Source organism: Cryptomeria japonica, chromosome 3, assembly GCF_030272615.1.
Source record: "Cryptomeria japonica chromosome 3, Sugi_1.0, whole genome shotgun sequence".
Lineage (NCBI taxonomy): Eukaryota > Viridiplantae > Streptophyta > Pinopsida > Cupressales > Cupressaceae > Cryptomeria > Cryptomeria japonica.
The window spans coordinates 30,864,088-31,008,266 of NC_081407.1; the positions used below are offsets into that span (position 1 = coordinate 30,864,088).

General features: G+C 37.5%; 1 protein-coding gene across 4 annotated transcripts; it reads right to left on the reverse strand.

Moving 5' to 3' along the window:
* Positions 1–28,515: 28,515 nt before the first annotated feature.
* On the reverse strand, positions 28,516–111,019 carry LOC131066004 (selenium-binding protein 2). Of its 4 annotated transcripts, none has more exons than XM_058000671.2 (9): positions 110,872–111,019; positions 110,711–110,773; positions 88,519–88,701; positions 32,742–32,937; positions 32,187–32,414; positions 30,763–30,994; positions 29,849–29,956; positions 29,273–29,545; positions 28,516–29,073 (listed from the first exon to the last, which is right to left on the reverse strand). In XM_058000671.2, exons 3-9 carry the CDS (start codon positions 88,688–88,690, stop codon positions 28,792–28,794), a joined length of 1,491 nt encoding a protein of 496 aa, XP_057856654.2. In that variant the 5' UTR covers positions 88,691–88,701; positions 110,711–110,773; positions 110,872–111,019; the 3' UTR covers positions 28,516–28,791. The 4 variants fall into 4 exon arrangements, with proteins under 4 accessions (XP_057856654.2, XP_057856653.2, XP_057856657.2 ...); XM_058000670.2 differs by having other exon boundaries at positions 88,519–88,735; XM_058000674.2 differs by having other exon boundaries at positions 110,711–110,770; positions 110,872–111,008.
* Between the last annotated feature and the right edge of the window lie 33,160 nt (positions 111,020–144,179).

The window sequence follows — 144,179 nt, forward strand, 5'->3', positions numbered from 1 at the left end:
TTTTGGGGTCTAAAGAGCAAACTCAAAAGGACATACACTCATGTCTATAGGTTTGAGGATGTTTGGGCGAACTGTCAGAATGAGGAGGATATAAGAAGGATGGACTTTAGCCGCCATACTCTAGAACAAATTGAAAATCTAGATCTAGCTAAGATCCCAATGACTATGGAAGGCACATACGACATAGTGGATCCTATTTACTATGAGAAGAAGATTGTTGATTCCCCGCTCCCACTTGTGCAATGGTCAAAGAAGGAAAGCAAGTCCATTACTCAAAGGATCTCTCCCATCATAGCAAACACCAATGCTTGGTTGCTAAAGAAGAATCTCAAGATGAAACAATTTCCCACTAGTTCAGAAGATGATGACAACAGTGATGGTCCATTGGGCAAGACAGCGACAGCTGAAACAAGAACCAAGAACAGGGCAGACTCACAAGCACTATCCTCAACTCCTGTGGTACAATCAAAAGGTAAAGGGCCTAAAATCAAATTTATAGTTAAAGGGTCAAAGCAAGGCGAATCATCATCAGCATCACAGGAGGCAGTGGCAAAGGAGCCAAAACAACCACTTGTCAGTGAAGCTGGAAAGGGTAAGGAGGTCGAAGAAGGTGAAATTCCTCAACAAGAGGAAGTACAGGCAGAAGAAGTGCCACATTCAGTTGAAGTTGATACGACAACCACTTCACAAGTAGTCGTTCACTCTATTGATTCTGACTCTAATTTTGATCAAGAAGATGAAGATGTTCATGAAGATGGAGATCTAAGTATGGGCATGCCACAATCAGAGACTGCTGGTCAATTTTTTACAATAACCAACTTCTCTACTTTAGATGATATCCCTTCATCTACTTTTGAGTCTACCATGATGGATTTTAATGAAACTTTGCAAGATGCACTTGCAGAACAGGTTTCGATAGATTTACCAGCCATTACTACCACCGTCACAACCATCCCTTCATCGGTAAGTGCTAAAGCTACATTGATGGCACCCTCAACTCTTCCACCAATAATTGAAAAGGTACCAGCAACAAATGTTCCATTAGATGCTTCAATATCAACACCATCAGTTACACTTGCAACTGCTCCAAGTTCCAGTCAACCTACTCCAGAATCTTTGACCCCAAGTCAGCAAGGAGCTACTACTCCATCATCCAATCTAGAACTACCCCCTTGGATGGAAGTAGTGGCCCCTAAGAGGAAAAAATAGGTAATATCTCCTAATGAATTTGACTTTGAACTTTTGGTTCCTCCAAAGCCTAAGGGAATGAAGAAGCCAAAGACAGTATCTCGGATGGTAGTAGACCCGACTTCCAAAAGAAAATACGCTAAAGTTATGGTACCATCATCAGACAAAGAGAAAGGCAACATATGATCAGAAGATTATACCATGCAGGTTGTGGAACTCAGAGTGGAGACACATGAAAGTGTGAAATTAGATTCCTAGACAACCCTTAATTCTTTGTTAAGAAGACTGGATCAGGAGAGGGATGAGAAAAATATCCTAAAGCAGAAGTGTGAGCAGTTGACCAACGTCCTCTTAAAGGTAACACAATCTTCTCAAGAGGTTGAACCTATAGGATCATCAATAGATACTGAAGCTATCAAGAAGATTGAGTCGGTAGGAGCTAAGGGCCGAGTAATGGATGAATGGATCTCGCGGCTAAGGTCAGAAGGCTCTCATCTTCTGAGTTCAATGGTGGAACTATTGTCTGATTATGAAGTGATCCAGAGTTGGATGCAAAGACTCAAAACCTCTTTCTCCCAGGAAATTGAGGAAGTTGTGAAAAGCACTACCCTTTGGAGCAAAATGGAGGATTTCAGGATAGATGTCCTGGTTGAGAACAAGGTAATTCCCACAAGGGAGAAGTATATTTAGATCTTGTCATTATTGTCTCATAAACAAGAGACAATGAAATTGATGATTGCAGAGCTGGATCACGAAAAGAAAGAAGGTGATGACGAGGTTGACCTTATTTTTGCTAAAGTAGGTGATCTCCCTTGCTATTTGTATGATGGTGATCAAAATCTCGTCACTACTGAAGCATCACCCAAGAATTTCTTTCCTTGATGGACCAGTGCACGGGACAAGACTTCTCGCTTGATACATTTGATAAATTGTTAGAAATTCAAGTCAGCTTTGAAGTACTCGCATCCATGCTAAAGGATGTTAAGAAGAAGCACGTGAAGATTCAAGATGTAATGTCCCGCATTCAAATCATCACAAGTTCTACCTTGATGCCAAACGAATCAAAGGTCAAAACCATCCTCGCCAAGTTCAAAGGTTTTCAAAAATCCAACGAAGAAGAGAATCAAGAATGAAGTTCCCCCTTTTGGCACTCTTTCTTCATGCAGCTGCACCAATAGATGTTGTAAATTTTTATGCAGCTACACGTTTTCTTTATGTAGTAGTTGTAGTAAAATGGGACTGTGCGGTTGAATAAGTCAACTGTGCCCACCTTTTTCGCAACTTCTTTTCCTATATAAGGAGGACCTTTTTGTAAATATTTTTATCTTTTCATGCTTAGCAAAACTCTGCTGGATTTTTATCCCAATTTAGACTTTGAGCTTTTGTGATGAGAATTCAATCAAACAAATAAAGAAAATGGTTTTGTTGATTGCAAACTTTGTGTTGTATCAATAAATTTGTTTATATTATTTAATGTTCCTATGTCCATTGAATACATATTATCTTTACGTATTTGATCTTAAGATATTGCTACATGGTTAAAGAGCTCTCAAATCTTGCCAATAGACTTTGTGCTCTTAGCATGCTTGAGAAATCTGCTGATAAAGGAAGTAACTTGTAGTAAGCTTTGTAATGTTGCGGTTATTAGTAGTTTAATTGATTAGAAATTTACACTTAAAGACTTTGAGCTTTAAGCTAAGTTTCTACTTGTTTAATTTGTAACGATCAATGTGAATCAGTGTTACCATATAGGAGACTTTGTGCTACTTAAAAGTAACTCTTAGTGTAGTTTATTAGATTAATAGTTATTTTATTTGAATATCTGAAGAGGTAGAGAAACTGTAACTAGGCGAAGGGAGAATACATAAACTCTGAAAAAAGAGAGTTATATGCCCAACGCCAACCCACCAATTTAATTTCTTGTTAATTAGAGGAGAAATTTCATAGGGAACCTCCCCTTGATGAGAGGAGAGATTAATTTCTTAGCATAGCGTTGTGTGAATTTTATGTTTTGTCATTAGTACGCTGGTGACAAAATATTCACCCAACAATGTTTATGCTTTGCTCTCTCTCTCTCTCTCTCTCTCTCTCTCTCTCTCTCTCTCTCTCTCTCTCTCTCTCTCTTCCCTCTCTGTGGATATGAGAATTATAATACTTAAGAGTTTATTTGATATCAAATGGAAGTATTGAATGCTTATTGATGAATATGTTTTTGCGTGAATTAAATGAAAATTTTGGTTAGAATATATTATGCATTGAAGATCTAAAATTCATGTATTGCATCTATGATCACATTTTAAAATGAATAAGTTAGGTAGAATATATTTTGCATGAATAATATAGGAAGTCATATGAAATATTAGATTAATAGATCATGTTATAGTATATGTGTAGAGTAAGGTAAAGTTGGTGCTTTGCATGCATAGTGTGTAGAGGAAATTTGAACATTCCTTTGTGTCCCTATTTGATTTGGAAAGATAGAAGTCTTTAGCTTCGCAACAGATTTACATGGATTGAATGAAAAGTTGTGTTTGATCAAATGAATAGTTTAAGCAATGATGTTATCTCCTTACATTATTTGAATTTCAATAATGTGCTTGCTCAATGAATTTTAGTAGGATGGACAAATGATGAATTGAATGAGGTTATAACATGTTAATAGTTGACATTTTTTCATAGAGTTGCTGGAAACATTTAGTTTTTGAATGATTATATTTAAGCGTTGATAGGAGATGAGTTTGATATATATATATATATATATATATATATATATATATATATATATATATATATATATATATATATATATATATATATATATATATGGTATTTAGTTCCATACTTAAATAGACAAATTGGTTGGTTAGTGATATGTTAGGAAAATTATCATTGATGATAGGAGTAGATGTAATTGAAATCTGATATTAAACTTCATTTATCAATAAAGTATTGGGTTTTGTCATTTAAAAGTAATGTTGATATATTTTGTGTGAGTACTTAAATGAGTAAATTGTTTTATGGCATTGTGAAGGGCATTTTAATCACTTGCATGCTATTTATTTTGCATTGTGAACCATGGTGTATGTTGTAGTATATCATTAAGTGATTAATTGAGATTCTGGTATTTATTTCTATTTCAATCATAACCTACTAAATTTGTATTTTGTGATTGAGCCTAAACCTTGTGGTGTTTCGGTTCTTGTAAGTTTATGTTCCTTGTGTCTATTTGTATTCCCTTGGATGTATAGGTGTCGACCTAGGTCAAGTGATGTGTGTCATGCCTTATGTCATTCTCTGGAGCACGGGGGGTGGACCTTTTGGTTCCACATGGTCGGATGGTTGATTTCTTTTCCATTGGGATTCCTTGTTGGATGTTCGTGTGTGTGATAGATGTTACTTCTTCTCTTCAGTTCCAGTGCTATGGACTTATGATGTGAATGTAATCTATGGTATATGTAAAGATTCATCTATGCCCTTGTATTTGTATATCATCCATCTGATCGTTGTATCATGATATTCTATTTGTAATGGTTGACTTATATTTGTAATATATTCCACGTATAAGATGTATTATGTAATGTAAGGGTGTTATCACATGTTTAATCTATGAGATGTTGGTACCAACTATGTTTTAGGAATAAAATGAATGTAATAACTTAGTAGTGTTAAATAAGTTATAACTCATGATTATAATTCTATGGTCTAGATGGTAACTTTCCTATGTTGTGGGTAATAGTTCAAGTAGGGGAAAAACTCAAGTATATTTTAGTTCGTTCTTTATTAATAATGACATTAAGAACCTTATGTCGGATATGTTGGACATTGTTGCTGCTAGGATATGTTGTTGTCATTGATGTCAACATATTCCTATGATTTATTGCTTCGGTGGTTGTATATTGGTTTATTGGGATCATGGTTCGGTGTATCAAGTATTTCTAGTATCATTATATCTTTTTGTATTGGTTTCAGTGATCTGGAAGCTTAATTGATCATATCATGTGATCTGGTTTTGCAGTTTGGTTTTTTTTATCAGTGCTTTGTAGAGTTCAGTATTTCATCTGGTATATTTCGGTGTGATCAGATCTTGAGTTGAGATTTTGGGAGACTGTTTGGGATGTTATTGTGTATCATTATTTTAAATGGTTCATAATTTGGTACTCCATGGGTTATCTTTCTTTGTAACAGTTATTGTTGTTTGTGTGTTCTTGAGTTTCAGATGTTGATTGATGAAGATTTGATAAGTGGTGTTGGTGCAGTTGTTAAAGATGATTCTATCATGATTGTTGGTGTTTCCTAATTATGTCATATTTGTTTTGATGGTCAGCATTGATCGTTGTGCAAGTTTTTGGTGATTTTGTTAAACCGATGATATTCTTCATGTTATGCGGTATTCTTGGTGATGTAGCGTGTTGCAGTTGATCTTGGCATAATTTCTAGTGGTGTTTCATGTTTGGGGATTTGAATTAGGTCCATGTTATATCATGAATATTATTATATTGGTCCAATGATCTTTGTATTATGTGATGTAATTTAGTAATTATGAGCTGAGGGTTTGGCCAACCTTGTAGTCAAGGTTGATGAATTGTATAAATAAGTGATATAGTCATGTAAATTGGTAATCGGTGTGGTGTCTACATTATCAGAGAGTGGTGTATGTGCAAACAAAGGAATTCATCCTTCGGTGTGGTGTAGAGTAGACAAATGTGCTTAACCAGAACTGTCATTAGGCATTAGCAGATGCTATTATTGTAATTCATTCATTCTGGATTGTTGTCTGAAACTTTTGAAAGTCAGTGAGACTTCCTTGTAAGGTAGTGAACCTTCCCTAAGGGTTGTAGCCTTATGGGTTATTGTATTATGAGCAGTGAGCTCTAGGCAGTGAGCCTAAATGCATGCACATTTCCCATTGTAATTGTTTATACATACTACTACAGAGTATCATCCTATTGTGGATAGGTTCCCACCGTGTTTTTTCCCTTAATCGGGTTTTCCACATTAAAATCCTGGTGTTATGTGTTGTGCTATCAATTCTCTTATCTTTGTTGTTGCTGCAGTTTATCAAATTTGCTTGTGTGGTTAAGTTTGTTAATTCGGTTAAAAGTGATTCACCCCCCCCCCTCAGGTTTTCTTTATTGTTGTTTCCAACAATTGGTATCGGAGCCAGATCCTCCAAAAGACGCTTGACCGCTTGAGGAGATCTGGGATGGTAACTGGAGATGTTATCTTTAAGAAGGAGAGTCTGATATTTGATGGAAGTAACTAAGCTATATGGAATAACCGAATGGAGGAGCACTTGAGATATCTTGGAGAAGATTAATGGAAGATTACAAAGGATGCCTATTTTGTTCCTCAGAATGGACTGGTTACTGCTATTGAGATCAAGGATACTGAAAATAACATTGCAGCTAAGGAAGCATTGTTGAGTGCCCTGACTGATTCATAAATGACTAATGTAATGGGACTTCAGAATACACATGAGATCTGGGAGAAGCTTGAGACCCTATATGAAGGAGATAAACAAGTCAAAGTTGCTAAGTTGCAGAGTTTGAAAGGGAAGTATGAGATGCTGGAGATGGGGAGAAGATGAAAACATAAACACATTTAGGGCTAAGGTGAATGAACTTGTCCTAGGTATCAGATGTGCCAGTGGAACCCTTGAAGAAGATGAAATTGTTGCTAAAGTGTTGAGATCATTGCCTCTTGCTTATAAACACAAGGTAGCTACTATTGATGAGATATGGAGTGTGACTACTGTGATAAGAGATATGTTGGTTAGAAAGATTGTTGCATTTGAACTGAGCAAGTTTGGTGAATCGCATGGAAAGTCTAAGACAACATTTAGAGCATCTGTATTTGGAAAGAAGAAGTGTGATCCTGATGAATGCAAAATATCCAAATATGAAAGAGAAATAAAAGAGATGGAAGAGAAAGAAAGAGAATTGGAGGAGATTGAAGCATTGATTGCCCAGAGATTGCCTGAAGGAGCTAGCATGATAGATATGAGAAGCATGAGAAGTATGATAAGCCTTACAAGTCTAATTGAAAGTATAAGCATCAGAAGAATTGTTATTATGTAGTTGATGAAGGTGTTATAGATGAAGAATCAGAAGGAGATGAAATTGTGTTTATTGCTATCAAGGAAGATGAATCGATACCTATTCATTCCACAAGTTGCACTATTGAAGAGAAATCTTTAGCTACTAAAGTTGAAGAGAAAGATAAATGCGTGATTGATAGCAGTTGTTCACATCATATGATCGGTGATAAAAGAAAATTTGTGAATATGGAGAGGTATGATGGTGGAATAGTAATATTTGGAGATGACAAAGCCTATGGGATCCGTCGTAGAGGTTTTATTTCCTTTGATGGTAAGCATAACACTGATGATGTCTTGTATGTTGAAGGTTTGAAGCATAATATTTTAAGTGTTGGATAGATGGTTGACAAAGGTTATGATTTGCAATTCAAGAATGGGAAATGCAAGATCATAAATGCCTCTGATATAGAGATTACATTTGGAACTAAGACTGAAGGTAATATCTTTCATTTAAATGTTGGTGAGAAAAGTTGCTTGATTGGTCAGATTGATGAAATTTGGTTGTGGCATAGGAGAATGTGTCATGTTAATTTTGATTCAATGATTAAGATCAGTTCTACTCAAGTTGTTAGAGATTTGCCTAAAATTGTTAAGCCTTCTAATTCGGTATGTAAGGAATGTCAAATGGGAAAGCGAACAAGAATTTCTTTCAAGAGTAAGTAGTGTACATCTGATGGAATGCTAGATCTTGTGCATACTGACCTATGTGGACCTACAAATGTAAGAAGTGTGAAGGGTGACATATATTTTATGTTACTGATTGATGATTATTCCAAGATGATGTGGGTTGTCTTTTTGAAGGAAAAATCAAAAGCATTGAACAAATTTAAAATATTCAAAGCAAAGGTTGAGACTAAGACAAGACTAAAGGTGAAATGTCTAAGATCTGATAGAGGAGGATAATTTTGTTTTGATGAGTTTGATTCATTATGTGAGAAGCATGGAATTAGAAGACAGTTATCTTCTCCTAGAACCCCATAGCAGAATAGAGTTGTTGAAAGGAAGAACAAAACTATCTTGGATGCTACAAGGACTATGTTGATTGAAGGGAATGTTTTGAAGATCTATTGGAGAAAATTTGTTAGCATTGTTATTTACACATTCAACTGAGTGGATATAAAAGGTGATACCAGTAAAACTCATTATGAGCTATGGTTTGGTCATGTTCCTACTGTGAGATATTTCAAAATCTTTGGAAGCAAGTGTTATAACAATAGAGATGAGGATATAGGAAAATTCGATGCGAGAAGTGATGAAAGAATTTTCTTAGGATATTCACAAAAGGAAAGGATTGATTATGAGGAGACTTTTGCTCCGATAGCTAGACTTAAAGTTGCTAGACTATTACTTGCATATGATGCGTATAAGGATTTCAAGGTATATCAAATGAATGTCAAGTCAACCTTTTTGAATGGTGATCTTGAAGAACAAGCTACATTGAGCAACCTGATAATGAATTTTAGAAGGAAGTGTTATATCAATAGGGATGAGGATATAGGAAAGTTTGATGCTAGAAGTGATGAAAGAATTTTCTTAGGATATTCAAAAAAGGAAAGGATTGATTATGAGGAGACTTATGCTCCAGTAGCTAGACTTGAAGTTGTTAGACTATTACTTTCATATGTTGCATATACGGATTTCAAGGTATATCAAATGGATGTCAACCTTTTTGAATGGTGATCTTGAAGAAGAAGTCTACATTAAGCAACTCAATGGATTTTCATTATCAGATGATGGAGACATTGTATGCAAGCTAAAGAAAGCTCTTTATGGATTGAAACAAGCCCCTAGAGCCTGGTATGCTATATTGGATAAGTATTTGTTGAAATTGGGATTTAATAAAGATATTGTTGATAGTAATCTATATTTCAAGATTGAGAATGATAACATTTTGATTGTTGAAGTTTTTGTTGATGATATTATCTTTGGAGGAGATGATAACTTGAGTATGAAGTTTGTCGGTGATATGCAGAAAGAATTTGACATCTCTATGATAGGAGAGATGAAAAATTTATTAGGTTTACAAATTTCATAGACTAAAAAAAGGCATTTTTATATCTCAAACAAAATATGTAAAGGAATTGTTGAAGAAGTTTGGGTTAGAAGATTCTAAACCTGTTGGAACTCCTATGGTGACTGGTTGTAAATTATCTAAAAATGATGAATCTTCGAAAGCTAATCAAACCTTGTACAGATTTGTGGTTGGTGGACTATAATACTTGACTTAGACTAGACCTGACATTATGCATCCTAAGTGCATGGCTACTAGATATCAAGCTAATCCGAAAGAGAGCCATGTCACTATTGTAAAGAGGATATTCAGATACTTGAAAGGAACTGTGGATTATGGTATGTGGTATCTGAGGAATGATGATTTCATGTTATGTGCTTACACTGATGCTAATTGGGTTGGTGATGTTGATGAACAGAAGAGTACCTCCGGTGGTGCATTCTTTTTGGGTAAGAAATTGGTTGCATGGGCTAGTAAGAAACAAGATTCGATTTCCTTATCTACTGTTGAAGTTGAGTACATTGTTGTTGCTAGTAACTGCACTCGAGTAGTTTGGATGAAGCAAATCTTGAAGGATATCAGAATTATCTATGATAATCCTACTATCATATATTGTGATAATTCTAGTGCTATTAATATGTCAAAGAACCCAGTGCAACATTCAAAGGCTAAACATGTATCAATCAATTATCATTTCTTGAGATAAAAAGTCAGTGAAGAGGAAGTGAAGCTAGAGTATGTGTCTATAAAGGAACAAATTTTTGATATTTCACTAAGCCTTTGCCTGCAGATACATTTGTCTATTTGAGAGACAAGTTAGGGGCATCCACCCCTCTTGATGGGAACTAGATGCATTGAGTTGCATCGATCCGGTGGACTTCACAGTCTTATCTTCTTGTCCGGATTGATCAGTTTATGTTGCTCCTCTAGTGGAGTAGTTTGTTTGTGGTTGGATTGGTTATATGTTTAAGGGGGAGAGAATCGTAATTTTTTTGTCAAAGGGGGAGAGTTTGGTTTTCTGTTTTGAGGACCTTTGTCATTGATGTCAAAGGGAGAGAAAAGCATGTGAAAAATTGTCTTATCTATTGTTGGAGAGCTTGATCTTAGGGGGAGTCTGTTGGAGATATTTTCTTTCTTTGCATTGATTGTTTTTCACATCCATATGTTGCCATCAATTCCAATGGGGATATTGTTGGACATTGTTATTGCTAGGATATGTTGTTGTCATTGATGTCAACATATTCCTGTGATTTACTGCTCCAGTGGTTGCAGATTGGTTTATTGGGATCACGGTTCGATGTATGAAGTATATCTAGTATCATTATATCCTTTTGTATTGGTTTCAGTGATCTAAAAGCTTAATTGATTGTATCATGTGATCTGGTTTTGCAGTTTGGTTTTTATGATCAGTGCTTTGCAGAGTTTGATATTTCCTCCAGTATATTCCAGTGTGATCAGATCTTGAGCTGAGATTTTAGGAGATTGTTTGGGATGTTCTTTTATAGCATCATTTCAGATGGCTCATGATTTGGTAGTCCACAAGTTATATTTCTTCGTGATAGTTGTTATTGTTTGTGTGTTCTTGAGTTTTAGATGTTGATCGATGAAGATTTGATAAGTGGTATTGGTGCAGCTGTTAAAGATTATTCTAATGTACTTGTTGTTGTTTCCTAATTATGTCCTATTTGTTTTGATGGTCAACATTGATCGTTGTGCAAGTTTTTGGTGATTTTGCAAAATTAGTGATATTCTTATGTTATGCGGTATTCTTGGTGATGTGGTGTGTTGCGGTTGATCTTGGCGTAATTTTCAGTGGTGTTGCGTGTTTGGAAATTAGACTTAGGTCCATGTTATATTATGTATATCATTATATTGTTCTAGTGGTCGATCTTTATATTGTGTGTTGTAATTTTGTAATTATGAGTTGAGGGTTTAGCCAACCTTATAGTCAAGGTTGATGAATTGTATAAATAGGTGATATAGTCATGTAAATCGGTGTGGTGTCTACATTGTCAAGGAGTGGTGTATGCGCGAACAAAGGAATTCATCCATCAGTGTGGTGTATTGAGCAAAGATTGGTGTATAGTAGACAAATGTGTTTAACTGAAACTATCATCAGGCATTATCAGATGCTATTATTGTATTTCATTCAATCTGGATTGTTTCTAAATCTTGTGTAAGTCAGTGAAACTTCCTTGTAAGAGAGTGAACCTTCTCTGAGAGTTGTAGCCTTCCGAGTTATTGTATTATGAGCAGTGAGCTCTAAACAGTGAGGTCGAATGTATGTGCATTCCCCATTATAATTGTTTACACATACTACTGCAGAGTATCATCTTATTGTGGGTAGGTTACCACCGTGGTTTTTCCCTTAACCAGGTTTTCCACGTCAAAATATTGGTGTTATGTGTTGTGCTATCAATTTGCTTATCTTTGTTGTTGCTGCAATTTATCAGATTTGCTTTTGTGGTTAAGTTTGTTAATCCAGTGAAAACTGATTCACACCCCCCTCTCAGTTTTCCTTCATTGTTATTGCCAACAAGATATTGTTGCTACTAGGATATGTTGTTGTGATTGACGTCAACATATTCCTATGTCTTGGTATTGTAGAGAATTGGTTTTAGTAATATGGAAGTCTTCTTGATCATATCACTTGATCCAATGATTGCATTTGAGGTTTTTGGTCTTTTTGTTCAATGGTTGGCAGAGTCTAGTTTTTAATCCGGTGTGTTCCGATATGATTATATCTTGTGTTACGGATTTGGGAGAATGTTTTGGATGTTCATGTGTATCTTCATTTCAATTGGTTAATGATTTGGTGCTCTGGAAGCTATCTTTCTTATCCGAGTTGTTGTTGTTGAGTGTTCTTGAATGTTAGCATGTTGATCAATGAAGAATTGCATAAGTGGCGTTGGTGCAACTATTGCAGATGGTTCCAATGTGTTTTTTGGTGTTTTCTAATTATTTCCTATTTTTCTTGGTTATCTGCATTGCTTATTGTGCAATTTTTTGATGATTTTCATGATCCGGTGATATTCTTCGTGTTATGTGATATTTTGGTGGTGTAACGTGTTGCAGCTGGTCTTGGCGAGATTTTCGGTGGTGATGAGCGTTTGGAGATTTTTTTAGGTCCATTTTATGCTATCTATGTCATTATATTAGTATGGTGGTTGATTTATGTATCGTGTGATGTAATTTTGTAATTAGTTGTTATGGGTTTGGTCAACCTTGTAGTCAAGGTTGATGATTTGTATAAATGGGTTTAATATTTATGTAATTTGGCTCATGGTGTTGAGTCTCCATTATCAAAGTGGTGTATGTGCGAACAAGAGAAATCATATTTCGGTGTGGTGTGTAGAGCAAAGATTGGTGAAGAGCAAACATTTGAGCTTAACTGGAACTATCATCAAGCATTTGCAGATGCTATTTTTGCAGTTCACTCTTTCCAGATTGTAGTCCAAATCATTTTGTAAGGTAGTGAACCTTCCCTGAATGCTGGAGCCTTCTGGGTCATTGTAATTTGAGCAATGAGATCTAGGTAGTGTGTCCCCATTGTAATATTTACACATACTATTGCAGAGTATTATCTCATTGTGGGTAGGTTCCCACCATGGTTTTTCCCTTAACCAAGTTTTCCATGTCAAAAATATTGGTGCTATGTGTGTTGTTGTTATTGTTGTTATCTTTCCTTTTGCTACAGTTGATCAGATCTAAGATTGTGATTAATTGTTTTGATCCGGTGAAAACTGATTCACCCCTTCCCTCACCCCCGCCCCCCTCTAAGTTTTCCTTCTTGTTATTGCCAACAAGTGGTATCAGAGCTAGATCCTCTAGAAGGAGCTTAACCACTTGAAGAGATCTGGGATGACAACCTATGTGTTTAAGAAGGAGAGTCCTAGATTTGATGAAAGTAATTATATTGTCTAGAAGGACCAGATGGAAGTTAAATTGAAACTTGTCTTGGTGAAGATTATTGGAAGATTACAAAGAATGTTTAGAATGTTCCTTAGAATGGATTGGTTACTATTGATGAGATCAAGAAAGCTAAACACAACATGAGGGCTAAGGAAGAATTGCTGAGTGCTTTGACTGATTCAGAGATGACTAATGTGATGGGACTTCAGAATGCACATGAGATATGGAAGAATCTTGAGGTCTTGTATGAAGGAGATGAACAAGTTAAAGTTGTTAAGTTGCAGAGTTTGAAGGGAAAATATGAAACACTAAAGATGGGAGAAGATGAGAACATAACTTCCTTTATGGCCAAGGTGAATGAGCTTGTTATGAACATCAGATGTGTTGGTGGAACTCTTGAGGAAGATGAAATTGTTGCTAAGGAATTGAGATCTTTGTCTTCTGCTTATAAAGCTAAGGTTTCTGCTGTTGATGAGATCTAGAGTGCAACTACTATGAGAAGAGATATGTTGGTTGGTAAGTTTGTTGCATTTGAGCTGAGTGAATTTGGAGAATAACATGGTAAATCTAAGAATTCATTTAAAGCCTTTGTATCCGAGAAGCAACTATATGATCTAAGAGAAAGTTCATCTAGGGTTTCAAGATATGAAAGAGAGATGAGAGAGATGGAAGATGATGCAGGAGCATCCCCGATTCACAGCAATCTTGCATCAACCAAAAAAAATTTCCTTTCTGTTTTAGTTTTTGTTTGCAGTTTTAGTTTTCCTTCTATGTGGCCCAGTTTTGGCTCATCATATCCTATGGAGTTGGATTCTACTTGAAGAATTGATCATATTTCTTCCTCTTAGACCGCATTGCATTTGGATCACTTTCCAGCAAGATATCGCTACTAGTTTCCATGACAATTTCTTGTTACCAGTTGCCTAAATCCTATTATGATGGTCTATCAGAACCCATTCTGAAGCTTGCAGAACCTTGGGCATTGATTTTGATGTTCCTTGGCATGTGGCCGACCTTCTATGTTTCATCCTTTGGATTTTCTAGAAGAATCTCTTGGCGGAGGCGGACCTTTGTTATTTTCATGTTAGGTCTTGTTCTTCAGGTTTTGATCCCTTTTGGGATGACTAGATCCTTTGGATCGATATATATATTTGTAATTATGCTTTAGAATGCAATCAATCAGAGAATCGGATAGCTAGATTGTACATAGAAGATAGTGTAGACACCTAAAATTGTCCAGTCTAATTAAATAAATATTTTATTTATTTAATTATCTAAGCCTAATTCTTCTATTAATTAAATAAATCCTTATTTATTTAATTAATTCATTTATCCTCTTCTAGCCTTATTTCTCATTTAAATAAATACATTTATTTATTTAAATTATCCTTTTCCTAAATTAAATAAATATTTATTTATTTAATTGATCCCACTTCTTCTATTAATTAAATAAATCTTTATTTATTTAATTAATTCATTAGCTTTTTCTACACATGACACATGTCATTCATCTCTTAATTCATACACTACCTACCCCCTCTCATTATTTTACTATTTCTTCTACCTACCCTCTAATCATAGCCGACCTCCTTTTACACCTCTCAATCTTATCCCTCCATTTCATATAGTGTCTTCTATATAAGGAGATGCTTCCTTCATTATCAAACCCTAATGAGCTAATCATTCTAATGACTTAATGCCCTAATGATCATTTTGACTACACTACGATCCTACTTGCAACCACATTCCGTTCTTTGTTGAGCTCTTGTGCACATAAAATCTGAGAGCAAATATATCAAGCAAGATCAATGGAGATAGGAAGAATGGAGATCAAAACCCTATTGGACATGTGATGGTATAATCTTTGTGATTTCATGTTATTTGCATTGTCTTAGGTAATCTTCATATGTTATGGTGGATCTTTGTTGTTGTTAGGCTAGGGTTTTGTGGTTGAATTCATTTAGCCTTTCAATCTTGTTATTATTGTTATCCATTTTCACCATATACAGATAGATCTTTCAATTCAAGGTCCCAATTGTGACCTATTCTTCCAGGCCTATGAGACGGTATGTTGTAACCCGGTTGTTACCGGTTGGATGTAATTAGATTTCATGCAATAAAACTATATGTCATGCATTGCCTCCATCATATCTGTGTGTTTCCATTGTGTTACTCTTGCTGACCAGTTTGGATTGATCTCCTTGAGGCCCTCCTCATCGATGACTTCTTCAAGTGGTATCAAAGTGAAGTTCTGTTCTAGAGGTTACGTGTCCTAAATTTTTTTGTTGTAGGGTTGTGAATTGTGGATCTGACTTGCAATTGCAGAGGACTAGCGTGAATCGATGGCGCAAAGAGGAACTAGGAATGGTGGAGTGTGTGGGAATGCAGACCCTACTGTGATGGAGATGTTGTGAGGAGTAGCAGCTCGGTTAGAGGTCGTGGAGATAGGCCAAAGAAAAGGCCAACATATTGAAGATGTGAGTGAAGATGAAGGAGAAGAAGCCCCAATAGTACAAGTAAACCTACCGGCGGTTGATCCGAATGAAGAAATATTTTTAAGGGTTTTGAGTAGGGTGAACACTAAACCTCATTTTACCCCACCGGGATATGATGGGAAGTTAGATTCAGATGAATTGATGGATTGGATCTCGGAGATGGAGAAGTATTTCAATTTTTAAAACACTGCAGAAGAGAGGAAGGTGAAATATGCATGTACCCGGTTGAAAGGTCATGCATCTCTTTGGTGGGAGCATTTGCAATTTGACAGACAAAGAAGAGGTAAAGAGAAGATTAATATGTGGGATAGAATGATTGCTAAGTTGAAACCAAAGTTTGTGGCGACGAATTATCAAGTGGATTTGTTCTAGAAATTGCAAAATCTGAGATAGAAGGAATCTAGTGTGAAGGAGTACACCAAAGCATTTTACAAGTTGAACATCAAATCCAGACAAGTTGATGATGAAGTTGAGAAATTGCAAGATATTTGAATGGATTGCAAATGTCTATACAAGATGAACTCAGCATGATCAAATTGGAGAGTGTTGAAGAGGCTTACCAGTATGCCCTAAAGGCTGAAGAGAAATTGAACAAAAGATGTGAGCAGAGACAGAGAGGTAGAGGTGGAAGGTTTACTGCAGGAAGATTTCAAGGAGGAAGAGGAACCAGTACAGATTAGAACAATGACAAGGAAGTGAGCAAAGAAGGTAATTATACCAGAAAGATGATAGAAATTTCTACCAAAGGAGAGAACCGGATGGTTATTGGAATGAGAACTTTAGAAGACAAGACAAGAGGACATTTAGAGGAACTTTCTTTAAGTGTGGAGGAGAAGGACATCATGCATTCGAATGTAAGAAGAAAGAGACTACCAAAAGAGAAGCAGTGGTGGAAGAAAACCCCACTGGATTAGACAATAAACCGAAAGATGGAGAATTGTTGATGATGAGGATAGCTTTGTGTCATACTGGAGGAGATGAAGAGCCTTTGCAGAGGAAGAATTTGTTAAAGACCATATGTGAGGTATCTGGTAAGTGTTGTAAACTTGTTATTGATAGTGGTAGTTTGGATAATCTTGTTTCAGAGGAGATGGTGAATAAGTCAAGATTGGAGAGATTAAAACACCCTAAGCCTTACCAGATAGCATGGATTCAGGATGAGCATAGGTTGTTAGTAAGTGAACAATGTTTGGTGAAATTAAAAATTGGGAATTATCATGATGAAGTTTTGTGTGATATTATGCCTATGGATATTTGTCATCTTTTGTTGGATAGACATTGGCAGTTTGATAGACAGGCAATACATGATGGAAGGAAGAATGCATACACTATTGTGGTCAATGCGATGAAGCAAACCTTGTTACCTTTGGGGGAACCTTTGAATAATGAAGTTTCTACGAATACCAGAATCTATTTAGTAGATGGAAGGAGATTTATGGATAGATTGAGACATGAGAATGTGTGTTTTTCCTTAATTTCTAAGAAGATTGAGAGACCGGAACTAGAAGGAGAACACCCAGAAGAGATAAGAGATTTGCTGACAAAATATGAGGACATCATATCAAATAATGTACCTAATGGATTGCCACCTGTTAGAAGTATTAGTCATTGCATGGACTTGGTTCCCGAAGCTAGTTTGCCTAACAAAGATGCACATAGGTTGACACCGGTAGAGAATGAAGAACTGGATAGACAAGTGCAGGAGTTGTTGAAGAAAGGTTTGATCAAGGAGAGTTTGAGCCCTTATGTAGTACCAGTAGTATTAGCACCTAAGAAGAATGGAGAATGGAGGATGTGTACCGATTTAAGAGCAATAAACAAGACCACAGTGAAATACTGGTTTCCTTTGCCTATGATGGATGACATAATGGATTGTTTGAGTGGAGAAAAATACTTTACAAAGATATATTTGAAGAGTGAATAGCATCATATCAAGATCAGATAAGGTGATGAGTGGAAGACAACATTTAAGACAATGAAGGAATATATGAATGGTTGGTGATGCCTTTTGGATTGACTAATGCACTGAATACTTTCATGAGGCTAATGAATGAGGTATTGAAGAAATTATTGGGTAAGTTTGTTATTATGTATTTGGATGACATTCTGATTTTCAGTAAGACAAAAGAGGAGCATTTGTTATAGTTAAGACAAGTTTTGCAAAGGTTGAGAGAAGAAAAACTGCTAATCAATATCAAGAAGTGTACTTTCATGAAGGATGAGTTAGTCTATTTAGGACTTGTGATATCTAAGGATGGTTTAAAGATTGACCCTGAGAAAGTGAAAGCCATTGTTGAGTGACCTACATTGGAAAGCATTGAGGAGGTAAGATCATTTCATGGGTTGGCTAGTTTTTACCAAAAATTTATCAAAAATTTCAGTTCAGTTTGTGACCCTATGACTGAGACCATGAGAGGAGATCGGAAGGAATTCAAGTGGACCACTGGAGCAAACAAAAGTTTTGAATTGTTAAAGAAGAAAGTGACTGAGCAGCCCATGTTAGCTTTATCGGATTTCAATAAAGTATTTCAAGTGGATTGTGATGCAAGTGGAACAACAATAGGAGCAAGCTTGAGTCAAGAAGGGAGAGAAGTAGCCTATTTCAATGAGAAATTGAATGATGCCTGGAGGAGATATTCAGTGTATGATCAGGAATTTTATGCCATAGTTCAAGCCTTGAAGGAATGGAGACACTGCTTGTCGCCTAAGGATTTTGTGTTGTATACAAATCATAAAGCTTTACAATATTTAAACAGTCAAAGTAAGTTCAATCAAAGACATATGAGATGGGTAGAATTCTTGCAAAGTTGCACCTTTGTGTTAAAGCATAGAAGTGGAAAACCTAACAAATTTGTTGATGCATTGAGTAGGAGAAAGAATTTTCTAACAGAGATGAGAGTGACAGTATTAGGTTTTGAAGATTTGAAGACCTTGTATGATGAAGACCCGGATTTTGCAGAACCTTGGAAAGCATGCAGAGAACCGATTATGGTTGATAGGAGCAAATGGTTGGATTACTTCATTCGGGACGGGATGCTATTCAAGGGAGTTCAGTTGTGCATACCTAAGAGTTCCATGAGAGAGAACCTAATAAAGGAGAAACACGGTGGAGGACTAGCTAGACATTTTGGCATTGACAAAACAGTTGCATTGGTGAGTGAGCAGTACTTTTGGCCCCAGATTCATAAGGATGTTAAGAGATATGTTCAGAGTTGTAGAGTTTCTCAAGTTGCAAAGCGTAGTAGTCAGAATGTGGGACTGTATAAATTTTTGATAGTACCGGTAAGACCTTGGGAGGATTAAGCATGGATTTTGTACTTGGATTGCCTAAGAGGGAATGATTCTATATTTCTAGTAGTGGATAGATTTTTGAAGATGGAACATTTCATACCTTGTAAGAAGACATCAAATGCATTACATGTAGTAGACCTATTTTGCAAGGAAGTGGTGAGATTGCATGGATTACCTAAGAGCGTAGTTTCAGACAGAGACACGAAGTTTGTTGGCTATTATTAGAGAACACTTTGGAAGAAGATGAAGACATTTGAATTTCAATTCTACTTTTCATCCACAGACTGATGGACAGATAGAGGTTGTTAATCGGAGTTTGGGAAATTTGTTGAGATGTTTAGTGGGAAATAAAACCGGAAGTTGGGATTTGATCCTTGCACAAGCAGAGTTTTCCTACAACAATTCAATGAATACAAGTACCGAAAAAACACCTTTTGAGATTGTTACCGAAGTGCACCCTAGAGGAATATTAGAATTGAGACATTAGTAGTGAAGACTGGAAGAGTTTAGAAGAAGAAGATTTTGCAGATCACATGGCAGCATTGCATATTCAGGTTAAACATCATTTGGAAGACATGAACAACAAATATAAGGAGTTCAAGCAGATGAGAAAATGAGACAAGGAATTTGAAGTTGGCGATGAAGTGATGGTATATCTGAGAAAAGAGATATTCTCGGTTAGAACTTTAATAAGTTGCAGATGAAGAAGTTTGGACCCTATAAGATTTTGAGGAAGTTTAGTTATGGAAATGCATATGAAGTGGAGCTATCGAATAGTCTAATTATTTCACCTATATTCAACATTGCAGACCTTCATGAGTACCATGAATCAGAATTCAATGAGGACACTGTTGCAGACTTGGAGGAACAGTTGCCCCAGAAGGAACCAAATTAGATTGAAGAGAATTTTGGACAATAGGATTGGGCATAGTACCCGGAATAGTCAGTATAAGGAATATCTTGTGAAGTGGAAGGACAGACTAGTTGAAGGTTCATCTTGGATTTCTCAGGTAGAGGTAGACCACCTTGGTTTCCCTCTAACCCCAGCAAAGTGAGAGGCTCACTTTTTCATTAACCCTGGATGTTTGATGCAGGAGCATCCCCGGTTCACAGCAATCTTGCATCAACCAAAAATATTTTCCTTTCTGTTTGCAGTTTCAATTTTCCTTCTGTGTGTCCCAGTTTTGGCTCATTGGATCCTATGGAGTTGGATTCTACTTGAAGACTTGATCATATTTTTTGCTCTCAAACCACATCACATTTGGATCACTTTGTGGCAAGCTATCGCTACTGGTTTCCATGACAGTTTCTTGTTACCAGTTTCCTTTGATACCAGTTGCCTGAGACCTATTTTGGTAATCTACCAGAACCCATTCTGAAGCTTGCAGAGCCTTGGGCATTTATTTCGATGTTCCTTGACTTGTGGCCGACCTTCTACATTTCATCCTTTGGATTTTCCAGAGGAATCTCTTGGCGGAGGCTGACCTTTGTTATTTTCATGTTCGGTCTTGTTCTTTGGGTTTTGATCCCTTTTGGGCCGACTGGATCCTTTGGATCGATATATATTTGTAATTATTTTTTAGAATGCAATCAATCAGAGAATCAAATAGATAGATTGTACATAGAAGATAGATCTTTCGATTCAAAGTCACGGTTGTGACCTATTCTACCAGGCCTGTGAGCTGGTATGTTGTAACTTGGTTGCTACTGGTTGGATGTAATCAGATTTCATGCAATAAAACTATTTGTCTTGCATTGCCTACATCATATCTGTGTGTTTCCGTTGTGTTACTCTTGTTGACCGGTCTGGATTGATCTCCTTGAGGTCCCTCCTTGTCAGTGACTGCTTCAGAAGAGCAGGAGAGACAGTTGGATGAGTTTGAAGCACTTATTGCTCAGAGATTGCCTAAGGGAGTCAGTAAGTATGATGAAAAGTTACCTTTGAAATATTTTTCTTGTAATAAGATAGGACATTTTGCTTCTAGGTGTCCTAAAAGAATGTCTAGGTATGATAAGAATGAAAGACATGATAGATTTGACAAGCATGATAGATTTGAAAAGAATGATAAGCCCTACCGAAAGTACAGAAATCAGAAGAGATGATATTATGTTGTCGATGAAGGTGTGACAAACGAAAAATCAAATAATAGAAATTCAGGAGATGAGTTTATGTTTATTGCTATCAAAGAAGATGATCTGGTACCAATGAATCCTACAAGTTGCATTGTTGAGGAGAAAGATTTGGCTGCTAAGATTGAAGAGAAAGATGAATGGGTAATTGACAGTGGTTGTTCACATCGTATGATAGGTGATAAAAGTCAATTTGTAAGTATGGAAAGGTATGATGGTGGTATAGTAAGATTTTGAGATGATAAAACTTGTGTGATTTGTGGTAGAGTTTCTATATCTTTTGATGGAAAGAATAACACTGATGATGTCTTATATGTTGAAGGATTAAAGCATAATCTTTTGAGTGTTGGAAAAATGGTTGACAAGGGATACGATTTGCAATTCAATAATAGTAAATGCAAGATTTTGAATGGCTCTGGTGTAGAGATTGCAACAGGGACTAAGACTAAATGTAATATTTTTCACTTGAATGTCAATGAGAAAAGTTGTTTGATTGCTCAAATAGATGAAAGTTGGTTGTGGCATAGGAGAATGTCATGTTAATTTTGACTGTATGATAAGGATAATTTCTACTCAAGTTGTTAGATATTTGCCTAATATTGTGAAGCCCTCTAATCTGGTATGTAAAGAATGTCAGTTGGGGAAGCAAACAAGAACGTCATTTAAAAGCAAATTGTATACATCTAATGGATTGTTAGATCTTGTGCATACTGACTTGTGTGGTCCTACTAGAGTGAGAAGCATGCAGGGTGATAGGTATTTCATTTTGTTGATTGATGATTACTCTAGAACGATGTGGGTAACATTTCTAAGGGAGAAATCAAAAGCATTGGATAAATTCAAGATATTCAAAGCAAAGGTGGAGACTGAGACATGATTGAACCTAAAGTGTCTAAGATTTGACAGAGGAGAATTCATGTCTGGTGAGTTTGATACAATCTATGAGAGGAATAGAATTAGAAGACAATTATTTTCTCCTAGAACCCCTCAGTAGAATGAAGTTGTTGAAAGGAAGAACAGAACAATCTTGAATGTTGCTAGAACGATGTTGATTGAACGAAATGTTGCACAAAGCTTTTGGAAGGAAGTTGTTAGCACTGTTGTTTACACATTTAACTGGGTGCATATAAAAGGTGATTCTGGTAAGACTCCCTATAAGCTATGGTTTGGTCATTTTCCTACGGTTAGATATTTTAAAAAATTTGGAAGCAAATGTTATATAAAAAGAGATGAGGATATAAGAAAGTTTGTTGCAAGATGTGATGAATGAATCTTCTTGGGATATTCTACTAAGAGCAAGACGTACCGGTGTTACAATAAGAGGTTGAAAAAAATAGTAGAAAGTGCGAATGTAAAAGTTGATGAATGTTTTGGTAAGCAAATCAGAGCATGTGGATATGAGATTGATGAATAGGATATTGTCTCTAAGCCTGCATAGATTGAAATCTTGATGTAGAGTAATCTGGTAGAGACAATAGATCTAGATATTGTTTTGGTCGGTGAAAGACTTTAAGAGCCTAAGAATCAGAATAATCTGAAGACTCTGAGGTATGTGAAATTAAATCATTCTAAGAAACAGATTATCGGTGATAAGAACAAGGGTGTGATGACTAGAAGACTTGTTGTTGAAGGATATGTTTGATTTCTAAGATTGAGCCTAAAGATGTCATTGAAGCCTATAAGGATGAGAATTGGATAAAAGCTATAGAGGAGTTGAATCAAATTGAAAAGAATAATACTTGGGAGCTTGTCCTGAGACCTAAGGACAAAAATGTGATTGGCACTAAATAGGTGTTTCAGAATAAGCTGAATGAAGCCGATGAAATGGTAAGAAACATAGTAAGATTAGTATTTAAGGGATGCTCTTAGATGGAAGGTATTGATTATGAAGAAACTTTTGCTCATGTAGCTAGAATTGAAGCTGTTAGATTGCTGCTTGCATGTGTTGCTTCTAAAAATTTCAAGGTTTATTAGGTGGATGTCAAGTTAGCCTTTTTGAATGGTGATCTTGAGTAGGAAGTCTACGTTGAGAAACTGGAAGGATTTTCTTTATCAGATGAAAGAGACATGATATGCAGATTGAAGAAAGAAATGTATGGACTGAAACAAGCCCCTATAGCCTAGTATGCAAGATTAGATAAGTATTTGATGAAGTTAGGATTTTGTAAAGGTACTATTGACAATAACTTATACTTTAAGGTTGAGAATGATAACATTATGATTGTTGAAGTATTTGTGGATGACATTATTTTTGGAGGAGATGATGATTTGAGTATGAAGTTTTCTAATGATATGCAAAAGGAATTTGAGATGTCTATGATAAGTGAGATGAAATTTTTCTTAGGATTGCAGATTACTCAAACTGGTAAAGGTATTTTCATTTCTCAATCTAAGTATGTGAAGGAAATGTTAAAGAAATTTGGGTTAGATGATTCTGTAGCATTGTAAATTGTACGCACTTGCTAGGGTGGTACAATTTCACACCTAGTTTAGCACCCGCCTTGGCACATTTTGCATTTTGCATTGCATTTCCCCTTTAGCACTTAATTAATTAAATTAATTAGGTCTAAGGTTCTATTTTATCATCTCTCATATCATAAAGTTGGGCCCTTTTCATTAAAGTGTGCCCCTTTCATTTTATTCTTCCAATACATCATTTGATCAAAAACCCTAATTAGGTCCTATTTTGAACTTGGGGGCTTGATTTCGGGGGCCAAAACATCTCGAAATCACCTGTAACTTCGGGATTCGCTCTAAAATCATCATATCTGACGGCCCTGAAAATTTGGTGAAAAGTTGTCGGGACCATGGCACCCGGAGTGCACACGGTCCCGGACATTTTTCCCGAAATTTTAGGAGCGCAATCCAATCATAAAATAAAGCTTAACCCCAAGAAATTGGCAGGAGATTCAATCTCTAGGTCGGCCAAAAGTTGAAATTAAGACCTAGGGTTTCATATATAAGAGCTCTCTTTCTTCATTTGAAAGGATCTGAATTTTAGTTTCAGGGACCTTCTATGCAACGAAAGAGCAGATCTTTGAAGACTTCAACAACATTCAACATCCACCCATCAAGCATTCATCAATTTCATTCATCCATTTAGGGCTTTGAAGACATTGAAGAGCAATAGGGGATCACCGACTGAAGATTGGCTTTTACCCCTCCCTTGGGGTTGGGTATGATTTCATGTTGTTTTCATGTCTTTGCATAAGCCTCATTATATCATTTGTATTCATGCTTTAGATCACTTTGCATCTTGATTTGGAGCATTTACATTATCATTTACAAGCAATTAGGGTTTACTTTCTAGGTTACTCTAGTTTGCTTACTTGCATTTTAGGATCTTGCACACACACTACTTTTACAATACAACTTGGCTATTCGTGGAGGTGGAAATCACCGAAGCGGGGGTTTGACTAAGGCAAAACCCTATATAGCCGCCCACCGTACCTTTTCAGATATAAGTGCAGATTTCGGGATTCGGACGACGCTGCAAGTTGCAGATCCGGTAGAAGCAGACAAAAACTGAGCTACACACCAAATTTCAGGACAAAAGACCAGGACAGGGGCGTGGGGTGCCCTGGTCCTGCCAGGACAGGGGCGCTGGGCGCCCTAGTCCTTCTGTCAGACAGCAAGTTTCAGCATTTCCGACAACTTTTTAGGTTGCAAAACAACAGTTTCAGGAGCAGAATCAGGACAGTGGCGCCTGCGCCCCCGTCCCGAACATTTCCACTCAGATTTTAACTCCGGGTATGCATCTACATTCTTGTCTTTCCCTTGTGTTTACAGCTTTCCATTGTTTAATCTCAATTCTGCAATCTTGTTATTAGTTCATACTTGCACTTTGGGGTTAGGAATTGAACTTGCATCATTTTATCTTTCAATTACAACAAAGGAATAGAAACCCTAATAGGTAGCCCGTGGCTCTCTCTTCCACAAAAAGAAATAGCCAATTGTGTGATACCTCTAGGCTCTTTCGTATTCCACAATGTGTGTCAAAAGGTAGGATTAGGGCATGTTAGCCTAGTCTCGCTTTTTCCCCTACACAGATTCAAAACCTAATGAAACTACTATGGTGACTAGATGCAAATTGTCTAAGAATGATGAATCTAAGAAAGTGAATCAGACCTTGTATAGATCTATGATTGGTGGAATGTTGTACCTGACTTAGACTAGACCACATATCATGCATGTTGTTAAAAGAATTTTTAGATACTCCTAAAGAGACTCGTGTTACTGTTGTTAAAAGAATTTTCAGATACTTGAAGGGAACTGTTGACTATGGGTTGTGGTATCCGAAGAATGATAATTTTATGTGTTGTGCCTATACTGATGTTGATTGGGCAGGTGATGTAGATGACCAGAAGAGCACTACCAGTGGAGATTTCTTTTTGGGCAAGAAGTTGGTTTCATGGGTGAGCAAAAAATAAGATGCTATATCTCTATCTACTGTTGAAGCGGAATACTTTGCTATTGCTACAAATTGTACTCAGGTAGTTTGGATGAAACAGATGCTGAAAGATATTAGAGTTGTGTATGATGAGTCTACTATTATTTACCGTGGCAATTCAAGTGCTATTAATATTTCCAGGAATCCAGTACTTCATTCTAAAATGAAGCATATATCAATTAAGTGTCATTTCTTGAGGGAGAAAGTTAGCGATGAAGAAGTAAAATTGGAGTATGTATCTACAAAAGATCAGATTGCATATATTTTCACTAAGCCTTTGCCTGCAGATACATTTATACATTTGAGAGACAAGTTAGGGGTCTTTGCCCCTCCTGATGAGAACTAGGTGCATTGAGATGCATCAATCCGATGGATTTTATAGTTTTATATTTTTGTCTAGGTTGATGAGTTGATGTTGCTACTCTGCTAAGAGTAGTTAAGTTTCAGAGCTGTGAATTTATTCTAAGGGGGAAAGATTGCTCTTTCTAGTGGGGAGCGAAGCATGTGAAAAATTGTATTATCTTTGAAGCTTTGTGTGCATAATTTTAGGGGGAGCCTGTTGGATTTTGTTGGTGTTGATTCATTCCTTTGCATTGACTTTTTTTCACATTCATATATTGCCATCAATGCCAAAGGGGGAGATTGTTGGATATTGTTGTTGCTAGGATATGTTGTTGTCATTGATGTCAACATATTCATGTGTCTTGGTATTGCAGAGAATTGGTTTCAGTAATCTGGAACTCTTCTAGATCATATCACTTGATCCGGTGATTACATTTGAAGTTTTTGGTCTTTCTGTTCAATGGTTGGCAAAGTCTAGTTTTTGATCCGGTGTGCTTTGATATGATTATATCTTGTGTTGCGGATTTTGGAGAATGTTTTGGATGTTCGTGTGTATCTTCATTTCAAGTGGTTCGTGATTTGGTGCTCTGGAAGCTACCTTTCTTATCCGGGTTGTTGCCATTGAGTGTTTTTGAACGTTAGCATGTTGATCGATGGAAAATTGCAAAGTGGTGTTGGTGCAACTATTGTGGATGGTTCCAATGTACTTGTTGGTGTTCCTGATCATGTCCTATTTGTCTTGGTGATCCACATTGATTATTGTGCGATTTTATGATGATTTTCATGATCCGATGATATTCTTCGTGTTATGCGGTATTTTGGTAGTGTAACGTGTTGCAATTGGTCTTAGCGAGATTTTCGGTGGTGATGAGCGTTTGGAGATTTGATTTAGGTCCATGTTATTCTATCTATGTCATTAGATTAGTCTGGTGGTTGATTTATGTATCGTGTGATGTAATTTTGTAATTAGGTGTGGTTTGGCCGACCTTGTAGTCAAGGTTGATGATTTATATAAATGGGTGTAATATTTATGTATTTTGGGTCATGGTGTTGAGTCTACATTATCAGAGAGTGGCGTATGTGCAAACAAGAGAAATCATCTTTCGGTGTGGTGTGTAGAGCAAAGATTGGTGAAAAGCAGACATTTGAGCTTAGCCAGGCATTTGCAGATGCTATTTTTGCAGTTCACTCTTTCCGGATTGTTGTCTGAATCATTTTGTAAGGTAGTGAACTTTCCCTGAGGGTTGGAATCTTCTGGGTCCTTGTAATTTGAGCAATGAGCTCTAGGCAGTGTGTCTGAATGCATCTGCATTCCCCATTGTAATATTGACACATACTACTGCAGAGTATCATCTCATTGTGGGTAAGTTTTCATCGTGATTTATCTCTTAACCGAGTTTTCCACGTCAAAAATATTGGTGGTATGTGTGTTGTTATTGCTATTATCTTTCATTTTGCTACAGTTGATCAAATCTAAGATTGTGCTTAATTGTTTTGATCCAGTGAAAATTGATTCACCCTCCCTTCCCAGTTTTCCTTCTTGTTGTTACCAACACCTTACAAGATGTAAGTTAGATGTTAGAGTTTATTTCCATTGTGCATTAGTGTTATGTAATCATGTAAGTTTAAATGAATGAAATTCTTTAAAGAATAATGTGATAATATATCTTTAATTTCCATTTGTACACTAAGATGATGCGATCCTTTTAGATAAATGTATTGATACTTCTCTTAAAAAAATTATCTCTATGATGTTTAGTTTGGTTGTTGGTTGGCTTAATTCTCTATGGTTTCTTGGTGGACGTTACATTTGACAAAATGGATACCCCTCAATCTTTTAACTTATAACCAAAAAAATTGATTATTAATACAAATTTGATTCATATATTTCAAATGCCAATGAGTTTGCAAAAATTATTTATGCTCAAAAATGAAACTAGAATGGCTGTATCCAGAAAGTAAGATAAATTGGGGTCCATGGTGAGCAAACAATCGATGGTTACACCGTTTACTACATAGATACTTTGGCCGAAGGTTATCATCGACCATATCTATATATTTTTCCAATTTAATGTTTTATAACTTCATTAGGATTTTTTTATCAAGATGCTCAACAAAAGCTTATCAGGATGCACACAAAAGCTTTTCAGGATGCACACAAAATTTTGGATTGTTATTTGAATACATTGTCATCGACTTCAAATTTATGAGTAATTTCAAAATATAATAAACTATACCTGATTATTTCAGAAGTTTGAATTTTAACTTTCAAATACTTCGAATTCAAATAAAATTTGTGAGGGTTGTCTAGATGTTTAATTCATACCGAACATTTGTTTAATACCATAATGGTTTGCTATATAACACTATTAAAATCAGATCATTTTATGACTTAAACCATTTATTCTCAAGAAGTCCAGCAAGCCTGTTCTAGTGGAGAGGCAATTGATTGACAGATGATGAACTAAATTCGCACTTCTGGGCATGCTACTGTGTTAACAACTAAATCTTCTTCTATACGATCATAAAAAGGGGAACTAAAAAACTTCCATAACAGCTAAATTGTATTACCTATTGAGCGCCAAATGCAAATAAAAAATTCTGTGAATATCATACAAGAATCTAATATATTCATGATGTATAAGTTAAAGAAACATGCAACTGAAAATATGAAATGTGCCAACAATTTTGTTACACGGGAACTTGAATACTTGTTTGTGCATATGGGTTCTCAACAAAGTTTTCACAGAGGTACCCAATTTCCTTATTATTTAACATTTCAAACATTTATTGAAATACACAGGTCAGACAGGACGTCAGAAAAAAAAAATGCATCTGTACATTATTTAAAGATACCATGGGTAATCAGTTCTTTTCAGATCCAGATATCTGAGGTGCAATCACCTCCTGGATATCTCATCTCATGAGCCAGAGCTGGTCCTTCTGGTTCAGATTCAAAATCTACAAAGAAGTTAGGGTTTATTGCAAGTCCACCCTTCACCGTGTCACAATCTATCTGCAACATATGAGAGCCCTTCTCAATCATTTCCGGGTAGAATTGACGGTCCCAAGCACTAAATAATGAGTTTGTCACATAAAGGCGTTTCCCATCTAAACTGAGCTGAATCATCTGTGGCCCTCCCCTCAAACGCTTACCCTGCAATCATGTAACTCAGTCTTTAGTTTGGCAATTCAATGAGACTCAAACTAAACATAATTGATGGATCTTTACACATGGTTATAAATTGTGTTAGATCCTGTCCTCAAGAAAACTAAAGATCAACATCCATCTTGCGTCTATAAAGCATACGAATTTATTTGTTGTGCATGTTCGTGAGAAAGGATAGAATACTTACTTGAACATGAGGAACATCAGACTGCCACTGCTCTCCATCTTCTTTCTCAACTACAACGTCACTACCCTTACGAATTAGACTCCCTACCCATACTTGGCCAGTCAATACAGGCTTTGCAGGATCTTCAATGTTGTACTGTCTAATATCCCCATGCAGCCAATTCACAAAATAAAGAAATCGATCGTCCAAGGAAATAAGAAGATCGGTTATCAACCCAGGCATCTCTGGCAAAATCCAGTTCTTAACTTTCAATGGTGGCACTGATATCACAACCTGAAAACAAGACAGCACATATGTTAAAATTCCTTGTTCAACTCGAAAGTAGAGATCTTTTTTACATTAAAATGATTGCTCAAACAAAAACCCTATCTGCTCCCCACTCACTTCCCTCTTCATACCACCTGAGAAATAAATGCATTGTTTATTGCAGAAAATATCAGATTTTACAAAAATTTACTTTACACTATGGAGATTTTCAGCAGCGGTACTGTAAGCATACCCGAACCCACCCTCTACGCACTCACAAAAAGAAACCAATAAATAATATATAAACCGTTGCATAAGCATTTATCATACCTCATGGTCCCAGGAACCATCTGGTTTCTTGAAAAAACGAACCATATTGCTGCTTAAAGCACACCCTACAAAACCTGTATCTTTAGATGGATCATGAAGAAATCTCACCTGCACAATGTTAGGTCACCTCAGGAACAAAATTAGACCTATGGTGGAACAAAAAATGATCCACTCTGTCATTAATGATAAATCTCATTTTGACAATGCTATAGCACCTCATAGTTCAGTTTGTTTTTTATTAACAATTAAAGAACACCCGGAGGAGGGAACAGCAGAATTATTTCTTTTTATGTCATTTTTTGAAAAGAACTATTGTGTATTACCAATGAAATTTGCCATAAAAGATTCTCTTTTCGTTCAGGGTAAGTCACCAGGTTCGAATTCGAATTCGAAGTTCGACAACTTTGAAATTTGAATGAAGTTCAATGAGGGAAAAATTCGAAATGTATAAAATTCGAATAAAATTCGCCATATATAATTTTTAAATTGTTTTAATAAATATATGTAATATATCTATAAAATTGCCTAAATAGTTTAACATTGATAAATAGATTTGAAATCGTTACAAAAAGATGACATATTTATAAAATATAAACCACAAGAAACATATGCTAGGGCACAAACGACAGGCAAAAATTGCACGCGAACTTCTCTTGCAGGCTGCGACTATCACGGGTCTGCGACTACTTCTCCTACAGGCCGCAACTCACGACAGACTAAAGATGTGTTTAAAAAATATTAACAGAAGAAGGCCAAAAATTTATAAAAAAAAAAATTAAAAAAAAATTAAATTGTTTTTTTTTTTTTTTTGGTTCAGCGAATTTCGAACTTCAAGGATGAAATTCGGCTGAACCTGGTGACTTAGCCTTCAGGTATGTTTTCATGGATAATTTTAGCATCTTATGAAAGCTTACCTCCAATGGTATGAGCCCTTCATTACCCAGATCAATTGTTTGCTTTAATGTGCCATCGGGCCAGCTATAAACAAACAAATGCCTTCCATATAGTCCATCTGAAACATGTTGAGGATTGAATCCTTTTGTAAAAGCTGCTGGTGCTCCCCAGGATGAACTAATCATTGTCTTGTGTCGTGGTTGGTACCAAAAATCATAGCCAAATGTGGGACTATGACCTTGTTTCTCCCACCTGAAAATATATTAAAAATTAACCATATTTTCAAATGTTTGATACTTGCTGACAAGACATATATCCCAAATTATCTTGAAAGCATCTCTGATCGGAGAGGTAACAGGATGCCAATAAAGAAAAAACATTGATCGAGATTGACCCTACACTAACATAATTAAAAAAATGGTCTGCTATTTGATATAGAAAATAGGTTGCTTTTGACCATGGACAAGTTGAGTAAAATAATCTATCAAAAAGGCTTTATAGGTGGCTTGTATAAATTGGAATTTTAGGTGACATTGGACTCAACTCGCTACAATCAATAAAAAGTAAACTATATTATGTTTTAAATCTAAAAATTATTTCTAATCTTCCAATGTGGCTTTTGAGATCCATTAATAACACATCCAGCAAACGTAATGCTCTTAAGTCATTTACTTTAGACGAAATCATAACTCTTGTATGGAGACTTTGTGTTGTCAACAGGTTGTTTTGTATCATTTAGGCTTGAACTACGATCTATTATTTGGGATTGAAAGGATGCACACCAGCAGCTATTTCATGTGCTGTTTGCCATTTTCTTACACATGTTCTTGCCTTCAAAATGGATTACAAGAGGGATACAAAGTTACTTAGGTCTAAAACTTAAACTCACTTGCAGCTGCTTTCAGTCAGTTTGGTCTTTTCATCCGATTGAAAAACCTACATGCTTTATATTGAACAATGTCTATGGCTCTGGCTTTTACATGTCTCTATGCATTTCAAAGAAGATATCCAACAAGTTCATTTATTTGAGTGGTACAACCAAATCATTTTTTCTTGGATAAGCAAATAAAGCTCCGTGCTCGCAAGAGGTGACTTTGTTCTTGAAACGGGGTTATCTAATGTCTTTAATTTTCATTGTCTGTACTCTGGAATCCTGGATACGTATCACCAGATAGTTTGTGTACCAGCTTCCCTTAGCCTGCACATATTCTTTACTGTACACAGTAGCAATTGAAAGGGGGACACATTATAAGCAGGTTCCAATCTAAATTGACAGAAATCTCAAGTATGCCATCATCATTAACAAACAAGTTTGTCTAGCCAAAATCATCCCTGATGGGGAAACTGAATTTCAAAAATAGTGCCAACTTTAAGTTTGATCACTCGATAGCAAACAAAAATTCCTTTATTAGCATATATGCATCACTGAAATCTGTGAATTTACCTTCCTTTTACATTCAAATCCGAATCTAGAAGAAGGAAGCCATTTCCCTCTGCATTCCCATCTTTGTCTCCAAGACAAGAGATTAAAATATCACCACTTGCAAGACAATGAGCTGTATGTGGATATGCCAGCCCAGTCTTGGTGTAAATAGTTTCAGGCTCAACAACCTTGTAAAGGGTTGGTGCTCTTGGATCCTTTGATGTATCAACGGCATAAATACGGCCCGATCTGCAGTATCAAAGTTTGTAATTTCAGAATTTCTGCAATTAAAATTGATATTTTTTTACAGAAACATTCTCAGGTTTCAATTTCCAGAAATTCAGCAAACATATAGAAAATAATAAAATATATGTATTTCAAATGCATTTGTAGAAATTTCAGCATGTAATGTGAAAATGAACAAGGAATTCTTTCACAAATAAAGACATCAAGTATAAACAAGTCTTAACAATTCTTATAGCATTTGAGATCCCAAAAAATCAATCTAAGATCTTATACAATTATTGCAAGTACATAGATGAGAAACATATTTTAACATGTTTCAAGTTAACTTACACAAGTGATGGTAAAATAAGGTAACGTCTCTGTGCAGAACCATCATCATGGCAAGAGCTACAAGCATTCCATCCAGAATGATGTAATTCATCACCTAAATGAGTCACAGGCAAGCGGTGCACAATCTTTGAATAAGTTGGAGATTCTGGATCTACATCTACTGTGGCCAAATAGTCAGGCTTTCCTCTGCCAGTTCCTAGAAAACATTAGAATAAAACATCAGAATAATATCAAGTAATGCATTAACCAATATAGCAATTGGACTAATGACATTATCTTCAAAAACAAAAACTAAGTACACTCATTTTGAAAGCATTATTGCTAATATAAGAACTAATGGAACTTAAAATTCGTTCCTATTGTTTATTCAAACAAAATCAAGATATTTGGTGGAAAGTATATGTAGCTAATGCTCATATTACCATACTTTAAAATCTAAAACAATGAAAAATGTCAATTATATCCAAGGGGCTCAATTCAAGCAGATTTACAGAGCTCAATAATAATGAATCTGAAAAGGAGAAATTCATTACAAAGCTAAATCGAGAATGATATCACATTGCATTCATATGGTCAGTACATGAAATCTATGTAGATTTGATATAAATGTAATCAAAACTGCATATACTTTATATACTTAAGCAGGAGAAACATTTGTTTAAGATACGATAACAATATGGGAGGATAAAACTATAGAGTCTTCACTCTCCATTTTGTGGCAAGGCCACATTCATTTGTTTATGGTGGCCATATTATTTTGATTTGGCCTTTTGTTGTTTTCAAGTTTTGATGTTCAAACATCAGTTCATTCATTTCATTTTGGTGTCGACCAATTTTTATGTTGACAAAGTTTCTAGGCCCTTTGATCAGCTTGTGCATTCCCAAAGGTTGTCAACACATATTGTCAGTTTTGGAAAGTAGCAACCATTTGTTCATGTTTTAATCCTGCAGCCCATGCACTCTCTAGAGACATGGTCAAAAGGTTATTGCACAACTTGTCACAAGCTTTGCATGTTATTCTGTGACCCTTCCCCTTTTGTTTGCTAAAGCATTGAGCTCACCAAGAAATGAAGTCAACAAAAACACGTCAAGCTCCCACATTCTCATTAAGTTGTCAAAACTCAAGGGATCTCCACAATGCCAAGCCATCCATTTAGGTTTTCATCCAATGGTTGGTGCACCCTCACGGTGGTGGTAGAAGACTATAAGAGTTTTTGGTCCACCATTGGTTAGTTGGTAATACAAGTTAGCAGTCCTATGGTGAGCCTCCTTTCTTTCACCCGTTAAGTCTCAAGGCAATGGATGTGAATACTTTCATATATTCCTAAGTATATATTATGTATTCCTAAGTCTAATAAGTTAATCACTTCTGGCATGGTTACCCCTAACATTAATATTAATTAATAGACTGATCCTCCTTAATTAAAATGAAGGGGTATGTCCCTACAATGTACATAGTTAAGCCTATAAATAAGGATGAGAACTCTCTCCCATATCATCATATCATCTATTATTCAATTCATATGTTATTAACTGACTATTGGAGGTCACCCTATCATGTCCCCTTTAGTTAAATTGGATTTTGGTCAATATTAACCAGTTTTATTCTTCCATGAGTTAATCGGACAAGCTTAGGAAAAATAATTATTTTTATATTGATGAATGTCCAAATATTTTCAATATCAAAAGGACATCTAAATATTAAATTAAAATATTTGGAAACACTTGGTGTTGGATTTTATGCCATAATGGGAAGTTTGAAATATTTCTAATTAATGACTTTTCCTCCAAGAATGGAGTAGGAATTGAAATTTCTAATCAATGAATTTCCCAACAAGAAAAAATTTGGCAAGAGTGGAGTGGGAAATTGAAATAGTTCTAATTAATGACTTTCTCACCAAGAGAATATTTGGCAAGAGTAGAGTGGGAAATTGAAATATTTCTAATTATTGATTTTCCCACCAAGAGCGAATTTGGAAAGCAAGAGTGGAGTGGGAATTTGTAATGTTTCTAATTAATTATTTTCCCACCAAAATGGCCAAGGACAAGATATATACAAAGCATATGTTGGGGGATTGATCTTTATGCCATTTCTACTTCTCAATTTAGTATTGTATGAACTTCATGTCTTGCAAAAAATTTCAGTGGACGAAAACCCATTGGAGATTAGAGGCTTGAGGACAGAAACCCATGAGTTTCAGGTGGATAGTGGATGAAACCCCATTGTTTACATAGAGCAACTTCATCCAGAGGTTGCATTGGAGCTTCAAGATTTCAACAGTTTGAGCAACTTTCCATTGTTTGTGTTCAGGTCTTATTAATCTTGTTGCAGTGATTCTAGATGTGTTTTAAGGGGTTTGTTGCTGTTATCAAATCTTGTATAAGATGATATTCTATGTACTTTCCATTTGGAAATCAAACAAAATCAGTTTGTGGTGTTTACAATGACATTAGTGGTATTCGCTTGTAATAGTTATTGTTGATTTCGCATAAAAAATTGGAGTTTGAAGTTAATTTATGTTGCTGCTGTAATAGATCAGTTTCAAACCTGATTATATGATCCTCATATCACAAAAAATCAAGCTAGCTAGTTTTGGTGATTTCGATGAAATTTGGAATAGCATTTGTGAATCTAATTTCTAGATCTTAGAGTGATATTAAATTTTGGATTGAGGACATTACACACCTCCTTGAAGTGGTCTTCCATATTTCTGATTTTTGCATTTATTTCAAGAAATATCATAATAGATGATGATAAGATCAGCAAAAATACATGGCAAGCTCATGCACTCTCAATCAATTGTCAGTCAATTCAGCCATAAGCTGGTTCGCCATTGATGAAGAATTCAATCTATAGAAAGGTGGGCTTGAAGCTTCCTACGAGGTATTTTCTGAGGTAGGGTATCTATAAAAAAATTTCAAGATGAGCACCAGGGTTTTGCCATTGGTTGAAGAATTCTTAGGTGTGTTTGAAACTTCCTAAGAACTGTTTTCTGAGGCAGGGTATCTATATAAAGTTGGATGTATTTGATCTATGTTAACTAGGGGATGCGTCCCCGGGCCTAAAAACCCCATCCCTATCTTGGGGGCATGGGGACAACCCACAGACGTCCCCGCCATATTCCCAATCTGGCATTTTTGGTCGAGCACATCCTAGAAACCCGGGAATGGCACCCCTTGATGTTGGGGACGTCCAGCCATCCAGACATCTGGGACATTCCCCAGCCATCCCGAGGGCAACCTAACGTCCCCAACGTCAAGGGGAATTTTTTTTTTTTAAAAAACACATTTTCTTTATTCCTTTGTGGGCCTCTACCTCCCAGCTTGCCCTAAAGGTGAATAGGTAAAACATTTTGACTCATTTCATCATTTGTGTGAGGACAAAAAGTGGAGTAATAAGAGGGTTGAAAGCAAGCCATTGAAAGAGAAGCAGCAGGGAATACAAGGAAAAGAGGTTCAATGTAGGCAAATATCTTGCTTGAAGCTTGAAAGAGGTGAGTTTCATCCTTTCATTATTTTTTCCAAAAAAATTTCAAAGCTTGAAGCATGAAATGTCTGATTTTATGCATTTTTTTGCATTTCTTTAAATTTAAGGTTGCATTCAATCTCAAAAATAATAAGCAACAATGATGGTGATAGAAGTAGTGACAATGAAGTATGAGTGGGTGGTGGAAATACAAGTAAAAGTGTTGAGGGTAGTAGCGGACAGCAACTAAGCCTATTAAAGTGTCCTCCAAAAATCATGGTAAAATATGCAAAGGATCCTTTCAACAAGAAAAAACCCCTTCTCCAATATGTTACACCTAAGGATCGGAAGAAAAAAATTCAAAGAGTAGGGTGTAAAATTGTCATGTTTGCTTGACAGATTTTAGAGGCAGCTACACAAGGGTAAGGTCCCATTTTTTGGGTGTTCATGCCATGAAGTTAAATCTTGTCTAGCACTAAAAGAACAATTGAAGATAAAGTGCCATAGAATGCACATGGAGGCAGAAATGGGGAAACAAGCTGTGGCAATTTCAGCACCTTCTTTTGCAAGTGCACAATCATCTTTGCCTATGTGATCCACTACTAGTAGTAGTCAAGTTAGCACAAGATAAAAGAGGAAGATAAGTAGTGGTGACAAGGGAGGGTCAGTTGAAGCTATGTTTAGTGTGCAAGCACGAGAAGCTACAGAGTCTTCCATTGCCAAATTCTTTTTTGATTATGCCATCCCACTTCGTGTGGGACATTTCTCTTACTTCAAACAAATGATCAAAGATGTAGCAACTATTGGTCCTGTTGACGTGTTTTTTATGACTACGTCAAACACAGAATAAAGTTGTCTAACGGTCACTTCACTCTCTCTTGATCAAAGTACGATTGCATGCTAAGATTGCAAGAAGTTCAAACAATCGACTCCAAGGTTCCTTTATGCTACGGACGGGACTTAGTTGGCTGATGTGATTGTTGGTAATCCAAGGGGCCTTACGTTTGCATCACTCTTTCACTTCTTTGTTGTGGTTGGAACTCCATCATCGGATATAGCAATTTTGCGATGTTGTTGCTTCGAACAGACTAAAATGAACTAAAAATAAAGGGGAAAGGGTTTAGAAGGATCTAAATCTATTCCTAAGGGCAATGATAACAATGAATAGTGCTTTGGTGGACAAATTCCAAATAAACCAAGCTCTGCTTCGCCAAGTTTGACTACAACTCCGCAGGAACCGTTGCAATCTTTTGAGGATGTTGAAGGATTTTCACATTGAGAAAGTGCATTTGAATACCCAACACAGCACAATCCAAATGACTAATCTCAATCGAACTTAGCACAAATTTGGGGTTCAGACTAACTTTACACTGCAACTTACAATCAGCAAGATGAAAAAAGTATGAACCATGGAAATTCATCGAACACCATCACATTTTCCATTGAAAATCAAAGCACTTTATCTAACAACTGAGAAAATAAAATTCTACTCTAAGTGAGGAAGGTGAAACCATGCAAGTTTTGAAAAATAACTTAAGTGGACACCATCAGAGAACAACGTTTCACTATTATTATCTCAAAAAACTTATTGCAACAATTTCATACAAGTCTCCCTCCTTCACAAATGAGGGGGGTCACCCCTTTATATAGGCTTCAAGCCCTGGCTACATGCAAAACCCTAATTAGGGTTTCCCTAAAAGATTCTCCACTCAAGATGCAACAAGGTGGGAATCTCCAATTAATAACCCATCATGCCCATATACAATTAATTCAAAAGTACCCAAAATAGCATCCATTGTGCATTGAATGCACCACCTCTTTCAACTTCACCCAACATGCGTTGAATATTCATCCATGCAAAAATCACCCCATTATGTCATAAATGCTCCATCATTTCCACATGCAGCGACTGCATGCAAAAAGAATCTGCCATAAATTCAACATGAAATGACCAGGTCACCATTTGGTCAAATATTCCAGTAATGAATGTGCCACTCTACTGCCACGTGTTCAATAGATCCTCGCCATGCAAGTGGACCCCGTCATCGTATATCCACTCCTGCACATCTAGAATTGTTGGAGAGGGAAAATTCGATTTAGGAAGAATTTTCCTGAAGTCTCTTCAACTTTCCTTGCTCGAGGAAGGTTTTTCATCAATTTTGCACATTTCCTATTTTTTAGGAAAATTTCCAAATTAGGGTTCCACGGTCGAAGAGAGAGAAAATTCTCCTACGAATCCAAATCTGTAAAAAGTTTTGAAATTTGGATGTGATTTGATGCCCAAGAACGGATTTTTAAAAACTTTTCCTGGGGGAAATTTCTTGTTCAGTTCATCCCTGATTCCTTCCTTGCCAAGTACTTGTTTTTCCACCTTTACTTCATCCCGACGTAGAATTCATGTTGTTAAGGAAATTCTCCTTTGGAAAGAAATTTGTTCCTTACCCTAAGGAAGGAAATTCTTCATGCCTTAGCCAATTTTCATGATTTCCAAGAACTATGTCCTGAAGGAAGAAATTTCAAACACTTAGTCAATTTTTCACCTTTCCTGGAATTTTGTCCTGAAGGAAGGAATTTCCAACACTAAGCCAAATTTTCACCTTCCTGGAATTTCTTCTTCTTGGGCGCAATTCTTCCCTGAGGAAGGAATTTTTGTGGTCTTTGAATTCATCATGTTTGCAAGGAGCTTTTTGACCAATTTGCCACATTTCCTATTTTTTAGGAATTTTCCTAAAATTTAGGACCCAGGTCCCAGAGATAGAGAATTCTCTCACGAGTCCAAATCTGCAAAACTTTATGGATTCTAATAAGATTTGGTGTCTAAAAATAGATTTTCCAAAAATTTTACTGAGGAGATTTCATGCTCCTGTTCCTGATTGAGAAGATCAAAAAACTTGAACCTGGATGGGAGACAGCTCTTCTCACTGCTTTTGATCAAGTCCTTCACTTGGAAGAATGAATGAAGAATCTCCCTGAGATTCCCATTGCTGAGATTGAGGGAATTGTGTCCAGATTCGTTGGATATGCCAAGAAAGAGCATAGGAAAGGGAACAAAATTCTAGATGAAAAGTTGTTATAGGATGATGTGGCAGCTTAATTCCTATTGGTCTATGTTTCCTCGATATTTGTGCCAATTAAATATTGTCTATGCATTTAATGATGTTTATCTAAATGGGGACCTTTTTTATAACAAACCCTAATTAGGGTTTAGGCGTCAAAATCTCAGCCATTGATCTTCTTTCGATCTGGGCCATTCATTGTATTTGAGGATGCTATATATACCCTCACTCATTTTCATTTTGATAATAGTTAGAAGTTAGAGAAGAGAGAGAGCTTAGAGAGAAGAAAGTTATTGTGTAGCAAGATTGAGTAGTGAAGAAAGAATTTTGAACAATTGCTGTCTATTTGGCTTTGAGATCAATAAAATATTGAAGTTATGGTGTTTTATTGCAATACTTGTGGCTATCTTCATGATTGTTTATCTTCTTGAATCATTCTCAGTCGAAGTAGTATTTAAGTTTAAGTTTGAAGGACTAAGTGTTGTGCCTGATCTTTGGTGAGATTCATGTTCCAAACCACTAGCTTCTTGTTGATTGTAAGGACGCCTCATGTGGTCAACTGGAGATATTCAGATTGCTTGAAAATTCAATCATTGTTGAAATATTGATATGTATCTCTATGATAGTATCTATATCCTTGATGATTTGAAAATCACTGAATCACCTTAGAAGATCGCATCAATTCCAGTAGAGTTGTAATTTCTTGGCAACACTGAAATTGGTAGAATCTCACCAAGTCTAGCCTACATTGAGTCATTCTTAGGATTAGATTAGCATTCATCCCTTGAAACCCTTATCTTTTGCTATTTTTTGAGAATCTGTTAGTATTAGGAAAATCCTGTTCCTGTAGTCAAAAGAGAGTAACACGGACAAGTTTTCTCAGAAAGTACGTAAGACCCCTTGAAGAAACAGCATATACAACGACCACTGGTGCTTATCCACACGTAGAGATCCTACAACGAAGAACCTTGAAGTCATCCTGATTGATCCCTTTCGCGATATCTTCAGCATTCAGAGGCTTTAATCAAGAGAGGATAAGGTACCATTTGGGTATTTTATTCTGCATTTGGTTGTGTACAAAATACATGTCAACAGAATTGGCGCTAGAAGGAGGGCCTTTACACGAAAGTTTGATCATCAAAAGGAACAGTACTATCCACAAAATCAAAAAAAAATCTTTTCAGCATAAGCATGTATCACAATGGTGTTGCCGCATAGAGGATTGAATGAGGTGGTGCAACCTAATTTGGAAATAGGCAACATTCAAGAAGACATTGTTTCAGGATTGAACGACCTAGCGTGGAACTTAAGGAGAAGTGAAGCTGAGTATAACAGAGTTAGAATCATTTTGGAATAAGAAGCAGACAGAGCTGAAGAACGCCAAAGAGCCATCGCCAGAGAACTTCGCAATCAAAGGAACCTCCAGTAATCTCCACAAAACAGATCTTCACACTGGATCGTATTGGTTCTTTCTCACCCGAAAAACATCAAAGAATATTGAGGTCTACACCAGGCACCAAAAGTCTGATTGAACTTCGATTCACTTCAAGGTCGAAGCGGGTCAAAAGAGAAGATACTCCAAGGGAATCTGAGTCAAGATTAGAAGGCACTTCTGAGTCATCACAAGCTCTGTCTCTTCAAGAACAAGTACAAGAGGCAATTCAAGCAAGTATCCAGGCAATTTCTCAACCAGCAAGCCAGGCCGGTTCATCAAGTCTCCTGTCAAGCTTTCAAACTTCGGGAAGCATGATGGCTCACAATGCTCCTCCTCCTCCTCCTGCTCACGTGCGCAACGGCGCTACTTGGATGATCAACAATCCATCACCATTAGAATTTGCAATCTATCATGACATGCCAAAGAATCCGGAGAATTTTTGTCCCAAATTCAATGTCAATGATTTCAATCGTACAGCGGAGGACCATATCAAGATGTTCGAAGATCTTCTTCGTAACAGGCGAGTCGAATATGGAGATGTAGCATGTAGGCTCTTTCCCTATTCTTTGGGAGAAGAAGCATACTTCTGGTTCATTCACTTACCAACAAGATCAATCAGGACTTGGGATGCAATGAAGGATGCATTCATTGCAAAGTTTGGTATACCAACCACACCAGCCAAGCTGTATAGACAGTTTGTTGAGATTCGAAGGAGAGAACATGAGCCGATCACTTCTTTCAACAACAAGTTCCTGTTGTGACGTTTTCACACATCGCCCCATTGCAAATGGGGACCCTTGCTTTTTTGCCTTTTAGGGTTTGTTTTTTGGTCTTTTAGGGTTTTGTTAGTTAGCCTTTGCATTTTGAGTGCTGTCGGGGAGATCAATAGGATAGCAAGTCCGGCTTGAGTGATGTCCTGATCCTGAAATTTGGCTAAGTCTGAATGACCTGATCCTGAAATTTGACTAAGTCTGGAAACTGAAAAACCTCCAAAAACTAGATTTTGCTATATAACTCCTGGAGGTCTGAAACCACTCTCAAACATCCTGAAAGTATATATGGAATATAACTTAAAGTTCTTATACTTAAATGTTATATTCCGTAAAAATTATCCTGATAGAGAGTTCAAAAAGTCAAAAAACGCTCCTATCCTTCACTGAGGGTCCAGAGCGATAAGCGCTCCTATCCCTCTCTAGGGGTCCAAAGCGAAGCGCTCCTGTCCCTCACTAAGGGACCAGGGCGAAAGGGGCTTATTTGAGTCATTCCTGGTCTTGTTTGGTCAGATTGAAACATCAAAGGCATGGTGAAGGACGAAATGAGCATGATAGAGCATCCAGACTTGATCAAAGTCAATGAAATGATGGAGTTTTTGTCTACAAAGGTAAAAGCGCTCCTGTCCCTCACCAAGGGACCAGAGCAATTTTCTTTATATACACATTTTTAGACCTTTCTTAGACTTGAACTCTTATTCATGGCGTGTAACAAGATGATATCTTCCTTAGCCAAGACATTTCATGGTGAAAAGTGAAGCATTTTGGCCTAGAAGACAAAATTCGCTCCTGTCCCTCACTGAAGGACCGGAGCTTGAATTTCAAATTTGCACTGTTCTTGCAGGATCAAGACAATTTTATGATTTGAAGAGACCAAGGAAAACATGATTTATCCATTGAATATAATTTGGAAGGCTAACAAAGGACGGATAAGCTTGGATTTGCAAAATCGCTCCTGTCCCTCTCCAAGGGACCAGGGCGAAAAACCTAATGTCCAGTCCTTCTTGCCAAGTTTGGACAAATCTAAGCCAAGGCGCGAATTTGAAATGATGTTTAAAATGCCTTGAGGTTGATATGATCAAGAATTTGCGCAATGGATGCAAAAGGCGCTCCTGTCCCTCACTAAAGAACCAGGGCGATTTTTATAAAATCAACAATTTCCCTCCGAGATTATGCTAAGGCAAAGTTGAGCAAGATTGGAAAGGTCTTCTAAATCATGATGAACAAAGGTTTGACTCCAAAAACTTGATGATCCTAGGCCAAATGCAAAAGGCGCTCCTGTCCCTCACTGAAGGACCAGGGCGAAAATCTCTAGAACATCAATTTTGCCTTGCAAAAAACGAGTTGAACATGCACTGAAGGGACAAAAGGGATCATTGCTAGCCCCACAACGTGAATTGGCAATTAAAAAATGAAGGATTGAGGACAAAAGTGAAAAGGCGCTCCTGTCCCTCTCCAAGGGACCAGAGCAAAGTTATTGGCATTCACTATTTTCTACTTGGGCGTTAATATCCTCCAAATCGCATGAAATGCCAAAATCATCAACTTCGAAATATTTGAAAAAATTAAATTAAATTGGCATTTAATAAATTAATTTTGGGCCTCAAAAAATTGAATTTCTATTATAAAGGCATTTAAAATTAATTTTTGTGAAATAAAAAATTAAAAGTTGAGCGCACAAGGCATTATTTTGCCTTTATTTGGAAAGTCGGCCTACTCCTTTTGAGGTTTTATTTATTATTTCACCTTTTATTTGCTAAGTCGGCCTATGGGAAATGAAATGGTGAGCGCTCTATATATTTGGGGTGTGTTTTCATTATTCAAATCATTCACTCATTGTTTCAAGTGCGATTTGGAGAAGCAAGGAAGGAGGTGCGAAAGCTAGCCTATTTGGAGTGAATTATCTTAAGTGTTGAAGACTTAAGGTGGTGGAGTTGATGCTTGTGAAGACTAAAGGGGGCGCATTTTGCTAAAGGGAGTCTTGATCTACATTTTGCCTAGCAAATTCTCCTATTTTTGCATCATTTCTTAGAGTTAATTCTCAAGAGGAGGTATGGCGAAATCATCTTGACACCCTTGTTCAAGGTTTGATTTTTTAGACATTTTTTGGAAATATCTAAGTATTACATGGTTAATTAGGAAATGATAACTCAAGATTTATCATGAAGTTTCCTATTTAAAATCTTAAATCTTCCTTTTGAATCCTAATTTCTACACTTCAAGATATATTATTAATTGTGAAATGTTGTGTAGGTATCAAGATGGCAACTCCCAAGTTCGAAAGATCTACAAGTCGGAAGACTCTCCTCAAGGAAAATCAAGCCAGATCAAGGACGGTCTCCTCCAAGATGATCAAGCAAGGACAAGGGCGACCTCTTCCAATCCAGCATTCCAAGGCGAGGTACATCAATCGTCCTGCACATCAAAGACGAAAGAAGTTAGAGCAAGGGTTCGTTGAAGAAGCAGATAGTTCCAGAAGAATTAATTAAAGCTAGCTTCTCAACAACACCAAGTTGAATATCTACCAAGTTACAAGTGTCAGACGAGGTGGCATCCTAGTCATCACTTCTCCAGTCAATGTGGTCCACCTCAGCACGTCCAGATTCAATGTACATAACTCATGGAAGGTGACACATACTTCGATGTACCTACCCCGGCTATTCATTGGTGGAATTTTCCAGAGAGGACATGTGTCCAAGCAATACAATTTTATCATTGGTCAAGCATTAAATGTTATGTAATGGTTGTAACAAACCCTAATTAGGGTTTTCATTGTTGAATCTTGGCCATTGATCTCAAATCGATCTAAGCCATCGAATTGTATTGAGGGCACTATATAAGCCCTAACATTTCATTTGTAAAGGTAATAGAATAGAATAGAATAGGAGTTGGAAGCAGTTAGAAAGGAGTTAGTGAATAGAGAGTAGTTAGCTAGTTGATAGAATAGCAATTAGAGTAGAGTAGAGAGAGAAGGCAAAGGTTGTTGCCAAGATGTTGTTGTAAGAGACTTGTAAAACTTCATTGAAGAAATGGTGAAATTTATGGGTCGATTCGACAATTTGCATGGTCTTTATACTTCTCATATTTGATTTCATGTTATTAGATGAGTGGAAGAAATGTGCTTGATTGATGGTGAAATTCGCATATCCATACTACTTGCAGTTTGTTGATTGCAGACTTGCCTTGTGTAGTCAACTGGAATCATTCAGCTTAAGTTTAACTTCAATTGTTGCTTCTTCATGCATCAGCTTGATGGTGTCTATGCCTGCAATGATGATTTGAACATCATAAAGCTTTCCTTCGAAGATCGCACTAACCTTGTGGAGATGGTCCTGCGATGTCAAAACAAGACTTAGTTAGAATTTCATCAAAGATCATTCATTGCTCTTACATTCTTAGTATTAGGATTAGATTCTTTCCTCGCCCTCATCTTTCTTCCTTTTTTCAAATCTAAGCTAGTGAAAATCCTGTGTTCCAACAATATTCAAAGCAGATCAGACGTTCACTCATCAAATGTAAGTCCCCTTGTGATTCCAGCAAATCACATCATACCACAAAGAGCTCATCCACACGTAGAGACCTTACATACAAGAACCTTGAAGTCATCCCGATTGAACCTTTCGCGACATCTTCAGCATTCAGAGGCTTTATTCAAGAGAGGATAAGGTACCCTTGGGTATTTTATTCTGTGTTTGATTGTGTACAAAATACACGTCAACAGTTCCACAGGGCATACACGATGTTAGGACATCCCTACCTCATTGCTGACCCAAGGGAGATCTATTATGGAGCCTTAGATCATCTTACCGCCATTTTCGTAAGGACACATCCTATCCCAAATGATTTAAACGCAACATATGCAAAAGCTATTGAGGTCAGTAAGCACATGGGACAAAATATTACCGGGCCGCTACTTCATATGGGACCTACTGCAGCACCAAACCAAATACAAGCAGTTAGTATGGCATTGGCCAACCATACTCCAGTAATGAATCCTATTCCACAAGCAACATATCCTAACATGCAGCCGGCAAACCAGCTGGTGCTTCATCCCGGAGTTGCACTTTCACAAGCCCCACCAACACAACCTGTGTACCTGCAAAATGCAACAAACTCTTCAAGAACACAGGAAGAAAAGGATGAAATGAAAGAGTTGATCGAACAAGTCAAGAAGCTATCAACCGAGGTAACTCATTTGAGGAATCGGAATAATCAACTTCAAAGCATGCAAAGGATCAACCAAGGCCAACATGCAAACAATCAAAATTTCCAAGGAAATAAAAATCAAGGTTTCAGGAACAACTATCAAGGAAACAACAACCAAGGCTTTCAAAGGAGAACATGGAATACAGCTCCTAATAATGGAAACGTGGTGACGCCATTAGACAACCCATCAAGTTCACAGAATCAAGAGAATCACCCTACCAGTAAAGTGTTTCTAGCAGAGGCGGCCTTGTCCAGCTGGCGTAGACTCCACAATACAAACCAACATTCCGAGTTGCAATGTCCTAAATTCAAAATTGCAGCCGACATATTCCAGCAGGAGATGCGTAGCAATGATCCACCTGAAAATCCTCCTACAACAGGATATGAAATGGTCCCAACTACTCAGTACGATCAAGCCATGGTTGTGGAAAGCTACAAACATTTACCAAGAGGAGAAAATAACCAAGCTCAAAATGGGAGATTTCCACCAGAGTCGGCTAATGGACCAATGTTACCTCCTGGTTCCGAGTTTCCACCTGCATCAGCAAATGAACCTGTCGAAGACTCAAAGTATTATTTCCCGCCTTTGAATAATAGCGTCCTAGTTGAGGGGATAAAAGAAGTATTCCACCAATCCTCAGGAGGTGTAGGTCCGAGAGTATACCAAAGGAATCAGAGAAATCAAGAACCTATGACAACATCGATCCCTCCAAACAATTTCTCTACTCCTCCAGATCCACAGGCTAGTAATAATCCGGAGTATCCACAAGACGTGTGAGAATACAGGCAAAGGAATATTCCTCCTCCCGCAAAGGATGAAATGAAAAGGCTGGCTATGTTGGTGTTGGAAGAACTCAAAGAAAGTTAAAATTAGGCTGCCGCTTTATGAGCTATTGAAGGTATCAGAGAATAAAGATGCTGTGATTAATAGTCTGAATGATTCAAACACAGTAAGGCCAAATGTTCAGAACACGTCCAAGGAAATGGCCAACAACGTTCAAACCACCATCAATGTAATTCAAGATGAAGCTGATAACAAGCAACAATCTGAACAAGACGAATGTATGGTCCAAACCATAGCCTTCCCAGCCAAAAAAGAAAATATGTTAGAAGGCAAGGTGTTACTCAAAAGAGGCGAGGTTAAGAAAACTCAGCCCGCCGTCAAAGAAAGTCTCACTACAAGTCAGATTCTTCCAAAAAAAGGGGTTGCCATTAGGAAAGATGCGATCAAAAAGGGAAAGCCTCTAAAGAAGACGGACGATTCAAAAGAGGAAACATCAGAAAAGAGTAACAATCCGAAGGTCAATGAAGTAAAGAATCAAGAACATGATAAAGATCCCTCGATCCTTTGCCAAGGAAAAGACGAGCCAGCCCCGTTCCTGCTGTCAGTCAGAATTTTTGGGAAATTATTGCACAACTGCCTCTATGATTTAGGAGCTTCTAGTAATGTGATGCCCCTGGCTGTCTATCAGAGACTAGGTATAACTCCTACTCCCACCAGAAGGAAAGTCACTCAATTAGACAAGACAAAAGTTCCAGTCATGGGAGAATTGAACAATATCCACATGCAATTAGCTGCAGACCCAAGGGTTCAAAATTTCATAGACATATCAGTCGTAGATATCCCCGACTCATATGGGATGCTTCTGAGTAGAGATTGGTCACGAAAGTTGAATGGGTATGTGTCAACGGACTTTGCACATATGTGGCTACCCTGGAGAGGAGTTCCAAACCAAATCAAAATCGACAGTACTCCAAGATTGAGACTTATGATAACTAAGTATGGAGAAGATAATGAAGTCCTATTCTTAGAAACGGATTTAGGCACATACAAACCTAAAGTAGAAGAAGTCTTGATGATACAGAACCTGCAAGACAAATACAGTCAACAAGAAGTGATGGAATCTACAGAAATTGTCATGGAAAGTGACCAAGGATCCGACCAAGAGGATGATGGAATGTTTGAAAATTTTAGAAAATTTGTCCACAGGAATGTGCAACAAAGTATGCAACTTGGCAACATGGCGTCCATCCGAGATCTACTCCTCCCCAACTGGTGTAGGATACATAATGTCGTCCATTCAAAACTATCCTGTGCTTTGTGCCAGACTGCATTAGAACAAGTATACAAGAGGGTCCCACAGACATTGATTGTAGAAGAAATTGAAGACCCAGGAGTTGAAAGTTCCTCAGAAGATGAAATTCTATCCAACACAACAGTCGAAAGCCAAGAGGACCAAGAGACGGAAGACCAAGGAAATTCAATATGGACATTAAGGTTCGATGGATCTAAATCCAAACAAGGATCTGGAGGAGGCTTCGAATTAATTAGTCCGACAAGAGAAACTTACCTCACCGCTCATAGGCTACAATTTTCTTGCACCAACAATGTGGCTAAATATGAATCCTTGATTCATGGGTTATTGCTGGCTATCAAAAAGAAAGCTAAAATACTGCAAGTGTATGGAGACTCAAAAATAGCTATAAGACAAATCAGAAGGCAATATGTGTGTCATGACAAAAGGCTAACTAGATACCGGAATCGAGTTTGGGACCTCATCGAAAGTTTTGAGGCATTCAATATCAAGTCCATATACAGGCATCAGAATCAAGTGGCTAATTCTCTTGCACAAGCTGCCAGCTCTTTGATACCATTAGCAATGGAAGGATTGAAGAAGTTCACAGTAGAGCTAACCTCAGTACCTTCAATCCCAGATAACATCACCAATTTTCAAGTTTTTGAAGATGACAAGCATATATTGGATTTCTTGACCAACACGGATGTCTTCTTAGCCCAAATCATTGATGAAGAAGAAGTGGAGGGAGCAGAATTGGATGCAGAAGGAGTGTTGAATTTGAAAACAAACACTATTCCAAAAGGAATGGTGGAGTTAGAAAGAATCTTTGATCCTGACAAATTGAGAGAAATGAAAAGCCACAGCTTGGAAGGAAACGTGTGTGACACAATCAATGTTGGTGATGGTAGACAAGTTAAGAATGTGTTCATTGGAAAGGCCTACACTGCACAAGAAAGAAACGGTATCCTAAAAGGTTTAAGAGATTTCCCAGATGTCATCGCTTGGAGTTATGAAGATCTCAAGACTTATGATACTGCAATCATCACTCACACGATCCCTTTGAAGCCAGGAAGCAAACCGTTTAGACAAAGACAAAGGCCAATCAATCCTTTACTGGAACCCTAATATATCAAGAGGTTAAGAAGCTGCTCTCAGCCAAAATCATCTTTCCAGTAAGACATTCGACATGGGTCGCCAACCTGGTTCCTGTCAGGAAAAAGAATGGAGAGATCAGATTGTGTGTCGATTTCAGAAACCTCAACTGAGCTTCAGAAAAGGACAATTATCCACTGCCATCACTGGATGAAGTATTGCAGATTGTCAACGGATCACAGATGATGTCTTTTCTGGACAGATATTCAGATTATAATCAAGTATTGGTCGAGCTTGAAGATCGACTGAAGACCGCTTTCACTACCAAGTGGGGAACATTTGCATACAAAAGAATGCCTTTTGGGCTTATCAATGCTGGGGCCACATTTCAAAGAGCCATGGATATTGCCTTCAGAGACCTAATTGGGAAATGCATTATCATATACAAGGACGATATCACAGTTTTCTCCAGAAAAAGGGAAGATCATGTGGATGATTTAAGAAGAGTCTTCCAAAAGTGCAAAAGATATGGTGTTTCTCTCAATCCGAAGAAATACATATTTGGGGTAACGGAAGGAAAGCTGTTAGGACATGTCATTTCAAAAAGGGGAATCTCTATTGATCCTGAAAGAGTGAAGGCTATATCAACCATCAACTTGTCAGCCAGTAAGAAGGAACTCAAATCATTTTTCGGCAAGATCAACTTTGTCAGAAAATTCATCACCAGGTTTGCCGAGATAGTCAAGCCTTTGAATGAGATGTTGAAGAAAGATGCGAAAATTGAATGGTCGACACAGGCCAAGAGAGCATTCGAGGAGATAAAGTCGGCAATCGCAGAAGCACCAGTACTGATCAGTCCTGATTATATGAAACCTTTCTACCTGTATTCCTTCGCCTCTGAATACACTTGTGCGGCTATTCTCACCCAGAGGAGTGAAGAGAAGGACGAGAACCCAATTGCATTCATGAGTACCCCGTTGAAAGATGCGGAACTCAGATATCCCAATATTGAAAAACAGGCATACGCATTGGTCAAAGCCATTAAAAAGTTTAGACATTACCTCTTAAGGGCCAAAATCTATGCGATTGTACCGGATGCAGCAGTAAAAACCCTCCTCATGCAAAATGAACTAGGACAGAGAAGGGGCAAGTGGGTCGCCATTATTCAAGAATTTGATATTGAAATCTAGCCTATGAAACTCGTTCGAGGACAAGCTTTAGCTCAGACACTGGCAGTCGACGGGCCCGGGTTAATCCAGCAAGTGTATGAATTGGAGGATGTCACCCCAGATGAATGGTACAAGGAAATTGTGACTTACCTGCTCAACAACAAGTGCCCTGCTCGCATGACACCCACGCAGAAAAGAGCATTAAGGATAAAGTGTCAGCATTATATGCTTCAAGGATCCGTCCTATATCGCAGGAATCACGAGGGAATATATCTAAGGTGTGTTGGCAAAGAAGAGGCCAAACAAATAATTGAACATTTTCACTCTAAGTTTGGGACAGGACATGGAGCTAACCTAGCTACAGCTCATCAAATCTTGAGGGCAGGATATTACTGGCCCACACTTTTCAAAGATACATTTAATCATATCAGGACTTGTCACACTTGCCAAGTCGCCGCCTTTAGAGAAAATAATCCTGCCATGCCACTAAATCCAGTGATCGAAGCAAGACCAATTGCAAAATGGGGAATGGATTTTATTGGTGTCATCAACCCTGCATCCTCGGCACAACACAGGTATATCATCACTGCTACTAATTACTGTACTAGATGGTCGGAGGCTCAAGCTCTCAAGGTATGCACTACTGAGGCCGTAATTAAGTTCTTGGAGGAAAACAGTATCACAAGATTTGGGTGTCCTTATGCGTTGGTTTTGTGACAATGGCTCAGCCTTCACATCATTAAGGTTTTCAAATTGGGCTTTTGAGTACGGTATAACCCTTAAGTTTTCATCAAATTATTATCCTCAGGGTAATGGGTTAGCCGAGTCAACAAATAAAAACCTACTCAGTGTTATCAAAAAACTGTTGGAGAGAAGTCCGAGAGAATGGCATACCCAACTGAGATTTGTCCTCTGGGCAGATAGGATCAGGACCAAGAACGCATTAGGGATTTCGCCTTATTTCCTAGTTTATGGTCAAGACCCGGTATTCCCCATGCAACTTAGGATCCCGACCTTGAGGTTTATCCAAGAATACATGGAAGACACCGATGTTGTCCAAGCCCGATTAACACAATTATTGAACCTTGAGGAAAAGAGAGATCAAGCTCTGGAAAATTTTGCAAAGCATCAGGGAGTTGTGAAAAGATGGTTCGATCGGCAAGCCAGAGTCAAGGCGTTCCGGATCTCAGATCTGGTTTTATACTGGGATAAAGCACACGAGAAAAAGGGGGAACATGATAAATTTGATAAACTATGGAAAGGCCCTTATCAAATCTCTGAGATTCTAGGAGAAAATGTGTTCAGACTAAAGACTTTAACTGGAGAAGACGTCCCATTGCCTGTCAATGGGAGGGATCTCAAACATTACTTCCAGTCCTAGAATTCAGGAGGCCTTCCTTTGTACATAGTTAGTCTAGTTTGCTTTCATTTTCGTTTGTTTGGTTTGTTTTGTTTTGGTTTGTCCTTCGTTTTGTTTTTGGGTCTTGGTTTGGGTGGTTTTGGTGTCTTAGTTTAGGTTGGTTGGTTTGTTCAGAGGGGTATCCATTTGAAATTGGGCGATTTTGTGATGAAGCACTCTGACCTCTCGCTAGATTGTTTGTTTCATTTGGACAATTATGAGGTCTTTGGAAACACAAAGAAGTTTTCTCTTGATAAAATTTTGAGTCAGGCCGTATTTGCAATGAAGTAAGATTAGCTTATTGGACTCAGATATTATTGTCCTCCAGTTATTATATCTTTTCACACTTGTAATCTCCGAGTCGTGATTTTCAAGCAAAGCTGTGATCGGTGAAAAATCTAAAATCTAGCTTCAATGCCACCGCAATCCTCAAACCCTAGTGAGCTTCACTGCTCACAAGCCAAAAGAATTGACGGAATGAAAAGCAATATCAAAGGGAAAAATGAGAAAATAAAAATAAAAAAATCAAGAAAGAAAAAATGAGCTGAAAAGGAAATATCAAAATTGGCTAACGGGTATACGGATAACTCCATCGGGGCTATAGATGCCTGATTGGCAATGGAGCAATGTTCGTGAGCTTGCGGCGATAACCTCGTCGAGACTATAGACGTCTGACTGGCAGCGAGGCTCTATCCAGGATGCTTTTGGAGTTCAGATAAACTACATAGCTTGTCACAGGGGAACCTGGAGATCATGACTGTCTTGTTGAGGGGAATTAACTCATTGCACACACATGGGTAACTGTGGACCTAATACGTTGTCTCGATCTGAAGATCTCTTCTTATAAGTGTTGTTTAACTCCTTGTTTTGTTGAGGGAGATTTTCTGAGTTTTTCTTTAAGATGGATTGATTCCCAAACGTTCGCGAACATTCTCAGTGGTGTCGCCAGATGTTGTGACCATTTCACACATCGCCCCATTAGAACGGGGACCCCCTCTTTTGTTTTTGGTTTTGCCTTCTCTTTGCTTGTTTTTCTCTCTGCTTTTAGGGTTTTGAGTGAGTGAGTGGTCTGTCTGAGCTAGCTAGATTAGGGTTGAACCTTGGAAGCTCAGTTTTAGGGTTTCATCCAAGTTAAGTCTAATCAAATTTTGGAAAACGGTTAGTCCGCCTGAGGATTCAAGATTGTCAAAATGAGGTATTCCTTTCAGGAGAGTCAAATTGGTTAGGTCAGGGATAGGACAGGTCTCAGGTCAGGTCTAGATTGAATAGGGGTTTTTTGGGTAAGGTCCAGTTTGTTTCTAAGTCTGAGTTAGCTAAGCATGGTCAGTGAAGAAAGAGAGTCTAGTCGGCCAAGTTAAATGGAAATGAAATGGATCAAGAGCCTGAAAATGTCAAATTCGCTCCTGACCCTTGCTGAGGGTCCAGGGCGAAATTCCTTGTAGACTAGATTTCCTTCACATTTTTGACTAAATTTTGACATGTTTAAGGGTGAATTTGTGTGTTCTTGCCTAAAGAGGTTTTTGATCGATTTTTGGAGAGCAAGACGATGCCTGAAATAGGATATTCGCTCCTAACCCTTCCTGAGGGTCCAGGGCGAACTTCATCCAAAACACAATTTCTTGTTTTGAGTGGACTTGCTAACTGGTTCCTGGCCTTGAAAATGACCTGACTTTGCCTTGTGAAGTGGTTTGAAACTTAAAAATTGAGCATTTTAGCCTGAAATGAAGATTTCGCTCCTGACCCTTCCTGAGGGTCTAGGGCGAAAATTTTATATGAGTTTTTTTTTCACTAACTTTGGCTAACTTTTTGTGTGCAGGGCCTCCCGGAAGGAAGATTGGACGTCACTTGATGCAATTGAGGGTTTGAAAGCATGAAAATTGATTAATTTTGGGCAACAAAGGCAAATTCGCTCCTGACCCTTGCTGAGGGCCCAGGGCGAAATTTCGAATTTTCCTTATTTTGCAGTGAAAAAAGATCAAGTTTTGAACATGAATGGAAAATGAGCAACTCCCTTTACCCACCTGAGAAAGTTTCAACTTGAAAAGATGAAGGACTTTGTTGAAAACCTAAATTTCGCTCCTGACCCTTGCTAAGGGTCCAGGGCGAAATTCCTTCAATCACCTGTTTTCCTGGCAAAATCAAGTCAAGCTTGGGTATGGATGAGAGAGGAATAGTGTTTTCTTCCTTGGAGAGGAGAAATCAACTTGAAGTGATGATGGAACAAGCATGAATTAAGAAATTCGCTCCTGACCCTTGCTGAGGGTCCAGGGCGAAATTCCTTTCAAGCACTTTTTTTTGGGTTTTCTTGGACATGAAATCCTATTCATAGCATAGTACAAGATGAAATCTTACTTGGCAAAGAGGTTGCAAGGTGAAAAGTGAAACATTTTGGTCAAAATTGCAAAATTCGCTCCTGACCCTCTCAAGAGGTCCAAAGCGAAATTCTCAAAAAACACATTTTCCTTGCAAGGTCAAAGTGATTTTTATGGTTGGAGTGGATGTGAAAAGGTATGTTTTACCCTTTGAAGATAATTTGTATGGCCAACAAGAAGCAACCAAGCCCAAAAAAGGAAAATCGCTCCTGACCCTTCCTGAGGGTCCAGGGCGAAAATTCTAAAACCTATTTTTTCCTCCAAAATTTGAACAAAGTTGAGCCTAGGCATGGGTTTAAAACGATGTTTGAATTGCCTTGAAGTGGAATTGGATTGCTAAGGATGTAAATTTTGATGCCAATTGGGAAAATCGCTCCTGACCCTCTCAGGAGGTCCAGGGCAAAATTTCCAAATCTTCCTATTTTCCTTGCATTTCGAGATGATATTTTGGTTCTCAAGACTCAAAGGGGAGTAAGGCATGATGTTCTATGCCTTGGAAGTGATTTGAAGTTGGAAAGGATGAAGGAATTGTCCTAAAACCAGAAAATCGCTCCTGACCCTTCCAGAGGGTCCAGGGCGAAAATCATAAAACCAACATGTTCCTTTCAAGTTTGTGCTAAGGCAAGGTTATACCAAGGTAGAAAAGACCTTTCAGAACCATGATGAGTGATGGTTTGCTTCTAAAACTTGATGATTCTAGGCCAGGGAAGAAAATCGCTCCTGACCCTTGCTAAGGGTCCAGGGCAAAAATTTGAAAAACTCTTATTCTACCTTGCAGAAACAAGGCAAATTTGGATGGGATGGATAAGGAAGGACATTACCTAGTGATGAATGAAAGTTTCAACGAAAGATGATGATGGATTGAGTCTAATTTGCAAAATTCGCTCCTTACCCTTGCTAAGGGTCCAGGGCGAAAAACCCTAAATGCACTTTTCTTCCAAAATTCAAGTGAAATCGAACCCAAACTCCAGTAAAAGATGCCATTTAAGATGCCTAGGTGAAGTTTTGGACGTGTAACAATGAGGTATTCAAGGCCAAATTTGAAAAATCGCTCTTGACCCTTGCTAAGGGTCCAGGGCGAAGTTATTGGCATTCTTCATTGATACCTTAGTCAAGCCTTGATATTCCTCAAATCCCCCAAAATTGCTAACTTCGAGGCCTTTGGAAATATTAAATCAAATTCACATTAAATTAGAGGCATTTTAATTTAATAAATTAATTTTTGACCTTGAAATAATCAAAAAGGGCATCTTGGAGACATCTAAAATTAATTTTTAAAATTAAAATTTATCAAAAAGCGCTCAAGGCATTATTTTGCCTTTATTTGGCAAGTCGGCCCACCTTTTTTAAAGGTTTTATTTATTTTTTACCTCTTTATTAGCAAGTCGGCCTTGGGGAAACAAGAAGTGAGCGCTCTATATAATGGGGATGCTTTGTTCAAGTTTTAATCATTCATTCATCCCTTCTTAAATGCGAGGTTGAAGTGCGAATTTGAGGAGCGAAATATAGCATGTTTGAGGCGAATTTCTACTAAGTGTGGATACTAAGGAGGGTGGAATTTATTCTTTTGAAGCTAGAGGAGGCGCAATCCATCCAAGGGAGGACTATAATCTAGGCCTTGTCCATCAAAGTCTAGTTTTCTTTCATCATTGTCAAGTTTTTTTGAGTACTCAAGAGGAGGTATGGCAAAATTATCTTAATATCCTTATTCAAGACTTGATTTTTGGGCATTTTTTTTTAGAAAAGTTTAAGTGTTGATTAATTAATTAGGAAATGATAATTCTAGATTTATCATGAAATTTCCTAATTAATATCTTAAATCCTCCTTTTGAGTCTTATTTTCTACCCTTTAATGCTCAAGGACTAATTTTGAAATGTTGTGTAGGTGTCAAGATGGCGACTCCAAAGGCCGGAGTATCTACTAGTCACCCGGTTCTCATCAAAGAAGATCAGAAGAATGACGAATTGGAGACTAGGATCGTGTCCAAATGGAGTAATATCGGAGACACCAACTTAGGCAACTTCAACGTGAAGAAGTTTCGAGAGGTCCCCTACATTGGCAAGCCATCACCTGTTGCGAAGAGGATAATTGAAAGTGGCATCATCAAGGCTGCAGGTTTCCCTCCCGCCGTCAAATGTCATGAGCTGATGATCGAGTGTGCCCGCCATTATGACTCACAATCAAGGACGATCGTATCCAAGGAAGGGAACATCTTAGCTTACCTTTCAGAGGAAGCTATAAGTGAAGCTCTTCATCTTCCAGAACATAAAGATATGATTTACAAAAGCCTAGAAGGAGCAAGGTCGATCTATGAAGATGATCCTGAGACTTGTCTGAATCTCATCAATAAGAATTGGTTGCTCAAGAGTCGGCCTCGCCTAAACAAGATTCCCAATACACCGCATAGGATCGACTTCCAGGAGGAATACAAAGATTTGATAACTTTTCTCAGTCGAGTTACAGGTGCTCCTCAAGCCACCTTCTTCGAAACGTGGATGTTCTTCTTCATTCAAGTGATAGTCCAAGGAAAAGGAATGCTTCATTGGGCCAGAATTATTAGCAATTGTTTGGACGTGCAGTTGAGAAGGCTAAGACCCACCAAATCGTTCCACATGAGCTCATATGTTATATATGCCTTGATCAGGAGTTTCGAGTATGCAGGGCTACCTCACAGAGGAGTGATCAGGGGAGGACCCGGAGAAATGAGAGTTTGTGATTCTTATGTTCATCTGCATCATCCACCTAGAAGTGACTATAAGTTAGTCAATGACACCTTCACGATGAACATTACTAGGATATTGCAAGGTGGGATTCATAATCGACTATCTCTGGATGCACAAGAGCTTGTGAAGAAGTATGGTGCATGGTTCATCCAGTTTCAAAAGTTTACATATATCAGAGTTCATGGGTGTCCTTCACCTCCCTACATGTTGCCGAGATATCCGACAGACAGGATAGTGCAACTTGAGGTAACTAGACAGTTGGCAGCTTATGCAAAGGCATCCAGACACAAGCATGGAAATGGGATTCCCGTGCCCATCATACTAGGGAATTCACTTGAAGTATGTCCTAACACTCAAGCCTCGGAAGATGCAGAGAAGGAATTATCTTTATATTCATTCACATCCTTTGCCTCGTGGGAGAATTTTGATCCTCACGGTTATATGGAGGAGACAATCGGTAAGAAGTACAAACATGAGTTTCAGGTGGAGGACTTTTGGATGAATCTCCCAAATGATTTAGAGGTTAAAAGAAAGATGCATTCCAGGCTACCCTTAGATCTCATCAGGAAATTCTAAGTTTATAGAGTAGCTGATCAAGCCCAGGATAATGGTAGATGCCTCCAGTCGTCTTATGACAAAGAAGACAAAGGAGTGAAGATAGATTGGAATGAGCCCGAGGTTTTGGACTTGAGAGCTTTGATGGCTCCTGTTTTATCATGCACTCGCAGATGGGTGGATGTACAGCATCAGAAGTTGAAGGAGCAAAATGTATCAATGACTTTTACTTTGGAGGCAAGACCAAAAGAAGGAGAAGCAAGCGTGAGTGAGAATGCTTCTCATTCCAAAGGCTCAAAGAGGAAAGAAAGACCTGAGAAAAGGGAACCCTCCAAGAAGAAACAGAAAACAAACCCCGATCACCCACCAGGTACATCTTCTCGACATGAAAAGAAGGCAGGTCAAGGAGAAGATCAGGAGAGGATGGTACATGAAATTGATGAATCTATGGAATCCATGGTACAAAATGACAAGCCAGAAAAGGGACAGACGCCTCAACATTCATCAAGTCAATCTCCCCAAGTTGATGCTAATGAGCTACATGAAGAGAAGAATGATGATGAAGCGACATCTCCTCTCCGAGAGGATGGACCACTGCTTAAAGAAATACAATTAAGAGAAACAAGATCCGCCATCCCGAATTGGTTAAAAGAGAGACTGACAAGGGTGGTTGTGGTTGAAGAGGAAGAGGATGTATTTGATTTAGAAACCCTAATAGGAAATTCTCAAGAGGCAATGGAGAAGAAGAAGGCCACAAAGATGTCCAAGGTAATAAGGGATGAGACAGGATCCAGAAAATTGCAAATAGCTACACCAGTAGTGGACAAATATGAGGATGAGATTCTTGCAAATGAGTATGACTTAGAAACATTTGAGCTTGGTCCACTTACCACCGAACAAGCAATGGAAGAGGCAACCGATTCATTTGAAGCACTTAAAGACAAACTTAAAGAAGAAATGGAAAAGAATAAGAAGCTCGAGAGAGAGAGAGGTGCTTGGAGAGGCTATTTTAGTCATCTCAATCAGCCCTTGAGACGTCAGGATCCAGCAGTATCTCACTTCCTCTTGAATCAGTTGGCGAAGCAGAAAGGGTCAAGAGCTTGGTTCAGCTTATGAGCTCTTGGATTGATAAATCCCACACGATAGCCGTTGAATTTGCAACAAGAATGATGAAGACAGTTCATCGAGCTATCCAGGTCCTTGAAGTTATCCATAATCTAATGATAACTGTAGCCTCTTTCACTCACACTAGAGATGTTATCATTCATATCCTACAAGTGATAAGGCAAACACCAAGACGGATCCTGGCACAAGAAAAGATAATGGATGGAGGAACCCATAACCTCCTACAGTGGTCAGCTCTGCTCCAGATGAAAGAGGTCCTTTTTGAAGACATCAACACCAAATGCAGTAAAGTTGAAGGTGTCATCCATCCAATTCAAGATAAGGTGTTTGAAGTGTTGTGTACCATTCTTGGCAAGCGGATCGAGATTGAGACGGATGTAGACATCCAAGAGTTGGAGGAGAGAGTCAAAGTCATCCTTTGCAAAGAGGAGAACGTCATCACAGATGAGCAACGAGATCAGATGTTCACTACTATGTTCCTGATTGAGAAGATCAAAGAACTTGAACCTGGATGGGAGACAGCTCTTCTCACTGCTTTTGATCAAGTCCTTCACTTGGAAGAACGAATGAAGAATCTTCCTGAGATTCCCATTACTGAGATTGAGGGAATTGTGTCCAGATTCGTTGGATATGCCAAGAAAGAGCATAGGAAAGGGAACAAAATTCTAGATGAAAAGTTGTTATAGGATGATGTGGCAACTTAATTCCTATTGGTCTATGTTTCCTCGATATTTGTGCCAATTAATTATTGGCTATGCATTTAATGATGTTTATCTAAATGGGGACCTTTTTTGTAACAAACCCTAATTAGGGTTTAGGTGTCCAAATCTCAGCCATTGATCTTCTTTCGATTTGGGCCATTCATTGTATTTGAGGATGCTATATATACCCTCACTCATTTTCATTTTGATAATAGTTAGAAGTTAGAGAAGAGAGAGAGCTTAGAGAGAAGAAAGTTATTGTGTAGCAAGATTGAGTAGTGAAGAAAGAATTTTGAACAATTGTTGTCTATTTGGCTTTGAGATCAATAAAATATTGAAGTTCTGGTGTTTTATTGCAATACTTGTGGCTATCTTCATGACTGTTTATCTTCTTGAATCATTCTCAGTCGAAGTAGTATTTAAGTTTAAGTTTGAAGGACTAAGTGTTGTGCCTGATCTTTGGTGAGATTCATGTTCCAAACCACTTGCTTCTTGCTGATTGTAAGGACGCCTTGTGTGGTCAACTAGAGATATTAAGATTGCTTGAAAATTCAATCATTGTTGAAATATTGATATGTATCTCTATGATAGTATCTATATCCTTGATGATTTGAAAATCACTGAATCACCTTAGAAGATCGCATCAATTCCAGTAGAGTTGTAATTTCTTGGCAACATTGAAATTGGTAGAATCTCACCAAGTCTAGCCTACATTGAGTCATTCTTAGGATTAGATTAGCATTCATCCCTTGAAACCCTTATCTTTTGCTATTTTTTGAGAATCTGTTAATATTAGGAAAATCCTGTTCCTGCAGTCAAAAGAGAGTAACACGGACAAGCTTTCTCAGAAAGTACGTAAGACCCCTTGAAGAAACAGCATATACAACGACCACTGGTGCTTATCCACACGTAGAGATCCTACAACGAAGAACCTTGAAGTCATCTTGATTGATCCCTTTTGCGATATCTTCAGCATTCAGAGGCTTTAATCAAGAGAGGATAAGGTACCATTTGGGTATTTTATTCTACATTTGGTTGTGTACAAAATACACGTCAACACTACCCTTGTTTCTTATTGAGCCACATGTCATGTTTGTGTGCTCACATATCCCTAGCCTTGCCTATATAAGCAGGCTCATCTACATTGTATGAGATGGAAGAATTGATCATTTATCTATTGATGAGAATACAGTTTATTCTTATCCTATATTTTGTCTCTATTGTACTTTTCATTGAGCTCTTGATCTTGGCAAAATCTCACATGGTATCAAAGCCATTGGGGCTTCATTGATTGGTTTTTGGAGACATCGTGGAAGGCTTCTATTTTCGGATTTGAGGGACTGCATTTTTGGGAGGCATCTTAGAGCGTTTTCGACCTCACCATTGCGTCCGGGAGGCCATTTCCATAAAAATCGAGTATAAATTCGACCTATTTTGGCGAAAATCGATTTTTGGGTGTGGAGGAAATTTTCTGCCCAATTTGGGAGGAACGGTACGGAATTTTCAGATTTTTTTTCAAAAAAAAAAATATATTTTTTTTGAAAATTATTTTCCAGTTTGAAAATTATTTTTGGGATCCGTACCTTCTGCCCAGTCAACAGTGCACAGTTAGCGCCACATCAGCAGCCCAGTTGGCTACCACATCACCTGCACAGTCAGCGCCCAGTCAGCCATGAAGTTTGGGCGACGGTCATACGACCGTCAAATTTAACCTTGCAATCCGCTGACGTCATCATTTTTTCAAAAAATTTGCAGGCCCCTCACATTGAGCTTTTTGATTTTGCAGTTCAACTTCAAATGGCCATATCTTGCTTATTTTTGCTCCTTTTTTGGTGCAAGTTTTTTTGAAATGGGCTAGAATTTCGTGTACTTTCACGTGGTGGAATTATTTTCTGATTTTGATGGACAGATTTTTTAGAATTCTCAGTTTTTGGTGACTGTACCTGTCCAATCCCCGTTTCTGCAACTTCCAGATCTCCGTTCGGGCTCATACGAACTCCTTTTCAGGTGCCTTTTTTGTTAAAGTGCATTATTTTTTGTCTACTCTCAGAATATGCTATCAGTTTGCAGCAATTGTGGGTAGAAATTGTACTTTCATCATATGGTTTTATTTGGCCAATTTGGCATTTGTATTGCATAGATCTATCTTTCTGATCTTTTGCTTTGAAGTTCTCAGCCTATTGGGGCAGTTGTAAAACAAAATTAGAATTCCACCTTTCCATTGTTTGTAAGTGGCCCATTGTACACGCACTACATATGAAGTGCCAAAATCATCATTTTTGGGGGGGGTACTTTGATTGAGTGAATTTGGGGGGGTGTCTCTTGTGCTTTTGTGCTTTTGTGTTCCTTCCTTTCTGCTGCTATGGGTTCTTCTAAGTTTCCTCTATTAACTCCTCATAATTATGCTACTTGGAAAATTGATGCATGGAGTAAACTTATGGAAAAAGGACTCACTAATTACATTTTTGGAACTATTGTTGCTCCCGCTGATCCTAAGGTTGATCCACTTGGTCACTTGGATTGGCTCACTAAAAATATCATGGCAATTGGTACCTTAAGAAAGTATGTATCAAAGGATCTCATTTTTCATATTGAGAAGTGTACTCTAATCAAGGATGCTTGGAAAAAGTTTCAAGACTTGTATGGTCAAGTTGATGAGATTAAGGGATATCAAATTGATAGTGATCTCACCATGTTGGATCCCAAGAACTTTGATACTATACAAGATTATGTCACTAAGACAAATGAGTTGAGGGCACAACTCAAAGATTGTGGCATTGATAAGAAGGATACTCAATTGATATTCAACTTGATAGGCAAGCTTCCACAAGAATATGCAGCATTTGTTTCTAGTTTCCAAACCCATAGGATGACAATGGGTTCAAGCTACACAATGCCTACTTTTGATGCTTTCAATGAAATGTTTATGATGGAACAAACTAAGTTGATAAGCATGGGCATTCTTAAGGCTTCTAAGTCTCAACCATTAGTGGCAAATCAAGGGAACAAAAGAAATCAAGGAAAGGACAACTCAAACAAGAAGAAATGGCAATCAAAGCCTAAGGACAAAGCATCATCCTCTCCACAACAAGGAGATACATCCTCTTCCAAGAGGGATAATTCACCAAAGATGGAGAGACCTACTTGTGCCTATTGTAAAAAGGTTGGTCATGAGGAGCGTCATTGCCATTCTAAGAAGATTGATGAGCTCACACATATCCTCAAAAAGCATAACATTGATTTGCCTAATGTCTACAAGAAGGATGATTCATCAACTTCCACTTCCTCACATTCAAAAGGAAAAGGGCAAGCATTCGTGGCTTCTACAAGTGGGAAGACTCACTCTTTTGGGACAAGAAAAGGAAAAGCTCTATGTGCTACTATCAGTCATGATTCAAAGAGATGGCTTCTAGATTCAAGGGCTTCTCATCATATGGCATCTTCGCAGTCTATGTTCTCTACATTTGAGCCTTGCACCATGCCGCAGATTTTGATGGGCAATCATACATACATGGATGTGATTGGGAAAGGATCTATTGACATTGGGGATAACTCCTTCAATGATGTGTTGTGTGTACCTGTTGTGACCATTTCACACATCGCCCCATCGCAAATGGGGACCCCCTCTTTTTGCTTGTTTTTCGCTCGTTTTCGCTTTCGTTTTTAGGGTTTTGTTAGTTAGTTGGTTGTCTGGATTTCGGGTCAAGCCTTAGGGTTTTTTATTTTTGTCTTTTCAGGCCAAAATCCAGTCGTTTTTGAGAGCTTTTGAGCTTCCTTTTCTAGGATGCAAATTTTGAATGCAATGAGTTCGCCAAAATGGTCTAATTTTCAATTGGAATGTTGATGCAGAGCTTAAATTTGTCTAAGTATTGAAAGTGAAATGTGAATTTTTGTCCGATTGAATATTTTGACCAAATTTTGACTTTTTTGATTTTGATCCTGGGCATTGGAATTGATTTGTTTTCACCTCGTGAAGTGTTAAAATGTGAAAAATCATGTTATTTTGGCCTGTAGGAGCAAAATCGCTCCTGTCCCTCAGTGAAGGACGGGAGCTCATTTTCAAATATCTCATCATCCCTGCAGAGTCCAGACAAATTTCAAGTTGGAAGTGATGGAGAACGGCGATATCTTTCCATTGAATATAAATTGAAGATTTTCATGAGCACAGAAATGCCTCCAGGAGGAAAATCGCTCCTGTCCCTCAGTGAAGGACCGAAGCTACAAATCAAATTTCGCCTTGTCCTTGCAAGATTTCGATGACTTAACAATTTGAAAGGGTCCGAAGGAAGATGCTTTGCCAAATGAATATAATTTGAGATGCAAAAATGAAGGAGAATGACCTAGAATGCTAATATCGCTCCTGTCCCTCTCCAAGGGACCAGAGCGATTTCCTTCATTAGACAGAATCCAGGCAAATGTCAAGGCAAGTTTACGTTCAAAAACAAGGGAAAACATGAGATGGACGCATTGAATACAAATTGAAGATTTTTTGGACGTCCACAAAGGTCCTAAATGTCTAGTTCGCTCCTGTCCCTCAGGAAGGGACCAGAGCGATTTTTGATATAAATGATTTTCTTGCAAAGTTACAGATGATGTTAAGGCATGAACGAATGGAGTGAAGAAAGACGAATCCGTTGAATATAGACTTGGAACCTGACAAAGTGAGATAAAGGCTACAAAAGGAGGATCGCTCCTGTCCCTCTCCAAGGGACCAGGGCGATATAATGGTGATGTTACTTCCTATGCAAGTTCAAGGTCGATCCAAGTCAAGACAAGGTGGCGAGGGACATTTCAAGGCGTCTTTAGCAAGCACAAACATTAAAAGGTCGTCACAATGATGAAATTCGCATCCTAGGACATAGATCGCTCCTGTCCCTCTCCAAGGGACCAGGGCGATGTTAGATGCATTGGTCATTTTGTGCAAGATTTACGTAAGAACAAGATTTCATAAGGTAATGCATGGTCCAAGGCATCGTTTGAAGATAAATGCAAGAGTTTTTCAACGTCCAAACATTGCCAATCAAGGTGAAAAGCTCCCATTGCTCCTGTCCTTTGGACAAGGACCAAGGCGATACTATCAAAAGCACTCATTTTCCTTCAAGATCCAAGCTAGGCGAGGTTAGGTAAGGTGAAGGACGACGTTTGAAGGACATCACAACGAAGATCAAGGTTTAAAGTTGACAAGGTCAAGGAGAAAACATGGATCGCTCCTGTCCCTCTCCAAGGGACAAGGGCGATGATCCCTTTAATACGCCCAAAACTTCATGCGAGCAAATGGAATAAGCGCAAAAGACACGAACAAAGGATGTTATTCGCCAACAATAAAAGATCGAAGTTAAAAGATGCAAGATGGACGTGGAAACAAGAAGATCGCTCCTGTCCTTTGGACAAGGACCAGGGCGATGTACACTCAAAAGGCACTTAAGCACACATGCAAGATGATCAAATGCGAAGAACCTATCAAGATGATCGATTTTTAACGTGGAGATGAAGGAGTTGATCGTGAAAAAATGCAAAATCAGGACAAAAATGTTGAATCGCTCCTGTCCCTCTCCAAGGGACCAGAGCGATGAGGTACGTCCCTTCCATTTTCATATTTTGGCGCCAAATAAACAAATTTAAATTTCCTTAAATACTAAATCGATTAAAAAATTGAAAATCCATTTTTATTTAGCATTTAATATGGCGTTATCTTTTATTAATTATTTTTGCCTTTATTAAAAAATCAAAATTTGCAAACGCAAGGCATTAATAATTAATTAATTAATTAATATAAAATCGAATTTAGAGCGCTCAATTAAGCAAGTCGGCCTTGTTATTTTATTTCAAATCATTTAAAATCATTTTTAAAAATGGTTTTATTTATCAAGTCGGCCTAGGGGATGAAAAGGTGTGAGCGCTATATATAAGGGGAGTGAAATGTTCATTTTCACATCATTATTTTTTATCCTTCATACGATCTTGAGGAGAAGCGAAGGTGATGCGAAGTATATCATCAAGTGTGGAGTGCGAATTGCGTTGAAGACCAAAGGTGGTGCGAATTTCATTCATCCAAAGGGTGGCGCTTTATACATCAAGGGTGGTGCGAACTTGAAGATCTATTTGATGCGATTTGTCAAAGGCGAATTTGAAGATCCATTTAAGACCACGCCAAAGGCGATACTTGAAGATCACATTGAAATCCAAAGGTGGCGAAGTCGATTTTGAGGAGACCACATTGAAGACTATTTTACTCCTCCAATTTTCCCTAGGCGATCTTTTCCTTTTTGCATTTTAGAGTTAGCTCTCTATCGAGGTATGGCGATTTTAATTATTATTGCTTTATTCATTCATCGTCGTATTTCAAATTTTGAATTTTGAATCTCTTAGCTCAATCGTTGCTTTTTAGGAAATGATAACTCTAGAAACTTATCATGACGTTTCCTAAAAAAATTCTCTCTCTAATCAACGTTATTCATTGCAAAATCTAGTCCTTATATTGAAATGTTGTGTAGGTATGGCGACCCCGAAGGCGGGAGCATCCACCAGCCGCTCAGCTCTCATGAAAGAAGATCAGAAGACCGAAGAGGTGGAGACCAAGATCGTGTCGAAGTGGAGCAACATTGGAGATACCAACTTGGGGAACTTTAGCACGAAGAAGTTCCGAGAGGTCCCTTACATCGGCAAGCCATCACCTGTCGCCCGGAGAATAATAGAGAGTGGCATCATTAAGGCGGCCGGTTTTCCTCCAGCTATTCAGTGCCACGAGTTGATGATCGAGTGTGCCCGTCACTACAATCCATAGTCCAGGACAATTGTGTCCAATGAGGGAAACACTTTGGCGTACCTTTCAGAGGAAGCCATAAGTGAAGCTTTCCATCTTCCAGAGCACAGGGACATGATATACAAGAGCATTGAAGGAGCCAGATCAATGTACGATGATGATCCAGATGCTTGCCTAAGCATAATCAACAAGAACTGGCTACTCAAGAGTCGTCCCCGTCTAAGCAAGGTACCGAACACACCGCATCGGATTGATTTCCAGGAGGAATACAGAGATTTGATTACTATGCTCAACAGAGTTACAGGAGCACCTCATGCCTTCTATTTTGAGAAATGGATGTTTTACTTCATCCAGGTGATTGTTCAAGGAAAGGGTACGATACATTGGGCTAGGATAATTAGCCATTGCTTAGACGTACAGTTGAGAAGACTCGGGGCTACTAAGTCCTTCCACATGAGTTCATACGTCATCTATGCCTTAATCAGGAGCGTTGAGTACGCAGGACTACCTCACAGAGGAGTGATTGGAAGAGGACCGGGCGAGGTCAGAGCTTGTGAATCCTATACTTACTTGCATCATCCACCAGGGAAGAACTACAAGTTAGTCAATGATACTTTCACGATGAACATCACAAGGACATTGCAAGGTGGAATTCACAACAGATTATCTCAGGACGCCCAGGAGTTCATCAAGAGGTACGGTGCTTGGTTCATTCAGTTTCCCAAGTTCACTTACATTAGAGTGCATGGATGTCCTTTACCTCCATACATGTTGCCGAGGTACCCGACAGACAGAATTGTGTTACTTGAAGTAACAAGGCAGTTGGCAGCATATGTGAAGGCATTCAGACACAGACATCAGAATGGAGTCCAGGTACCTATTATTTTGGGTAATTCAGTTGAGGTATGTCCTAATGTCTTAGCCATGGATGACGCAGAGAAGGAGTTAGCCTTGTATTCTTTTTCATCTTTTGCTTGGAGAGAGAGCTTTGATCCATATGGACATTTAGAAGAGACGGTCGGTAGAAGATTTAGACATGAGCACCAAATTGAAGATTTTATGATGAACCTCCTAGATGATCTTGAAGTGAAACGTAAGATACATTCTAGATTGCCTTTGGATTTCATCAGGAAATGTAGGATTTACAGAGTGGCCGACCAAGCTCAGGACAATGGCAGGCACATCCAGTCTTCCTATGATAGAGAAAGCAAAACAATAAGATTGGATTGGAATGAGCCCGAGGCCGTGGATTTAGATGATTTGATGGCACCAGTTTTGTCTTGTACTCGCAGATGGGTAGACGTTCAGCATCAGAAGTTGAGAGAACGAGGCATAGCTATGTCTTTTACTTTGGAAGAAAAACCAGCCGAAGGTGGAGCTAGCGTAAGTGAAGGCAATCCTAATCCTAGGAATTCAGGTGAAGGTAACCTTCGGTGTGCCAGTGAGGGCAATCTCCATCCAAGAGGTTCAAAGAGAAAGGAAAGATCAGAAAAGAAAGAGTCTTCCAAGAAAAAGCAAGGTGCCAACAAAGATCAAACACCAGGTACTTCTTCCAGACCGGAAAATAGAACAGTTCGAGTGGAAGAGTCCATGGAGTCGATGGTACAGAATGACAGGCAGGAGGAAGGACAGACACAGCATGTTTCATCCGATGGATCTCTTCAAGACTAGGATTTAGATAATGATAATGAAATGACATCTCCTCCCAGACAAGAAGAAATAGTACATAAAGAAATTCAAGTTCAAGAGACAAGATCGAATATTCCAGATTGGTTGAAGGAAAGATTGACCAAGGTGATCGTAATTGAGGACGAGGACAATGCAATTGACTTAGAGAGCCTTGTTGGACGCTCACATGAAGTAACAGAGAAGAAGAAGGCTACAAGGATGTCCAAGATGATTTGAGATGAGACTGGATCTAGAAAACTGCAGATAGCTACACCGGCAGCAGATAAATACGAGGGTGAGATCCTAGCAGAAGACTATCATATACAAACTATTGAGTTAGGACCATCCACTGCAGAGCAGACAATGGATGATGCTACCGACACATTTGAGGCATTGAAGGACAAGTTTAGAGAAGAGGTGGAAAAGAATAGAAAGCTGGAGAGAGAGGTCGGTGCATGGAGGACATATTTCAGTCACATCAATGAACCTTTGGGACGTCAGGATCCAGTTAGGTCACCAGTGCAGGCATTGCCCCTTCAATCGATCAATGAAGCAGAAAGATTCAGGAACCTGGTCCAGCGTACATGTAGTTGGATGGATAGATCTCATACAGTGGCCATAGAGTTTGTTACAAGGATGTCGAAGATCATTCATCAGGCTATCCAAGTTCTTGAGATAATCCACAGATTGATGGCAACAGTAGCTGCATTTGCCCATACCAAGGACGTTGTCATCCCTGTCTTGAAAGTAATAAGACACACATCCAGAAGAATTTTAGCGCAGGAGAGGATCTTAGAAGGTGATTCTCACAGTTTGTTTCAGTGGTCAACCTTACTCCATATAAAGAGTGTTCTCTTCGAGGACATCAGTGTTAGATGTGGCCAAGTTGAGGAGGTGATCAATCCGATCCAGGACAGAGTATTTGAGGTACTTCGTACCATTCTTGGCAGAAGGATCGAGGTCGAGACAGATGTGGATATACAAGAATTTGAGGATAGAATCAAGATCATCTTTCGCAAGGACGCAGATGTTACAGATGAACAGTATGATCAAATGTATGCCACCATGCTCCTGATTGATAGGACGAAGGAACTTGAACCTACTTGGGATGCAGCTCTTCTAGATGCATTCGATCAGGTCATCCACTTAGAAGAGAGTATCAAGAATCTTCCCGAGATTCCAATCACAGAAATCGAAGGAATCGTGACAAAATTCATTGCATATGCTAAGAAAGAGAATTGGAAAGGGAATAAGATTCTAGATGAAAGGTTGTTACAGATGACATGACATCTTATTTCTCATTGGTTGATACCTCCTAGATTTTTGTGCCGAATTTAATATTTGGCTATGCATTTAATATTGTTCAGTAAAAAGGAGGTCATTTGTAACAAACCCTAATTAGGGTTTAGGTGTCATGATCTTGTCCGTTGATTTATTTTCAATCTGGACCTTTCATTGTAACTGGGGATGCTATTTATACCCCCATTTTTCATTTCATTTGGTAATAGTTAATAGTCAGATAATAGTAATAGTTGATGTAATAGAGAAGAGAGATTAGAGTTGTAAGCAATTTTATTTTGTAGCAAGATTGAGTCTTGAAGAGAGAAATTCAAGCAATTGTTGTATATGATGACTTGGAAATCAATAAAATATTGAAGTTATGGTGTTTTGTTGCAAATTTCTTGAGTTATCTTCATGGTTGTTTGATACACTTGAATCGTGCTCAATCGAGGTAGTTGTTAATTTGAAAGACTAAGTGTGAGATTTGATATTTGGTAGGATTCGCAATCCAAACCACTAGCTTCTTGCTGATTGTAGGAACGCCTTGCGTGGTCGACTGGAGAACACTTTGAGTCCTTAATCTTCAATTATCATTGTGTCTTGGATATGTACCTTCGTAGTAGTGTCCTTGGTCTTTGATGCATTGAACATCATTATATTACCTTAGAAGATCGCACTAATTTCAATTGAGTTGTTATCTTATGGCAAAATTGAAGTTGGTTGAGTCTTGCCAAATCTCGTCCATGCTAAGTCATTCATAGGGTTAGGCTAGATTAGACCTCTTAAACCCTATCCTTTTGTTTTTTTTTTGAAAGTTCCTTTTTAGTTTAGTAGAATCTTCGAGCCTTTGGAATCCGTAAGACGCCTTGGAGGAAACAGCAAATCACATCATACCACTAAAAAGTTTGTCCACACGTGGAGACCCCACTAAAAGAACCTTGGAGTCCATCTAACTGATCCTTTTTGCAGATCTTCAGCAGTTAGAGACTATTTTCTCAAGAGAGGATAAGATACCTATTGGTATTTTATTCTGTGTATGATTGTGTATAAAATACACGTCAACAGTACCCCACTTGACAAACAATCTCTTTTCTATCTATCAAATCACACATGGCGCAACTAAGAGAGTTGTGGAGTTCACACCTGAGTTAGTTTTCATTCGAGACTTGGAGACTAGAGATATCATTGCGAATGGGGTGGTTGATCATGCATCTCGGTTATACTCCTTTTCAGATTTTGTTGATGATGATGATTTCACATTTGATGATGATTTCACATTTGATGATTCTACACATGATGATCACACTTCTTGTGATGGTTTAGTTTTTGAGGAGAACTTTGGACACTTGAACATGGGGATTCTCACATGTGACCCCGTTCTTAAGCCTTGTATTTCATCTCCTCATATTGATATCACATCACCTATTGCACCTAATGATGCAGATAGTGCGACAGTTTTGCCTTCAAGTGATTCAATGCAGTAGGATATTCATTGTCTTCCAACTTCAGATTCATGGGATGATTACTTGACAGACATTGCAGGTTTGTTTGTGGAATCCTACATTGCAGATTTGGGAGACATCATTGATGACATTCATCTTCTCTTTGATGAAGATGATCCTTCTTCGATTGGTGCGAGGGAACACACTGACCCTCTTGTTCATTCTCTACATGATCATTCTTTCGAGGTTGACATGATTATGGATACTTATGTACAGCAATTGGAGGAGGTCTCTTTATTTTTTGAGGAGACATGTGAGTCTTTGGGCTATGTTCTACATCCATCTCCACTAGATCTTGGAGTGCCTTTTTCAGCAGTGTGGCACAATTTACCACCTTTGGAGGGGGTATCTTTCAGCATCGACATGGGGACACTTGAGCAGTTTTCAGAGATTCCTTTCATCATGAGTTTTTTTCATACATCTTCCCTTCATGATTGGGGAGACTTCATGGATACACCTTTGGTTTTGTTTCTTCCTAAGGGGAGGAATGTTGTTCGACGTTCGTGGAGCAATTTCTTCATACATCGAGCTTCTATCATTGGTGCAGATTCCACATTGAGGGGGGGTTTCCTAGCTTCTCCTCTTCTCTCATATGGGGGAGACTTTTTCCTCACATGGGGTTTTGTCCTTCACATTCTTCTATGAGAGTTCTCTTGTATGTTTTTCATCACTCTTTTGGGGGAGGGTTTTTCCCATTGGGTTTTTCTCTCTTTCCCCACTTTGTGAGAGATTTCATTGCATTGGTTTGCATGCATTTGCATTTGTACATGGGTACCTAACATGGCCTAGTAACCGGGACTCATCTTGCATTGCTTAAATGCATTGTAGACTTAAGTGCATTCCCCTAAGTTGCACTTAAGGGGGGGTGTTGGTGTAAATAATTATTCATCTTGGATATTATTACACTTACTTAAGTTTACTTAAGAAATGCATTTCATAGTAGTTTGGATATGAGACACTTGGGTGTTTGTGCCACATTGGGATAGTGTGTGTAGGAGAAATTCCAACTTTTATGGTGTTGATCTTGTTGTTACACTCCACATTCAATGGGTGATCCACCTCATGTGGACTATTATATTGTTTCTCCTACCTACCCACACCTATTTCCTACCTACCCTTGTTTCTTATTGAGCCACATATCATGTTTGTGTGCTCACATATCCCTAGCCTTGCCTATATAAGCAGGCTCATCTACATTGTATGAGATGGAACAATTGATCATTTATCTATTGATGAGAATACAATTTATTCTTATCCTATATTTTGTCTCTATTGTACTTTCATTGAGCTCTTGATCTTGGCAAAATCTCACAGGACAAAATAGGTCAAGAAAGCACTTTTCACCAAAAATCACCAAATTTGCAAAAAATCGCCAAACTTGGAAAATCGAAAATCTGGAAATGGTCTTCAATGATAGCAAAGGGAATGGATCAACAAGCTGGAAAAAAAAAAAAAAAAGAGGAAAGAATCCTCAATTCAACACTTCACTTCAATGCCTTGCTAAAACTCGCCCAACTTGGAGAAAAATCGCCTTTCATGGAGACACTTGGCAGATTTAATAATAAAATAATGCTAAGGCTCCTCTCTTATACTTGTTTTTATGTCATAACCCCTCTTTGGACATTGGATTAAATAAATACGATAATTAAAACATTTATTAATTAACATTTAATAATATTGGAAAATCGTCTCATTTATAAGACTTCACGATTTTCCTTTAATATATGATTATTAATATTTATTATTTGTTATGATTATTATTTATTATTATTGTTTTATTTTAATGTAACGTTCATATTTCAATTATTAATATTATATTAACTATTAAAGAAGTTTTACCATTAAAACATAAAATAGATATATTGAATATATTACACAATACATATAGAGCCGATGAAAGCGAACTATAATCTTGATTCATGAATTCACATGATCACTGATCTTAATAATATGGTCGATGCAATATTCAAGTGGAACTACAAGTGCTAACAAAGGTGTTGCAGTCAGAAAAGCATGATTAGAGCTAATGTGCATTGTTGCCACCTCCGTGGTCATGTTCTACATGGAATTTCAATGACCAATATCTTGTTGAGTCGTAAGGATAGCATAAATAATGTCAAGTAAATACGTTGATTACAAACAGTGATTGTATTTGCACAAGAAGCAATTAAACAAATACAATTTGCACAAATAACAAACATTAGTGGGAAAGCTGTGATTAGAACATCAAGCCGATTATGGAGAGCTATGATTAAGTAAAGTATTGTGTCCATTCCTAAGCAACGGCTGCAACCATTCAATTCGCATCCTCTTGAAACATATTAAAGACACACCGACCTCATTCTAGGGGGAGGAGAAAAAAGGAGGAGTATCATTACGACATTCATTGATTGCCTTGAATATCACAAAGACATTACATCGATCGGTAGATGCCATGCCACAAAGAAGTTACCTTCCATAAACTGACGGACTGGTTGGGAATAATCATTAACAAACAAGTCTCTATCCAGCGATCATCATGAAGAAATAACAATTAATTGTTCACTAAGGACCATTGGTCTTAATCAAGGAAGAAGTTACCATAATAACATGAGGAGGTGTGATTAAGAGAATCTGCTGGCTACACTCTAGATCAATCATTCATATCACAAATAAATGTTGAATTGCATTATTTATATGTTTTTTTATAGATTGTGGATTTGGGGACATTACATTTTACCTCTTACTTTCACCACACAAGCAATGTGGGATAAAACACTTGTATAAATACTTGTTTGGCAAAAACTAACTTGCTTCTAGAAGGTTCAAAATATTAAATGTTTATTGCAAGTTATTTAATTTTTCTTTTAAAATTTTAAATAATTATTAATCATTATTTAAAAGCAATTTAAAATGGGGCTTATTTATTAAAATATTGCAATTTAAATCCAAAGTAAGCCTCCAGGGGAAAATCGACTTGGGTTGGGATTGAAAAATCCCTTTAAAAATCATTTTAAGTGTCAAAAATTTCCCCACAAGGGAAAATTGATCCTAGCTTGGATAAAAATCCATGCATAAATTCATCAAAAATGCACACAAAACTCCCCAAGGGAAAATCGATGGCAGTCTGGAAAATCCACACTCCAAACTCACTTCACTTGCAAAAATCACTCCCTGGTGGAAAATCGACCTCTGTCTGGATGAAAATCTGCACTCAAAATTCATTAAAATGCTCTCAATGGAAAATAGACCTTTGTCTGGATGAAAATCTGGACAAAAATCCACAATCATTTGTCACAAAACATCCTGGTGGAAAATCGACCCAGGCATGGAATCATCCTTAACGTTGTCCGCACTCCAGTCCGCAATCTTGGTGGAAAATCGATGGCAGTCTGGATAAATCCTGACACAACGCCAAATTTTAGCACTCCCAGGGGAAAATCGACCCAGGTATGGATACATAGTGGTGGAAAATAATAGCCAATATGGATTTCAGGGGAAACCCATGAGTAGTATGGATTTTGAGTGGGGGAATGGGTTGGGTAGTCTGGAATGTGATGGGAAAAGCACCTTTAGCATGGAATTTGACCCTCTAACCCTTGGAATATGGATTTCCCTTAAGATTTTATCATTTTAACCACTCACAATCACTCAACAACTTCAAAATTAGACTGGACTTAGGCAAATTTTCCAAAAATATGAGCAAAACGCTAAGAAATTATCGGGATAAAGTGCGAAATCAATTTAAATAATACCTTAGGAGCGAGAAAACAACTCCAAAAGGTCGTGGAATACCTTGGCAATTTAAAATCACTAAAGAGCGTGTTTAAAAACTCGTTAACGCTCAAAAGGTCAACACTTAGACAAAACTTAGGATCATTAAAATATCAACGTTTGCAACTTAATCCTATAACTTCAAAAACCCTAGACGGCACTAGGCATGATCAAAACTCCGAGACTCAAGCACGAGAAACGCAAAATTGCCCACTAAGCAGGCAAAACCCTAACCTAACAACGTAGAAAGCAGGAAAAGAGGGGGTCTCCGTTAGCAATGGGGCGATGTGTGAAAAGGTCACAACAAACTCCACCTAGTCGTTCATCTATATTCTTACATTCCAGGTCTTAGATTAGACTTTCTAAACCCTACACCTTGGTGAGTAGATAGGACTTGAGTTCCAGCAAATCAAGCATTCAGGCATACAAGCGTAAGTCCCCTTGTGATTCCAGCATAATCACATCATACCACAAGAGCTTATCCACACATAGAGACCCTACATATAAGAACCTTGGAGTTATTTCGATTGATCCTTAGGCAAATCTTCAGCATTCAAATAACTTTGTTCAAGAGAGGATAAAATACCTTGCTATTTTATTCTGTGTTCGCATGTGCATAAAAAACACATCAACAATAGCCTAATTCAAGTTCTACTCAAGGAAAATCTGTCAAACAAAAGATCCTTGATGACAATTGGTGATCCACTATGAAGTAAGATATTACTGATTTTATTAAAAATTAATTATTAGATTGCTGATTTTCATATTAAATTTTTATTTTAATATTTTAATTTTATTGTCCAATGTTCCAACTTTCGAAGTTTCTAACATGTCAATTAACCTGGCAATTAATTTTTTTAAACTTCTTGTTTGCATTTTGCAAATATATTTGCTCTTTCTCACCTATTGTAGATGTCATTAGATATGTGACATATATGAGACATTTGATAGTATGCTTGGGAAGATAAAGTAAACATTTTGGCTAAGGATCCTACTTAGGGGTTATACGAGAATCATATTATGCCCGTTTTGACATGGAGGTGGAACACAACGAATGCTCTACTTCATATGGCAAACTATGCTCTAAATCCCAAATGGTATGCACCAAGGGATGGAAGGGTGCCTCCATGTGATGACCATGAGGTTTTAGATGGGTTCACATAGGCCATTTATAAGATGTCTCCAAAGGAACTGGCTTCAATACTTGATATCCCATAGTGAATGAATGTATAAATTTCTCAGTGGTTTCAATTAGTTCAAGAGCAGACTATTAAATTGTTACAGAAATTATCTCCATCCGCACGCAATTCCTTGACTTTGCAAATCTTCATGGTCCAACACTGAGTAAACTATAGGCAAGGTTCGATAGATCTTTATTAGCTCAAACTAACTCTATTGGATGGTGGACATGGCATGAGAGGGATACACCACAATTAAAGTTGTTTGCCACTCGCCTCCTTCCACAGGTTGCCATCTCCTCTATTGCAGAGAGGAATTGGTCCACATATGGCTTTATCCACTCCATCAAGAAGAATAGACTTACCTCTAGACAAGCAGAAAAGCTAGTGGTCGTGCATAGTTCACTTCAACTTCAAGATCGTCAGACTCCAGAGTATCAACAAACTCTAGCTTTATAGTGGGATGTTGATCCCGAAGACATGGCCCAACTTGATGAGAAGGAGAGACCAAGGGGATTGGTTGGGATTCCATTGGATGAAGTGGACCATGACAATGGTAGTGACTTAGACAACTCTGATTTTGATGCAGTATTGGGAGATGCAGATTAGGGGTAGCAACGTACTTTGTTTTTTGGATTTTCATATCATAATTAAAAATGAAACTATATGGCAGCAGTGTAGCCTTTAGGGATTTTGTACGTTGTTTTATTAATATCACATGTATAGTGACAATGAATTTTGAACACAAGTATTATATGTTAAGGTTATATAATGTATATATGCATGCTTTATCCATGTTTTCATATGAACATTTAAAATTTTACTATATATTTTAAAATTTCCCTATATTTTATATAGCCATCCCCTTTGCCGTCCTCAAAATTGACAAAAAAAAAATTGCCATCCTGAAAATGCACCCCCCTACCCTGGAAACTCAAGGTAACATAGGTTGTGATCAATGGCAATGATTTGAGCTTTTTGTGCATGCATTTTATGATGCCTCCATCATATTTTGTTGCCTTTTGTGGAACAGTCAGCACTAGTAGATCCTAGCTTCCACAAGATTGATGAATTCAAGTGCATTCCAAAGATCAGGCTACAGAATTGAAGATGCAATAGAAACACACAATTGGATGGACTAATTCCTGTAAGAATCCAGCAAACAATTAAATGCCTCCATCATTTAAGATCATTGGATGGATTAATTCCTGTAGGAATCCAGCAAACAATTTGAGCTTTTTGTGCAGGCATTTTATGATGCCTCCATCATATTTTGTTGCCTTTTGTGGAATAGTCAGCACTAGCAGATCCTAGCTTCCACAAGATTGATGAATTCAAGTGCATTCCAAAGGTCAGGCTACAGAATTGAAGATGCAATAGAAACACACAATTGGATGGACTAATTCCTGTAGGAATCCAGCAAACAATTAAATGCAAGTCCCATACATGTCCAAGGCATTAATTGCCCACTCTCTGTTAGCCTTGTATCAGGTTATTCTATTTTAGAAAAGAGTTGTATGCTCAGTTGTTTGGTTAGAATGTATCAGGTATGCTCCTACTAATGGAGTTCTACAAACTTGTTATTTTCTCAAATATTTTACGAATACCGGTAGCCTTTGTGCCCAGAAATATTAAAGTGATCTACAATTCTATGATTGTGCCCAAATATATGTTTAATACAAAGAAATCATGATCAATCTTGTCCCTTTTTTTGTCATTCATGGGACTAGCCTTTGCTTATGTTGTGGATGCTTAAGTCACAAATCTGTTAATTATTACAGTGCAAGTTCTAGAGTACGACGGTAATCATTTCCAGTGAATAGTTTTAGGATCATTTGTTTAGATGAGATTTCAATTCAGCATTTTCTCCTTTTACCTCCATTCAAAAAAGTAGATATTAGTGTCATTGAAGATCATAACGAAGTCAGCCTTTTCATCCCAAAGGTTATCCTGTGAGTCATGTCACATGCTCGTTATCCATATGTGCACAAGTTTATAGTGAGTGTAGAGTTGGATATCAACAAAAAACAACAAGCAGACAGATCACAATGAATGGTTGGATTCTCCAACATGCTAAAAGCAATATCCCATTGTCCTAAGGAGGTCAATTGGACATCCAATTATAAATGTATTGTGTATCAGAATCTTCAACCTATTACTAAGCATATGGTGTTTTTTATTGCATTCTACATGGGTGGATTGGTCCTCTATATATACTCTCCAAACATGCAATTTGTCTATGCAGTTTGTTACTTCCCTTGACATCATTATCCGTTGTTATCCACACCAATTCACATCCTTATGTTGACTTAATGATTGCATCAAGAGATTTCTCATTTCTCCTCTCCACCCAACTCGCTCTCTCTCCTAAGGTCCTCAAACGGCCATCACACCAATTAATTTGGATCATTGGTTTGCTAATTCATATGCAACCACCCTTTCTCAAATCCCTCTCTACCACCATGGTAAAGAATGGATGATAATCTCATGTCCTTTGGAAGGCTGACATAAGCTTTTTTCCCTCACATGTTTCACCATTCTATTTTTCTAAATTAATTTGCCCACATGGTACTTGTCCCATGCATTATTGATAAGATAGCGAAAACCATTACTCCTCTCCACCCAACTCACTCTCTTCTACAGTCCTCAAACACCCATCACACCATAATTAATTTTGATCATTGTTATGCTAATTCATATGCAACCAGTACTTCTCAAATCCCTCTCTACCATCATGGGAAAGAATAGATGCTAATCCCATGTCCTTTAAAAGGCTGACATAAGCTTTTTTGCTTACATGCTTCACAATTTTTAATTCTAATTTTCTAAATCAATTTTCCCACGTGGTTCTTGTCCCATGCATCATTGATAAGATAGCAAAAACCATACACAACAAAGTTTCTTTTAGTCTAGTCCATGACCCTTCCTCCATCTTCTACATGTACAATGAGTATTTACTATTTATATCTTCTTCAAATAAGGAAAATTATGTTTCTTCTTGTAGTGTCGTAAAATTGCGACCCTAGCAATTTTCGACTGCATTAGGGTCCTCACGCATGCAAACTCGAATTCTCTAGCCTGATCGGAGACCGAAGAGTGCTCGGCTTGCGAAAACAGCTTCTTCCTTGGCCTCTGCATCACCCCGTCTGCATTCTGCCCTGGAGAAAGGGGTAGGACAGGGGCGTAGCGCCATTGTCCCCCCTTGGATAGGGACATGGCGCCACTGTCCTCCCAGGATAAGATTGGAGTATGCACAAGCGATCAAGCATTCAAGAGGATTCAAGCATTCTTTTCCAGCATTGAGCATTCTCAAGTCTCCCTTCAAGGCTAGCTGTTGCATTCAAGTCAAGGATTCAACCATTGAAGGGGAGATTGATTTTAACATACAATTACACAAAAGCACTTCCATCAACAGTGCTACTACAACCTCCCTTGAGCTGATTTACAATTCAGTCTTTTACATCTACTTGCAAGTACTTTCTTTCATTACTTGGTTAATTCCAAAACAGGGGTTTGACCTGAAGGCAAACCCCCAATCCCAACCCATTTTCCACTCTTATTTGTGTGTAGGTTGCAGGTAAGTTGTACTTTCGGATTCGGGATTCATTTGCAGAGGCAGAAAAACCCTTTTTCGTTTCGCGGATTTTTCGGATGATCATGTACATTCCCGCCACAATCCGGACAACTTTTCGTCAAATTCGTAGGGCGACTTCGTCTCGACATTTTACTGTCAGATCCAAGTGCACAGCTTCATCCCATATTCCGATCTCAAGTTATAATCGATTCTTTGTCACTTTTGCACTGCATAATTCAATCAATTCCTTCCTAAATCAAACAAGGAAAAGAGGGATCATTCTAACATTCTTAATTCATTCAAAATTCAATCTACCATCTTTGTGTGGAGAGATTGAATCTAGTGAATTATCCCATCCCCTTTCTTCCTAATGTAATGGTGAAAAGTGCTTGAAGGATAATCAATAGTGAAACTCTCATCTCTCTCTTGAGGGAAAGGGTAGTTTTCCTCTTGATCTATCACTCATCATTTTCCCACCATTACATTTTGGTGAACCCAACATCTTGCATGCTTTCCTTTGAGCAACATTGCATATTTTTCATTTACAAGTTTCAACTTTCTGCAAACTTAGTGGTTAATTCATTAAAACCCCTAGTTTTTAAAATTAAAATTGAACTTGTGATTTGTAAAAATTGCTTGTGGTTATCTTAGATCTAAAAATTGCTTTGTTTATCAAATTCAATTACCTCTTTGTCTTGTTCAACTTGCAATTAAAATTTACAAAATTAAGAGGTTATTTGTTAAAACCCTAATTTTCAAAAATCATCTTGAATTTGTGCAAAAAATGGATTTCCATTTAATTTTCAGATTTCTGATTGTTCTCAGATTTGTTTTCAATCCTACAATTCAAATTTTCAATTTCCCCCTTTTTTCCCAAAATTCAAATTTCAAAATTAAGTGGTTAGGTCATCAAACCCTAATTTTTAAAATTAATTGGATTTTGTGTGAATTTCAAATCAATTTCATTTATATTCAGATTTCTAAACATTTTCCAAGGTGTCCATATCCATTAGGTTTGACCCTTTTCAAAATTGCAATTCAATTCCTCTTTTTTTTTTTCCAAACCCCTAATAAGGTCCTATTTTCACCTTTGTGTCTTCATTTCGCCGATCTATAGATCATAAAATTCGCCAATTTTTTGGGGTTAGCTTTAAAATCATCATAATATCCATCCCCGAAAATTTCGATAAAAATTGGTCGGACCATGTGCATTCCGGCCACGGTCCTCGATTTTTTTCTCAAAATTTCAGGAGACTGTTATGACTATTTAATACCCTAAATTCAGAAGATTGGCTGATTTTATCAATTTTTTAACCCTCTAGAATCGAAAAATACCTTCAAAATTCAACATTGCAAATTTCAAGAAATTTTTTAAAATTAAGAGGTTAATTATAGTCTGCCCTGATTTTAAAAATTTCGATTTTAAAATTAAGTGGTATTCCCTTGGCCCTAATTTAAAATTCTAGTTTCCTTTCATTTTTGGAAATTGTGTCATCCTCTTCCTCCAACAAAGTTCAAATTGTGTAATCATTATTTTCTTACATTTTGCATTCCTCAATTTTGTAAGCTTTGTTCCACAATTCAAAATTCAAATGTTCCCTCTAGTGCATGAGTTTTACAACTATTAGTCCTACATATCCTATCCCCGTAAGACGAAGCATTAGAATTAAAGCTTCCCAAGGTTTAATTACCGAAGAGATGGAGCCTAATTTGGGTGACTTCTTTAATGAGGATCATGCTAATTCTTCCCATCCTAGTCATGTGCCTATTGATGGATCTCATGATGAAGAAGAAGCTTTAACTAGGGTTTCTTTAGATCAACTTTCTACATTGGACAATCAATTTGACAATTTTCAACAATGGATGTCCCAAGAATACCCTAATAGTGAAGCTCTTCCATTAATTGAAGGTCTTAAGCGCATGCTTCATAGTGATAAGAATGGAATTGATATATTGTGTGGTGGCATTGCACATATTGTTGACTCTAATGTCATGCATATCAAGAATTGTGCCGAAACCCTAGGTTACTCAAAACCTTCAACACAAGTCAATTCCTCTATTCCTTTGACTAATCCTATGACTAGTATTCCTACTTTCACATCTAACATCATGGCTACTTCAACTCAAAATGTCATTCCTACAACCATAGGTCATGGGGGCAATCCCTCTTCTTCATTTAATCCTCCATCGTTACCTATGACTTCCATGAGTATTTCCTATTACTCCTCAACCAATCAATGTGACACAAGGGGGCAATTCCTTCAACAACTTTATTCATGCTTTAAGTGTCCCTTTTCCTACCCAATCATCACCAATGCCTACTTATCATAATGTCCCACCACCTTATTCTCAGTCCATGCCTTCTTTCAACAACATCACAACACCTTCTCAATCACCTATGTCTAACATCAAATCTTCTACCGAAATGACAATCAACAATCTTGCTCAAACTGTGTCTTCCTTACAACAACAGATTGCTTCTATGAGTCAATCCAAGTTTAGTGTGCCCACCTTTGATGTTGCGAGCCCACTTTCTCTTGATATTGTTAAAGCCGTGCCACCTAAACATGTTGAGATCCCTCAATTGGAACTCTATAATGGAAAAGGTGATCCTCTTATGCATATTAAAACATTTCAAACCTTGTGTACTGATTTTTCTTATGATCAACGATTGCTTGCAAAATTGTTTACAAGAACACTAAGAGATAAGGCCTTACAATGGTATTGCTCTTTGCCTTCTTATTCTATCACTTCCTTTCAACAACTAACAAAAGCTTTCATCCAACAATTTCAAAACAACATTGGTCTTAAACTCACTTTGATTGATTTAATGCATTGTAAACAAGGTGTTAAAGAAAAAGTCATTGATTTCATTGGTAGATATAAGCATGTGTGCTCAAATTTCTTTTCATGTGCCTAATAATGATATTCAAAGAATTTTCATTTCTAATTTACAAAAAGATATCAAGGAAAAGCTTCTTTTGTCTGAGTTTAGTTCCTTTCTGCAGTTGTGCGCAACACTCCACAATTATCAACTGGCTAAATCAAATGGAGCAATCCACTCCTATGGCTCCGAGTGAGAAGGGGGAGAGTGTTCAACAACCGTTTGCGAAGTTCAAACCAACAAAAAGCTTCATCAAGTTCAATGATCCAATCAACAACAACCATGCGAATGCTACAACAGGTGTGCCTTCTATTTCTAATTTTTTTCAAAGAGAAAGACAATTTACTCCTTTGAATGAATCTTTGCATAGTATTATGTCTCAATTGTTGCACAGAAATGTTATCAAACTTCCTCCTATAAAAAAGATTGATCCTTCCAAACTTGCATCTCCTTATTCTGATAACAATTCCTTTTGCCAATTTCATCGTCAACCTGGTCATGATACTGAGAAATGTTTTGCATTGAAAAATACGGTTCAAGACTTAATTGATAATAATACTATATTTGTGGAAGGTGTGAATGATAAAGGGAATAAATTAGTTGCTCCTCCTAATCAAAAACTTAAGATTTTCATTCATCCCTTGCCATCTCATACCTCTAACGTTATTGAGATTGTGCCTAATTCTCTCACTTCTGAAGAATTCACCTGTATGGCTCCGAACTTGGTTAATATGGTAGAAACACAAGATACACCTAAGGATCCTTGTATTACATTTGACCCTAGTGAGACCATTAGAGCACCCGATGGCCCTTTATACATAGTTGCAAAGGTTAAGGATGTCCCTTGCCGTGGTGCCCTGATTGATCCCTCTTGCATGGTTAATGTCATAATTGAAGAGTATCTTTTCACTTTACGAGTGCATAAACCACTATATGATGCTTCTAATGTGGTTGTAAAGTTATTTGATAGCTTTTCTTGTCCTACCATTAGTTCTATCACCCTTCCTGTTGAAGTTCATACTAAATCCATAGATGTTGACTTTGTTATCATACCTTCTTCTAAGCAATTCCGTGTGAAGTTGGGCTATCCTTGGCTATCTTCCATGAAGGCTATTGCTTCCCCAATCCACAAGTGTCTTAAATTTCATCACAATGGATAAATCATAACCGTGAACCATAGCTTATTTCATCCATCTGAAAGAAGCCTTGGTGTTCCTATTGATCTCTTTGGCCTAAACAATTTCAATCTCTTCCATTAAGGAGTGATGCTCTTTTTCAATTTTATCAAAAATGGAAGAAGATATGATCTTATCCTTAAGTCAACCTAGATCCCCAACACTTGACATTCCTATTATTCTTCAAGATGAGGTTCTTCCCCTATCGGATAGAACTAATCTCCCTCCTAAGGAAAATTGTCCACCTACTCCTATGGATGTGACTTTACCTTCTCTTAAGGAGAACAACAATATTCTTCCTAAGGTTAGACCTATACCTCCTCCTCACGAAGGACCTGGCCTCCTTCCTACGCCTAATATTCCTCCTTTCTATGTTCCACCTCCTTCCTATTATCGAGAGAAGAGGCCTGCTTCTCCTATTGTTCAACCAAAAAGACCTCAACCTAAACCTTCAACTATCAAGGAGGGAAACATTCCTACTTTTTCAAGTGTTCCTCCTTCTTCTCAGCCTTCCACTAAGACTCGACGGAATCGTTGTGCGAGAGAACGCCGACGAAGACGCCGTGTTCGAGCTCGTGAAGCTATCCCTCAAAATACTCAATCTCCTCAGACTCCGATAGTTGACATGATTCCCTTTTCTCCTAAGCAAGATGTTCAACCAACATCTCCAAATCATAAGTTGCATAAAACATGTGATGGTTTTACTCCTATTCGTGTTCTTGCTCCTCTTGCTTTAAACTTTGATGAAGAAATGGGTGAAAATGTTATTCATAATGGTAATACAACTCCTAATGCTTATGATAGTGAGTATGAGTATGTTGATGTGGACAAACATTTATCGGATGAGTTTTCACAAACCCTAATCCTAGCTCCTAGAATCGAACAAAGTGACTTACAACATGAGTATAGTCCTTGTTTGGATCTTGTGATAGCTCCATCTGCTGTGCTTAATATCGCTCCTCTGGCATGTTGCTCGCCTTCCCGAAATAGTGATTAGCAAGATCGGGAGGCAGATGCCGTGCTAGATTAGCGATACTAGCACTGTAGATCTATCTTTCTCTTTTGTGACCATTCTTCTATTTGTCTCCCTGTTCTTCTATTGTTCCCTTAATGTCTACTTGGGGACGATGCAAAGCATTGAGATCTTCTCTTGGTCTCTATCATGTTGACTCAAAAAACATCCTCTCTTCTCTTTCTTCTAAGGTAGTGGCCTTTGGGTAATGAAGATTATTATATGCATATACATACATGAGTTATCATACAGTATACTAACCCCGAGGAAAGAAACACTACCTTGTGTTTTGTGTTCATTATCCTTGGGTTTATACCTCGATTGGGGGCTAAATCCTTGCTATAACGTGCTCCCTCCCTTCTCTTTCTCTTGGGTGTATCCTACCTTAAAGCAATTGCTCCCGATAAGGCGCATGCGATCGCTTTAATGTGGGGGTATACACTCTGCTCATATTTTCCTTCTTGTGATACTGAGAATTACTTAGTGAAACTTTGTTTTCTTTGTATCCTTGCTTTCATGACTCATAGTGAAGGGAACTTTGCTACTTGCAATCATGGTTCTCCCCTTCTCGATCTTCCCTTTTACTTTGTCAATCGAAGTCGTAAGATCCTAAGTCCACTAAGGGCTTGGCGCATCTTGCCTCCTTGACGTGGTAGAAGTCTTTCAATCTTGGTTCCTTGTACTTTACCGACAGTATTGGCGTACACTTATACTCCCGCTAAAGTGGGGGCTAAATGTAGTGTCGTAAAATTGCAACCCTAGCAATTTTTGACTGCATGAGGGTCCTCACGCGTACGAACTCGAATCCTCTAGCCTGATTGGAGACCAAAGAGTGCTCGGCTTGCAAAAACAGCTTCTTCCTTGGCCTCTGCATCACCCCGTCCACATTCTGCCCTGGAGAAAGGGGTAGGATAGGGGCATGGCGCTACTGTCCCCCCTTGGACAGGGGCGTGGCGCCCCTGTCCCTGCCCTATTTTAGGGCAGGACCCTTCCTAGAGCACGCCTTGTGGGTTGTGCCTCGGGCAGGAAACCTCCCCGATGTCGTCCCATGACGAAATTCAAATCCACCAAACATGTATTTAAGGGGGCATTCGTCCTCTCATTGGCATAAGTTGAAGTTGGATAAGATTGGAGTATGCACAAGCGATCAAGCATTCAAGAGCATTCAAACATTCTTTTCCAGCATTGAGCATTCTCAAGTCTCCCTTCAAGGCTAGGTGTTGCATTCAAGTCAAGGATTCAACCATTGAAGAGGAGATTGATTTCAACATAAAATTACACGCAAGCGCTTCCATCAACATTGCTACTACAACCTCTCTTGAGGTGATTTACAATTCAGTCTTTTACATCTACTTGCAAGTACTTTCTTTCATTACTTGGTTAATTCCAAAACCGGAGTTTGACCTAAAGGCGAACCCCCAATCCCAACCCATTTTTCTCTCTTTTCTGTGTGTAGGTTGTAGGTACACAGTTGTACTTTCGGATTTGGGCTTCATTTGCAGAGGTGGAAAAACCCTTTTCGTTTCGCGGATTTTTCGGAGGACCGTGTACATTCCCACCACGGTCCAGACAACTTTTCGTCAAATTCGCAGGGCGACTTCGTCTCGACATTTTACTGCTAGATCCAGGTGCACAGATTCATCCCATATTCCGATCTCAAGTTATATCGATTCTTTGTCACTTTTGCACTACATAATTCAATCAATTCCTTCCTAAATCAAGCAAGGAAAAGGGGGATCATCCTAACATTCTTAATTCATTCACAATTCAATCTACCATCTTTGTGTGGAGAAATTGAATCTAGTGAATTATCTCATCCCCTTCTTCCTAATGTAATGGTGAAAAGTGCTTGAAGGATAATCAATAGTGAAACTCTCATCTCTCTCTGAGGGAAAGGGTAGTTTTCCTCTTGATCTATCACTCATCATTTTCCCACCATTACACTTGTGTATCAATGATATTAGTTCCTTGATGCCCTCCACAATTCTCCTAAAACATTTTTGGCACTCAGATAAAAGTAAAGTTCCCTCCCAGGAATTAGACTCCAAAATAGAAGATCTCCCATGCTAAAAAAAATTATGATATCGTTTATTGATTCTCTAATGAGGTCCCTTTGCCTTCAACTACTTTATATTTTGATTTATTATGTCTTATTTTCATTTCTGTTAAGGAGGATTAAGATTATAATCAGATAAGAAAAAGAAAATGGTTGCTACAAATTTAAATCAAGTCATCATCCTACTCCTTCAATTAGTATTTCCAAATCACTTACAGATTTTGTTAAGAAGTTTAGGATGAGGTAAGGAACTACAGGGCAACCACTACATATCTAAGACTCATGTTGGAGACTCCTTATTCCTCATCCAGATCTCCATATTTGGTCATTCTATTTGGGTGCTAATCAAACCAACTACTCATGCACTACATGGGCCACCAACCATTCTTGCGATTCTAGAGGCCATGTTCCCATGAGAGCTTGTATCTTCAGAGAAAGAAGAAACAGCCTTTCCATCTCATCGGATTGCTCAACCAAAAGTCATGCTATCCAATAATCATTGGTTCAAATCAATTTTATTCTACAAAAGACTAAGAAAGGATTTGTACAATTAGGATTTGGTGACAATTTATATTTTGTGCCTCCAAACAAACTGTTCACTCTCATTTGAATTTTCCTTTCAGTGTGATATACATTAGTTGAAAAAATATCCCCACAAAATAACTTGCAGGTTTGTGTTGTTTGGTACTTTCAAGCATATATTTTTACACTGATCTAGATGCATTTTGACTGCTTAGTCTTGTATATTACAGTTTTTATTACGTATTCCCTTCATGGTACTAATCTAGTAAAATGCTCTTTATGAGTTTTTGTTTCCATTACTACCCTTTATGAATTTGTCCTCTTTACTTCAAGTTTTCGGTAAGAAGCTATGTTTTAGGAAGTAGGGAGAAAAAAAATAATAGGGTCCTTTTTAAGGAAGCTGTCCTTGATTTCAAATTACTATATTCACCATTGCAAAGGAAAAAGTCGTATTAAAACCTAGAGTACTTTGATGAATGGTCAAGTTCCATGCTACTAGAATAGACAACAAAGACAATGGTGGTATGAGAAGCAAGAGTTAAGAGTTTGAGAAACAACCTAATTCTTTGCAATTTCACAAAAGGGAGATGAGAAACAAAGTGGGGCTCCAAGAAGTACCAGGGTCAATCAGATATCTGGTAATGAAATGCACAAAGCCTCATCAATGTAAATAAGTTATACAAACACAAAACCTAAAAATGTAAGTTCGTAAGTTCACATAGAGTAAGGATGAAGTCTGTTGCATTTGGAAAGAGCCTTGTTTATAATCAGTATTTATATTTGACTTTAAACATAAAAAAGACATCATCTCCTGTAAAGTTGGCCTTGATTGGCATCCCTTGAAGAATAGTGGAAGAAATGATTTTTCGGAAGGAACGTGAAGCAAGAAATTATGTCAGAAATTCTTTAAGAGTATGCAAAGAAACCTATTAGAAGCAGGGTAGTTCTCATATTGGAATGGAATGTTTGAGAAGTTGAATTTAAGAAAGTAAAAATTATTGAGGAAACTGCCCATTTTTGTGCACCATTTTTGCTAATGTTTCTTCATGTCCACAATTAAGGGAAACCTCTGAGTGAAGGAAAAAAGGAGATGAGTATCTTGCAGAAAAGAATAAATAGAGGGGCTAGAAGAATCTGTTTGAGAAAATTGGTAAAACATGCATGTCACTTGAGGCAATCCAAAGGAAACAGACAAATTTATTCCCAGCTGTACGAATAGGTATCATTTCTTATAACAATGAAGTGTTACATAGTGCCAAGATACACACTAGGATTTAATTCTTTGAATAAAATATCTGTCAATAATGATACTTGAAATCTTATACATTCTTGATATTGTATTGGTGTAAAAGTCAAAAATATGAATGAATAGTTTTCTGCTATAAATAATGATAATCATAAGAAATCTGTAGGCTTTGTTGATAGAAAAATCATAACTACACCGGGTTAACAAGATGTGCCTCCCCCTCTGACTTCCCCTTCCAAGATATGTATTTCCCGATATCCAGTAGATAAGGTGCTGATTCAGCCTAAATATAGTTGTATTAAATATTGCCTGATTAGAGTAAGGAGGCATATTGGATACAACTGGTACAAAATTGGAGTTGTGGCCCAGGAATATTAGTTTAATAAATCTTGAAAAACATAAACTTTAAAGAGAAGAAAAAAATGCAAATTGAAAAGCACTTGGAAAAGGAACTTGCTTCTTAAAACAAAGGAAAAAAATTAATGCTTTCCCACATGCCACTTGGCTTTGAGATTGTATTTGAAACTTTGAAATCAAAACTTTATGTTCCAAAAACACCATATGCTTTAAGCTCTTCCTTTGCATGTTTAAGCACATGTCATGTTAGATCCATATTTAATACTATACGTGTGTATTTATCCATATCCATATTCACACAACATAGTCATTTTAAACAGTAACTTGCTATTAGTACAGAAACTAACAAATGCACCTTGAAAATGATACCTAACACAGAACAATAAACCAACAATGTAAAGAAATTGCTAGAAAATTTACATAAATATTGCAAAGGCTCCATATTTTGACACAAAAGTGTAAAATATATACCCATTTTGGAAACTACGAGAGATTGACATAGAGCTCTAAATTGAATTTCACTATACAAGCAAACTCACAAGCAATTTTCCCTTCAGCCACAGGCTTTGCAGTTTAATTATCAGAAAATGCTCTTTTTGAATCAAGTTCCTCTTTATTAAAAGGTGGTGGGAAAATATAAAAGATCAATTAAGAGTACCTGTATATACAGCTGTGACATAAAGAAGCCTCTCTCGAGGACCATTTATTGCATCTTTAGGACTTGCATATCCAGGTCCACTTCCAACACAACACCCAATTTTAATCTTCTCCTCAACTTCAGTTACAGGAGATTGAATTGTTGAGGTTGCTTCTGTTAATGCACTAGCCATGGTGAACTTGGCTTTAAAGTGCACACATAAATGAGGAACCACAAACTGTTAAAAAAGGTATGCAGATAAAGAAAGTTATTGAAAGTTAATGAGAGAAGTGGCTATAATACTATGCAAGAGAACTGTAATCCATGTATCCCCAATGAGAAATAGATTATTTGTCTCCACCTTAAGAGAAATTTAAAATACAACCACAAGGAACCTTATAAGCTAAAAAGAGTAATCTAATAGAAATAGATATTTGTCTCCACCTAAGAGAAATTTAAAATACAACCACAAGGAACCTTATAAACTAAAAAGCGTAAACTACTTTGAATGTGCAAGGAGATGATTTCAGTGGTATTATTATAAAGATAAGCATTTCATTAATATAAAGATGTGGGAAAATAAAGCAAACCGACAATGTAGCAAAAATGTATCAAGAAACGATTGGAGAATAGCAGCTAAGTGTGCTTGAGCAATAAAACTAAATTGGAATTATGATATCTAGTACAATTTAAGTGTAGATGGTCTAGCAGTCAATTTTTAGGTTACGGTATAGATTAGTTCTCATGCATCTTTCTTCCTAACTAAATACTGAATGGACTATGCCTTCCATTACTGGGTTGAATCACCAGAATCCAATTGCATCATCAACACTTGTTGTTCCCTTAACAAGCAGTCCCATGCAGGAGGCTTCGAGATCTATAATTATGGAGCAACATTTTCCATGAGATGAGAAAAACTAATAGAAAATAAATTGCAAATCTTATTCTACAGAATAGAAGCCCCTACTTTTAAATTTTTAGTGGCTGCATTTGGGATGGGGCTAGAAATTTCTTTCACCAGTTTAGCAGCAGTATAGATTAGTTCTCATGCATCTTTCTTCCCAACTAAATACTCAATGGACTGTACCTTCATTACTGGGTCGAATCACCAAAATCCAATTGCATCGTCAACACTTGCTGTTCCCTTAACAAGCAGTCCCATGAAGGAGGCTTCAAGATCTATGATTATGGAGCAAAATTTTCCATGACATAAGCAAAAACTGATACAAGATAAATTGCAATCTTATTCTACAAAAATAGAAGCCCCTACTTTCGGCACTAAATTTTCAGTGGCTGCATTTGGGATGGGGCTAGAAATTTCTTTCACCAGTTTAGCAGCATTTTCTCCACATGGCATTGTTAGAAACTTTGAGTGAATTTTTCGGGAATTCTTTTCCTTTATATATTTATGATGTTGGGATGCAATATTGCAGTTTCTACACAAATAATGGGACCACCGGCTTCCTAAAAATTCTCAGTTAAACCTTTTAGCATTAGCTGGTCGTATAAATTCATGGGACCATTTGATTGTAGAAAGCTCTTAACTTTTCTTAGCAACACCTGCAGAAAAATATAAGGTAGGCCCCCCTCCATAAATGCATAGCCTTAGAAGTATTTTATCCATATGTAAGAGGTGTCACTGTTCATGGGATTTTTATTCAGTCTTTGAAAATCGTACCACTACACTAGATGGTTCCTTGGTGTATTTGACTTACGAAGAATACCTCATTCTAACAAATCAATAGAACGTAAGTGTAAAGAAAATGATTACATTCCATTTTCATTATTATTCTAATCCATGTCCTTTCAACAAATAATGGATGCTATGATAATTGCCATCAGACTATCATCCCTTCAAACATAGACCCTATGAATGGGTTCAGTTATAGACCCTCCCGAAAAGTCCTTAAAGAGAAATTGAAAACTAGCAAGAGGATTATTCGTTTAGATAACTCAAAGGATATATGCACATTGCACATACCTATTTTCACTTTGATATATTGAGTACCACTTGAACCTGCAACTGAACCGTCACAATAAAAAACTGGATGCTAACCTGTACTTTAACCATTGAACCTAATGGTTAATGACTCCAACTGTTGACATAGTTATGCATTTATTACACATCAAGTAATCTTACTTAGATTTTTTATTTGCTTAGGTTTAATTATGCTTCTTTCTTTTTCAGACAATGAGGGGTCAACTTATTCTTTAAAAGAATCTCTCTATTCTTAGAGAATGAGCTGTCATCCTCACCTCCTTGTACTTCCTATAGAAGCAATTTCATTACATTTATTGAACTCTATTCAGAAATTAATAGCTTTGTTCTGTTCATTTCATACTAAATCTATACTAACACCTTGAACGACAAAGTTCCTTTTGAGTAACTTCAAGTCATTTGTTTTAGGATAGAAATTTATCCAATTATCTGAAATCTTACAACAGAAACCAAGCAAAATTCCCTAGAATGGAACATGCCATCAATAGAAGGGCATTAAAATTTGGAAGGAATAGATCTTATCCACTTTGTATCACCAATCTACATAGGGCCTCAATATCAGTCCGTCAGTAAGCAGTAAAAACAATATGTGAACCACAACACTATCTAAGAAAATGGTTATCAGCAGAACCCTATTGCTTTAAGGACACCAGAATCATATTATAAGACATGTCCATGAAATCAAGTGTTCAAAACCTCAAGATAGTCCAGCATGCTGATTTAAAAAGCATAAAATTGGATAAGGAAAATATCAATAGGTTTTGCACTAGCCATCTTATGTGTAGTATAAGGATGAAATTTTTGGAGGTAGGCATTCCTCATCATGACTTTGAAATGTAAATTGCATCTATTTGAACTATGAAATTGAAATCTTAATGTCAAAAAAATATTATAATCTCCTTACAAAGGACATAATGTCTCCATTTTCTATCCTTTGCCTGACCCCATGAAGTTCACAATCCTATGTCAAATGTTTTTTGCTGCATCAAATAACATTTATAAATAAAAGATGACAGGATGGAGACACCATGTGAGATCTCTTTCAATTTAAAAATATTTTTGAAATCTAGCAGCACAAGAAATGGCACAGCTAATCAGCAACTAAAATCCTTAGCTCCAGAACTCTTCTTACCTCTTCCTCTATTAGTGCATCCTTACAGCAGACCGTGGCCCTTGCAGACCACAACATATAAGGAAATTTGAAACGTAGAGGAGCATAGATTAGAGCCTGACTAAACTGGAACAAGAATGGTGACAACGGTTCTAATTTCTTCTTCCAATTTTTAGGCAAAAACATAAATAAGAATCAGTGACTTCAGTTCTTGATTAGGATAAACAACTTCATAGTGATCATAAGAGTAACAACTAATCAAAAAAATCTTTCTCCAGTATTATCAATAATTGTTCTTTGATCCTCCAGTGAAAATCCTATCCAGAAGGAAATTCAGGATTCTACTGGGAACTGTATACCCACCAAGATCAATCATAATTAACAGGATTACGTTGCACATTCTTCACTTTAGAGAAATTTGATGCAGCCCTTGTTGCCATAGCTAATGAAAAAAATCCTAGTATTGATTGTCTCCCGGTTGACTTTTCCAAGATATAAGAGAGGATTATTTTGCTGTCTATATTAAAGCTTTTGAAAAAGGTTCATTAGACCTTGTTACTACTCAAGGCCTAATTAAGCTTCTCTCCAAAGACACAAACGATTATGGTAGCTAGCTGGCAACCTACCACCTTACTTAATATATCCTACAAGATTTGGCTCAAGCTTTAGCTATGTGCATCAAAACTATCATATAGGAGATTGTCAGGCCTGAACAGGTTTATTGGGTAGAAGGTATATTCTGGATCACACAAGCAATGATCTTTTAAAATTGTAATAAATAGCAATTTGACTTCACCCTAACATTGATTTTTTCCCTGAAATAAATCAAGATAATTTGATAAATCAATCAAATGAGATTTTGACTATTATAATAATTATCTGTGATTAAATTGCAATTTTTCACAAAAAAAATTATGCTAAGAAAAGTTAAGGTGTGAATTTTTTTCAATTTCTGTGATGATTTTTTGTTCTTAAGCCTAACCTGATTATTTTCCTTTTTCCCAATTTAATCACAATAAGTTGAACAAACCTTTATCTTTTGGTTTGCATCGTTATTCCCAATAAAGTTTTTTGTTGCTATGTTCTGGATAATTTAGTGCTTACATGGGAAGCTGATGAATTGGCCTACCAAACATCTCCAAAAGCTCTCTTGATAAAGTTATATCTTGATATAGCCTATGACAAAATCAAATGGCAATTCATTCATAATATGCTTGGCTGGTATGGGTTTGGACCAAGGATTATTTAACCCATCAAGATTACTAATGCTCGACTAGCTATCAATGGTTCTCTCTCCTCCCCATTCCCCCTTTTAGAGATCATCTATCAAGGTTGCCTCTTGGCCTCATTCTTCATGTTCATTCTGCTAATGCTTTGGGGTACCTCCTTCAATATGCCCACTCTAAATACCATATCCATGGAATTTCCCTTCCCAATGATATTGTTGCTTTGAATTCCCATTTGGTTGATGATAGCATGTTTTTCAGCCAAAACTCTTTCGAAGAAGTGGCCAATGCCCTCAATGTCCTTGACCTCTACTATGTTGTTTCATGTTCCCAATTCTCCATGCATAAGATGGAATACCAACTGAGCTTTGCAGCTACTCCTCCACCATGGATTCTTCTAGAATGGTAATACCTAAAACATGATGTGACCTCTAGATACTTTTGGTATCCCCTTTGCATTTGGAGTTTCCCACTCAAATATGTCAAACTGGTACATAAACAAGTTAAAGTCCAAGCTTCTTTCTTGGACCTAGAGATTCCTCTCTATGGTTGGCTACATTCAAGTGGCTAACAGCTATGTCTAGATCTCTTTTTGTTGGCTGCCTCACAAAACCTGCTACAAACAACTCCCTCAGTTGATCAGAAGTATTTTGTCAGCCAAATAGAGAAACAAGGGAAGTATGTGTGTTCTTCTTGGGCACATTGTATTCAACAAAAGATTCATATGTATTGGACCTTATTGACATCCAAGGCACTTGTCTCATTGCTAAATGGACTGTAAGAGCACTCAAGGGCTCCTCCCCTTGGAAGATTATTATTGGCGAATTCAGAAAGCTAATATCAAGGGTTCTCAATCTTCTATTGGGTGAAAAGATAAACTTTCATTGGCTCCTTGATTCAAGCCACATGCTTCAACTCAGATTGATTGCATTTAGGTGGTGTTGTGTGTTGCACACACTCCCTGTCGCCAACAGGGTCCCCCTCTTTTGAGTTTTCAGCTTTCGTCCTGTGCGGAGAGTCTCACATTTTGAATGCCCAAAATCAATCCAAGGGAGATCCAGTTATAGCGTAAGCCTAGGAATCTGCTAGGTGAGTTAAACGCCTAAGTTTCAAAACCTTGCGAAATGGCCATTTGGGCCGATTTTCGCCAAATTGGAGGAAAACGTCAAAGTGAAAAAGTTCACAAAAAGGTCTTATGGGCTGAAAAGGCAAGTTAAATAGAGAGTTTGCAAAATCCCTCAGGAGGCCGATTTTCACCATGAAGTAAAACGCTTAAGTTGAAAACTTTTCAAAAATCACTTCTTGGCCGATTTTGCCAAATCTGAGGGCACAGTTAAAGTTTTGAAAAGCTTGCAAAAGGGCCATTTAGGCCGAATTTCAAGGCCCAGAGCAAAACGTTAAACTCATAAGAGCTTTTTAAAATATCTTTTTGACCCGAATTTCGCCAAACACAAGTAAAACATTAAAACTCAAGAAAGTTTGCAAAAACTCAAAAGGGGCCGAAATTCAGCGAGTAGGAGGTAAAGCGTTTAAGTGAAAACCTTTTCCAAAGGGCCAAAAGGGCCGAATTTCGGGGCCCAAGCTAAAACATCAAACTTAAAGAAACTTTTCAAAATCGCTATCTAGCCCGAAAATGCCAATGTCTTAAAACGGTGTTAAGTGTTAGAATTTGCAAAAATGTCATTTGGCCCAAAATTGGGCAGGAATAAGTGAAAATCGTGAAAATAGCAAAGACGTTAAACATTTGCGAAAGTCGGTTCCAACCCAAAAATGAGGCAAGTGAAAATTGCAACATGAAGTAGGGCGTTTTAACAAAAACGCCTAAATTTGCAAAGTGGTCTTCAAGGCCGAAAATTTCTAAACTCGCACAAACTCTCAAAGTCGGCCCTCTTAGCTAAGTTGCGAGGAAAATAGAAAGTTTTAAAAGGGGCCCTTTTAGGCCGAAAATGACTTAATCTTGCAAAAGCGGCTTTTGGCCCGAAAATGGCATATGAAGTAAAAGTTTTAAATCGCGAACTTTTTCAAAACCTTTCACCCCGAAAGTTAGGTAAAATCGCTCCAAAGGAAGGCTTTTCTTAATGCCTCTCTCAACTGAAAGGAAATCGCGTGAGAGAAGGCGTCACTTTTTTTTGCAAAAGCGGCCCTTTGCCCAAAATCGAAAGGAGAATCGTCATCTACGCAATTTGCAAAAAACTTCCTTTCCCCAAAAAATTGCCAAAAAATCATGAAATCGCAAGAGGAGAAGTTGGGAGTTTTCATGATTTGAACTTTGCATAAAACCCTCCAAGCACCGAAAATGCGAAGGTAAGGCATTCAGTTTAAGGGGCTTTGCTAAGCGTCCCTCCCAGCCAGAAATCACGTGAGGAAGAGGTGTCAGACCCGCGCAATTTGCAAAACCCCTCCGTAGTCAAAAATCGCGATAAAAGGAAAGGCATTTTCAAAGTTTTCAAAAAGGACCTTGCTGGCCGAATTTGCACAAAGCCTTTCTAACCCAAAGTTTGGGGAGATCGCAAGATAGACACCTTGTTCGCCAGGTAAGTGTTTTTCTCTCCTCCAAATCATTATTTATGCAAATTTGGTCGCATTAAGCGTAGCGCAACAGCAAACCTGCCAAAATTAACCTTGCATGTAAAATTCAGACTTAGGGATATTTTTAACATATTGAAAACTGAACCGCAGCCAAGTAGCAAATTTTAAACGAAGAACTTAATAGCATTTCACTTCCAAATTAATCGGGCTCTTGTGCTGAAGCATCGTACCTTCTTCAAATTTCAGTTTTCCATTGATCCTTATGAGCTAACATTGTCCTCTATTTTGACTAACCTGTTTGTTTCCTTCATCTCGTCACGTAATCCACGTCCAGTTGTGCAGGATAAATGCCTAAATCTGAGGTAGAATCCTCAAAAATGCCTAGTGCAACTGGAACATCTCAGGTTTCTAAATCAGACATTCCCCACAAAGGCGAGAGGATGAAGTACCAGTACCAAAGAGGAGGAATGAGGGAGTCAAAAGTCCAAAGCATATGGGAAAACATAGGCGATACTGACTTGGGCCACATAGACATTCAGGACTTCAAAGATCGGGTATATTCTCCTAACGCCTATGGCAAGCCTAGGCGGATGATGGAAAGTGGTATTGCCCAGGCAACAGGATTTCCCCCATCAGTGCAGAACTATGAGCTAGTAGTTGAGGCTGCCCGACATTATAAACCAAATACTAGATTAGTGGTTCTGGAAAATATGGTCCTAGCTGACTCCACACCTGAGGCCATTGGCGAAGCATTCGACATCCCGTTCCCAGATAATCCCATTGCTACAACCATAGATGAAGCACAAGTTGCTTACGACATGAACCCTGCTAAATGCAGGACATTGATAAACGAAGAATGGTATAAGGAGAGAAGGCCTCCAAGTATTAGAATCAGTAAAAGGACCCCCAGAAGAGACTTTCATAACGAGCATGGTGACATGGTCACCTTACTCAGTCGGGATATGGGACTCCCTCAGTCTAACCTTTTTGAAGAGTGGATGTTCTACTTTACGGAGCAAGTCTTTGCCGGAAAATCCAAGTTCGACTGGGCTCAGATCATCAGTGATAATATTCATACATAGTTGGTTGAACTTGAAGAAAAGAAGTACTTCACCATGACCTCTTACCTGGTTTATATGTATGCCCGACACCAGCCGCTGACAGGATTAATCAAGAAAGGTGAAATCGGGAACGGGCCCAATCAAGTAAAGGTGTACGACTGCTATCCTCAACTACATTACTATGACATAGCTCAGAGGGAAAAGAACAACCCTGCTTATGCAATTGGTCAATATGAGCGTGTCAATGACGCCTTCACAATGCGCCTAGTCAGGTTGATGCAGGGGGGATTGCACATAAGGCTCTCAGAGCAGGCTACCATTTTGGTACAAAAGTACGGCGCTTGGTTTATTCAATTCCCTAGGTTCACCTATATCAGAATAGCCAGCTTTGAGGGAGCTCCGTTCCGACTTCCATGCTATCCGGCAGACAAAGTAGTTCTTATGGAAGTTGCAAGGCAAGCACATCCAGTGGGCAGCTTACTCGGAGATAAGAAACAATCCGGATTCACCTTCCCTATGATTTTGGGTAACCTCGATGTGCATTTCAAGAATTCAATGCAGGTCGATGAGTCACTTGCTGAGTTAGCATCTTATGGCCTACAGAAACATTTCCCAAGGAAATGTTTTGATCATGACAATTTGGCAAAAAGAGCCTATGGCAGGCGCTACAGAGCAAAGGAGTCAATTGAGGACTATTGGAGAAATTGTTCCGATGACTATGAGGTCCAACGGCGTGAATATTCAAGGTTAAGTGTGCAACAAATGCGACTATATGAATACCGTCGGGTCCTGGATCAAGTGACAGATTCTGGCAATTGCTTGCAGGTTCAGGAGTTTGAGGCAGTAAAGTACCTCTTGTCGGGCATTGATTGGTCTCAGGATCCGATTACTGATTTTGAGGCAGTTATGGCAGCTCCAAGCAGGTACACCGATCATTCGTTACACCAGCAGATTGAGAGACTAACCCATGAAGGAATTCAATTCACATACCATATGATGGGCAGTCTCGATTCCCAGTCTTCGGAAGATGAGGGAACCTCGAGTGCACCGAAGGAAGAGGTTGAGAAACTTGAAAAGAGGAAGAAAGCCAGAGCTAGTAGAGAGACTCGGGCATCAAAAAGAACTAGAAGGGAAAAGATCCCTATTAGAAGGTGGTCTCAGGTCAGTTAGTCCTCCAAAGACCCCAGTTCGGAGGATGACGTAGTTGAGCTTGACTATATACCTGCTCTGTCCTCCCAGAGCGATGTTGATGCATTCAAGGCTAATAATCCTCCAGCACAAGATGAGCTAGATGCAGAGGTAGGATCATTGGTTCTAGTGAACCTAGAAATCAAGTTGAGGAAGGAGAAATTCTGCCTAATCAAGAGGCTGATATGCATGAACTCACCCAAGGGAGTCGGCATGAATTACAACTGAATAGTGTCGGCAAAGATGACACCACCGTCGAAGTAGAACGAAAGGCGGATGAGACCCACAAGCCCGACAGAACTGAAGAGCAACCATCACATGGGGATACCCAAAAGTTGTTCAGTGAGGTAGGGGAAAACTCAGCTATAAGTAAAGGGTTGGATACTGCATTTGTTCCTTCTATGACAGATCAATTGCAGATAGGCAGTGAGCCAACTGAGACCTCTAAGGGGCAAAGTGGGAATTTGGCCATAACATCCGAGCAGACCATACCTCAAAACTGGTTAGTTGCTCGTGCACAGCGGAAGGCAACCACCAAGCCACCTATCGACTTAGAGGATATTTTCTCTTGCATAGGGGAAACAAAGTCCAAAGGGAAGAAAAAGCCTAAGACCTACTTCCGGATCACCAAGGATGAGCAGAGGAACCGCACCATCCATATCGCTACCCCGCCTGTCGATAAGCCAACAGATCAAATTGCGTTGGCCGTTATAGCATTACAACCATCCCGATAGGGCGAACCACCAAAGAACAAAAAAGGGAGGAGTTCAAGGACTCCGTGCAAAAAATATGCTCAAGCAACTCGACGAAATCACTGCTGAGAGAAACATGTACCGAGTTCGTGCTGAGCAGGCTGAGGGGTATATTGATCACCTGCTAAAACTATTGCTCACCTGCTAAAATCATTGAAGATGTAAAGGAAATGGCCCACTACCGGGAGACCATTTTGGTCAAATTGTTCGAGGTAAAGAGGGAATGTCTCAGGGTTCATGAGGTGGTTGGTACAACTCTTCCCCTCATGAGGGCTCTTTTCTAGACCCACGTGCAGATTCCTATATTGTCCGCTATCCTAGATCCCTATGACATCAGCATCTTTAAAGAATGGTACTAGACCGCCACCATGAAGAATGAAACAAAAGATGCCATTAATAAAGAGCAGGCGGAATGTGAGGAAATCTTGAAGGACATGAGGGACCTGTTGTGACCTAATCACACATCACCCCATCCCAGATAGGGACCTCCCTAGCTTTTAGGCCCTTTTGATCGTTTAGTCTTGGTTTTTGTGTGTGCTGGTAGCAGTCTCTTCAATCTCTCCGCTTTGCAGATGTTCAGGGGTCAGTTAGGTTTAATCTGCTTCTCTGTCGAGCGAATTCGGTGAAGTCTAGGGCCCGTTTTGTCCCTTTTTAGGGTTTCTACCTTTTGTCTTAGATTTTAGGGGTTCCTCTTAGGGTTTTGGAAAACTGAACATACGACTAGAATCAAGACCCTTCAAGGGACCTCCCAGTAAAATTTGAGCCCAAACGGAGCAACTTTCTATTTTTAGAAAGTCCCTATTTTTTAGGGATTTTTCCAAGTCCCGGAATGTCGCCATTTTGCCAAAAATCAAACTTACTATTTTTAGTAATTTCTATTTTTAGTAAGTTTCTATTTATAGTAAGTCATTACTGCACCCTGTCTAGGGATCTAACACTGACACCTGGAAAGTTTCTATTTTTGGAAAGTCAGTACTGGCAGGGTCAATCAGACAAGGCGACAAGGACCAGGCGTTCGCAGACATTTCTAATTCCAGAAAGTCAAACAGCAGACAAAGAAAGCCAGAAATGGATCAAGTGCTGGAAATCAATGCCTAAAATGGAAAGCTCGGGAAAACACTTCAAAATTGCAAGAGGTCGAAATATTCTAAGTCTGGGAGATTAAATGAAGGAAAATCCATGAATCCTTCTCCAAAGCAAAAATGTGCCCAAGTCTGGACTAGGGCGCCAAAATGAAGGAGCCAAGGAGAGGTGGAAAAATCCGCGAGTCCATGGACAAAGCAAAAATGCGCCCAAATCTGGATTGGGGCGCCAAAATGAAGAAGCCAAGGAGAGGTGGAAAAATTTGCGAGTCCATGGAGAAAGCAACAATGCGCCCAAGTCTGGACTGGGGTGCCAAAATGAAGAAGCCAAGGAGAAGTGGAAAAATCTGCGAGACCATGGACAAAGCAAAAATGCGCCCAGGTCTGGAGTCAGGCGCTGAAATGGAGAAGCCAAGGAGAGGTGGAAAAATCCGCGAGTCCATGGACAAAGCAAAAATGCGCCCAAGTCTGGACTGGGGCGCCAAAATGAAGAAGCCAAGGAGAGGTGGAAAAATCCGCGAATCCATGGACAGAGCAAAAATGCGCTCAAGTCTGGAGTTAGGCGTTAAAATGGAAAAGCCAAGGAGAGGAGGAAAAATCCATGAATCCCTGGCCAAAGCAAAAATCCGCCCAAATGTGGAATTGGGTGCCAAAATGAAGATCCCAGGGATTCACAAAGAATTCCATGAATCCTTCTCCAGGTGAAAATTTCGCCCAAGTAAGGTGGAAGGTGCCAAAACAAGATGTCCAAGGATAACAAAGAAAAGATGAAATTCCTTGGCCAAGTGTGATTTGCGCCCAAATGTGTAGTTGGGCACCAAAATGGGATTCCCAAGGACAGAAAGAAAAATCCATGAATCCTTGACCAAAGCAAAAATCCGCCCAAATGTGGAATTGGGCGCCAAAATGGGATTCCCAAGGACAGGAGGAAAATCCATGAATCCCTGGACAAAGCAAAATTGCGCCCAAGTTTGCAATCAGGCGCCAGAATGAAAAAGCCAAGGACAGAAGGAAAAATCCATGAATCCCTGGTCAAAGCAAAAATCAGCCCAAATGTGGAATTGGGCGCCAGAATGGGATTCCCATGGACAGAAGGAAAATCCGTGAATCCATGGCCAAAGCAAAAATCCACCCAAATGTGGAGTCAGGCGCCAAAATGGGATTCCCATGGACAGAAGGAAAATCCGTGAATCCTTGGCCAAAGCAAAATTGCGCCCAAGTCTACAGTTCGGTGCCAAAATGAAGAAGGCAACGAAAGAGGGAAAAATCCATGAATCCCTGGCATTAGCAAAATTCCGCCCAAGTCTGCAGTCAGGCACCAAACTGGAGAAGCCAAGGACAGATGGAAAAATCCATGAATCCCTGGCCAGAGCAAAATTGTGCCCAAGTATGCAGTCAGGCGCCAAAATGGAGAAGCCAAGGACAAAAGAAAAATCCATGAGTCCTTGGCATGGTGAAAATTCCGCCCAAGCTAAAAGTTGAAATTTTGCCTAAGGTATGGAATCCAAGGAGTCAAGGAGGAATAAAAAGCAAAATTCCCCTCGGGCAAATTTTCGAATTTGCTATTTTTAGACATCAAATCACGACAAAGTGTGGAAAATTTTATAGATTCGGAATCGTGGCAGAATTCTCCATCCAATGAACCTTGCTCCTAAATTTTAGGAGGATCCCAAAAAAAATAGGGATGTTGAAAAGAAGGCATGGACAATTCACAAAACAATGAATTCCTTCCTCAGGAGGAGTTTCCACCCCGGCCTTGTGGAGGGCGCCAGAATGAACAGTGCACAAAGAGATGAATTCCTTCATCGGGGAAGAATTGCACCCAAGAAGAAGAAATTCCAAGAAAGGTGAAAAATTGACTAAGTGTTTGAAATTTCTTCCTTCAAGACATAGTTCTTGGAAATCATGAAAATTGGCTAAGGTATGAAGAATTTTCTTCCTCAGGGTAAGGAACAAATTTCTTTCCAAAGGAGAATTCCTCTACAACAAGAAATCACACCCAAGGATGAATTGAAGATAAAATTTCTAAGGCAAGGAAGGAATCATGGATGAACTAAACAAGAAATTCCCCCCCCCAGGGAAAATTTTGAAAAATCCATTCTCGAGCATCAAATCACATCCAAATTTCAAAAGTTTTACAGATTTGGATTCGTAGGAGAATTCTCTTCCTCCTAGACTTGAAACCCTAATTTGTGCAAAATTCCTAAAAAATAGGAGATGTTGAAAAATCATTGAAAATCTTTTCCAGAGCAAGGCAAGTTCAAAAACTTCAAGAAAATACTTCCAGAGTCAGAGATTCTCCCTCTTGAAGTTTTCTCTCTTTTTCCCACCAAGTGGCAGCCGAGAAAACAAACGCTGAATTAATGAAGCATCTCTTTGCATGTAGCCATCACATTTATGGCATTATGACAGATTCTTCGTGCATGTCGCCGTCACTAGGAGAATGATGGGCATTTATGATAGTGTCGATTATATTTTGAGCATAAACAACATCATGGGGCACGTTTAATGTGCTAGTGGGCGCTATTTTAGGCTCTTTTAAATTAATTGTACATGGGCATAATGGGTTATTAATTGCTGATTCCCACCTTGTTGCACCTTGAGTGGGGAATCTTTAGGGCAAACCCTAATTAGGGTTTCGCATGTAATCATGGCTTGAGGCCTATATAAGGGGGTGACCCCCTCATTTGTAAGGAAGAGAGACTATCGTCAGAGATTGTTGCTAAGAGTTTTTGAAGCAAACACTTAATACATTGTTCCATTGTTGGTGTGTTCTTGTGTTGTTTTGGAGCTCGCATGGTCTCATTCTCTTCATACATTAGATTTGCTTTCATGTTGTTAGACGAACTGGATTTGATAGGATCGCTTGTGGCAAAATTTGTGCTCATACTTTTGGTGTGCAGCTGATTGTTGCATACCATGCAAAGTTAGCCTGAGCCTCCGTTATATGTGTATGTTTAACTTCGATTATCAGAAGAGATTGTTCGATTTGATGGTTTCTCTTGATGATTTGAAAATCTTTAGCACACCCTCTGAATATTGCACTGCCTTCGTGTAGTTGTGCGTTGCTGGCAAAGCGAAGCGTGGTTGGATTTTGCGCAAGTTATCCCATCTCCTTGTTCATAGGATTAGATTACTTTTAGTCTAGTTTTCCTCTGCCCTATTCCTATTTACTTTCCACATAATTCAAAATCCAGAAGATCCAAAACTAAGAGCTTTTATTGTAAATCATCCATATAAAAAATCCTTGAGCTTGTGTAAGTTTCTTCAACATACATAAGGCCCTTGGGTTATCAGCAAACCCATCAAACAACTGAGTCACGTCCATGCACTGAAGGAACCTTGGAAATTAGCCGTTTGAACTTTAAGTAATCCTAGCATACGGACTAATCTTGATCAAGAGAGGATAAGGTGACCGTTGGTGACTTTATTCTGTGTTAGATGCGGTCATAAAAAACATGTCAACAGGACCTTGGTGGAAGGATCCTCCGATCAATGGTTCTGGGCTTGAAAAATAGTTTGCCTGATGACCTGGTGCAACCGGACTGGGAGGATAGATTGAGAATGGATAAGGTCGCATACTCCACGGAGGACATGGAGTTTGCCAGTGGATTGCATTCAGACATTTTATGTTTTGAGGCTCATCGGTCTGATTGGAAGGATGGGTTAAAGCATGTGGATCGCCATTTGGGGGTATGCAATATAAAATACGCCATCCTCCTATGCCTCAATTCATGGTGTTGTTTCAGCTATGCATCAGATTTCAAGACTATGTTCAGGCAGAAAGTGCGGCAGGTCGGGACCTCTAGAAGGAATATTTGCACGCCAAGGATGAATTTCTGGAGAAAGGGTCTACAGCAGAAAAGAAAAAAGTGCTTTCATAAAGTGCAAAATTCTTTTAAAATCTTAAAAAGCACTTTTCGACCATAAAGTTCATTTCTAACTGCCAAAACAGTTGTAAATCTTGAGCTTCGTGCATGTGCACTTTTTGAGCTGCTTTTTGGTAGTTATTAATTACCTTGTTGGGTAGTTATTATTTCTCCTTTGGTGGTTGTTGATATTTTGCCTCCCATTTATGGGCATGGGTACTATGTTGTATTAATGAATCTGGGCCACTTGTTTTGTTTTAATCTTGGCCATTCATCTAAGTTTTGAAACTCTATTTAAAGGGGTTGGTTTTCCCTTATTTTGGGTAAGAAGTCTAAGATTGTTGCTGAAACTCTGGCGAAATTCATGCAGAATTAATGGAAATTAAAGTTGTCTTATTTCTTTGTGAGTGCATGGTCTCCTTCTTCACCATTTAATATTCTTGTTATGCATTTTGCCTTCAGATAGTATTTTTGGGATAATATTTGATAGAAACCTTGGTGTTCATACCATTAAGGATTGGTTGATTGCCATTTCCCCCTGCATGGTAGTCTGAACCCATTTATGTGTTTAGTTCGGTTGTTAAACATCAAATGAATGGATGTCAAGTTTTGCATTTATGTTTAGTAGCATGAAAATTCAACTCCCTTTGAAGATTGCACTAGATTTTACAACATTGTGCTTTATTAGCTGATAATGTTAAATCTGGTTTTTTTGAGGTTTCTGTCTATCTTCCTGAATATGTTATCTTAGATAAATTAATTAGATATTCTCTATCTCTTTTCCCTTCCTTTTTTCCCCTTTTTATCAAAAGAAGCCATACAGTCAACTTGAGATAGTATCAATCCAAGCAAAATCAGATGATATAGGACTGTTGAACTTTAGGGAACTCGTTCGAAACCGATTCCGTCTAACCTTAAGTCCCCTTTGTGTTTCCAGCAAAACACATCAAACTGCTAAGCTATCCTGCAGTCAAGACTTGACAACCAAAACATTGAGGTAATCCCCATTGATCAAATTCACACAGCATTAGGGATTTCCTTATCTCAAGAGAGGATAGGATTCTTAGCATTTTTATTATGCGTTGGCCAGATGAAGTCGCAAGTTCGGCAATTTTAGACACGTCAACAAAAAGCTTGGCAAATCCTTTCTCTCTTACTAAGGCAATGTGCTCAGTCACTGAGGCATGGACTTAGCTTTCCAAGATCCTCCATTTGGTGGACTTGATTAATCCAAATGATGATCAGCCACTTGCAACTGCAAACAGCTTTGTGGTAAATGTAATGTCCCCTTTTGGGAGAACACAAATCTTGCCCACTATACAAGTAGAATTATTGCAGGTTATGTATTTTCAGTCTTCTGTGGTAATTTGGACACATTCAATTCGATGTTGTTTACCTCTTTGAAAGTTGAACGCTGCTCTCTTGGATGAATGCTATTGCTGAATAGTTCGATCTATATTTGATTGCTGAAGGTTCTTTGCTCTCTAAGGAGAATTGATGTTAACTGTATTGATTTCCTCCATTAATTGATAAGTCCCCTTCAATGCTTGGAATGAATTCTCCTTTATACTTTATTGGTGGAAGCATCACCACCTTTCATAAGAATTGAGTCACCACTTTTCATTGTTGCCCTTGAAAATAATATTTTATTCCTCAAATTGATCTCCCCTCTTTTTCTCCTCCTCAAATGAAAACTTCTCCCCTTTATATCCTCCATTGTGAGGGAGAGTCGCACCTCTTCGTAATGGTCACAACCTTTCACAATTACCACCCTTCAAAAGGGTCACAACGCTTCATCATTGCTGCCCCTTTGGAAGAGTCACTTCCTTATCTTCTTCCCATTAATGCTTCCTTAGTTTCTTTGCTCCCTTCTTTCTTCCTTCATCTCTTTTCTCCCCCAAATGAAGTTCTCTTCTCTCCCTTTTATATCTCATGTTCGAGGGAGTCTCAACTTTACATTTCATGCCCTTTGAGCATTCATTAAACTTAACTAAATTTTAATTATATTAAATTTTATTTTTATTCTTTTATATTTTAATTTATTATTATTATTTATTAATAAATCATATTTCAACAAGGGGACGTTACAGTAAATCCCTATTCAAGAAAAGCATTGAAAGTGGAACTTTCAAAGATATATGGGATCACCATAATCTTCATTGAGAAAGCACCACCCAGCCCTGAAATGAGTTCCACACCTCAGCTTCTCACAAGCATGCCATTCAACTTATCCTATTGCTGATCCCACCTTCCTAGCAACTCAAATTGCCCACCTTCTATGAAAAAAGATTGGAGATGACTGATGGGGAGTAAACTCACCCTCTTGTCCCCCTAAAGTTGTTTACAGATCATTGGTTCCTCCCATCCAATATGGCATGAGATATAATGCCATGGACAAATTAAAAAGTTTCTTTCCAACCTTTAAAATGTAACAATCTTAGTCACACTATTTGGAAATCTAAAGCTGATGCTCAAGCTCAGTTCCTGAGCTGGAAACTGCTTCACTTCCACCTCTCCAATAGTGACCACATCTGTTTCTTCCAAACTCAGCCTATCCTGTACCCCTTCAGCCAGAAGAAAGAAACCATGAATTATATACTTTCTAACTGTACCTTCATAACCAATAAATGTGGCAATCTATGTTTCTGTTCAGCAGATATATATCATGGAAATTTGCTCTCTTGGGGGTCAATGTGTCTAAAAATATTGTCTTTAAAACCTGCAGACAAACAGTTCTTAAGCAAATTTGGAGTGTCTCATGTCCAGTTCTTTTTTATAACCAAATCTGGAAATTGGCATTTCAGACTTAAATCTAATATTTTGTTTTAGATGCAAATGTCATCTGTGCTTTGCACAAATTCCTTCAAGTCAATGTGGAGCTAGAAAAGCAAGTTTTCTCTCTCCGAGATCAGCTTCAGCACTCACCAAAAACCAAGAAGACCTCTCTAAAAAGATGGAAGAGATTAATTTGGAAGTAGACAATCTGGCCAATGTCAACCTTAAACAAGGAAGGCCGTATCAATGAGCTAACTTTCAAATCATCCAGAAAGTTTAGAAGAATGTCAACCGTATGACAGGTCAAATAAGCATTGACACTGCTTATCCAGTTTATGAACAATTTGAGTGGTGATTTACCATGAGTTGTAATTTTGATTTTCGCAGATGGTTGTAAATTGGCTTGCTCTCTTGCCCCTGTAAGTTTTTCCCAACTGCTTTGTTGTATCTTCTGCTAATTCTATAAATTGGCTGCTGCTCTATAACTTTCTTATTCATCTTTTTATTCAATAAAAAGACTTCCTACTATTGCTCACCTCCCCACTTTAAGACCTCTTGATATTGTTGGAAAGGATATTATTAAGAACCTAAGCAATCATCTTTGGTACACATTTACTAAGCCCAAAATTATTCTCTAATCTGGATTCATGCACTCCATGATCACAATCCAAGATGCTAGCTATGCATATTGGTTCCCACCTTGCTAATTTGAGAAAAAGGGGGTCATATAAAACTATCTCATATTAGAATATTAAAATATTGTTAATTTTAGTATTAATGCTCAATAGTGTATATTCTTTTTTAGTAAGATCTTCTACGATCTTATCAGCAGTTTCTTATTAGAAACTTGCTATTCTTGTAAATACTCCTGTACTATTTATGAGCTATTGCTCATTCTGTTATTTAATCAATTCTTTGAAATCCATATGCTTCTGCATTTGTTTTATGGTATCAGAGCTTCAGGGTTTTGGCGTTCGGCGGGATTTGTCTTCGTGGGTCTGTTTTGAGGATTTTTTTTTCCTCTACCTGCGGTTGTTTGGTAGTTCAGCTTGTATTTGCTTCGCGCGACTTCCTCTTTGCAAGTTCGCGTGTTGTCTGTGTGTGTCACGCGAGTTTCCGCGCCTATCTTTTGTTCGGCGGCGATCGTGGCTCTATGCCTACACCCTCAGCTCGCCGCGACGCGACCTGCACACCCTCCGCGACGCGACCTGCACCCTCGGCGACGCGACGCGACCTGCACCCTCGACGACGCAACCTGCACCCTCGTCGCGATCTGCAACCTTTTTTTTTCTGCGCGTCAAATTTTCTGAGCATATCATGGCTTCCACGACCCTCTGTTTTTTCGATTAAGGTGTTTACCTTCAAGTTTTTATCGAAAATAAATTTTTCTTGCAGATTCTTGGTGGGTTTTTCGAAACCTAATCTGGGTAGTTGCCCGATTTTTCTGGGTGCATCGTTTTCTGTGCCTCGATTTTCGAGCCAACGGATTTGAATTTGGTTTTCAGATTCCTTCTGGGTTTTCTCTCATCTTTCAGTACATTGGGAAACGTGCAAATGGCTTCTCTCACCAATCTGATGTTAGAAGGCAGTCAACGCTTTAATGGCCACAATTACAACATCTAGAAACAGCGTATGTTGACCATTTTTTAATATAGGCATCTTGACCAGCTTGTTTTGGGAAAAGAGCTCAGTCCTGGTACACCTGGTGCAGATCAAGATAAGTTTGATGAACGCAATCTGGAGGCAGTTATGCTTCTCAAACTCTCAGTGACTGATGATCAGTTACCGCAGATTCCTTCCGGCAAGACAGCTTCCGACATCTGGAAGCATCTGAAGGAATTGCATGAGACATCCGACAAGAGCCGAGCATTCTTTCTCACCTAAGATGCACCAATCTCAAGTTTACAAGAGCTAAGTGTGGTCTATTAAGCTGACAAAATTGTCATATGCTCAACATGGTCCTTGAAGGTTGAATGCAACCTTTAGTGTGCCTAATCATTCAAGAATGGTACATTCCAAAATTTAACTATATTTCCACAAAGTCGTGGAATAGGGAGACAAAAGCACAAGAGGGATAGGTATCAAGCACAAGGGTTTCAAGGCCCTAGATTTGGGGACAACAAGGGACAACACTTGGATATTTGGGTGCAAAGACCCTAGAAGGTTCAAGGGGTAGCATTCTTCATGGGGGTCTAGAGGCAATGCTTCCAATGAGCTCGACGAATAACACCCCTCGAGGGATTTAGGTTGGTGAATAGGGTGGGGTCAAGGAGTGAAGCCCTTGCTACCAAGCCCAAATTAAAGCCCTCGAGACCACATGGACCTTCATGGAGCACACCCTTTTCATAATTTTATCACCATGTTTTCTCCAATACCAAGAGCTCATTATTTCTAATCAAACCTTGTCTCTCCAAAGAATCTAAGTGGTCTAAATGATGAGAGCTACACAGAAATTTATAGTGTTTTTAAATTTTTTTAGAGTTTAGAGTTTGGGTGGCACCCATTAAACAAATAAGGTTAGGCTTAGTGGCCCAAAATTCAAAAAGATACTATTTTTTTAATCTCTTTCTATTGTTTGATGCAAGAGGTGACTAAGTGTTTCTAGTGTGTTTGGGGGACACTAACAAGTTGCCTAAGGATTTTTGGGATGTCTCAATGTTTCCATAAATTCTCCTAATCAAGGGGATGACCAAAAACATCCCCTCTCTAAGAGAATGTCCCAAAGTTATCCCCTATCTACTAATGGTGGTGGTAGCATGGTTGGGGAATGTTTTCCCAAAGTCCTGGCACCTATCTAGAGGACATCCTCATCCCAAAATAGTAGGAAATTGGGGGAGACATATCCTTGTGAACACTAAATCTAACCACATAGTCACCACAAGACTTGGGATATGAGGATTCTAGTTTAAAATAGGGTACATAGGTAGATGAATATAGTCACCATGAAATGTAGATATTCCTAAACCCGTTTCATTCAAGCTTCTCCTCCTCTTAAAATCCACAAAGTATCCAATGTCATATCCACCAATACTAGAACCATCTTCTTGGAATCAATGTATTTCAAGATTATATGTTCACAAGGACTGGATGGTCTCTAAAAAACAAGGCCTTCCTATCTTTTACTAACTTTTTCAGCTCGCATGCTCCAAAAAAGTAGGTTTTGTTTTACCAGGAGCTGGTTACAAAGACACTCAAAAGACAAAATGATCTCCCTTTCTAGATTTCTCAAAAACAATTTGGCCTACTGAAGGTCTCAATATCTCTAGCAATTCGGCAGAAAAGGAAGCCTAATAAACCTGTACAAAAGAGGCAATGTATAAAATATCTAAAGCAGAAAGAAACAAAACACACAATATGCACTACGTAGTACTTCACTTGGGGAAATTCTTTTGGATAAAAAGCCCAGCATAGTAATCTTCTTCATTATTGCATAAAAACTCAACCATTCACAATAAATAATAGAGCTCTTACTCATTAATAGACACATCAAAAAATGATTTTGCAATTTGCATTAATGATTTAAAATCACGAGCAAAATAGAAAAGCATTTTTCTAATGCCTCTCACTAGTCTCCGTAGCCTTAACAAATTATACAACATACTCCTAATAACTCATTGGCATGCTTGCTCAAGCCAAATTCTGCAGCTCTATACATTCAATAAACTAAAACAAACTCCAAATCCTAACATCAAAGCTTGAAATTAGACCAAGTATATTAAAAAATAAAAAAGGAAAACAGTGTAAGAAATAAAACAGTATCTCTACATCAACCAAATTACGTAGTTCTGAGGATACAGCAACTCAACAAAATCGAGATTCAACCATTAAAAAAATAACAATGATTAAATAATAAAAATAGCAAAGTTAAATTATTTGATTAATTTCTTAATGGTTTTTTTAAAGATCAAAATATACCCAATTATTCAATTAATTTACATCACTACACAAGCCAAATTCTGCAGCGCTGGGTTATCAAAAACTCAAAAGAAGCTCCAAATTATAACATAGAAATCTGAATAGAAATCAACTATGGAAAAAAAAACACAGATCATTATCTACCGTATTAGTCAAACTTCAAAAACTGACTATACATTAAGTAATACAATTTCAAAAATATCATTTTAAAAAAAGATAGTCAGGTTGTCAATGGATTTGTGCTTAAATACGTAATTAGGTTCTCAAAATACAGATCCATATTTGAATTCTCCAAAGAGAGATTTACAGTTGCAATTTTAAGGGTTAACTCTTGGACTTCCAGAGTAGCTTCTATGTTGATTACAGTTGAATAAGTGACTTCTCAATTGAACATGTTGAAGGAAAAAGTTCCCCTGTGGCCTAGACTGGTGTATGGCCAACCGTCTAACCCAATATAATAACAAAAAAACTGAACTTAAATAAACTGTATTATTTTATTTAAAATAAAAATAAAAATCCCTATCTACCCTTCTATTTACACAGCGAAAAACTGAACTGAAATCAACTGTCATAAAAAGGAAAAAATACAGATACTATCTACAAGACTATTCCAAGATCAAAATAGAGAACCTAAATCAACAATCATGTTTAAATAAGATAACTGCCTAAGTAATTCAGACTTAGCTCAAAGTGATGTTAACCTTACCAGTAAGAAGCACAGTGGATGATCCTTGCTCGATCCACACTTCTGATTGCAATGCAAAACCTGCTGTAAAGCAAGCTTGTATTTTAAATTTTTTTCTAGTGGGTGAGTCAGCAGAATATTTCAGAATTATCTTATCAAAAAAACAGTGAAAAAGCACTCACGCGAAAAAGGAAATCTCCTATTGCCCAACCACTAATGGTGTATATATATAATATAAACGTAATTTTCTAATGAATAGATATGAGGTGCGTTAAATCTCTGAGAATGGAGAAAAGAAGTGTCTAGGGAGGATGTACTCAAGTAGCGATACAATACACAATATTTATAGAAATATCCGAAACCAAAAATGCGTCCAGGGGGACTGTACCGCCGCTATAAGCCAAAAAGATTGGCGGGATAAGGATGGGGAATCATAGATCACTTCATCAGATACGTTTAGTACTTGTCTATTTATAGACTTTCAATTATTTCCTATTGCAGACTTTTCGATTGGATAACTTATGTTGTTTGAAGAAATTAATAATGTTGCATTAAAAAATGTATTAGACAATATAATGTTGAATTTAATCAAATTTGAAATAAATAATTTGAAGTTTATATCTTAACAAGAGAAGCATATGTGCCATGTTCTTGTGCGTGATGTTGTTGATAGTGTTTTGTTATTATTGTAAATGTATTTGGTTGTAAAGATGTTAATTTAGTGTACTTTTTAGAATTGTTTCATAGGAAGTGTTAATATAATGTTAAAATATGTAGTAGATATAAAATATCAATTTTTTTATTTATCACAAATGTTAAAGTTACAAATATATGTGATAGGTTGAATAGTAAAATAGTCTTTTGTGAACATAAGTCCGAGAATGAGTTTTTAGAAAATGTTAAAGAGGAATGATGCACTAAGTAAATGAGAAGCTTTTTGTAATGTATTGTAACAACCATTGAAATTATAAGTTTGTACACATAATTATATAAATTTATGTTATTTCTAGTGGTAATTGGATTGTAGCATACATAAAGAACGGTTCAATGTATGAAATGCTCTAGCAATGATAAATGAAGTGAAGTTTGACAAATAGTTATGCAAGTGAAGTTTGTGGTTGGTTTGGTAATACATTGTGACCATAATGTTGACTTCATATGACATTATTCGAAATAACAATTAATGGTAAGCCAGATACTAGAGATCCATAATTGTTCTTGTCCATTTGTCATTTTGTGCCTGCAAATTTTTTGTTCAAGTATTTATCATAAGACATTATTTGATTTTGTAAGGAGTTGCAAAATTTAAATACATATAAGTAGTAATGGAGATGAATAAAGAATTGTATATGTACCTTTCCATTTGTTATTTTGATGCTTGGTCAATGGAACTAGCATTGATAATAAGATTGCTCTGAATTAATGTAAAGTGCCATGTTACTAAGAAGTTGTGCAACATAAAAATGGTTGTTGATTTGTCTTCTATGTACTCTTTGTATGAAATATTTTCCAGAGCGGGAAGCAACAACCTGATTATTGATTTATCTATAGAACAATGTGTTGTTTGCTTGTTTTGAGTCATTAGAATGGTTTTGAGATAGAAAGAGTAGACATAGTTGACTTCTTCGTCACAATGGGTAGCTTTGTCATCAAGGGTGTCATAGTTGTCAAATTTGTAGTTGCACTTTGGACAAAACACATGAAAAGGATTGGATAGTGGATTGGCCCATTTTAGAGTTCCATCGACTTGGAGCATATGTTAAAATATTAGTGATATTGGAAGGAATTGTTTATTTAATAATAAATTTTGAAATGTAACCATTTGAAAATGATTGCCTCAAATGTTGATTGCAATAGTCAATTGAGTTTTTCCAATGTTCTTTTGTTTGTCAACTTGCAAATGAATGTGGACTAAGATGAATGGAGGATGTCATCCTTTACCCGTTTGACAATATTTTTTAATAGAATTGCTGGAAATTCATTTTTGTGTACTTGGTCTTGCATTGTTGTAAAATGGTTTGCAAATTTAGGATGCAGTTGTAATTGTTTGTTGTTGGCGAGGGAGAGAAAGTTTTTGTTAAGTTATAAAAAATGAAAAAAAAGACAACAAAATAGAATTGAAGAATAAGAGAGGGTAAGAAAGATATTTGCACCTCTTTCTTGTCCATGTCAGAATCACCATCTTTGACATCAATCAAATATTGGAAAGTTGTTGTTTTGGTAGCCAACACCAATGCACCAATTGTTTTAGCTATATAGGAATTTGTGCTTGTAAGCAGTTGTGTTATTATAGTGCTCGGTATGAAGTTGTATTGTTTGCAAAAAAGGGGTATATTGTCAATAGTACTTGTTTCTTTCAATATAATAATACAATCACAATATCCACAGTCATATTCAGTTTTTTGGGCATGTCAAAATCTGATATGGAAATTGTTGAGCCTTGTACTAATTTGTCTTCAAATTTTTGGACGAGTTGACCAATGACATTTAATGTAATTGTCATTTCACCTTTGACATTTGTTAGTTTGATGCGTAGCACTTACCATGTTTTTTTGTGGTTTTGTCTAGTGCAGCTTTGTAAACCACCATGACATCACCTTCAAAAATATCTCCATCTTTTCAAGCATTAAGATCTTCAATGGATATGGCATTTAGATTTCTAATCATTGATCTATAATGAACATATTGAGGTTATTTAAAATTTTGTTAATTGAATCGATATGGTTTGAATGGAAGTTGAATATATTAATTACCTTTTTTATTCTTTTCCTGATCTTTTGTCGGTTTCCATTATGCTGATGTGAAACAATTACACATTTTGATTATGTATTCTCCAATTGTACATTTTTTTTTGCATCAAATAATGTGTGTTCTTGAATATTGTAACTTAGAATATGCAAATTATTTGTCTATATTGATTTAAATGTAAAATTAGACTATTTGGCGAGTCTTGATAATTGCTACTGTGAATGTGCAAATTGTTCTTGTTCATGCAACCCTGTTTTTGCAATGGTTGTATGTGTAGTAATTTTTTCTACAATGAGTAAGAGTTTGTAAGGTATATTGTTTTCTTATGTAGCAAATTGAGCTGGGAGGAATTCATTGCTACTGTTTGTTGGAATTTGTATTAACAAAAAATGTACAACAAATATTTCATAAAGAGTTATTTTGTACCACTTTTGTACTAGAATTAGATTGAGACATATCTAATTAGAGTTATTTGAAAAATAATTTTCATAACCATGAAGTGTAAAATATGGTGCTTAGTGAAATAAAGATTTACTTTCTAATACCAATAGATCAATACATTTCTAATTTGAATTGTTTTGATCAATTATTTCAAATTTTATAAAAATTGGATCATTATCAATCCAATATGCTTCTGATTTATAGATATAACATGTTTGTATGTCAACATTACTCCATACATGATCAATTAGTGGTTTGTATAGATTGTTTAATTTATGTAGTTGAAAGTAGATGCCATTGTTTTACATGTAGTTTAACAATGTTTGTTTCTTGTTATTTTCTATGGACATGTCAATGTTTAAATCACCTACAATATATAGATGTTGATGTATTTGCAAAGGAAAGTAATTTATTTGTTATTGTTAAAACTTTTGTAAGTGGTGTATTAGGTCTTGCATATATATTAGATATATTAATTTTAGTATTGATAAAAGTTATTGTTATTGTTATGGCCTCAGCATTAGTTGTTTTATGTTGCCTTGTTTTTTAAATGAATAAGTTGTTTTTTGTAAAAGTTGTTACACCATGTAAATGATATGTTGAGTAATAATTAAAATTTTGCAATGGATTATTTATGTCAGTCAACTGGATATGTGTTTCTTGTAAACAAAGAACATCAAATAACATTAGATCATGATCATTGAGTATGTTTATTTGTGTGAAGGTAAGCTACGAGTATTTAATGTAGATAACAATAGAGATGTGTTGCTATTTTTTTGTGCTATTTGAATTTCAAATTGCTAATATACATTTGTTTCAAGTTGTGACATCTCAACAATGAAAAAAAATTTAACATTAAAGTTGGCATGTACTAAAGGTTTTAAGAAAAATAATGTTTGAATTGATCTTGTTCATGATAATGTTGCGTATGTCAATCCATGTTTGTGTATGTCAATCCATGTTTGTTTATGCCAAACGAATCAAATGTCAATCTTTGCATAGTGAGTCCCTAAGATCTATGTATTGTATGGGAACATGCTAATTGTATTGGGAATTGTTTTCTAATAGTCAGTTTATTTTGGTTGTATAGTTGTTTAACTTAGGCTTTGTGATGTGAAGTAGGTGTATCCAACTCTTGTCAATGCAATCCGTATAATATTGTTCTAGTAGTTTAGCTTGTCGGTGTCCAATTTATGGATCATTAAATTTGATCTAGACAATGTCAATGTTATTATCTTTGACATATGCTTTTGATGTGTCATCTGATCCATTTAACAAGCCATTGTTTGCATCATAATTACTAGTGTACAATTCAACTAGCATATTTGGTTTCATGAGTATATGTGATGGCAAGTTCATTGTGTGATCTTAAAGTGATGTTGTATTGCAATTTTGATCATATTCTTCAATTATTGTCCATGTGACCAATTGTCCAAGTGTGATTGATAGCATTTTTTGATTGTGTATGTTGACATATATTCTTGTATAGAAAAGGAATGAAAAATTCAGGTCCATTGGTGGTGGCCGCAAGCAGTTTCTATTTAAATATTCTAGGTCATCAGTTGTTTGTGTGCTAATACGTGTCCTATTGAGTACCTTAATAAAGTATTCATCATTTTGTCACATAGTCAATTGTAATGCATAACATTGTATGTTCTCTTTCCAAAAATTGCATGACATTAATTCATTTAATGTTGGAGAGTTTTCAAATACTAGTGAATCTTGTATAGGTTGTGCTTGATAAAGATCGCCATAAAAATGGTATCAATATTTCCAAAGTAGCTAGTAGGTGTGTGTATTATGTCTCGTAGTTGCTTGTCTATGAAGCGCAAGAGCCTTGCGTGTACTTAGGAAATTTGATCTATCAAGAGTGCTCGTAATTGTTGATATTGTTTTTGTTGGTGTACATAATTATTCATCATGGATATTATTACACTTTACTTAAGTTTACTTAGGTACATGCATTTAATAGTAGTTTGGGTATGAGACACTTGGGTGTTTGTGCCACATTGGGATAGTGTGTGTAGGAGAATCTCCACCTTTTATGGTTTTGATCTTGTCTTGTTGTTACATTCCACCTCATGTGGAATATTATATTGTTTCTCTTACCTACCCACACATATTTCCTACCTGTCCTTGTTTCTTATTGAGCCACATGTCATGTTTGTGTGCTCACATATCCCTAGTCTTGCCTATATAAGCAAGCTCATCTACATTGTTTGTATGGGCATTCATTGAACATCTTGTAATGATCCAGTTGATCATATTTTGCATCTTGATAGAATATAGTTTATTTCTATCATTTATTTTGTTCTCTCTTATTTGTGTTTTCCATTGCCTCTAGATATTGGCAAAATCACACATGGTATCAGAACCATTAGAGTGTCATTGGTTTGCTAATTGAGAGAAATTTGATGCTATTTGGGGTTTGCATTTTGGAGCTTTCTATTGCAGGTTATTATTGAAGCTTGATGGGTCAAATTTGAGGTCACCATTGGATTGAAGAGGTCCAAGAAAGTCAGTTTTACCTTTTGTTTCATCTAGGAATTCGGAGGCCAAATCTAGAGGCATTTGAAGTTTGAAGTTGTGACGGAAATTTTCCAAAAATTATAATTTTGCAGACAATTTTCAAATAGTAATATCTCACTCATCCGGACTCTTGTTTTCAAGCAATTTTTTTTATTTTGGGGTAGAATTTTGTGATCTGTACAGTGGTGTAGTATTTTTCTAATTTTCGGATACAAGTATTTTTGAAATCATGAAATCCCAATTTTTACAACTTTGGAGGCTTCGTTTGGGCTCATATGGACTCCTTTTCAGGTGTCGTTTTTTTTTAGAGTACATAATTTTTTGTCTACTTTCATAATCTACCATTAGTTTGCAGTGATTGTGAGTAGAAATTATACTTTCAATATTTGGTCATTTTTTTTGCCTATTTGGTACTTGTATTTTGCTTGGATCTCAGTTTAGATCACTAGCAGTATTTGTTTAAGTCTCTTATATCTCATTTTGAGAAGTTGTAAAGTTGAAATCAGAAGTCCACTTTGCCATTATTTGCAAGTGCCAACGTGATCTTTTTATGGGGGGTCAGTTGTTCATTTATATCTCTTGGTGAAATTCCATTTGGAGGCATCTTCATTTGCAGTATTCTACAAGGCTTCTTTGTTGGTGGCATCATTTTCATGTTTCCACATTTGAATATTTTATCATGATGTATTCTCTTGCTTGATAAATGTTGTACTCGCACTATCATAAAGTGTCACACCTCTTTATATCTTGTTATTGTTGACTATTTGATGTAATCCTCTTGTACACATAGATTAGGAATATCTTGTGAGACTTGGTGCAAGGCTCCAGTTGAGACTTAGATTGTACAAATTTGTGCATGGCTCTTGTGAGACTTAGATTGTACCAGTATTTCTATCATTTATGAGTATCCAGATGATGCTCAAAGCAGGTTGTCTCCATGCCTGATCTTCATTTTTGTTGCACCGAGTGATTCATCGTCATTGACTTGGTACCTGGTTTTGTCACACTTTGACATTATTGGTGCAACATTGGCTCTCTTTCTTCCTTATGGGGAGGTATTCTGGTCATCATCATTGGACCATCCTTGCAAGAGATTCAACATTGAGGGGGGACTTCATGGTCTCTTCTTCTCTCTTATGGGGGAGACATATTTTGTTCTTCTCATTCCTCATTGAGAGCATTGTGTGCTTTCATCATCTCTCTTTTGGGGGAGGTTTTTTTCCCATTGGGTTTTTTCTCTCTTTCCCCACATTGTGAGAGATTTCATTGCATTGGTTTGCATGCATTTGCATTTGTACATGGGTACCTAACATGGCCTAGTTGTCAAGACCCATCTTGCATTGCTTAGTTGCATTGTAGACTTTAGTGCATTCCCTAAGTTGCACTTAAGGGGGGGTGTTGGTGTAAATAATTATTCATCATGGATATTATTACACTTAAGTTTACTTAAGTACATGCATTTAATAGTATTTTGGGTATGAGACACTTGAGTGTTTGTGCCACATTGGGATGGTGTGTGTAGGAGAATTTCCACCTTTTATGGTGTTGATCTTATCTTGTTGTTACATTCCACCTCATGTGGAATTTTATATTGTTTCTCCTGCCTACCCACACATATTTCCTACCTACCCTTGTTTCTTATTGAGCCACATGTCATGTTTGTGTGTTCATATATCCCTAGCCTTGCCTATATATGCATGCTCATCTACATTGTTTGTACAGGAATTCATTGAACATCTTGTAATGATCCAGTTGATCATATTTTGCATCTTGATAGAATATAGTTTATTTCTATCATCTATTTTGTTCTCTCTTATTTGTTCTTTCCGTTGCCTCTAGATCTTGGCAAAATCTCACAATTTTGACATTGTGTCTAATGTTCCAACACTCAATGGGATGACTTTTGACTTGTTAAATGGCATGTGCAATGTCAAGTGTATTGTCATGCCACCTATATTGTGTGTTGTTTTTCCTATAAAAGTAAGTATTAATCCTTTTGGTTTATCTGGATCATTATCAATATAGTTATTGTATGTGTGAATGAGTGTTTAATAGATGACTTTTGTAGTAAATGTTTTGCCTTTTCTAGCTCCTCTTGTCAGAAACAAGTGTAACAGTGTTTTTGGATTTTTATTTTTTTTAATATAGTGTCTCTTACAATTGCTTGTTGCTCTTTGTTCAAAATTCACCTAATTTTATAGTACTCATTATTGTTAATTATATGAGGATGTTTTGTAATTTCAAATGCATTCGGGCTTGTTTTCTTTGATTTGTTCATTAGCATTGATTCAATGTTCAATTGTATGTTATATTGATCATTTTGCAATCCATCATTTTCTGCAAATAGTTGATTCTTGGTGTCATTGTTTTCTGTATTAAGTTCATTGATAGCTTCATCAAGATCACCCTACGAAGGATTGACATTGTATGTCATAGAGTTCATTTTAATAATTGTTTCATGATATACATAAGCATCGTGCCATGTTTCAAAACCATTTATGAGTGTTTTTTCACTAATTGTAAATGGAACGCAAAGTAGTAATTGTTCTCGACAATAATTTTCAAAATAAATGTATTTGTTGAAGTTAACAAATCGTATAAAACTTGCTTTTCATGCATTGTGCAATTTCCTACAATCCTTTGTAAATTCTGATACAAATTGTGCAAGATAGATGTGTGAAATTGCTTTAGGCCTTGTGAGATAGTAATCTATTAATGAATTGGATGTTACATTTCCTTATTCAACTGGTTGTTTGTCTAGTTGCTTTGTTGGATTTAGAACAAACGTTCAATCGTCTTCAGCTCTTGTATCAATGAATACGCACTTCCTTGAGCTATAGTGAGTTGCTTGTTGTGAAGACATTTGTTGTAAAAATAGTAATCCATTACTAATTTTACTTATCATTTTTATAGCATCAATATTATTTTGTTCACGGTCTTTATGGATTCTTTTGAATGCAGATGTCATTGATTTGTCTACTTTTGTCATGTAAGAGCTGAAATACATTGTTGCACCATATGCATTCAAAACAAATCGTGCATCTGTATTTGCTTTCCATATTTTTTGCAATGTTTTGGCAAAGTTGTTATTCCATATATCACATGGGTTCTTCTCAAGAATAGTGTAGGCCTACGAATTGTAGATCTAATATCATTTATGTAATCATCTTCAATAATATGCATTTCTTCTAAAAACATTTCAAATAAGAATGAATTGTCATTGTTTGTGTGTTACAAATTGCAAATTATATTTTTGGCCATGAAAACCACTTTTTCTTCTTCATTGTCTTCAAGTGGTTCAAGTATTTTACTTTTTTTCATTGGTGGAAATGGAAAATTATATTAGCAGGTCTGATTTTTTATTTCCTGCATTGTTTTGTATGGTGATGTCTATGTACAATAGCTATTTTGAGGTCTAGTTGTTCAATGTTACAAGTAATATAGTTGTCTACAAATTCTTCAATAGTTGTATTGTTATCTTTACCATTAATCGGTGCATCTGCAATCCATATGAGGAAGTGATCATGTTTGTTGCCACGGTTTTGAAATTCTATTACGGAAAAATTATCTAATATAGTATCAAAAACTGAGTTTTTAGTTAATATCATTTTCTTTATTGCATTAATTTTATGTTTGTAATAACATGCACATGTTACAAGATCTTTTTGTACCAAATAAGATTTTTTGTCTCCGTTTATAGTATTTTATCTAATGTGCATTATATAATTCTTTAAGTGTTTTTTTTAATGGTTCCCAATAGTGTTCAACACTTGTGAAAGTGATGCAAGATCATCCTTGGTTCATTGGCAATCTTGTATCAATCAAAAAATACTTTCTTTCTATTTTTGTTTCTTGTTTAGTTCAGTTTTTGTGTTTCGCTCGAAACCCCTCTGAGTTGCTCATTTTCTGTGCGGAGCTGGATTTGGCTTTTAGACATGTTCTAGTGCCCTATCATAGGTCCACGGCTCATTTGGATCTCTTTCCGGTAGGATTTCGCTTCTGGAATGTCTGACGGTTCTTAGTTTCTGGACTAGTTTGAACCTTAACAACTAGATGGTGCTTCTTTACCTTGCAGAGCATTTCCTTGATTGGCACTTCAGACGATGTTCCCATATGCTTGGTTGACCTTCCTTTTGGTTTGTGTTTCATTTCAGATCTTTTCCAAAATATTTTCTTCATGCTTGGGCCAACCTATTTGCACGTTACACTTTCCCGCCTTGGGCATTGTATTATTTCTTTGGCTGACCCAGATCCAGATGTGTTCTGGATGCTATATATTGATGTATTAGATCCTAGTTGAGCAGTGGAAAGCAGTTAATGATGATCAGTTAGATATAGATCAGATTTGAACATCTCTTGGTTTCTGGATTGAATGTGTATTTTGTAACCAGGCCTGTTTGCTTGTTTTGTTGCCCAGATGTTGTCGAACAGTTGTATTTGAATCCATGATTTAATCAAAGCCCGATTTGGCACTCTATATTCTGTGTTTTTTTTGTTGTGTTGATCTTGTTGCATGGTCTAGACAGTTCTCTTTGAGGACCCTCCTATCGTGGCTACGTCAGTTGGTATCAAAGCGAAGGTTCTTCATCTGGGAAGATTGTGTCCTGTTGAAACTTGTTGTAGGGTGGCAGATTGTGGATCCATCCTGCAGCTGCAGAGGACTTGTCTAAATGGCTTGAAGAGGAAATGTTAGAGGTGGAGCACAAAGATATGTAGATCTAGCGGTTATGGATATGTTAAGACAAATTGCAGCCTGATTGGAAGTTGTTGAAATCACCCAAAGAAGAGGTCGACATATTGAGGATGTGAGAGAAGATGAAAAAGAAAAAGTGGGAACGAGAGAAGTGGGAGCAAGAGAAGTAGGAGCGAATACACCCACTATCGATCTGGATGAAGAGAAGTTCATAAGAGCCTTGACAAGAGCGAATACTAAACCATATTTTAACCCACTAGACTATCATGGAAAGTTAGATTCATATGAATTGCTCAATTGGATCACGAAGATGGAGAAATTTATATTTTGAGAACATGAGTGAGGATAAGAAGGTGAAGTATGCTTGCACAAAACTAAAAGGACATGCATCGTTGTGGTGGGAATATTTACTTATGGATAAACAGAGAAGAGGCAAGGAGAAAATTAAATCTTGGGATAGGATGGTGAGTAAGTTGAAAGAAAAGTTCTTACCTGCAGATTATCAAGTGAATTTGTTTTAGAAGTTGCAAAACTTGAAACAGAAGGAGCTTAGTGTGAAGGATTATACCGAAGAGTTCTACAAGTTGAACATCAAATCTGGACATACTGAGGATGAGGTTGAACAGATTGCGAGATATATCAATTGATTGCGGATTTCTATAAAGGAGGAGATCGATTTAATCAAGTTCTAGAGTGTGGAAGAGGCTTATCAATATGCCTTGAAGGCTAAGGAAAAGTTGAACAAAAGACTTATGAGCAAAGATAAAGAGGAAGAGGAGGATCAAAGAGGCAGAACATTTACCGAAAGTGGAAGACCTTTTACAGACCAGAAAAAAGGTAAGGAAGAAGGCAAAGATGATAATTCACACTGGAGAGATGATAGGAACTTTTACCAGAATCGTGGATAGAGTGGCTACCGGAATGAGGGTTATAAGAGGGATGAAAAGAGGAATTTTGGAGAAACTTTTTTTAAGTGCAGAGAAGAAGGACGTCAAGAATTTGAATGTAAACAAGGTAATTCAAATAGGAGGACAAAGAATAGTGGGAGAACTACTTTTGTTGAGGAAGAGTCCATTGGATCCCTGAATAAACCCAAAGATGGAGAAGCTTTGATGATAAGGAGAACCCTATGTCATAATGAAATGGACCAAGAACCATTGCAAGAGAAGAATTTATTTCAGACAAGGTGTAAGGTTGAAGGTAAGTGTCACAAAGTCATAATTGATAGTGGTAGTTCGGATAATCTATCTTTAGAGGAGTTGGTGAACAATTTGAAGTTGTGGAGGATAAAATACCCTAAACCCTACCAGATAGCATGGATTTAGGATGAGCATAAGGTATTGGTGAGTGAACAATGCTTGGTAAAATTTAAGATTGGATCCTACCATGATTAAGTTCTATGTGATATTATGTCTATGGACATGTGTCATATCATGTTAGGAAGACCTTGGCAGTATTATAGACAAGCTTTGCATGATGGAAGGAAGAACATATATACTATTGTTGTAAATGGGATGAAACAAACTTTGCTACCTTTGGAGGAGACAGTTAAGAGTGAGATTTGTACAAATGTGAGAATTTTTTTGGTTGATGGACAAAAATTTATGGATGGTTTGAGGAGTGAGAATATATGCTATGTCTTAATCCCTAAGAATTTTGATTTGAAACCAGAAGAGGGACAACCAAAGGAGATAAAGAAGTTGCTAACAAAATATGAAGACATAATTTTAGATAACGTACCTGATGGATTACCACCTATGAGGAGTATCAGTCATTGTATGGATTTGATTCCCGGAGCTAGTTTGCCTAATTGTAGGTTGAAAATTTTGAACACTTGGGCAAATATACAAAATTGTGGTTTCAACCACAGTGCGTGAGTAAAACTCTCCTAAGGAAGGCTCCCCCTATCTAACTACAACTTTGAAAATAAAATAGGATGGGACATCAATCTTTCTTCTTCTTTCAAGAAAGACAATATCCTTTTCTCTTCACAGAAAAGGATAGCAATTGAATATAAACAACAGTAACCACTTTCAAATGAAATGAGAGAAAGGAAATGAAGTTTCCTGAAAGTGCAAAGACTTTCTTCACTTCCTTCGGATGGGACGACAATATCAAGCTCAAAGACTTGATTATATGAAGTCATATCTACCCTTTTCTACACTAATGCTATAAAGAACAAGTTATGACAACTAAAAGACTGAAATGCCTTATTATTTTCTTCTTTAAAACAATGAGAAGTAGTGTAAGCTCAAAGACTCGCAACTATTTCCCACACAATCTACTTCTGAATTCTGTTTAAGAACAAGTGTAAGAACAAAGGCTTACAACTTTTTCCAATAGAACTTCTACTTTAACTAAATTAATCTTCAATACTTGCAGCTCAAAGGCTACAAATCAAATTCGATTAAGCTCTCAAAGAAACACTTGCAAAGAAGGAAATATGGAACATCAACTCAAAAATGTAGCACAAAGACTAAAAGCTTGAGTAATTTTCTTCTATTCCTTTCAATCTTTCAATTTACACACAAAAGCTCAAAGACTTCTTTACTGCAAATTTGACAGAGTTTTTGCCTGCTTTCAAAAAGATAAAAATTACAATAGACCCCTCAAGTATTTATAGAAGAGGAGCCTTGAGAAAAAGGTGGGAGGATCCTAGCTAACTTGAGAGATTCTCCGAACCACCAAAATTTATTCAATAACTAACTAAGACTTATTCCAACTACAATCCTAATTTGACACAACTTGTAGTTGCCTTACATGTAATTACAAAAGTGCAAGTAATGTGTTATTGCTTTTTACAAAAAATACTTTTACATGCAACTTGTCAAAACAAAATTACAACTAAAGATTACAAAAAGTGGGAAAATAAAACTAAGTGTTGAAAAACAAAAGCTTTATCCATTGGATAACCCTAACCTAACCTTAACCCTTACCTCCTAAGGTAACCCTCATGTCTTCTCAGACATGTAATGCTTCTTGCATCTCTTCTCAAGCAACCTCTTGTTGACAATTTTCACCATTTCATTGGTGAGAATTGTAAACATGGATTGATTAACTTTCAATCCTATCTTTTGTTAAGATTATTAAATATTAACCATCCATTGCCCTATTTTCCCTATAAATAGAGCTCTCATTCTTCATTATCCATATCTCCAAGTTTTTATGCATCTACATTATAGCCTAATTTACTAAGCATTTTAACCTCTCTTTGTTAAAACATCGTCATAGCATTTAGAAACATTTTCCATATCATAGAATATTCATGCTAGGCTAGTATAACATGTTAGGATAATTTGTTAATCTTTTATCATATCATTATCTTCATCTTAAGTTAATCATCATAGTTTTAACACATCATATAGATCTTAGAATGCATTCATGCATGTAGATCAAATATCACTCGTTCTTGGAGTTGTCATTCCTAAGTCATTTTCTCAATAATCTGAGAGAAAAACATTGGCTTTAGGGATCCTGTGAGATAGAGAACGATGGGACACCCCTTGGGAAGTTAAACTAGTTCAATTAGTTTATATACTTGCACGAAGAGTCTCATTGGTATGTCGGTCTTTTGATTTCGATTTATTCATTTGGGTCACCGCATTTTCCTGCGTACAATACCCATTCGAAACTATCTCAACCTTTGAGAGAATCGAGGGAGTTCATTTTGCCTCTCCAAGGCCTTCCCAATCTCATCCTGAGCCTGTACTAACTGTAAACACTTAAAAATAATTATTTTTAATTATTTTTAATTCCTCACATAATTAATTAATTAATTATGTTAATTCAAATTCTCCTCAATATTAATTAAATATAATTGATATTGTCACTATAGTATGTGACTGATTTATTTAATAAATCAATCCCTTTCTTTATTCTTCTAAAAATTGAATTCTCACAAATCTCCCTCTTAAGCTAATTAATTTCAATTAATTAGTTAACCCACATGCTTCCTACAAACCATCTTCTTAATTCATCATTAACCTAATAAAGTCTTCTAGAAACTCCCTAAACTCACTTAACCTTATTCTTCTAATTTTTAATTCCCTCCACTCATTCTCTCTCCTATTCAAATCCTCCTACAAATCCTGATCCCACCTAACATTTCCTCTAATCCCCCTCCTAATGAGTTGCTAATGGCTAATCATCATGATTAGCCACGAAGTCAACTCCTTGTCCCTTCCATCCAACTACTAGCTTTTAAGGCTATTTTCCTAGGTGAATGTGAGATCTTCAAAATCTCACAATCCTCTAGGCATCCCCTCTCCCAAGGAACTTTTAATTCCTTCTTATTCCTCCAATCCCCATGATTATCCCTTTTTGGATAATTTTAAATTCCTCCCCATTCTTCAAGGAATGTCACATCCCTTGCCCCTCTCAAGGCACATTGGGAAGTCTTCCCAATGCACTTTTCTCTTCTCAAGGTACCTTGGGAAGTCTTCCCAATGTACCTTGAGGAGTGTGGAGCCAAGAAATGCCTTTAAGGCATATCTCTTGGTCTCCACACCCTCTCTTGGGCCTTGTGGGAGCTCACAAGCAATCTTAGCACTTCATCTTGAATCCATCCTAGCCATCCATTTTTCCTCTCCTCTTCCTATAAATTGAGGATGTCATCCCTTCATTTATCATCTCCAAGTTCAGTAATCTTATGTTGTCCTTTTGAGCCTAGGAAAATCATTTTAGCATCCTTATCATGTCAAAATCATCCTACATCAAGACTTAATCATCTCATTTCCATCATCCTCCAAGATCCATCTCATTTGTGCACAACATTGGAGAGCCATCCACATCAAGCAAGCAAGAGGAGCACATCAAGTGGAGCATTATCCAAGGGCGCCTTCACTTCATCAAGCTCCATCCGAAGGAGAAGGTATAAGGTTTGTGAGGTATATGCATTCTTATTCTTGTTTTAAGCATTTCAAATTATGTCTTTCAATTTCGTATGATTATATATTTGATTTACATGCTTATTAACTAATCCACCTCATAAGGTCTTTTTCCCCTCTTCATTTTGGCACGTCCGGTGGGACCCACGTCCCTAAGAACTAATGTTTTTTATGAGTTTTTGTGAGTTGTGAGACGCAGGTTCCGGAATAGCGCGACTGCAGAAGAAATAAAAAAATCTTTGGCGGCTCTGTATTTCAGCGCGAGCGCTCTGCGCATTCTCCCATCTCCTCCTCATTCTTTTTCTTCTATCTATCTTATGTTTCTTTTTTGTTTCTGTTTCAGCACAACAGCTCTGCGATTAGCACGAGCATTTTTGTGAAAATTTGAATTCCTGTTATCTGCTTTGTTTAATTTTAATAATCTGTCTGACCGCAGGAATTAATTAAAAATTATGTTTCTTTTCTATTTCTGCGTGATCCTCATTTCTGTTTCTTTTCTGTTCCTACGTGATCCCCATTTTTGTAAAAATTCAATTTTGAAATTTTTAGGTGCTAACTTTGTTTTCAATTTTAAGGCACTTAGGCTTAATTAGGGGGATAAATGAATCATTGTTTTTTGTGTTTGTGGAAAGTGTGAAAGTAGGAGAGTATGCTCTTGTCTATCTAGACAATCAAAAATCCAGAGTTTTAGCACTTTTCTATCTGTTTAGCGCGACTGTCTGCTCTATTATCTGGTTTAATTTATTTTGTTTTTTCGCCATATCTACTTTATCTTCACTCCATTTTCTTCCAAACTTCACTAGATCCCCCACATTGCCATTTTGCACATTTCCTTCCTTCGAGGCCTTATCCCAAAATCCACTTTTTGAAGCCCAAAATCCCACATTCCTCTATTTTTAGGGTTTGCCATAACTCCTTCCCCTTTTATCCAATCACCTCCAAATTTTCCCATATTGTCCATCTTTGTTTCTTTGTCCCTCTTGGACAAATTTTTCCATTCCTTCATCTCTCCTCCAAAATCCCCATTTTTTGCTTGCTTATCCCTTGGAAAGTAGCAAAAGCCTAGTCAAACACCATTTACCCATCAAATTTTCCTCCAAATCCACATTTGTCATTAGTAAAAAAGTTTTTATTCATGTTTTTCTACTTATTCCCAAAAATTCAAAAAAAAAAAAATACTTTTGTCATTTTGTTGTCTTTTGCAAGACGCTTGTTGAAGACTCCATTTTTCAAACTACTAATCAAGTTGTTTTGCAGGTTGCCTAAGAAATCCGACCAAACATTGTGCATTTATTTAAATTAGGCACCTATATATTAATTAAAATGGAATGAACCATTGTCTTATGTGTCTTTAAGAAAAGCGTAAAGGTAGGAGAGTATGCTCTTGTCTTACTAGATGATCAGAAATTCAAACCCTCCAACCTTTTCTTGTTTGATTGCGTGTTTACCTCTAGCAGGCCTGCCCTCCCAACTTTCTCTTTGAGAAGGTAAGAGGGGAATGACCCAAGTGAGTACACCCAGACCTGGGGTTCCCAACTCACTATAATAAATAGGCCATTGACTACGAAAGGGTCAATGGTTGGGGCTATATGAGAGTTCACTCTCACATTGGGTGCTTAGTAGGATCCTAGAGATCTCAATCATGCTTGCGTGACTACTAAGTTCTTGGTGCTTCGTTGGGCTATAGGCCTCAATTGTGCTTGTGCAACTTTGAAGGGTAGCTCCTAACGGGAAGACTTACTAAACACCTTGTTCATAGTGGCCAAAAACCTTCTAGTCATTGTTGCAGGAGGTCGGACCTCCGAAGCCGCCCATATTTTTATGACCCTTAGTAGAGACACAAAGTTTTCCATAAGGAGTTTTCATGGGAATTGATGCTTGGTTGCCCTGAGAAGTGAGTGCCATGGAGGGGAGCCAGTGGGCTCAAGCATCTAAGTGTCCGCTCTGGGTAAGCGTTGCTGGGAAACCGATTGGGATCCAATGACTATTGTCCTTGCCGGCCTTAAGAATGTTGTATATGAGCATGAGTGTCTTTGAGATAATATGCATTTGATCATTGTGTTTGCTTTTTTTGATACATACTTGCCAAGAGAAGACTAAAAACACATCACTATCCCCAAACACTTTGCAAAAACACTTGTTAAGACACAAACAATTGTCCAAGTCATTACCCACACAAAGTCAAAAATTGCGTCAAAACTCCATTCGTCCCATGTTTCATAAGCCCAAGAGAGAAGCTAAGAGTTCATCCTCTCCATCAACATTCAAGTTTTTCCTTTGAAACACCTACTATCATCCAAATAGATGCGAATCCTTTAAACTTTTGGATGCTCATTTGTAGTTCCTTGGGATTCAGTTCATGGGTGTTCTTGGCAACAACCATGGTCTTCACAATAGTGTCATGACACCGGAGGTGCATAGAGTTGTTTTTATCCAGGATGGACTGGATTTCATGCAAAAAGACTTGGTGTTTCATCAACATTTGAATTGAAGCGGTCGAGAATTGTCCGCTCCTCCATTCATTATGAATCCTCATCTGTAAATCAGCAAGAACTTCTTCTTCTGGAATTAGCTCTCCATCCTAATTTAATATGTTGCAAGAGGCCCTTTCACAATGTGAGGCAATATCTCAGAAAACTTCACCCTGAAATCTCTTTGCATCACCGATCTCCTCAATTAGGGATTTAAGAACAAGGGCCTTGTTTTCTAGAAGCTCTTCAAATTCCAAGTACATGACCTTGGAAGAGATGATGGCATGCTCCTGCAAAACACTCAGCTATTGTTGGGGCATGGTACGCTAGGTTGTCAAAATTTCTTCAACACTTTCCAGATTCTGTTTGAAAGTATTAGAAGTCTGATCTAGTTTCTCCTTAATGGTTTCTAACTTAGACATCATTTGAAAAATGTCTTTCATTACCTGTGCACATAGATCATGAAGTTGATCAACCCAGGAATCTAATGCTTGTACCTTCTGAGTAGCCCTTTCCACTCCACAAATTGATTCTTGGGAAATAGAAGAACCTATGGAGTTACTCCCTTCAGCAGCAGGTTTTGTGATTTTATGAACGGCTGCCATAAGTTGTCGGTTTTCCTCTTCTAGCTTTTCTTTCTTTGCTAGAAGTTCATCACACCTTTGTACCAACGAAGCTACAAAAAACTGAGCATCATGTCTAATTACCTCATGGGTTTTTTTTCCCAACTGTATCCTTGTAACCTTATAATTAGCAGCTGACATTTATTCAAGTGGCTTATCTGCAATAGGTTCCACAATTTCAGCTACCTTCATCTTGTTGTTGTCAATAGTTACTGTGGAGATAGTCTTGGCCTTCTTAGCAACTTTGGATCTAGATTGTTTCAGTTGTTGATAATCAAAGGCATCAGGTGAGATTTCTTGCTTCTTCCTTTTCGGAGTAAAAGAGTTGAGCCATGGAGACAAAGTCATCAACTCCCCTTTAGTAGCAGTTGTAGGCAAAGTTGAAGCAATTTCTGTTTGAATCATCATGGTCATCTTGAGAGGAATATTTGTTTGGACAACGACCACGGTTTTCTCAGTAACCATCGGGCATGAGGATTGCCTCATAAACTCTTCAAAATCAGAAGTGGAAGTATCAATTTCTGACAACTGGATGCAAGTAGGAATATCCTCAGGAACTTCCAACACACTCTCTTGTTGATGATCAGGAGGGGGATCATATGTTGAAATGGGAATAACATTCTGAGGAGATTCATCCACAAGCAAATCAGGAGGAGAAAGAGGCAAGTCTGAAACTGGAGACTTAGGAGCATCATCGGATTGCTGCCCTTCTTTTGAATTATCTAGATCAATCACCTAAACATGAAATCATGATTTTTCTTTCCCATGAACTGTCGTCTCCTCAGGAGGAAGCACTATATCCCTACTAACTCGCAACTTGATCCTTGTGCCCGAAGATGATGCACCTTCCTTATTGTCAACCTGAATCTCAGACTTACTTCCAAGAGGCCCTGTAGAATCATCTTGTTTTCCAACCTTGATTTTGATAAGTCCAACATCATTACTTTTCAGCCATGTGTTGGTGTTAGCCAAGATAGGTTGAAATCTCTCAAGGATGGATACACATTCTTTGTGTGACCATTGAATCAAAGGAAGTGGAGCTTCCTCAACCCTTCGTGAAATATACTTAGGATCAAGTACATGTCTATCGTCAATCATCTCTTGTGGGATGTCTACCAAGTTCAAATCAACAATTTGCTCAACAGTGAGCCTGCAATAATCCATCTTCAGAACTTCGGCCTCTATGCAGAGATCTATCTAGATATCCTTAATGCAATACACGTGCACAAAGGATTTCTTGATCTTCTCCTTCATACCCCTGTAATCAAAATCAGCTCTAGGTTTAAACCTTTTGAGTTTGATTTCCTGCATTTCAGTCTCCATAGCCTTATATTTCACAGACGTGACAAGGGAATACTGACCAATTTTCAATGGGTTTGTGGTAGAGATCCCCATTCCAACCTTGTGTTTAGCAGACTGAAAAGTGTGGATAGCCATGATCTGTCTTCCCAACTCCATAAGAATGATCCTATCAGTCGGGTATTTAGGAAGCATATATGGCTGACCACCATAGCATCCAATTCTCATATATGTGAAAGTGGGGAACTGTAGAAACAAACATCCATATTTGCACACCCTTTCCCATGACTCATCTGATACTCTTTTGTTCCTCAGAGTTCTGTCAAACTGACACATGAAATATCCAAAGAATGCATCTTAGACTCTTCTGAAATGCAGTATGCTGGGTCTCAAAGGCAATTGATCATAATAATCCCAGACTGGTATAAGTGAGCGATCACCCTTGGTAGAAAGACCTGGAAAGTGTCTAAGTGATGTTGCCAAGTATACCAAATGTGAGTTCATGTAGAAAGTCATGGTGGAAGGGACTGGTGGAAGCGACTGCTGCAAGTTGTTCACACAAGGCATCGTTGATGACTTCTCACCATGATATATGATGAGACTACCTTATGAGCATGATGAAGTGGTACATCTAGGGCTCAAAAACATTAGAATGTTCAAGGCCCATCATCCTGCTGAGAAGGGTTATGGTGTCTCCTATCTCCCATTTGAAATCACAATGGTACAACTTAGCCCACCTTGGGAAGGAGGCTCGTGGCTCTTGGATCCACCTATTGATATGTCGCTTACAATCTTTTTCCCTTTTCACATAGTAATCAGATGCACTTTCTTTGGAGATTTCCATGTAAACAGGTGCGGGAGATAGTCTAAAAAATTTCTCGATTGTATCTGCATCAAGACGAATTATTGCCTCACCATCATCATTTTTTATGATTCTTGTCTCTTTGTCACAATGATGGGCGCAGGCGAGAACAAATTCAGGTTCTAGGGCAGCCACTAGGAAGGAAGATGCATGATGGATATGGTTGTCCAACAACCGCTGCATGTTGTTATCTTGTGGGTCTTCCACCCTCTTGACAAACTCTGACATATTCACATGCCCTAATCCCATGTCTTTGATACGATCCAAAGGGGAAGAAACTTGGGAAGGTGCCACCTCATTTTGATACTTGTCATACTTGTACTTCATCTTTTTTGGAACAGGAGATGATGGCAAATCTGACATTGATTGGAAACCTGGAATACCGTGATGAAGACTTAAAAGTGTTAAGGCAACATCATACTTAGCTACAAATAACATTCTTCCTTCTTCAAAATGGGAAAAACTTTGATTCTTGAACTTCACGATTTTGTGAGAGGAAGAAAGGAAATATATGGAAATGGGAAAAAATTGACTTTGGCCAATTTTGGATCTTGGGGAATTTTTTGCAAGTATACAAGTTGGTAAGAACATACATGCAATCAGGGTTTTAAAACCCGAATGCAAGTACACTTGTAAATTTGCAAATGGAGAAATGGATTGAAAATGAGAATTTGACTTGCGGAAAATGACGGAAATGGGAAGTACGAATATGGGAAACATGAATGGATAGAAATGGGAAAATCCGGGAATGTCATTTTTATGAAAATGGGAAGAACTTTTCAACATGTAATCTGGTTTTTAAAACCCGAATTTGAAAGGAGGGGGGGGGGGGGTATTTCACATCTTTTCAGCTTGGAATTTCAACCATAAATGGTTAAGGGAATAACAAAAATTTCCAGCCAACTTGTAATAGGGATTTAAAATCCTGAATACAAGTAAAGAGGGAACAAGGGGAAGAACAATGCAATTCAAAAATTGCATACCAAGGGGAAAATCTCTCTCATAAAAACTGATTTTAAGGGGAAGAACAACATATTTACAAAAATGCAACTAGAAAGGAAAACTAAGAAAACAATAAAATGAAACAAGAAAGAAAGGAAAACATACCTTGAATGAAACTAAAAAAGCTTCTCCAAAAATGCAATCAATCTTTGGAATGAAGAAGACAATCCAATAAATAAAGACAATCAAAGATGCCAAACCCTAGCCACATTTTTGCAAAAACACCCAAAACTGAAAAACGTGGCAGCAAATGCATGAGAAATGGCATGAAAAATGTTTGAATCTTCTTTAACCCTCAACGCCTTATCACTCCAAGCCAAAACGATTCATACCATTGAAGATTCATGGCATTCCAAATGGCAAAAAACGTGGTGGTTGCTATAAAGCTAAAAACCAGCAAACACAGCCTCCATGTGGCGTGAAAGGTGTCCAATCATGCATGAAAATAGAGAGCAATCCTAAACACCTTCCTCCTCCAGCAAATTCTCTAGAAAATTCACCTTGAAATGTTCAACAAAAGCATTTTTCTTGCAAATTGGGTTTTTGGAGACAAATAGCAAGTTCAAATTTGCATGAACATGTGAAAATCGGGTTTTTTAGAAGATATAACAAGTTCTAATTTTCACTTTTTGGAACAAAATGCAAGTTTAAAATGTCAAAAATGCACTTTATAAGAAAAATCGGGTTTTTTAGACCAAAGTGCAAGTTTTAAATTGTCACTTTTTCAATTACAAAGCAAAATCAGGTTTTTGAGAGAGAAATGCAAGTTTAAAATCACTTGCACACATGTAATAGGGGTTTAAAATCCCTATTACATGTAAAAACCATTAAAGTAGGGATTTTTGGAAAGAACTACAAGTTTACTTGTAACTTAACCAAAAAACCCCTATTTTAACTGAAAAAAGCCAAAAAACAATAAAAACAATAAAAGGGAAATTTAAAACAAATTACAAGTTTTTATTTTTTAATAAAGTGCACATGTAATAAGCTAAAAATTTCCCTACAAAGACCAAAACAATGGAAATCATTAAAACTTGCAGTTCAAGGAAAATTCTCCACCTGCAGTCGAGATTTTAAAACTCGAAATTGAAGGAAAGACATAGCAAACGAACCCAGAATGCGATGAAATTCGGAACGTAGTTCAAGGATGGACTGAGGATTAAGCTAGTCCAAGGATTAGTCAAAATTTTGCCTCGATAAGCGTGCCATAGAGTAATTTTTTTTTCATTTTTTCACAAATTTTTTATGTTATGGTCCTTCATTTTTGGAAACAAAAATGAGGACAACACTAATAAAGTTGCACACTGGGTTACACTAATAGAGAATGAAGAACTAAATAGACAAGTACAAGAGTTATTGAGGAAAGTTTTGATTAAAGGGAAATCTTGAGCCCTTGTGTAGTCCATGTTGTGTTAGCAACTAAGAAGGATGGAGAGTGGAGAATGTGTACTAACTCTAGAGCCATAAATCAGATCACAATGAAGTACAGGTTTCCTTTGCCTAGGATGGATGACATAATAGATTGTTTGAGTGGAGCCAGATATTTTACAAAGATAGTGTAGACACCCAAATGTGTCCACTTAATTAAATGAATACTTATCATTTATTTGATTATTTAACCATCGACCAACAATTAATTAAATTAATATTTAATTAATTCATCTTAATCCTCTCCTCCTAATAATTAAATAAATTATTCAATTTATTTGATTTAATTCATTTAAACCATATTTTGACTTTTAATTAAATAAATCATATTTATTTGATTAAATCCCCTTTTCACATTTAATTAAATCTACATTTAATTAAATACCCTCTTTACATTTAAGTAAATCAATATTTATTTAAATATCTATCTAAATGCAAGTTGCACCAATAAATTGAAATAAATTAATTTCGATTAAAATTCCTAAAATCACTCCCACTTGCATTTTCCTACAAAATCCACTTGCTCACTAACCCACCTTCTAGATTCTTCTAATCCCTTCTAATTAACCTAATCCCCTCCTAAACATTTGCACATTCCTTAAGAAGTGGTCACTTCTCAAAAACATGCAAAGTCTTCATAAACCACTAAGGGCTTTATTTCTTCAGCAAGTTAACCCTCAAAGTCTTCATAAACCATTAAAGGCTAAAATCCAACTAACCCACTTGTAACCCTTGGTTAGAGACTTTCTCTCTAACTTAACTATCCATTTAACTCATGAGTCTCTTCAAGCATTCATTGCTTTGACCATAGTTATCCTTTAACCCTTGCACAAGATTTTATCCCTTGGATAAAAGGATTATCCATTAACTCAACCTTAACCAAACCCCCTAGGGTAACCATCATGTCCCCTCAGGCATTTAATGCCTATTCTCTCTCCTCTCAAGACTTCTTATGTTGACACTTGTCAACATAGGATTGGTTTGAAAGTGTCACATGGATTGAGGATCATTCAATCCTAGCCCTTGTTAAGATAAATCCTTCTCAACCCTTCATTTGCCCATTTTTTCTATAAATAGGGCTTATTCCTTCATTGTCGAGGCTCACACACACACATAGGAGTTATCCATGCATTATCATTGTTACTTAAAATTTTAGTGTTTTGTAGGAAGCCCTTTTTATTATGATTTAGTTCTTCCACTAGTTAGAATTGATATTTAGCCTCAAATACTTCATTTGCATCCTCATTCAACACTTGACACAATAATCCATCTCGCATCGTTCATTTGACATCCCTTTTGTGTTAAGTGCTCAAAATGAGGACATACATCAAATAGTAGTAGGAACTTGGAGAGGAGGAGGAAAAGGAAGAACCGTGGCATAGGGAGCATCATGGCGAAGTTTGTTTTGTTTTGTTCATTTCCTAGCTAGCTTCTTGTTTAACTAATCTTTCTTGATATGTTTTGAAAGGGTTTGAGTTTATTATGTTTATGGTTGAGCATGTTATTTAGATGAACTCATATTGGTTTTCCACTAGTCCTCATTTTCATGGCATCAGATAGATTTGAAGAGCGGATACCGTTAGATCAGGATCAGAGAAGGAGACGAGTGGAAGACTACATTCAATACAAATGAAGGACTATATGAGTGGTTGGTGATACCTTTGGACTGACTAATGCACCTAGTACTTTCATGAGGTTGATGAACAAGGTATTGAATAAGTTCTTGGGTAAGTTTGTGATTGTGTATTTGGATGACATTTTGATTTTCAGTAAGACAAAAGAGGAGCATTTGTTGCATTTTAGACAAGTTTTGTAGAGGTTGAGAGAAGAGAAATTGTTGATAAACCTTAAGAAGTGTAGTTTCATGAAGGAAGAACTAGTATATTTGAGATTTGTGATATTTGTGGATGGATTGAAGATGGACCCAGAGAAATTAAGAGAAATTATTGAATGGCCTACCCTAGAAAGCATTGGAGAGGTAAGATCATTTCATGGATTGGCTATTTTTTACTGGAAGTTCGTTAGAAATTTTAGTTTTATTTCTAGTTCTATGACCGAGACAATGAGAGGAGACCGTGTTACCCCCTATCTTGTTTTTCAAGAATTTCTCATCCATGGGAGGCCTTTTTTTCCTTATCATTTTTGCTTTATTGGAGAATCCTTGCCACATCAAAACTATGTTTTTCTTTCCTGGCTTCGAGTTTCACCTGATATCGCGATAAAGTGAAGAGTTGGCACTTGTCAAGTTGTAAGAAGCAAACCTTACATTTCCTACTTCCTGTCTCTTTTTAAATTGGCCATCGTTATCAATTCCCACTCATCAGATAAAATCTTATTGGTCAAACCTTAGCATATCAAAAGTTTGTGTTAGGAGTGTCAAGTTCTCTTTTCGCTTGATGTTGCGATATCAAAGGAAGGACCAATGTAATCGAAGGAGTTGATGCTTATCGGGTGACAACCAAAACACTGTGAAGTGTTATTTTCTTTCTCTTCCTAATATTCGATATCCTCGCATAAGCCGATATCGGAGTATCGAGGATTTTCAACTATCTTCATGTCAACCTCTAAACCATCCACCGCCATGCACAATTTCTAAAAAGGCGAACCAATGGAGATTTGTAAAGTACCATCATTACTAATGAGATCAAATGGTTAAAGGCATGCAAGGGTGGCAACATGAGTGACAATTCTTGATGTTGTTATTCTCTGCAAATTGAAATAAATGCATCCCTTTGAAATTTGACTGAAGTAACGTATGTCATCATGAGCTCGCCTTGTTGAAATGGTCTTACCTCATGACAAATTGCAATTTGATAATCCACACCTTAATTGGCTAGAAAATCGGCAAGGAAACATCATCCAAGGGTTGCATGCCCTTGCATGGAAGCAACAAACTAATTTTGTTGGGTATAGAAAGACTATTGCCTTATTGAGAAAGATTGTCGAGCAAGCTGAAAATCACAAACGACTCCTACATGAAGAAATAGCTACTAGAAGGAATCTGGATAATCTTTTCTTGAGATATTGAAAAAAATATTGCTTAAAGGAAAAGGTCCCCTCATACAACCGGATGTTGAATACATGCAGGATGATATTCTCTTTGACCTAACCAACCTCTCCTAGGAACTCATAGAAGATGAAGATGAATTTTCAGCAGTCCTATGGGTCCTTATAGAAGAGGAGATGAAAGCGGAAATGATCAACAGATAGATCAATAGATAGACAGCTGGTCAGAACCCGATACCTGAGGAGGAGGAGGTATAGAGCCAATAGTTATCTATGATATGGTTCATGTTAAAACTGGTAATTTTATTTTTGTAACGTCCTAAAATTACACCCCTTGTAATTTTTTACCGCATTTGGGTCTTTGCCTTAGTGTTTGCGCCCCTCAGCCTGATCAAAGACCTGATTATGCTCACACATGTTAAAAACTCCATTCAAATCAGTGATGCACCCAACTACCACCTTGATCCCGCCCTAAATTAGGGCAAGACCAGTGTGTAGCACCCTAGTCCCCCTTAACGGGGACCTATCCTTGGGCCCTTCCCCCTAACCTATCTCAAATTTGAAGCGAGAAAACCCCTCTATGTCAGCTCATGTCAAAAAATTAATCAATTCATCCTATGGGAAAGTATATAAGAGGGATTTCCCCTCTCATTTGACAAATCCATCATCAACACACAATCATTATCAAGAATTTGAGCATTAAGGAGATTAAGCATTCAAGCATTCAAGAGCAACTGAGCATTTTCAATCTTCCTTCAAGCTTTGGAGCAGCAATAGAGTCAAGATTTCAATCATTGAAGAGGAGATCATCATTATAATTCATGAAGGCATAATTCCATGTGGAGGCAAGCAAAACTTCACAAGGAGGTATAAGCATTTCATTTTCAATCAATTCAACATCTCCTCAAAGAGGAGGATTTCTACTTTCAGTCATTTCAATTACATTATTTCAACCACTTGGTTAATTCCAAAACCGGGGTTTGATCTAAAGGCAAACCCCTATTCCCAACACATTTCCCTTTTCTTGTGTGTACATGAAGTAGGTGTGCAGTTGTTCTTCTAGAGTTAAGCTTTATTTGCAGAGATGGAAAAATTATTTTCAACACGCGAAAAGTTCAGAGGACCAAGAGGGGGGTGACCTGGTCTGGACATATGGTCCCAACAACTTTTGGTAAATTTCACAGAGCAGCTTTGAATCCTCTCAAACTTCTCAAATCTAGGTGCACGATGAAATCCCGAATCTGTAGCTCGTTATTTTCTCACATTTGTCTTCATTTCCAGCACTTAGTCTTAATTCAACTAGTTAGCTTATAAATGAGGGTCAAACATATTCCAAACACAACACATCTACTTAGTATTCAGTCCTTATATCATTTAGGATTGGATCTAGTAGATTCATCCCCTCTTTTGAATGTAAAGTCCTCCAAGTGAAAATTGACTTAGTGATTTATCCCTTCCATGTGGTGAATTTGCTAAGCTCCAATTTTCCACTTTACAATTTTATTTTAAAATCATGTTCAAGAGGGTCATTTTCAAAACCATTATGGAAAGACAAACCGTTTCTTGAAAACATAAAAGTTTTGATAGATATAAAAGGGGAAATTAGTAGATAGGAAAAGGGGTGGAAGAATTTTGGAAAACTAGACTTGGTGTTGTTTTTCTAAAAGACAAATATGATGTGAATTGTGTTTTGGTTTCGTTGAACAATTTATCTAATAGATCAGACTTTATGTTGCTTTGAATAAATTGCATTTTTCTTATGTGATTGTTTCCTATTCAGTCTCCATATTTTAGGATATTAAATATTTGTTCTTCCTCTTGTTGGTGCCCAAAACCACAGTTTGGAAAACCAAAGACTTGCCTAATCCTTAGTTTATCCAACCAGCCTTGGCCAACGAACAGGGATGGTCGAAGACCAAATCCCTCTATACTTTAGGCTCCACTAAACCTAGGTGGGTATACCTTACACTCTCAAGCACAAAAGAGGTTTATTTTAAGTGAATTTAAACTGTGGGAATTAACAATTGTAGGGATGGCAGAAGATTTTCCTGCAACTATGCCAACATAAGTTCTTTTTATTGAATACCCTTAAAATTGATGGAATAAGTGTGAATATAGTTGTGTTATGTAAAATATTACTGTTGGGACTTTAAGCCATTATGAAAAAGAGTAGTACTGATAGAAATTAGAAGACGTGTTTCTTTGATAAGGACCTAATGCATATAAACTTATTCAACAAAGATTAATAACAAACCAGTGCCTTATCTGACCATTAAAGAATAGCTTTGTGGACAAGAATCACTATCAACTCAAGAGACAATTATAAGACCATCACTATGAAAGTTTCATTATGTGTTGAATGAACAATAAAAACCCAATGTTATATTCAATACAACATCATGTGATGGCACATCACAACAAATCTAAAAGATTTATGAAGAGGAACATATGATTCCATCAAACACAAAATTACAAATAACAGTCTGAAGATAAAAGCATGAAATCTTGTATATTAACTTTTGGAATAAGAATGTACACAAAAATACACTTAAAAATAGTCCAATATATTCAGTTTGCACAAAATAAACTCCTCATTCCCATTAGACTTTTCCAAAACATAATACTTGTATCCCAGCCAGTGGCAAAATATTGTCTGTCTCCCTTTGATACAAAAATGACTCACTACACATATGTGAGCCAAAGGATTAAAGTGAAAGGACATACCTTTTCATCTTGTTAAACTAAACTTGACTAAAACCTAACACCTAACTGCTTAACTACTAGATATAAAATATCAAAATTAGTTCTGGTTGTCTAGTATTGTATCACATTTTTGTATGTGCTCCAAGTATTTGTTGTCCTGGTGAGTACTGGTGTTGAATATAGTATCCCTAACAATGATCTCCATGGTAACCATTCTCTCCATCTGCTCACCTGTCTCCTTCATATCCAAAACATCTTCCCGGGAAACATTTAGGGATGTGTTGAGTATATTTTGGCATTCTGCAATCCAAATCCCTTTGTCCTTTAACTGCTCTGCCTCATCCACAATATTTGGTACACCATATTTGACAATGTCCTTACAATCGGTAAATTCCTGCTTGATATCCACACCAAATGCCTTATGCTTGTTCAACCTTCTCTGGATCTTCTCAACAATCTTCTCATCGACACTCTTCTCTTTCAACAATGCCTTCAGTCTCTTCAAAATTATTTCATGAGAAGCCATATTATCTTGAGTCTTCTGACAGTTGGTCTAGAATTATTTGAGGACTTCCAACAAATGCTCAAACCTGTTGGTCAACAAATCACAAGCAGCATCCACCCTGGCAATCCCGGTTTGCCTTCTGAGCTTTATATTTTCTTTCATTTGGTGCTCATATTTCTTTTTCCACTACGCACCAGTGTCAGTTATCTATGGTACTTGTTGACCATGACTTTTTAACAGGTCTTCATATAGATTTTTGTATTTTTGACCCTCCTTTAACACCCACTGCATTTGGGCCTTATTCAGTTTTGCAATGTCAATCCCCAAATCTGCAGTGACAGTTGGATTAACCTCTCCCACTTTCAACCTCATCATATGCCCAAATGCCTTATCTACATCTATAATCTTGGGTCTTTTATTTGGGGGGTATAGGGCCCAAAGCAACATTTCCTCTTCATTTGGATCATATCTTGATCCGATAAAGATGTCATCAACTCCCTGTATGTCTAATTTTACATCTTTTCTATCTGAATGCAACAAACTGTCAAAAATGAAAGAGGCACTTAAATCCCATCCTAGGAACAAAATGATGCCTACCTCACTGAGAAGTTGCCTCCCTCTCTGTGGTGTCATTGTAGCCACCTCTGCATTTATGTCTTCCTTCAATCTTTTTAGCATCTCTGCTTCATTCTTAGGAGTGACATTTGGGATGCTTTCCCTCAATCTTTTCCCTTTGTAGTGGTACAAGAAAGACTTAAACTCTTTGGACTGTACAAAAACTTCATTTGCAACAAAAGTTGCATGCTCTTCCATCCTCACATTTGTGTTGGCATTGAGTCTAACCATAGCTTGCTCCTGACTCTCTGCCACTTCTTCTAGTTTAGGTGCTCTGAGCATTGATACAACTATGTTTTCATCAGATTCGCTCTCAGAGTCTCCCTCTTCTCTCAATTCCTGGAGCTTCTATTTTCGTTCTTCCAAATTTTGGTTCAACTCTTCTAAGACCGCATCAGCCTCATCCCGCTCCTTGTTCCTAAATAAATCCCCAGCCTCCATGGGTATGTGCAAATATTCTCCCAGGTTCTAGGTCTTCCTGCAGTAGTGAATATATCCTTCTGGATCATAATTCTTCCGAGCCTGGTGTCCATACATATTGTACTCCTCTACCAACTTCTTTTCAATCATTTCATATGCCTTGGTAGACACAATGGTGAAATCTCTGAAATGTAAAGTGCCAAGTATGAATGTCTATTTATGTGCACCACCCAAATGCTTTGCATTTGACATACTAAGATGCCTAACAATCTCTAGATATGCAATTCTGTTGGGCACTAATGTAGGCAGCATAAATGGAACACCTTCAAAACCATAGACCCTGAAAAAAGTGAAATTCTGGCACACAAACTAGTCACTCCAGTTGTGGTTGACCCTAGTGTCTCCAAAAGCATGAGGTCTCAAGAATCTCTTAATCTCCTATGAAATAGACCTGTCACATTCTATCCCAAACAATCTATACAAGGGCTTGATGAAGTATTCTTCAAACAACACATAGTGTGATTTGTTGAACCTTGAGTCCCACAGGGATACCCATAATTGGATTGGTTGGTCCTATCCCTCTTTGTTCTTGGAAGTCACTTTTAGTTCTCTTAGCCACAAACCTTGCATATAACCATAAAACAAAACTATATGCATTAGCAATGAGTAAAAATTGAAAGTAGGGTTAGGCTCTGTTTGCAAACTCAAAAACCCTTCATGCAACTTCTCTGCCAAGTAGGTTGCATAATCAAATGGCCTTGGCTCATACATTTGAATGTCCGTAGCCAACACCAATGGGCTTATTCTTGTAACATCAGGAACTTCTTCCTCGCAGACCTGGCCACATGCCCAATATGTGTACTGCAAGTATTGCCAGAACATGGTAATCTCAAAAGGGGTACCATCCTACTCTGTGAGCCGTCCCTTCTCCTTTTTGTGAACTGCCAACTTCCACACTGTGTGGGTAGTGTCCATTTGGGTATATTCTCCTTCTAAGTCTGTAAAAGATAGGGGCATATAAGGCTCATATGTCATATCGAAAACATCCTGAATAGACCCAACAGATATCTGGATGAATGGATCCCCATTGGTCAATTGGATGTATCTTTTTTCTTTGTTGTATTTACTTGTGAGCAATTCCAACAATCTGAGATTTAGAAAAACATTTGGTACCACCAATCTGCCCAAATTTGCCATCCAAGGGTTTGACAATGACATCTCCTTGTTCCTCCTGAGATAGTGATATAAAAATAATTCATGGCCCCTTATGGTTGTCCATATATCCCCAACCCCTTTGTACTTATCTTCCAATTGATCCTTGGGCGGAAAATTTGTTTTAGACCTCCTAGACTTAGCACCATATGACTCCATCTAGTCAATCATATCTTGGTTCAACTTTCACTTATGCATACCCTCCATAGACTTTGCCTTTTTTGATTTAGTTGACCGTGTATCTGAAATCTCTATGATCTTTCTCTTTTGAACAAGAAGCCTCCATGATTAAGTGCTTGAATTCTTAATTACCCACGCTTCTTGTCTACAACTTCAATGTTAATGGCTGAAGAGACTGTGAAAAATTCCTAGCACAAGAACTCTTTCTTTATGCTGGATATGCAACGGCTAGGGTCTGTAACGATAAAAAAAACTCATCAATTTTGCTTCGTGTGGATCAAATCCTCCTGATCACGAGCATTAAATAATGGTTGTCATATCAGGCATTATAACGGCTAATCGGTGTAACCCCACCTGATAATTCAATTATTTGGCATCATGCATTCCTTCAATTACCTTTTTATCTTTCTAATTGATATAGGTCATTCCGATCAATGCATCTGATCTCACTCTGGTCGTTTCATTTTTTTCCTCACAGCTTGACTTATCCCGATGGATCCACCTTTCCTTTTTATTAGTTAGCATTTCTTTATGTTACATCAGGGTATGTCTCTCTGATGAAACCTCCTTCTTTTTATTTCTCCAGTCGCTCCATCAACCTTGAGAATGAAATTACTTTACACTTCATCTGATGGGCCCGTGACATCTAACTTTCTCTTTGATCGGCGTAACTTTCACTGATTACTTCATCAAGTGTCAGAGTAGCATATTTCCCTTACTTCCGATAGTTATAGTCTCCCCGATAGATCTGCCCTCTATGGCATTTTGTCCATCAGGCATTGGCACAACTCTAGAGATGTTTCTCCAGTAGCATAAGCTATCCCGATGAGTCTTTTGCACCTTACTCTCCTTATCGGGCTGCTTCGGTCTATCGGTGTAGGCTTTCCCGATGTAGTCAACTTCACTTGTGCCAAGCTCATCTTCCTCATCGGGCATCAGGATAACCCAAAACGCATCTCCTCGACAATGTATGTTATCCTGATGATTCTTACTTCTTTTCTTGCTTGGTATCACTTTATCAGAGAGAGTGTCTCCGATAGAGTCGCCTTCTCCATTTAGTGCATTGGGTATCGGGGTAACATAAATTGGGACCTCCCGATAACTCGATGTCACCGCTATGAAGACATCACTCCATCAGTTGTTGGCAAGAGCTCAACTGATAACCTCATTGGGCATCGGGATGACAATTTTTCCTCGTTGCCGATAGTGTATGTTACTCCAATGGCTCAAACTTTATCGCCGTAACTTGCCCCGATGTATTTCCACTTAGTCACACCTTTTCCCACCGCTCACTCTTTAGGAAACACCATCAACATGAGTTACTCCGATTAACATACTCCTTCCTCCTTAGGTGATCTCATTGGGATGACTTATGTCGATAAGCAAAATTTTGTAGTTTTTGCAAAAGAAGGCTCCCTTTACGGATGCAACTTTTAATAATCATACTAAAGGGTTTCTCCCACACCATTTCCCTCTTTGAACATGCTCACAACCCTGCTCTATGCTGATTTTCCAAAAAGTGCTCTTGCAATGAGACTAGTTGTGAGGATGAGGATTACCAGAATACCATCATACTCAACACTTCCCTTGAATATGCCCAAGTGATGCCTTTTTATGAAGACACTGCAACACATCACCTGCACATACAATCTAGCAATAAGTGCTCCTATGATGAAACTATATGCAAAAGCATCCATACATAGCACAATTTTTTTTTGTAAAAATATGTGTTAACACCTCTATTGTTCATTTTGGTATAATATTTATCTTTGAATGATATTATGTGACATGAATTAAGTTAGTTTCAGTTCAGCAAATGCCTTGTCATTTGTACCTCTTTTCTGTTGTTTGATGTTTAGAATAGGAA

What these genes read in the sequence shown, in the direction of transcription:
- LOC131066004 (XM_058000671.2), bottom strand. Translation starts at nt 88,690, where the DNA reads ATGGCTAGTGCATTAACAGAAGCAACCTCAACAATTCAATCTCCTGTA. An exon ending in TGTCACAGCTGTATATACAG is followed by an intron (nt 32,938 to 88,518) that starts GTACTCTTAATT and finishes AATGTTTTCTAG; the next exon opens with GAACTGGCAGAGGAAAGCCT. An exon ending in CTTATTTTACCATCACTTGT is followed by an intron (nt 32,415 to 32,741) that starts GTAAGTTAACTT and finishes TTGATACTGCAG; the next exon opens with ATCGGGCCGTATTTATGCCG.